General features: G+C 33.4%; 1 long non-coding RNA gene across 1 annotated transcript; it reads right to left on the bottom strand.

Annotated features, from left to right (window-relative positions):
- Positions 1-5,748: 5,748 nt before the first annotated feature.
- On the bottom strand, positions 5,749-102,328 carry LOC118196259 (uncharacterized). The gene is made up of 3 exons (XR_015040489.1): positions 101,953-102,328; positions 82,236-82,350; positions 5,749-6,073 (listed from the first exon to the last, which is right to left on the bottom strand). It is a non-coding gene; the product is annotated as an uncharacterized LOC118196259 (long non-coding RNA).
- Between the last annotated feature and the right edge of the window lie 7,135 nt (positions 102,329-109,463).

The raw sequence follows: 109,463 nt of genomic DNA, 5'->3' as shown, positions 1-109,463 counted from the left end.
ATGCAGAAAATCAAACTAAATTAACTGAGCAATAATAAAGTACACACAAAATAGCAGAAAAATCCCTCACTGAAATGAATAGAAAACAAAATGTTTGTAAGCAAAATGCATGAAATCAGACAAGCAAAGCACAATATCCAAATGTACAAAACATAAATATAACTTGAAAATTGCAAAAATGTACTCACCGAAACTCCTACAATCACAAAATGGCGGCCACACCACGTGCAAAAAAGAAAGCAAAATGTAAGCCTGTTTGGGGCTTCTATAATTAAGACACAATAACACGCCGAATAAATACTAATTCAGAAGTGAAACAACAAAAATCAGCGTTAATTTACAAAATTTTCACAGGACTAGTTTCGATGGTTTACCGAACTATCATCTTCAGCTGCAAAACCGCAAATGAACAAGATAGGAAATAATGTTTAGATAAGATAAGAAAGCCTGGACAAGAATAAGCAAGTGGCGCCATCTGTTGGCGAAACCAGAACTAAAACATAATTTCTCTAAAAGCCGAAGGCAAATTTGGATTGGAATTAGGATCGTTAACTAGAACAGAAAGATTTTTATGAATGTGAAATGCCTCTAGAAAATCCAGTTCTCCAATGGAAGATGTTTTTTGAATAATTTTGGCAGCAGAAAAATTGAAAGTGTGATTTTCGGACCAACAATGTTGAGCAACAGAAGACTTCTGTGTTTCATTTTTTCTAACATATGCCTCATGTTCTTTGACGCGAAATTTTAAGGCTCTCTTAGTTTGGCCAATGTAAATTAAACCGCACTGGCAAGGAATCCTATAAATACCCCAGGAATTCATATCCGGAATGGGGTCCTTGAGTATAGAAGTTGGAATTTTATTGATGGGAGTGTAAACAACCCGAAAGTTAAATTTCTGCAAAATATGTGCAACTTTATAGCTAATTGATGGAAAGAAGGGAATGACAACAGAATTTTTATAATCTCCTAAAATAAGAGTGTGGCTTTTAGTGTGTTGAGATGAGAATTTTTTAACTGCTTGATTAATAATGTTGGGTGAAAAGCCCCTGTCAATAGCTATTGCTTTTAAATAATTTAGTTCTTCATCAAGGCCTAGTTTGGAGGAGCAAACTTGAAGAGCACGGAAAACATAGGAATAAAATGAAGCTAACTTTTGTTTAGTCGGATGACATGATTTAAAGTGTGGTGAAGGCAAACCGATGAAGGTTTACGGTAAACTGTAGTACTGAAGTTGGATATGTTACGTGTGACCAGAATGTCGAGAAAGAGAATTGCAAGTCTCAAGTTCAAAAGTGAACTGAGTAGCAGGATCAATAGAATTCATTGTTGAAAGAACTCTATTTAAATCATCTTTATTACCTTCAAACAGGGTAAAAGTATCGTCTACGTAGCGGAACCATGCCGGGAAGTTTAAAGTTTCAAACAATTTTGATTCATAATAATGCATGTAGATATCAGCCAGGATGGGACTGAGGGGGCTTCCCATGGCTAATCCCTCAGTTTGCTTGTAATATTTATTTTGGAAAACAAAATGTGTTTGTTTCAAACAGAGTTGAGTGAGAGAAATTAGCTCATCAATTTCGATGCAAGAGAAATGAAATTCGCGAAGTCTGGTTTCTAGACATCTTAATGCACCCTCCACTGGGACATTGGTGAATAATGATTTTACATCAAAAGAAACCATGAGTAAATTACGAGGAGAAATGTTTTTAACCTTTTTTACAAACTCTATTGAATTTTTTATGGTGTAAATGTTATTGTCTAATAGAGTGGAAAATCTAGAAACTAAATATTTAGCTAATGGATACGAGGCAGTACCTAAATTTGATACAATAGGGCGGAAAGGAATACCACTTTTATGAATTTTGGGAAGAGCATATAATCTGGCACAATTCGCAACAGATGGGATAAGCGAATGTTTTAAGTTGCTTGAAATGATTTGCGAAGATTTGATCGCAGTTTTTATTTTGGATAAGTCCGAAGGTGAAGGATCTTTAGGGATCGGATTATATTGAACATGAACTCTATAAGCTTCATCTGGAACTCGCTAAAACATATCGAAAATTCACTGCCCTTGAACAAAAGTCTTGGTCTAGAACGGAGAATGCAGTTAACCGTCATAAAAACACCCTTGCAGTTAAATTCGAAAAACTTCTTTTACAGTCCTCCAGTTCAAGTAGTTCAAAAAATCTTCCCATTGTAAACATCAAGCCAATAGTTAATATTTCTAATGTTAGTCTTTCAGAAGAACAAGAGAGAATTCTAAAATATAATTTTAACTTCTCACAAACCTGTAAACCCTCGATTCCAAAGATTTTGGCTCCTATCGAAAAAGCTTTCAAGTTCAGTAAAGTTTCAGATTCACAGAAAGAAATGATTAGGCATCCTATCGCTCATAATGTGAAATTCAATAATAAACCTTTGAAACCAAATCTAACTGCGAGAGAAAGAGCTACAATGCGCGAGATTCATTCTAACCCGGATATTGTCATTTCAAAGGCCGACAAAGGTGGCCAGATAGTCGTCATGGATAAGAACACTTACATCGATGGTGTCACTAAACTCTTAAACGAAGGACCATATAATCCGATCCCTAAAGATCCTTCACCTTCGGACTTATCCAAAATAAAAACTGCGATGAAATCTTCGCAAATCATTTCAAGCAACTTAAAACATTCGCTTATCCCATCTGTTGCGAATTGTGCCAGATTATATGCTCTTCCCAAAATTCATAAAAGTGGTATTCCTTTCCGCCCTATTGTATCAAATTTAGGTACTGCCTCGTATCCATTAGCTAAATATTTAGTTTCTAGATTTTCCACTCTATTAGACAATAACATTTACACCATAAAATTTCAATAGAGTTTGTAAAAAAGGTTAAAAACATTTTTCCTCGTAATTTACTCATGGTTTCTTTTGATGTAAAATCATTATTCACCAATGTCCCAGTGGAGGGTGCATTAAGATGTCTAGAAACGAGACTTCGCGAATTTCATTTCTCTTGCATCGAAATTGATGAGCTAATTTCTCTCACTCAACTCTGTTTGAAACAAACACATTTTGTTTTCCAAAATAAATATTACAAGCAAACTGAGAGATTAGCCATGGGAAGCCCCCTCAGTCCCATCCTGGCTGATATCTACATGCATTATTATGAATCAAAATTGTTTGAAACTTTAAACTTCCCGGCATGGTTCCGCTACGTAGACGATACTTTTACCCTGTTTGAAGGTAATAAAGATGATTTAAATAGAGTTCTTTCAACAATGAATTCTATTGATCCTGCTATTCAGTTCACTTTTGAACTTGAGACTTGCAATTCTCTTTCTCGACATTCTGGTCACACGTAACATATCCAACTTCAGTACTACAGTTTACCGTAAACCTTCATCGGTTTGCCTTCCACCACACTTTAAATCATGTCATCCGACTAAACAAAAGTTAGCTTCATTTTATTCCTATGTTTTCCGTGCTCTTCAAGTTTGCTCCTCCAAACTAGCCCTTGATGAAGAACTAAATTATTTAAAAGCAATAGCTATTGACAGGGGCTTTTCACCCAACATTATTAATCAAGCAGTTAAAAAATTCTCATCTCAACACACTAAAAGCCACACTCTTATTTTAGGAGATTATAAAAATTCTGTTGTCATTCCCTTCTTTCCATCAATTAGCTATAAAGTTGCACATATTTTGTAGAAATTTAACTTTCGGGTTGTTTACACTCCCATCAATAAAATTCCAACTTCTATACTCAAGGACCCCATTCCGGATATGAATTCCTGGGGTATTTATAGGATTCCTTGCCAGTGCGGTTTAATTTACATTGGCCAAACTAAGAGAGCCTTAAAATTTCGCGTCAAAGAACATGAGGCATATGTTAGAAAAAAGGAAACACAGAAGTCTTCTGTTGCTCAACATTGTTGGTCCGAAAATCACACTTTCAATTTTTCTGCTGCCAAAATTATTCAAAAAACATCTTCCATTGGAGAACTGGATTTTCTAGAGGCATTTCACATTCATAAAAATCTTTCTGTTCTAGTTAACGATCCTAATTCCAATTCAAATTTGCCTTCGGCTTTTAGAGAAATTATGTTTTAGTTCTGGTTTCGCCAACAGATGGCGCCACTTGCTTATTCTTGTCCAGGCTTTCTTATCTTATCTAAACATTATTTCCTATCTTGTTCATTTGCGGTTTTGCAGCTGAAGATGATAGTTCGGTAAAACCATCGAAACTAGTCCTGTGAAAATTTTGTAAATTAACGCTGATTTTTGTTGTTTGACTTCTGAATTAGTATTTATTCGGCGTGTTATTGTGTCTTAATTCTAAACATTCTCAATAGGTTTCAGAACCAGTGATAGAGCTGGCCATTTCCATGCGCTGAAATGTTTGCTGCTGAAGGTAATCATCCACGATGCGAACGCTCCGCGGTCTAGCGTTGTCGTCCTTGTAGCGAAAAATTATCACCTATTGCCACGGCATTTGCGTCTATGCGTCCACCCAAAGAGATACCACCTCAAACACAGACACTGACTCTTTCGTATGCATCTCTTTGACGGATGTTTGATGAATGATAATAGGTTCCAGATTCTCTCCGAATCAAATGACGCCTACTATCGCTCTGGAGGCTAAACCTGGACTCATTCGTTAAGAGAATAACCTCAAACGTTCCCTTCTATGACGTGGGCTGCACGCAAATGGCTGGTTGTCTCGCGTTACAGACCTCCTTTGTGAAGCATTCTATACACGGTTGACGTTGAGACCAACCTTCCAGTGGCTGCAGCAAGGGGAAATCTGAATTGAGTCGGAGTTGAGGTTTTGTTCCTTCGTGCGCATAGCAACAAATATCGGTGGTCATCAGCTCTCCTCGTCGTGGTTGGACGTGTTTGGCTAAACCTCCTGAATGCCGAATATGTGTTATAAATTGTTACTAAAGAACCACAGAAGAAATTGTTACCTTGAATCACAGAAGTAGCCGTCTGGCCACTTCTGTCTTACTCTGACCTGCCTCTAACCTCCCAATAGCTCTCTATCGCAGTCTTTGGAGCAAATGATGCCTGGAGGTCATTGTTACAAATCCGCAATCCGAGATTTCTTATCTCAGTATCACAGCGAAATTTACAGGCTCGCTCTGAAACATGCAAATTTATGCTCCTCGTATGAAGTATTTCGATTGCAAAGCCACTACTTTGCATATTGCACTTTTACGTCCTCAGGAATTCTTATTTGACAATATATTTAAATTTTATACTGATTGGATTATTTTTGAACGAGATATTGCTATTTTTGTGATTTTTTCCTTAATCTTTGGAAAGCAGTGCATTATTAAGAAATATGTGTTTTAGTTTTAAATCGCCCAATTTGCTAAAAGTTATGTTTTGTCATTACTCGAACAATAAATTTCAAATTTTACTCAACACAGAATGGTAACATCTCACAGATTAGAATAAATCAAAGTTTTGCTGCACAAATCTTTTTACAAATTTTTCATTTTTCATTTAATTCATTTAATCTGAAAATGAACATACCTAAAATAGAAAAGTAATAGGAAATTCATTGTGAATACCTATTAAACTAAATTATGCATTCATTGTTCTTATGCCTAATTATATCTCATTTGAAGGTTTTACGTTTTTATGATTAGTACATAATATTTTTAGAAATAATATATATTACGAAGTTAATTTATTAGATATTTTTAAAGCGGCCCTTACAGCAAACAGTGTGAATTTCTAGCAGGGAAATGCTCACAAAACTTGATATTTTATTTTTGAAAAAAATGAAATTAAACAAATATACTTTACAGCTTCAAGGCTATCACAAAATATTATTAATGGTTACCCTGGCTTATTATAAGCTGCCTTGTAGCTTATCTCGGAAACACATAAAGTGCAGTTTAAAACTTTCAATAAAATTATACAAAATGAAGCTAAAACCAAAATATTAATACTATATCATTTTCGTCTATAATCATATACAAACAAGATTTGAAACAATATTATGTTGTTGAAAGCACTATATTCCCTTTATTTCTTTTCCTTCTTTCCTTTCTTTTTTTCTTTTATATTTTTCTTTCTGAAAAAAAAAAAAAAAAAAAAATGCTTAAATAGGAATAATATTGTTAATGCTGAACTGAGAACGGGCTTAGTCGGCACTAAGCCTCCTTAGAGGCATGATAAATAAATAAAAACTGTAAAACAAATAAATAAAATTGGGAAGCTCTTTATACCCATCATAATAATGAAAATATCATTCGAAAATCTGATTTCAAAATTTGACGTTAAAATCCTCCGGTCTGGAAATTCTTTATGCGTAAATTAACAGTGGCATCATTAAATACGATAAAATCCATGGCAGCATGACTAATTTGTTTATAAAATCGGCTGCAGTGATAGAAGGAAGAGAAATTCAACCAGGACTTATATAAGCTACATTTTTTATCAGAAGGGAGAGCATCAGGGGTAAATCTGACCGATATATCAGAAGTCTCACAAGTCTGTCGTAATAACTATGAAAGTTGGAATGTAAATGAAGTAATCCATGGTAATCTTTTATTTCTAATGTTCACCACAACAGATGTTAAAGTGAGGGTTTGTGGAGTAGATACTGCGACTATAGTTAGCGCAAATGCGCCGACGTGTGCATATGGGATAAAAACTATAAGGGGACAGTATTTAATTCATAATGAATGAATGCGAACTAACGCGACATCTATAATGGTATTCATAATTGAAGTTCTTAACACTTTGCAAGAATATAATTCATTTCTACTTTTTAATGAGATATTTTAGGGTGATATTTACTCATTAAGATATATAATTATGAGTATTAAAATAAAAGATCTGTTTGAAGCTTTTGGAGTATTTTAAAATATCAACTTTTATAAGATCTGCAATAATTGAACTAAATGAAATATTAGCTTAGCTTAAATCTCAATATTATCGATTCCTGAATCTCGATAGACAAGTCAAGACGTAGATATATTGATATAGTATTATTCTCAAGTTAAACGTTAGAAGAATTTAGTGATAGTTTTAGATGCAATATAATAGTTTACATAAAGAGCATTTCAGATGCTAATTGAAAGGTCTACTTGCTTATTTTGGAAACTTACTTTGACTACATTATACACAAACCAACTTCAATGCTGGATTTTAAACAATGGCTATCTTTTAAACATTAATCTCATTTTGCTGATTAGCTCCAAAATATTCCTCCTCCTTTGTCTGGATTTGTGATCCAGTTACACGTTTTCTACAGACTGTTATAACGTACTGTTTGGCTATATCTATCTCTTTATTAGCTCTTTTCTTTTCTATACCTAAGCTTTGTTTTCGCCTGAAATTATCATTGCACGGTGTTGATAGAGTTCGAGAAAATAAGAACTTAAAAATTTCTATTTCCCAGCTAATACCTCATACCATTACACCTCTAAAATTTTCAGAAATCCTACTGAAGAATGCAAAAAGCTTTTTTATTGTTTATTCGCCATCTTGCTTTTGTAATGTTTGGCGTTTTCCCTCCATCAGTCTGTTACAGAATTCGTTCGTTGAATTGTCATCACTATTTTGTTTCGTTCGGATGTTTCTTGAAAACTCTGACCTATGTTTTACGAGTTCAAATCAACGGTACGAAGAGCTTTCAGAGTAAATCGCGTCGTCTCAATAGTTATCGATAAATCGAGTGGAACATATTTGACACCCATGATACAGTTTTGCTCGTCATCCTTAATCCCCAAAAAAGAAAACTAGAATATGCTGCAGAGAGAGTTACACTTGACGAAGAATTCGAATATACGAGTCACGCAAAGTACATTTTATTTTGTAGCATATTCTTTTGTTTTACTTTAGGTTGCTTCTGTATGCAAGAAGGAAGAAGGAGATAATGATGATTACAGAAAATCAGGATTTAAGATTTCCAAAAGAATGAAACTAGATTTAGGAAAATATTTATTGCAAAAATATTTGGTTTACAAATTACAAAGAAAATATCTGATGTGAACACCACATGACTTCCTTGTACGGCTCATTAAATTATACACATTTTTGCTGCACTTTATTTAAGCCTATTTCCTCGAATTTCATTAGAGATATATTTCTCATTCATCCAGGCAAAGCAAAAATACATAAAAACTCAAAGCATCTTCATTAAAAATTTTAAAATATAGAAAAGCATAAAAATGCAGTTAAAAAGCTATTTTCACAATTAAAATTAGACTTTCTACGCAGAAAAACAATCAATTCGGCCAGAGGGAAGGAACACAGATTTTTCAGTGCACAAAACTGAAAATTTACTTTGGGTTCCACTCAGCAAAAAAACACTGAAGTTGGTGCCAAAACTGACATAATTCCCTGTTTTACTAAGAGTTTCAAAGGCAAACAAAAGACGGACCCGTTAGGCTTAACACCACTTAAACTTTTAAATTGTTGATAATTCTACGACTATTTCAGGTTAATTAAAGGTATAAAACCTTAACTGGAACATAAGAAAAACATAATTCAATCACTTTTTAAAGCAAAAAATGCACAATTTACTAATATGTAAAAATAAAAACCGAGCTCACCAAGCCGAGTAATAGAGTGGCAATATATGAATATATATATTCAAAAAATAATTCAAAAGTAAAAAGTCGGAACGTAAATTAAATATAAAATTTAGTTCGAAAAAATATATAAAGGCCAACTTATTTTTTCATTTCCGTGAAATCGGTAACCAAAACCGAGTTACGTCTATTGAAAGGTACATAGTCAAAAAACATAAGTGATCCAAAGAAAATCTTTAAAACTACCAGGTAAGAGAATTGAAAAATCTAGGAAGTGCTATACAAATGCATGAAAAAATTAATCTCCTTTGTTTAAACCTTCAAACAGAACTTGTCAAGGGAAAAGTGTTTTGAAGCTTTAAACTCAGTTGTTGAATGAGTTCCGAATACATGTTTTGTTTCTCTGAACCATTTGAGAATCTATACCGCTTTTGCAATTCTTTAATCATAATATATATATAGTGCGCTTGATTGCAACAAAAGAGGAAAATGCATAACTACATGTTATAGCAGTCCCATAAACAAAATTTCAACGTTCTACGGCTAATAGTTTTTGAGTTATGCGAGATACATACGTACATACGTAGGTACATACATCATAACAAAAATCCTTTCTGGATCCATTTTAAATCCATTTTACAATCTGTTTCGGAAAAAAATAATCCTTTATTCTGTCCATACGTATCAACGTATTGAAAAAAAAAAAAAAAAAAAAAAAAATCGTTCAAGTGGATTCCAGAGAAGTAAAAATGAATATTTCGGTTGAAATATAATACCCGAAATTTTTCGCGTTTACAGTGATTTCTTTACTTGGTACAGGGAAGTAAAAATAAAGCTTTATCTCACTATAACCTGTAGTTTCCGTGGGATCGTCTGAGGCACAACAAACATCCAAAAAATAATCGATCTTCTTCTAACAGTGTGTGAAACACTTCTCTGTGATTGATATCAGAGCGTCCGTTGTACTGGAATTTTGTTACTATGTTTTTGGTGGGTGGGTGGCAAATTTTTTGCCCCAGTTTGTTGTCTCAAGAATTAATCTTTTCCTCTTGAAAGTTATTTCTTGTAATGATATCATAAGTCAGGACGTAGATATATTGATATAGTATTCTCAAGTTAAACGTTAGAAGAATTTAGTGAGTTTTATTGCTCCGTAAAAAGGATGCATCCAAAAATTGTAATAAACATACGTATGTTTGAATCAGGACCATAATTTGATCTATTTCCCCCAATACTATAAAAATTAATGAGAGACATAACGAGAGACAAACATTTACATTCAAGCTAATAGGATTTCACCATTATCATTACTAATCCGTATAAGAAAATATGAAAGAAAATGGAAAATTAAACTTTAAAAGACTTTTGGTAAGTGTGCCTTTACGTAAAATTTTTAATTTAATTTAAATTTTACGTAAAATTAAAAATGATTGATGTGCATTGTAGCATTGTATTTATTGTTGTGTAAGAATCGAATTTATTCCTTCAATAAACTCGCTAATTCTAAGGATAGATAACATTCAGGAAAATTTGAATATTAATCGTTTTTCTATATTTAACGAGTACTTTTAGAAATGCTCTGAATTAAGTGAAAATGTCCATTCACAATTGTACTGAACATGTAACATGTTCACTTGATCTCATGAAATGCGGTTATTTTTTCAACAATTGAAAGTACTTTTTTTTTTTTTTTTTTTTTGTAATTCTTTAAACTTTTTGTTTGTGTTAGGAACATGATGTAAATTATTCAGCTTTTGTTCTAATTCTCTATATGAAAGTGTAAAATATTCCGACTTATGAGTATTAGGAGAAATATGAATATTGAAAAAGGCACTTATAGTACTTTTATAGCAGCAAAATGCTGAATTATCTGAGTAATTAATTAGTGCACATTAGTTTGCATAAGCAAACATTTGTTTTTGATTAGTACAAAAAATTTATCAAAACATGTAATAAATTTAGTCGATGAGCCTATCTTCAAGTTCATATGAAGTTATACAAGTAACGACTTCGGGAGTAATATAAATAAATCTGAAACCTTTTATAGACATTTCAGGTTCTCAAAATATTGGCATATATTTCAACCTATTTTACAGTATATGAAACCTACAATCTTTCATGAAATATCATAATTATTGATAAATTTTGATGAAGGATGAAAAGTATTTTATTTCTTCTCGAACGTTTTGATATCATGCAGTAAACACCTGTTCTAAAATTAGCGTAGTGCACCCTAATTGATCTGAACTTCTAAAATTTTTTTTAAAAATGAAAAACTATATTTCAATTTTTCAATTTTTATGGGGCAAAAACTCCACTTAATAGTTTTCAAACTATTAAAATGGTTAGTATGAAATGTTTAATATGATGCAAGAAGTTTGTTGATTTTTGTTCTCATTAGTGAAAATCTTGTTCTAAATTCAGAAGTAACAGTGCTGTTTCCATTAGTATTTGACACTAAATTAAACTTTATTTATTAATTATTTCTTATTAAGCTACTTTAAAATATTCGAAACTACGATGTGGATGGGGTAACTCTTACTGTTACTTTTTCATTCGTTTTGTAAACATCTGTATGTTATTAACGGTCATGCTGGGTAAAAGTACAGTATTTCTTTGACAAACTCTTGCTTATAAGAAAATGAATTACCAAGCGAAAGAAGTTAAAAATAAATAGTGAATTGCTATCGAAGAAATATAGGGGGAATCTAAATCGGCACCCCACGCTTTCCATAAAACGGTGTTTCGAGTTTTTCAGTTACGTATTATTTCGTTAAATTCAAAGTAGCAAAATAAAAAATATCCGTAATGTGATAAATCAATCAATAGGAAATTTGTTATTTCCTTAAATTAAATTTGTTTCCTTAAATTTATTTTGATAAATTATCTGTATATTTATGGGTAAAACTTTTGTCTAATGTGAAATAAAAAGATTATTTTGAATACGTATGATTAAACTTAATTAATTAGCGCATAACTTAGTCCTGTTTAATGGAAAAAAAAAAGTATTTCGCCTTTTATAGTATATCACCTTTAAATCGAGTAAAAATACTACGTGTGTTTCGTAATAACTTCAAAATGTTTATGAAAAAAGCATTAAAAACCGGAGATCCTGAGTGTGTAACTGGTGAGTAAACGCATAACAGTCACTTCTTAATCGTAAATCAACTAGGCCTTCAGTTGTTCCACGGTGCTTCAGAGCTACGATATTTCTCCTTGCTTTGTTTTCTCCTACGATGATTTCTACGACGACGTTTTCGCATTGTGTTGCTTTCTCCGCGATGTTTTCGGCCAACACCTTCAGTTGTGTGGAGAGATATACGCATTATGTTTGAGGAAGCATGCAAATCTTAATCTGAAATGAGTAATAACTGTACATTCGCTTTTATAATTGATAAAAACAGTAATACCCGGGATTATACAATACAATGCACTTACGTTAGATAGTAATTAAATTCGAATAAAAAGGTTGATATAAGATAATAGTATATAATTTAACTAAAAGTCTATCGATAAAACAAAATTTAAAGCCCTGAAAGGACGGTTAATTGAGTATAAAGTCCCCTTGATCAGTAGTAAAAAGTTGGTCTGTGAAATTTCTTTGTACACGTAACATAAATAAATATCCTTTTAGTCCAAAGGGGCTTTGTCCCTGAAGGACTATTGCTTTTGTTTTGCGATTTTGCGTTGAATCACTATAAATGTTCGTTTCACTTTTCAAACTGTTGCCACCAAATGTTAGAGTCCTGCATTATATTTGAGGAAATTAAGTAATGAAAAATCTGCACAAATGTATGTATATTTCTCGCATTGGGATAACACAATGGTACATAAAGTCATCGAATTTTGAATGACGTCATCCTCCTACAAATATGGGCATGTGAAAAATCAAATTTGAAATCTGGAATTTGTTTTATTTCATATTTTGTAAAACTTTAACAAATTTTTGATTAACAAACTCAAGCATTTCAAAGCGTGCAATGGCAAAACTCTACCGGGGGGGGGGACCTTTTTATCTCCAGCGCCCGGAACTGTGTGTGGGAAATTTTAAAATTATTTTGCGACATTGCTATTGAACTGAATTTTATGGTTAAAATGCAAAGAACATGATTGTAATTTAAAATGAACGCAATGAACGTAATTTAAAACCTAAAAACCTTTCAGATTTTTTTTTTTTTTTTTTTTTTTTAAGGAAATTGTTCAGGAAGATGGACATAGTCTTAATGAATGGGTTAAAAAGGTCAGGTAAAATTAGCATTGTTTGTGCACCTAAAATGTAAAAATAATTATAAGAGTAATGAAAATTAAATTAAAATATCAAAATAAGAAATAGGTATGTTTGAAGAACGGGACAAATTGTCGTATGAGTAAACAGACAGTAAATATGGAAATTGCGGTTGAAAGTTGCGAATGCGTTCTCAGATATGAAACTGAAAACACAGCAAGTTGAGTTAAAGTTAATCGAGTTCGAAACTAAATATTGATGCTAGAAAATAGCATACTTGACAACTTATGAGAAATAAATAGTATATTAAAGTATAAAGGATATTAAACTGTAATGAAAAGAAAATCAGCATGTGAAATTAAGTCAAATAAATTAGTGTAGATGATTAAGTGCACTCGGGAAATACAACAAAAAAGTTCATTTTTCAGAATATGTCAAAAATTACAAAATAAAATGTGAGAAAGAAATTGAAAATTACAGTAAGACCCCGCTTAACGCGGGGGGATACGTTCCATCGAAGTAGAGCGTAATGCGAAACAGCGCTAAGCGAGGCTATCTTAACATGTAAATAATGGGGTTAGGGGAAGACGGATAAAAAATGGTTAGGCATTAAATTTAATAATGTTTTTTTTAATAAAAATAAAATCAAACATTTATTTCTTACAAAAATAAAAACAATATAAACGCATATACTTTTCAAAACAAATAAAATTCTCAGTCAGATCATTCAGTCTATTCTGGGTTTCCAATTTTCTGCCTTTTTGTCAAGAAGGCATTATGATAGATTGGCTTAATGGCATATTGCGTTCAATTTCGTCGTCAATCCATATAGACAGTCGTTTTCCCATTTCCTCTATAATGCTATTTCTAGAACGGGTAATTCTAGTTGCAGAGCTTGACGTAGTTGCAGTTGCCGATGACAGTATTTTTTCTTTATTCTTAAGAATTGTCCTTATTGTTGAAGTTGCCAAATTCAATGCAGCACTAATTTGAGATTGACGTTCACCAGAATCTAATCTTCTAATCACTTGCATTTGAGTTTCCAGTGAAATGTTTTTTCTGGTTGCTTTCTTTTCTTGTTTTTATTATCACCCATGATAAAAACTAAAGATCATAATATTTGTCACTGTATTAATCGTTATAGTATTATACAAATTTAAACTTACAATAATGTCAACAAATGTTTCAAATGATAAAAAGCAAGAAACACAACTACACTGTTTCGGATATGTTATTTGGAAACCTAGCGCTGCGCACAATTTCGGAGAATCCCCGGGTTGAAATAAAAGAGCGCTAAACCGAAACAGCGCTAAACGAAACAGCGTTAAGCGGGGTCTTACTGTACGTCTGAAATTAATACAATAGCATAATTGTTGAAAATCGAGCAAATGAAATAAATCATTAAAGTTAGAAATAGGAATGCAAAAGAAACTGCTAAGTTAAATGAAAGAGAAATAAGAATTACAGATAAAGTAGTTTGGATTACGAAAAGAAAATATACAAATTACAACGGCTAAATATCCCAAAAATTATGATAATCATTAAGGCAAGTACCTCCGAAAAATGACTAACAAATTATCTACTAAATCTCTTATCAAATTGTGACGTCATCCTCCATAAATCTCGTTCGCACTATCCTTCCCCTTATCAGTTACCTAACTGCACACTGTGCCTGCAAATTTCGTCTGTAGTTATGCGGGGGGTGCCACAGCTTTCTCTTTCTCAGTTACAAATCTCCTCGTTATTTAAACCAACCTAATTTGCATCCTATTAATAACTAAAGGTGGAATTAGAAAGTTCTGGAAAAAATTAACACACACAATAAATAAATAAAACTGAATACTTTCAGATTTTATATTACGCCCCGAAGGGACGTTTTTTCATTTGCGCACACATACACATTTTGGAAGCATTTGAACTCATGTCTCTTTGGATTAAAAATATTTAAAAAACAGCATATCTTTAGAACATCCGATAGACAGTCTCGCATGCTGGAGATAAAAATGCTTTTTCTTTTTTTCGTACAGTGTTGTCATTGCTCGCTTTGAAATCGTTGAGTTTGTTAGTCAAAAATTCTTTAAAATTTTACAAAATATGAAACAGATAATAAAACAAAATTCCAAATACGGGTTTCCAGGTGCTCATATTTGGATGGAGGACTACGTTATTCAAAATGGCTGTAGGTACCATTGCTTTTTCACAATGTAAGAAACATACATATTTTCATGCCGATTCTTCATTATTTAATTTCTTTAAATGTAATACAGAGCGATAATATTTAATGGCAAAAATTTGAAAAGTGATAATAAGAATTTAAAAAAAGGCATATATGATTAAATTCGATAAGCAAAAAGTAAATGGTTTTTAGCTGATATTAGAGACCTGTATCCTAGAAATAGAAGAACAGGTTAAAAATTTAAAATGTTTAAATTTAATAAAATACAGAACCTACTGATACAAAGCAGCTTTCATTGAAGAAAGCAGATGAATTAAGTAATTTAGATTTACACTGTAATTTAGAAAATAATTTTTAGTCATCCAAAATGAAATTTTTATTCATAATATATAGATGCAGTTTATATTCTTAGGTTCCACAATATTACTATTAGTTAAAAGAAATTAAATTTTTAGCCGAAAGGGGCAATTTGCTGAGAAGGGCTATTAATTTCGTTTTCGCATTTTGCTTATAAACGGAGATTCGCATTTTAAATTATTGCCACCAAATATTATCGCCTTGTATTATATTTGAAGAAATTAATGAAAAATCTGCATAAATGTATGTCTGTTTCTCTCATTGTGATAAAACAACGGTACCTAGAGCCATCGAATTTTGAATAATGTAAACTTCCACTGAATATGGGCATCTGAAATCCCAATCTGAAATTTAAAATTTGCTCTATTATAAAATTTAATTTTTATTTTTTACTAAAATTCAGTTGACATTAATTTACGAGGTATTTAATTCTGAAGACCAAAGGAAAAGTAATTCTTATGTGTAGAATTTTAATTAGCTCTGAATAATGTTGTTATTACCCTTTTTGTTTCTGAATCCGATTTTAACGTCTCCGTTTAGTAAAACGATCCTATAGCGACTTCGTCGAAGCTTCGAATGCAATTCGAGAATATTTCGAGAAAGAATTGATCCTGCCTTTATTTGAGAACTTTAGGCAATCGCACCATTTCTGTATGTGGCATTAGAACATATATTAACTCGGTTAATTATAATGGAAATACCATGGTAAATTATACTTTTTACTGTCTAACCACATATAGCAAGTCAATCATAAACATAAACACTGAGACTTTATATTAAGATCGACTTATATAATAAAAGGAATGAGCGTGACATATGCGGAAAAAGCTTTCGTGCATCCCCCAAGCAAATTCAAGTAATTTGGTACGAAATTTCTTTCACAGCTATGTCCTGTGAAAAAAGGAGAAGACGAAAGCTGTAAAAAGATACTTTTTACTTTCCGTGTTTTCTTAAAAATTACCTCTCCCAGAAGTTTAAATGCTTTACAGACTGCCAAGTAGAAACGTCCTAACAGTGGTCACCTGATGAGACGATTCTACTTCTAATATATTTATATTACTTATAATATATTTATACTGTAATATACTGAGATTGGTACACAGCCAGTATTTCAATACGTTCACTCAATACTGAGCATCAAACGTTTAAAACGTCAACCTGCTCCTATCTTGTGGACTGTCTGGTTTAGAAATAGATACAGTAAACCCCTTTTAGCACGAACTCGCTAAAGGCGAACACTCTGTTAACATGAACCAAATTTTGGTCCCTGCAGCGATGTATATGTTCTTACAGGAAGTTGTATCGGCTAACGCTAATTTCGGTTAGCACAAATCACGAACTGTTTTTTAGTCCGTTGCCTCGTTAGATTTTATCATTTAGCAGGAAAAGATTTTATTATTTAACTTTCCGAAAAACCTGACAGAATACACGGATTCTTAAAAACATAGTCAGCGCAGGTAACATTAACTCGACAATAACGACCTTTGCGTTAACGATGAGTTTTGAGAAGTCTGTTGGTGCAGATGACGATGTATCCGTGCATGCTGCAGTGAAATCTGATGTACAAGCATTTGTGTCTGAGGTGTGAGAAATATCATCAGAAGAAAATGAGGAGGACAATGTTATTTTGCCCACCCGCCAGGAAAGATTACACTCCTTGGACACTGCAGACCGTTTTGTTGTGATATCCGAATTGACCGCTAATTTTACGGAAGCCATGAATACCGTTGGTGACTTCTGAGTCCATTTTTTAAAATTACAGTACAATAATTAATGTAGTACTGTAGTATTTTCTTTGATGACATGCATATCATATATAAAAGTATTTACTTAACTACACATTGTATATGTAGAAAAAATTATTTCAAATATAAGTCCCCCAGTTAAAACAATTTTTTTTTTTTTTAACACGAACCCTTGAGATTCGTGTTAACGAGAGTTTACTATATTATGTTTCGAATAGTTTTAAAAGGAATAAATCTCTTAGATGTATTAGAAGCTATTGAATTTTCGGCACAAATCAGTTCTTACTTGCCAAGATGGCAAATAGCTCCGATACAGGGGCGTAGCTAGGGTAGGGCAAATGGGGACAGCTGTCCCCGGCGCAGCATCCAGAGGGCGCCAAATTAATGTTACAAAATTTAGAATGAAATATTTTTCATTCTTGGCGCACAGAAAAGGACGCAAAATCTCCATTTGTCCCTGGGCGCTGAAAAGCCTAGTCTTTGCTTTGATATTAAAGAGTTATTTGAAGATTCGTATGGAAACATCAGAAATAGCTATCATTGCCATTCACAGATTTCTTAGATATACTTTAGTTTGAAATTATTAATTCGGTTTCTTATTTCAGGCAATTTTGTTACTTAAGTAAAACACTAATTTTGAATTACCCTAATTTAGATTTTGCAAGAAATAAATTCAGTCCATTTTGTTGCACTGTAATTTTTTTAAGTATAAATTATGTTCGAGTGTAGCAGCATAATCCACAACCATATCTACACGTTTAAAGTAATCAATGTAACGAACTGTGCTCTAAGATATCGTTCAGACTACTGCGTTGTCACAGCGTACATAAGCATAACTTTCATTGTTAGGCAAGCACCAATTGCAATGTCAAGAAAACAAATATAAGAATTTTGTCTAAATGCTCTAACTGTTGAACACTATGCCAACCTGGTATAAGATACAGTACCTGGTGGTACAGCAAAGCAAACACGAACTGACATCCGCTTGACGATTTCGCTGAGTCAGCTGCCCATTAACGCAAGCATACTTTTACCTTTCCTAATTGGCTACGGCTTTCCTAATTGCCTTCTCTAATTTTCAGTGTTCCAAAGGACTGAACGAAGCTAATTACTTTCACTTTTTTGCACCTTATGATCATGACAACTATGATAGCTAACTGTGTTTAAAAAGTGAGTACACATTAAAAAAATAATAATTAATAATATAATGATAGATAAATTACATATATATATATATAGTGAGCAGCGCAATACAGTTCAGAAACCTTAAAAAAAGTACAATAATTTTTGACAGCATTAACGGTTGTTACGTCATTAAGTCCAGACCAAGTGTCCAAATAGTCACCGCATATGTCGTCAATATCACATAATGGGCAAGATGGAAAGTCTGCTAAACCAAACATGTATACTGACTGAGCCTTAAAAAAGGCTATAGAAGAAGGCAGTAAAATATGTTTGTCGCCCAAAACTGTACAGGGCGACAGTTGCCACTCGTTTAGCGAAAAATTAATATCCTTCATTAATCTTTTAAAGAGCAGTGGGGGAAGTTACATTTAATCATCATGATTTTTTTGTAAATCTTATTATTTACCTGCTGTTATTTTATTTTTTTTTCGTGTCTTTTATTAAATAAACACACTATAACGAAAGTACCCTTTTATCTTAATTTTTTATCTAACTTTTAACTGAATTTTTGTATTTGTTTTCAGGCGTAGAAGTGATTTTAGAAATGTGTGATGTCCTAACAAATTAAAGATTCTTGAAGCACGATTGAAACCTTTGTCTAATACTAACAGCATTACTACAACTGAATGAATGTCCTACAAAACAGTAAAACTGTAAAATGAATATATATATATATGTAAAATGAAAATTGTAGAAAGCTCGCCTAAAAGTTACCAAGAGCTGCCGCTCCAAAAGGTTAAAGACGTTTTCAAAAATCAATACACATGAAAAGCAAATCATTAGACATGTAAAACATAAATACAATAAAATTAAATAACAGAAAAAGTTAAAAAGTAAGCGGAAAATGGTAAATTAGCCCAATTCGATATCCAAACAGGCTTTTCAAGGGAAATTTCATTGTTTGATCGTCGAATCAAGCTAACCCCATTACGCGTTTCGCCGAAACAGACAATTGAAACTTTTACGCTAAAAAATTTTTTGACAAAGTGTCTTGGAAATTTTAATAGTCTCAATTCTCTGTTCCAATTTCCCGACGCGTCCGCTTAGAAAGACACATTAAGGTGTTAAAATATGTAAATCAAAATCAAACTTTCTAAATCTAGTCTAAAATTAAAATCAAAACGAAAATAAATAGCGATGAGCTATTAGTCCTAAAAATACAAATACATTCGGGCTGGGCCTGCAAGCTTAAAGATTAACAATTTAATTTTTAAATTGTAGATTTTATAAAACTGTAAGGAAACCTGTAGTTAATAATCAATATAAAATTTAAAAAAAAAAAAATTGAGAAAAGAACAACTCGGTCTTGCTAAGACCAAGAAAAAGTTGTAACAAAAGAAACAAAAAACTGACCTTGGCGATGTAAAGCTGTCCCTCTGAAAACATATAGTAAAATGGCTGCTAACTTTAAGCGTCTTATTTTTGGATGACGTAGGTAGGGGGGAGCGAAGAGTTGTGGGCGTTTAGCCAATGCGAAGTGATTTTCGTTATCTGTAACTCGTCTCCTATTATCGGAGGGGGCCGGAAACCTCGTGAATCGCGTGAAGAGCTCAAAAAATGGCGCTTGGCTTGTAGAAGGATGGAAAAAAATTTTTCGAAGTGAAAATGGCAAATTCAGCTAAAACTATAAAAACTTGGCCATTAAAGCATGAGAAAAAGGAAAAAACAGTAATATGTTAAAAAAGTCGTAATTCTTCAAGCTAGCGGGCGATCAAGCTACTATGAAAAATGAAAAAAGCCCGATTTGTTAATAAAAGCAGTAAAATTGGCCACAAAAGAAATTTAAATTTAAAAATATGTACATAATAGTATTTAAGATTAAAGTGCCAAAATTTTTTTGGAGGAAAGAGAATGAATAAACAAGAATTATCTGTACATTTTTACAATAGATTCTCTGAATTAGTCATCCTTCTTAAACCGTCCGTAGCTTTAGGTATAAAAAATCATTATCTAACTCAAAAAATCTATAATTAGGTAAGGTTAATGCCAGCTTTGGTCAGGGAATTTTTAATTATTTTATGTGGTATTTGGTTACTTTTTAAAATAGTTACGAAGTATAGTATTTCTTCTTGTAAGTGATCCGCAGTATTGCAAATTCTTTTCATTCTAAGTAGCTGTGAATAAATTGTGTTGATTATTACTCTTTTGGAAATATTTGAATTCCAGTTAGTGAGTTTAAGTGTGGAAAAATTAAATTCTCTTCTTTTATCGTAAACTTTAATAAAACGGTAATCAATAATATGTAAATCAAGGTAGACTATATCATGCTGTTCTGTATTGGTTTTATTAAGTTTTAAGCAAGCAGGGTAGATATTAGCGTTTTCTATTTTGTTGTAGTTATTAAATGCTATGACATCATCAATATATCTATAGATGTGTTGGAAAAAGAGACTTTCTTCCGTTCTGAGTGAACGTACATAGGTTAGTTCTTTAGTGAACAGGAATAATTCACAAACTGAAGTTGAAAAATTCCCGCCCATAGGTATTCCCTGTACTTGTTTATAGATGTAATTGTCAAACTGAATAAAATTATTGAAGAGAACGCTGGTAAGGAATAGCTGCCATTTTTCGTTGCTGAGAATGGTAGAAATTTGTGGAAATAAATCTGGAAGAGCAAGTAAACTTGTAAAAATTTCTTCGAGTGGTAGAGATGTATAAAGGTTTTCAAAGTCGTAGCATTGGATATGTTCTATTTGAAGGGAATTCAGAGTTTTAATAACTTGTTCATTACTAGAGATCATCCAGTTGACCTTTTGGAGCGGCAGCTCTTGGTAACTTTTAGGCGAGCTTTCTACAATTTTTATTTTTTACTTATTTTGCAGCATATTGCGCAAGATGTTTTCTTGACCAAAATTGTTTTTACTGCTTTGCTTGATAAATTATATATGTAAAATGAATATACTGAGTTTTTTCACTGTTTAACTTCATCGTTCAAACTTTAAAAACCCATGTTTGTCAGTAAACTATTACTGTTGAACATACATGAAAAAAAAGGCATGATAAAATTACATCGAACTCTGAAAATGTTTCTAAGTAAATAAATAATGTATGGTCAGGATAATGTATCATGTCTATTTTCCAAATACAGCACTCATCCTGTTTATTGAAGCACAAAAAGATTTGAAGAGCTCTTTCGGAGAAAATCTTCTTCCAGATAAATAAATTAAAACTGAAATGAAGTGAGTTCGCAAAGACAGTGTTTGCTTCGAGAGAATAATTGAATCCTCTTGAGTGATGACCGAACGAACTATTTAAACGGCGGCCAAAATTACCGACATCGGAAAGACGTCTTCTCCTCGACTAATAGCAGTGATTAAACCCCGCAAACCTAATCATGGAAACCCATACATAATTACGGCTCACTGAGTGACCGTTCTTCAGACGGCTCACTTTTAAATTCCGATAACTCAGAAACCCCGCATCTGGCAACAGCACTCAAGTAGTCATTCATCAAGAGCTTCGATGGCTTGTCTGTAATCCCCCAATAACAGCAGGTAGTTCTGGGTGCGGGGGAGTGATTTAAGAAAGACAGGGGACAAGGGGAGCGGAATCCTAGCGAGATAATAAATATATATATATATGAAAAAAAAAAAGAAAAGAAAAGAAAAGAAAGAAACTTAAAAGATACTGCACAACTTGATTTATAAGGCGTCACCGACAGTGGATCATGCTCGGATGGGGCACCAGGGGTCGTTAGTACTGACACTCTGTGTTTCCTTTTCATCGTCACTGTTTTTGAAATCTTTTTTCTTTTTCCTTTTTTAACCCTCGCTTTTTCTTCTCTGTATTTAATACTCTGCAACGACACCTGGTGGCGAGCGGCGACACTGACATTCGTTACGCTCTTTTTGAAATCTTTTTTCTTTTTCCTTTTTTAACCCTCGCTTTTTCTTCTCTGTATTTAATACTTTGCAACGACACCTGGTGGTGAGCGGCGACACTGACATTCGTTACGCTCTTTTATGAGCACTGATGAATCTAGATTGTTTCAGATTTTTTTTTCTCTTGTAACAGCATTTCTTTTTCTTCTCCCCCTTCCATATTTGCCCCCGTCTTGCTGCCACTTATTTTTTAAAGTTTTTTTTTAGTATTTTTATTTCTAATATGTTAACAAGGAGACGCGTGAAACTAATGCTCCGAAATGCAGTTAATGAGTAGCATCATGAGTGTCAGAGTCATTAGACGACGTCTCGTTAATATACATTGCAAACACAAGTAATTTGACTAATTGATTGTCACTAAAATGATTCTTTTAACTGCAATAAAAAAATTAAAGCATCAATCTTCGGCAATATAGTAAGTGGTAGTAGGAATGACATAAATGCTGCTGAATTTGAGCACCGTGTTATTATTATTCAAGCCGTAAAGTCTTATTACGCTGGAAAGAAAAATCAGGTTTTAAAAAGCGAATAATAATATTTAAAAAAAAAATTGCCAGCTATTATGAACGGAGAAGAAAGTGTGTTTTATAATAAACATAATGTTGCTACAGTCTGAAGCTGAGGTATAACTCTCTGCTTATAGAATAATGCATTTATTTCACAACCCCGAGATTTTTATAGTTTCAATAAATTATCTCAAATTCTTTTTGCGCTTCTCAAAGCTTAACCACACTGCAACTTGCTTAGGTTGATGTCTACCGCACGCTAGTTATAAGGGGAAAATCCCCCCCCCCAAAAAACCCTTGAAGTCCCTTTGAACCTTTTGAAAACGTTTGCTCATACTCTTAGTTTAATTGACATTTTTCAGTCCTTTATATGCAGCTATTTGTATTATGTTGCATGCTGTATATCACAGAGAAAAAAATAATTGAGTCATTGGAGAAAACCATTCACGAACTAAAAGGGGTTTGATCCAAGAAAGAAGGCTGGCAATCGCTGCTTTAATATTTCATCAAAAGTATTCTTCAGACTTTGAAGGACCTATTAAACATGGTGTAAATAAAGCGCAATAGTAAAAAAACAATTTAAAAATACCAGTCAGAAAATATAATTGATATTTCGTCTGTAAACTATCACGCCCTACCTGTGGTGGGGTTGAAAAACTATGCCAAAGTTTTTCATCTCAAGACTCTAAATTTAGGGAAACGATTTCGCTTACCCTTTTTCTTCCCTCCAAAGGTTCAAAAATCCGGGACGAGCTTAAGAGGTAGAAAATCATTAAGTAGTACTTGAAGCCTATATATGAAAACAAATGTAGCTACAAAACACCGTATGCACGAGTACAGACGATACGAAAGGAATTACGGCTGATGTTAAATGTCTTTTTTCAAACTGAACTTCGGTTGCCAATATTAATAAACAGATATGTTTTTTTTTTGGGGGGGGGAAGGTTTTTTTTGTTTTTGTCCATTTTCGACAGGTGGACTGCTTAGTACATCTGAATACTGGCAATTCGACATTGATTCGGATCCCTACAATATAGCTGCTTTCGTGATGTCTACCTGATAATATAAATACGAGTCAGTTTTCCTTCGAAAATTTCTACACAAAGTCATCCTTCTCCTTAGGTATATATCCCTGGTATTCTGTACAGGTTTTATAAATAAATAAACGATTAAACTGCCATATTTTAAATTTTAGAAGTATTATTAAGAAAAGCAAATTCCTTTCACGGATGGGTATTCTTTTTCTGAGACTTTATGGTGGTTAGTCTAGCCTTTACCACACCGATGGGAACGGATTCTAATATAAAATAAGATATGTTCTTTTGTGACTGTAATATCTTTACGGTATGGGGGGCTTAAAGCCAAAAGCCAGGGAAAGAGGTTTCATTCCACTCCAGATGAGGATGCTTGGGCAAAACTGAGACGGTGCTTAGGCTGATAGTCCTGATTGTGCTCGACAATGAATATATTCGGAATATCTCTTTTCTGTGCATGTATTTCCGTAAATAAATAAGTAAACAAAATTACTTAATAAAAGCTTGCAAACACAATTCGCCATTTTTTAATTCCTAAGTTTTAATTAAACTAAAACTTTGGTGTTTTGGGGAAAATTAGTCATCTTAACATTCACATGTTATAAAAACAGCATTCTTAAGTTAGTTTTTATCATTCGAAAATCATAAAATGATGTATTGAATATAAGCCATTAATTTAATAGCTTTCTAATTCCTTTTAGCTGAAAAATATACTAAAGTATGCAAGAAGAATAAAATTAATGTTTACAAATGATTATTGTTAGTCCAAAGAAGCAATTTGCCCTAAAAGACTACTAATTTCGTTTTGCCATTTGCATTGAAAACTTTAAAAGGCTGTATCACTTTTCAAATCGTTGTCACCATATATTATCACCTTGTCTTATATTTAAAAAAATTAAATAATGAAGAATCTGCATGAGTTTCTCGCACTGTGATAACACAATGGTACCTAGGGCCTTCAAAATTTGAATAACGTAATCTTCCATAGAATATGGGCATGTGGAAGCCCTAATTTAAATTTGAAATTTGTTTTATTATTGATTTAATATTTTGTAACACTTCAACGAATTTTTGATTAAAAACTAAACGATTTCAAAATGAGCAAAAGGAACACTACGAAAAAAAAAAAAAAAAAAAAAAAAAAAAACTTTTTTGTCTCTAGGTGCGCGAGACTCTGTATCTGAAATTCTAAAGATATGCTCATTTAAAATTAATTTGCGATATTGCTGTTGAACTGAATTTTATAGTTTGAGTACGGAGAACATGATATTTAATAAATAAATCTAACACACAAAACATTATTATTTTCGTTTTGGCATCTTACGTTGGTTCACTATAAATGTCCGATTCACTTTTAAAATTGTTGCCACCAAATATTAAAGCCCTTTACTATATTTAAAGAAATTAAATAATGAAGAAACTGCATGAATGTATGTATGTTTCTCTCACTGTGATAAAACAACGGTTCCTAGAACCATCCAATCTTGAATAACGTTCGTTTCCACCCGAATATGGGCATCTGGAAGCCCAAATTTGCAATTTGTTTTATGATCGATTTCATATTTTATAAAATTTTAACGAATTTTCGATTAACAGACTCAACGATTTAAAAGCGAGTAATGGCAAAACTCTACGGGGCAGGGGATAATTTTATCTCTAGCGAGCGAAATTGTGTATCGAAAATTCTAAAGATATGTTCATTTTAAAAGTATTTTGCGATATTGCTGTTGAACTGAATTTTATGGTTTAAGTACGAAGAGCATGATAGTTAATAAATAAAGGTAACACACAAAACGTTAAAAAAATCGCCCCTTTAGACGTAATTTAAAATCTGAAGCCTTTTAGGTTTTTTTATTATTATTATTAATGCAGATTTTTTATATACTTTGTCCACAAAAGTCTTTACGCTGCTTTTATTTTCCCAACCATTGGTCATAGGTATGTACACCCAGGTACAGAATTGTTTTAATGTCTTGGCGCTTTTTTAATTTAAAGAAATAGATCTTACAAAAATCACATTTTTTATATATTCTTCCGGTCCGTGTACTTTTGTTTATTTAGAAAAATTTTGTACTCATAACAAAATATATCTTTTTCAAGGTTTGAAATTTTGTTATTCATGATTTAAATTCAAGTTCCCTTAAAAAGTTTTTTTCATGATCTACATTCAAGTTCCTTTAAAACACAATTTTCGAAATTAAACTTCCTACATGTGAGTTCCCTTTTTGATATATTCTACTAAATTTATATTAGGAGATAATATAATCAATATCTCTTTAGTAAATAAATTATTATTATCTTACTTTGCAGCTATTGCGCAAGTATTAGAAAAACTTGTTTTCGAATTCAATGAATTATATATATATATAGAGAGAGAGAGAGAGAATAGAGAAATGTTTGCATTTGTACGTAACAAAAAATAAAATATCAGCTTTGAAAAAGCTTTTTGATATTAAGAATTTGAAAAACGAGCAGTTTTAAGAAGAATTATGTGAAAACTTTTGATCAATACAATTTTTAATAGAGATTTTACTCATATAATTAGTTCGTGTTTTATAAGACAGTGGCTGTTTTCTGTATTGGAATATAGCAAATTCATAATATTTTCATTAATTAAAAATGAAAAACTTTTGTAATTTCATGTATTTTTTGGTACATAGAATAAACAAAATCATAAAACAAAGATGCAAGTAAGTACCAAAAGAATATCATTGAAAGACATTTAAGTGGGAAAGCCAACCTCGAATTATGCTAATTTGTTCATTAACCGAGCCATCAATGCAAATTGAAAATAATGTCAGAAATCGCAAATTTTATAAATAAATATCTTGGCCAATTTTTGTTGTATGAGAGTCAAACTTTTTTACTTTTATTTTCATAACGAGTACAATATTCGGAGGAACATATAAAAAGTTAGATTTCTTAATTTTTAGGAAACTTATTTCTGCATATTTAAAAGTGCTAAAACTTGAATCGCTGAATCATTAAAAATTGTTTTGATTGGAAGTAGTTGTGTACGATCTACGACTGAAAAAATAAAAACCAGGTACAAAGAGAATTTTTGTGTTTAGACAATTTTAGGTCTGAAGAAAAACTTCAATATGCTTTTTTTGGGTAAAAAAATTATATTCTTAAAAACTGCAACTGTTGCTTTTAAATAGCTTAGTTTGTTCATCAAAAACGGATTAAATTTGAAAGATAAATATCTTACATTTCACCGAAAGACAACGGACGTGAATGAAAAGTGAAACAATGCGTCAAAATGAATCAACGCAAAATCGTGTTTCGAGATTAATAGACCTTTTGAGCCAATAATTGAATAATTAAATTAAATAAATTTACGTTAATTTTCAGCATCAAATAGCATAAATTATATAGATCTGAAATTAAAATTAAAATATAGTTGACACAAATGCTTAAAAATCCTTACAATATTTATTACGTAACATAAATTTAATTTATAAAGTTTGTTTTATTTTACGAAGTTCAGTTTATTATTAGTAGTACTAGTATTGTATTTAACAACGATTTCAGATAGACGAATTTAAATACATTTTTCGGCTTAAGTTGAGCTAAATATTGGCAACCGAACTAAAAAATCCCTCAATTGACTCTGAAACTGCAGGTGTATAGAATAAGTTTTGGCCGCCTTCGCCAAGTTCTGGCACCTACCATAATAAACAATCCTCAATATTTATCTTCCAGTTCCTTAAAACTTCGTAAGCGCTCGATAAAATTTAGAACACATTATTTTAATTATGTCATTCACGAAAGATGTTTCCAACTTCATATGGGATTTTTCAAAAGTTCTTGCCCGTTTAAATTCATTATAACTTTGTAACGAACAGAGGTATTTCAGTTAAATAAAATTTGCGATATACAGTAATCTTTAAAGTTTTACTAGATACATTCATCCTCATCATTACATCCTTAAAATGTGTATCATTCTTATTGCTACGATGTAAATGATATCCACTTGAAGGATAAAACAGGAAAGTATTGACGTTTCCCTGCAACATCGTTTTAAACCCCAGACTGGCTTCTCGTATTTGTCATCCGAAATGTCCGTGATGACAACAGATAACTTTGCTTTAATTTATACTTCCTGGATTTTCTGCCTAGACTTCCATGCTAACCCATCCTCAAGTCAGAAGTCACATGGAGTCAGATCTGACGACCTTGCGATCTATGATGTGGGTCTTTTTGAATTCGATTCATTACTTTCGAATTACTGACCGAAGAAACTTCTGACTGCAAGAACAACTGGGACAGGAAAAAGGACTGCAACATTCGGAGGTACGTAGACGCCGTCGAGAATCTTCCTTGAAGGAAATATCGCCACGCTAAGTTTGATGATCCATCGACACAGCGCACAACACATTTCATTTTTGAGTCGTTCCTTTGTTTAGAATTTCCCTCGACAACTGGGTTGTAAATTCCTAGACACAAAGAAGATCACCTCATTCAGAGTGGTAATGTTTACTAATAGTGCTTCATCACCTCGTAGCCGGACGAGCATCAATTCACAGACATCCAGTCTGATGAGCTACTATTCTTCATTCAAATGTTACCAGTTAGTATCACTTCACATGATTGCCATTTCGGATGATCCTAATCAGAGTAGACTGTGGCACATGCAGCTCCAAAGATTTTCATCGCATCGACTTCTTAGGGGTCCTTGCAATATTTTCCATTTTAATCAGTTAACTAGCCCTCTTGTTGCCCTGGGCCAGCCACTCTGCCCGTCCTGTATCCGGAAAATTTTCAGGCTATTGCTTTTATGTCTGGTCTTCTGTTTGATATACAGTGCTGAACTTTCAAAGCACCAGGGGGTTAAAATTCAGTTCAGTATTGTACAGAAATTATGTACTAATATTATGTATTGTACAGAAATTCTGTATAGTATTATATACTCGTCTACGCATTGATGATCCAGACACCTAAAGTTTGTTATATTTTTAACATTTTAAATATAAATCTGATATTTTTCATATGGTTTGGCTTGGTTTATTTGATTACAGGAAAGCCTCGAGGGCTATCTGCTAAAGGAGAGGGATGCCTTCGTGGAGGACTTTCTAGGAAATAATTATTTTCATATGCATCTTAAAGTACACTCATCTCCATAAATTAAGGATAATTCGGAGTCACACGGAAATCGAGCTCTAAAATAAATATATCACCTGTAAAATCACTACACACATCTTCAAGAATCATATGCAAATTTCAGGAAGTAACCAGATGACACCGATGGCACGTCACAATGACGAGAGTGTAAGAGAGTGATATATAAGGAATACAGGCAAAGAAGTAAAATTGTTCGCAGGCGCTCTATAAGCATTTCAGTGCAATAACCGAATAGTTATGACACAAAGGACGCATTTGGATGATTTTTTACGTGGTAGAATTATCGGCCGTCTGGAATGTGGGCGAACCCAACTGGAAGTATCAGACGAACTTGAAATTGTCCAGAGTGTCATCTCCAGGCTTTGGCAACGATTCCAAGATGATGGTAATGTGAGTAAATATTACAGCACAGGTCGTCCCAGAGTTACAAAGCCGAATGAGGACCGGTATTTGGCAGTTACTGCCAAAAGAAACAGGCGGAGCACAGCCTCAGACCTGTCTCGTCAGCTCTCTTCAGCCACTGGTACGACAGTTTCAAGGCAGACCGTGTACAGACGCTTAGGGCAGATTGGTCTATGCGCGTAGACCTGTCAGATGCGTTCCACTTACTGCAACTCACTGTCGGCTGCGGTTAGCCTGGAGTAGAGAGCATGCATTGTGGACACCGCAACAGTGGGCTTGTGTGATGTTTTCCGACGAGTCCAGGTTTAGGTTGCAGCTTGATTCTCGTCGGACTTTCATATGGAGAGCTCCAGGTACCCGTTACCACCAAGAAAACATCATTGAACTACACCGTTACGGAGGTGCAGGAGTGCTCGTTAATTATTCTGGGTTCCAGAACTGACCTGCATGTTCAAATTGGAACCTAACAAGCCAAATCTATCGGGACGTCATTCTGGAACAACATGTACGTTTGTTTCGGGGCGCCATGGGCGCACAATTTGTGTTTATGGATGACAACGCCCGTCCTCACCGTGCAAACATCGTAAGCGAATGCCTTCAATCGGAGGATATCACCCGTATTGAGTGGCCAGCATTCTCACCGGACTTGAATCCAGTGGAGCACGTGTGGGACATTCTTGGCCGACGAGTTGCAGCCCGTCAACCTCCTCCTACATGTCTACCGGAACTTCGGAGAGCATTGCTTTTTGAGTGGTGTAATATCCCCCAAGATCAGATCGATAATTTGATACTCAGCATGCCTAGGCGTTGTACGGACTGTATTGCATCGTCTGGGAGACATAAAATGTATTAACAATCAAACCAACCATGTAATATTGGGGTTTTGTAAATAGTGGTGTTTTTTTTTTTTTTTTTTTTTTTTTTTTTTTGTAATTTGCTCCAGGGAGAAAAATCGCTAATTTTTTTAATAATATCAAACATATAGCATCTTTTTTTCTCTTTACCTTTTGTTTAATAAATACGCTTTACAAATAAGTCAAATTTGTTTTGCTTCTAACTCTTCCTTTGCCTGATTTTGCATTATCCTTAATTTATGGACATGAGTGTAAATAAATTAGTGCTTCATATTATTTTCAGATACCTAAATCTTCCCGCCCCCAAACAAAAAGGCGGAAAAATTGCAGCCTGTATTCGGTACGCAGATTTAAATTTAACTCCTAGATAACAGAAACAATTATATTAAACAGTAACGATCAGTCTATATTTTAAGAATCTACAGTTTCAAAGGTGCATAGAATAAAATTTTGCATCTAAAAAGAACTGTTAAAAGTGTCAAAATCAAGTAATGAGGTAAAAAATGTTCGCAAGCCATTATTTCATCGTAAATTAATTCCCCATGGAGACCTGAAATAATAATGAAGAAATAATTATTTCATTTATTATTAAGGCCGTAATGAAGAAACATTATTTCATTTATTGAATTAGCAATACAACAAACTCCAAACTCCTAGAACAGGTTTTTTTTTTTTTTTTTTTTTTTTTTTTTTCCCAAAAACGTATGCAAAATTTATAAAGCTAGTTTACACGTTCTGAGAAATAAAGAATTAAAGAAAGACATTTCCGTTACTATTATTTACTCCAATTGTCCCGTACCTGAAAGAACTTTTGAGAACTATCGTTACGAAAAAGTTAACCTGGTTTGTTTCCCCACAACTAAGAATGGGAAGCGTCGCGCCATTTTTAAATGCTATGATTGTTCTAAGCAGATAGTTTGGCAACAAAAATGCGGTATTTCACAGACAGACGTCTCAACCAGAACTCCTAACTTTTAGACGAAACCCTCCCATTCTTTACAAATTCAGGCCATATTTCACGCCAGTTTCGTTGCGCTCATCTTCTGGCCCCAAAGGAGAAAAAGGGCAAAACAAAACGAAAAAAAAAAAAAAAAAAATATTCCATCATTCCGCCTACTGGGGAGATCTTTAGAAAATAATGAAGACATAAAAATCAACTTCGGACCTTTCTTCGCACCTTTAGGAGATTTTGCGGTCGTGTTGGAGTCCGCACAGCGGGTCGCTAAACACGAAATTTCGGCATATTTCCTGCGTAATCCACCACCCCCTACCTCTCCGTGAAGCCCTTTTCACATTGTAGCGCCTCGAACTGCTTGCCCGCTGGAAGCACCGGTCATATATCATGGTGGAAGCATTTTCTTAACAGATGCTTCATAGATCCATTTATCACGTGAGGTGAAAGTTTGCTGCGGCTGACATCAGAGGCCGCCGCTGTCGCACTTCGTCGAGTTACGATCGTGGTACTAATCTGGACACAAAGGCTGCCAAGGTATTTATTCGCGGGATTAGAAAGCAGTGTAAAAAACAATGAAGATAGACTATCGGTGACGACGTATAATTCCACTTTCTCTTGCTCAATTTTATAGTCCGGCACGCGCAAGCTATTTTTTTTCCACCGTGAAGTATCAGGGATGCTATGATTTTTTTTTTTTTTTTTTCCCGTGAAGTATCAGGGATGCTATGATTTTCTGTTTTATTTATTTATTTATTCATTTATTCATTTTTTTTTTCATTTAGCTTCTTTCCTGGAAATATACAAACGCATAAACGGATATTAAAAAAAAAATTCTCAAACCGCATTCCTAAAATTATGTATCGTTTGTTCTCTTTATTAAAATGGAAATTTGCTAACGTTGGAAAGTATTATTACATGCAATTTTCACATTTGTGGCATCAGCAGCTAACAGTTGTTTTATAACGCATTAATTCGAGTTAATAATTATAATTGTTTGCACTCATCTAATTATGAATAAACTGCTTTTAACTTGCGATTTATGAGATTTTATCGTTTAGTGATTCATAAATTTTATAAATATATGTAATGTTTTCAGTTATTCCAACACATCGTGGGCTAATGGTGAGGCTATTCCATTACACGTTCTGGCAGATGGTTGACGAAGCTGGGATGATTGAATCACGGAAAAAAATGACGACTCAGGACTTTTCACTTTTAACAGCAAGCATATCTTTATTTTAATTTATAGCAGATGACTTTTTCCAGATGAAGTTAATCAAATAACTTATTCAGTAATTGAACTATTAGATACGACTGACTTTAAACTTTAATACATCACAACGTTCTAACAAAGAAAGAGGAGCATAGCGGAAGTGTTAGCAGGACGAAGGCGAGAAGGCATCTGTCTAGGAGAACTTATGACGCAGCATTTATGTGAAAGGTTATGTAACAGAGTAGCTTCTAGAAAAATGTAGAAAACTTATGACGCAGCATTTATATGAGAAGGTTATGTAATAGGCGTGAATGTTCTAGCAGGTACTGGGTTAGGGGACGATCCTGAATTGCAGAAAAATAATTAAAGGTTGCTGTTTCGCAAAGAGCAAAGCCATCATATTTTTTTTTATCTTACATATATATACATATTAAAGAAATTTTTATAATGAGATTTAAAAAAAAATTATTAAAAAGATTATTCCATTCTGGGAAAAATTACAAGGGAGTAGAGGGATTAGGGTAGTTTCCTAACATTATATGCATAAACAATTTTCAAGTTGGTTCAGTCAAAAGCATCAAAAGGAACATCATTTTATTTCATTCCATCCCGCGCGCCATTCGAACGTTCGGTCGAAAGGGAGGAGCTGAGACACGGAGAAGGACTACATCACTTTCACCTGTTCCCATAACTGTCGTACACATGTTATAAACTACCGGCGGCAAGTCATAAAAAATTTTAATTTTGTCGTGATTTTTATAAGCGAAGTTTATTTAACTTCCAATTTTCGTCATCGTGAAAGCATTCTTATGTACGCGAGAGAGAGAGAGAGAGTGGTGTAGCATATGGACGTCTGGGTCAAAGGACCCTACCCCTAATCGAACAAATACGTTAATTCGAGTTACAATACACAAATAACTGCAAAGGAGATATAAATGTACAGATAATTACAAATATTTTTTTTTTTAGCCCAAAGGGGCTTTGTTCCAGATGGACTATTGTTTTCGTTTTGCGTCGAATTACTCTGAATGTCCGTTTCACTTTTCAAACTGTTGCTGCCTAATATTATCGCCCTGTATTATATTTGAGGAAATTAAATAATCAAGAATCTGCATATATGTATGTATGTTTCTCGCATTGTGATATAACAATGGTACCTAGAGCCATCCAATTTTGAATAACGTAATCCTCCAGCGAATATGGGCATCTGGAAGCCCTAGTTTGAAATTAGGAATTTGTCTTATCATCTACTTCATATTTTGAAGAACATTAAAGAATTTTTGATTGAGAAACTGAACGATTTCCAAGCGAGGAATGGCAACACTGTACGGAAGCGGGAAAATATTTTTATTTCCAGCGCGCGACACTGTATATAGGAAATAAAGGTAACACACAAAACTTTAAAAAAGCCCTTTCGGACGTAATGTAAAATCTGAAAGCTTTGAGGTTTTTTTCTTTTTTTCTTTTTTCTTTTTTGGCTTCACCTACGCATATGGCGTAAGCCCGAAGAAAACGATGCTTTATAATAAAGTTTAAAAAATATAGGTTAGTAGGAATGAGTGTAACAGCAGTCTTGTAGAATTCGAGGTCAACGAGAGCATAAAAAACATAAACAAACCCTTTTAGTCGACCGTTAAAATCTTGAACCTTTTAGACATTTTTTTTGTTTTATTTTATTTAATTCATTTAAAAATAATACAGGGCGATAATATTTGGTGGGAAAAATTATTTGAAAAGTGATACGCCGCTTATATTGATTCAACACAAAATCCTGTTTCGAGACTCACAGCCCATTAGGGCTAATAATACGAAGCGATAATATTTAGTGGCAACAATTTGAAAAGTGATACGCCCTTTATAGCGATTCAATTCAAATTCCCATTTTGAAACTAATAGCCTAATATTCGAACTAATAAATAAAAATATCAACTGCTGCGAACTCGTGAAATTAAATCATTATTGTCGATATAATTTTATGTCAATAATATCAAAACTCAAGTAAGAATAATTTCAATTTTAAAAGTTGTAATGTTAGTTTCCTTATCTCCTTTCCAAAAAATAACAGGATGTTAAAAAGTAGATCATGGCTTGAAAGGAAAAAATATAAAGAAGTTTGCAATATTTATGTTATTAAAATTTTGTCATAATCTATTTCAGAATTTTATGTTTTTAAAGGCAGACGATAATCTGCCTTTAAAAAATATACAAACTGAAAATTTCGCGTTTAACTTAGTATATATAGAAGGGCAGAAACGTATTATATTTATAATGCTCCTTTTATAAAATAACAATTGGACCAAAGTGTTGTTAAATTCTCATTAAAAGAATTTTTTAAGTTGTTAATTAATACAATTTTATAACAACGAAAATAAATGTAAAATCTTAGTAATCGTTAATTGGCAACAACATTCAATTACGTTAGACTATTTTTTATCGCAACTGAAAATCAATAATACTTCCTTGAGGCATTAATTCTTTCTTCTGGTGTTTTTCATTTTACATTATGCCCAAAGAGGCTCTTTTTTAACGTTTTGTGGGTAACCTTTATTAAATATCATGTTCTTTGCACATAAACCATAAAATTCAGTTCAACAGCAGTATCGAAAATAATTTTAAAATGAGCATTGTCTTTAGAATTTCCGATACACATTCTCGCGCGCTGAAGATAAAAATGTCTTTTTTTTTTTTTTTTTTTTTTTTTTTTTTTTTTTCGTTAAGTTTTGCCGTTCTCACTTTGAAATCGTTGTTAATGAAAAATTCGTTAAAGTTTTACAAAATATGAAATAGCTAATAAAACAAATTCCAAATCCGGGCTTCCAGATGCCCATATTCGGGTGGAAAAGCTCGTTATTCAAAATCTGATGGCTCTAAGTACCGTCGTTTTATCACAATGCGAGAAACATACAAACATTTATGCAGATTCTTCATTATTTAATTTCTTTACATATAATACAGGGCTGTAATATTTGGTGGCAACAGTTTGAAAAGTGAACCGACATTTAAAGTTTTCAACGCAAAACGCCAAAACAAAATGAATAGCCCTTCTGGGCTAACCCCGTTTGGAATAAAATTTATTTCTTTTGCATATAATATTTTAGAAATTGCTATTTTTATTGTGCTTTGAACTGTTCTTCCAGAAATTCTCTTCAAAATATTCTTTTCGCTTAATTTGTATATTTATCAGTTCTTTTAAGAATTTGTTACTCAGAGTGAGCTAAGCTTAAGATGGCTTAGAGATAAACGGATTTTCGTGTGTTCTGAACTTTAAGGAATGCTGCAAATCGAGTGATACCGATGAGGACCATTCGTCGAATAATTTTGAAATTGTGACGCCAAAGAAGCCGCTTCACAGTCAATATAATGGAATACCGCTTGACCAACAGTGCAGGAGGTAAGCAGTTCTTTTAGTCTTAGAGCGTAATCATACATCCGTTTATTTCGAACTAAAACAGTTTTTCTGCTAGTTCTATTATTGCAAGAAAGACGCGAAATTTTTTTTTCCTGTCTTCCACAAAAAGTAAAGATTGTGCGTTTACATCCCATCAGCATCGAACTTGAATGGGAGTTTTACTAATTCTTTTTATGGTCTTCGTGTTTATTAATGAATAACCAGTTTTCACTCTACATGGAACACACAAAGTGATTTGTGTTGGCTGTTTCATATCATGTGACAAAAGCGGGAAAATAGTCCTAAATAGTTTGTTTTACCCAAAATGTTTTGAATGCATGTCTTTTAGGAGTAGCTGCCAGTCCTTGTCAGAAACGCAAACAGTGAATCAAAATGCGTAACAGAACAAGCACCTACAAAGTACATGTGACTCACAATTTAAAGACAGGGCTTTGTCTTAAACAATCCAATCAAACGTGATATTTAAAAATTTAACTAACATACATAGACGAGCTTTGCAATGTTGAAACCTAAACTAATGCGATTGCGGCCATCCTTATATTCCAATATAATCCAAAATAACACAACAATAATTTAACTACACACATTAAGAAAACTGCATTTATCTTAAGTACAGATAAGAATAATCTAGTAATGTTGAACTGCGTTTATCTAACTTAAGACCTGTTCTCTGAAAATACAGCAATCTCTCATACAATGAAAATACTTTTGCATAAAACAATAATCCGTCCAGTCTTACTTTACGCTTTCCGGTACTTACATATTAACGCCACCGCACTCTTACGCATTAACGCCACCGCAGCAGAAGTTGCGCTGATGCGCCAATAGAGAGCAATTCTGTTGTTCACACGCAGTTATCATTTGAATTCCTTTTTGCCTTGTTGTTTGCTGATTTTTGACGCCATCTTCTAGTGCTACGAAAATGCGTCTGGGATTTGCCAAACACAGAAGAAGATGCAATTTATGGAAATGTAATTTAAGACAGTGTGATCAGCAAGTGGGACTTAGAAAAGACAACTAGTTTGAAGGAAGCAGAATTCCATTTTGTTCAGCTTTGAGATTCATATACTGCTGGTGCGAGGAGTTAACGTCGATTAAATTTTGTGAAAAGCAGCTTGATTTATCGGATAAAACTGTTATAGATTTGAACAATTACATGCGTGAATTATGCGTCTTGGATATGGCAAATAAACCAAAAAAGAAGGTAGGTGGACCAGACAGCATTGCGGAAATTGAGGAAAGATTGTTTACTAAGCATAAAAATAATTGTGCTTGAGTCTTACACGAACAGTGCGTGTTTGGTGGTATATGTAGAGAAACAAAAGATTCGTTTGTTGTCACTGTTCCTAATAGAACTGGTTCTACCCTTCTTAATAAAATTATCGAAAACATTGCAGATGGTAGCACAATTTATTCTGACAGTTGGAAAGGTTAGAATAGAATAGAAAAAGAAGGAATCCTACATGCTAAAGCTAATCATAAATACAATTTTATTGATCCTAATACAGAAGTTCATACACAAACCGTTGAGAGAATGTGGGGCAGTGCGAACTGGAGGGACAAGAGACATAGGGGGACGGCGAGACATCATTTAGAATCTTATTTAGCGGCGTTCATATGGCGACAGCATCAGGTCAAAGAAAATAGAGACTGTTTTGAATCTATGTTAAACTCTATATCGGCCCATTTTCCTCCGAAATCAAATTGACTACTTTGATTTTAAATAAGTGTTTTGATTTTCGAAAGTGTTTTGATTTTAAATAAAGTGTTTTAATTTTAAATAAAGTGTTTTAATTTATGATTTGTCGCAAAAATTTTAGGTGTGGATTGGCGGCACTTAAAAACCTCCAAATCTGCAGCTGCGGTGGCGTTAATACGTAAGTACCCGCTACCTCATAGGAACATGCTGCAAAAGCAAATCGCTAAAGCGCAAATTTTGTAAAATAAAAAGCCTTTACAAAAATAGTCATGGTCTTTCGATTATAAGGAAATGACTTCAAAATTGATCCCATCAGAAAATTAATTTCCTAAACTTCTCACAGTTTTTATTACATTATTAAATACTATTAAAGCGCAGTAAATTCAGTTCAAAATCAAAGACCACGATTACGAAAAAAGCACTCATACCCACCCTTTATTGTAGCAATTAGCATAATTTTAATGTACACATTTTTCTGTCTGACAAAAAGGAAAATTTTAAACTTCTTCATAGACAGGCCATTTCTAATTATTACACTTGACTACCATTACTTGCAAGTGGCGGGGGGGGCTACTTCCAGGAACTTTAGAATACCATATAATATTATAATGAAATAGTAATTTCTCTTCTTCGGCCAACTTATCGTGTTCTCCACTTTTGTCACAAATCTTTTCTTTCTCATTTTTTTAAAGTTTCTAAATTATGTGACCTGATATGTAAAAATAACATAAAACTTTTCAAAAGTTAAAAAAAAAAAAAGAAGAAGAATCAAGCTATTTGGGCTTTCAACTCTGATAAAAAAAAAAAAAAAAAAAAAAAAAAAAAAAACTAAAAGCTTTATATATCTGTTATAAGCTCCTTAAATGAAAATGACTCAACTTGCAGACATTTTGGGTTTCTTGAGATACTAACACATTTCTTGGCCATATTGATATACTGAAGGCATAGGCACGAAGTAAAAAGACAGCGAATACGCGAATACACTTTATTGGAATCGGAATCAGAAAGTATAAATTTGTGTCAATTTTGCTTCAAAATTTCAACTCATGTTGTTTCCCCATCTTTTACTTAGAAACATAAAAGAAACAAAAAACCCACTTTCTCACAACTATAAATCCTTCACATTTTCCATTTCTCTCCTTTTACTAACCTTTTCGGAAAACATCGCTCTTCCGCACTTCTGTAGACTTAAACAACAACCTCTCTCCCCCACCCTTCTGCCTCCTTCGCTGGTCAATACTCTTGCTCCAAGAGCTACGCTTACACAAAAAATAACAACTTCGGCAAAAAGTGGGGGTGGGAATATCCACTGGCGATCCACATCCCCAAATTGTAACCATTGGTCTTTCTTTTAGCCCTCCCGCCCCTGTTTTTGTTGCGTTTTTTGCTTTAAAAGAGACTCAAGTGAAGGCACTTCAAAACAATCAACTAAAGCCCACTGGTGTTGGAGAAATACTCGCCTTTCGGGGTGGGTCCGTCATCGGCCGGCCAGTTCAGGGTTGCCGGCCTTGTCCGCGGCGCCAGCTTGGCGACTTTTCGGTGACCTTTTCGCTCTGCGCTGGCCAGCCTTCATCTAAGGATAATAAATAGATATATAGCATCATTACACAGAAGAGGGACATCCTTTCAATTCCTCAAATCTTCTCTCTTTTGACAGCTTTTGAATCTTTCGAATTCTAACCTCAAAAGCTATTAAACGTTTTAACTCAGAATTTTGATAAGATTATGTTTATTACCACCCAGTAGAGGCATTCATTTAGAAAATATCTGCGTGCTGTAATTTAGATGTGGATCATCAGTACGTCTTCGTGGTGCTCTAGATGCTATACTTCAATTTTGTTTGAGAAAATTACCGTTTTATGTTTAATATTTACCTGTGTTAATGTCGTTAATCTGGTGTAATCAAATCCCACTTAGACTTGCTTTGATTAAATAAATAAAAAATAAAAGAAAATCTGAAAAGTTTCATATTCTAATTACATCCAAATGGGCGTTTTTTTTTTTTTTTTTTACATTTTGTGTGTTACCTTTATTTATAAAATATCATTTTCTTATAAAATATCATGCACTTAAACCATCAAATTCAGTTCAAGAGCAATGTCGCAAAATATTTGAAAAGAGCATACCTTTAGAATTTCCGATACACAGTCTCTCGCGCTGGAGATAAAAATGATTTACCATTGCTCGCTTTGAAATCCTTGTGTTTCTTAATAAAAATTCGTTAAAGTTTTACAAAATATGAAATCGATCATAAAACAAATTCCAAATTTCAAATTTGGGCTTCCAGATGCCCATATTCGCAACAGGATTACGTCATTCAAAACTGGATGGCTCTAGGTACCGTTGTTTCATCACAATGCGAAAAACGTATATACATTTATGCAGATTCTTCATTATTTAATTTCTTCAAATATAATACAGGCGATAATATTTGGTGGCAACAGTTTGAAAAGTGAAGCGGACATTCAGATTGATTCGACGCAAAATCGCAAAACGAAAACAATAGTCCCTCAGGGACAAAGCCCTTTTGGACTAATAAATATTAAATAAAAAGGTCTGAAATTTTTCTCAATTTTTCCCAAGAAAAATTAATCTCAAAATTTAAACGTTTTAATTCTGGACTTCACTTACTAAGTTTCATTTGTTTCGTCTTAGTAAATATATGGATTTGAAAAACCATGTTCTCAATGAGATACATTCCGCAAGAGAAGAAGAGGAAGAATGGCCTTGCTCGTTTACATTAGCTATACATAAGTCACATGATCTATGAGGTCATCTGCATTGTTTACTTACAAAAGCTATACATAAGTCACGTGATCTATGAGATCAATGGAATCAATCAAATGAGATCATCGGAATGTATCTCATTTGTTTTTCATTAACAGCAGATTTAGAATTTTGCTTCAGCTGTTAATACCATTATTGTTAAGTATTTTGATTCTGTTTCATTCTCATATGATTTATTCGGAAGATTCGAAAGCCACGAAATATTTTAGAATTCGGAATCCAGAAAATTTAAGTTTCGTCCCATCTCTACTGTTCTAAATCTTATTAGGTACACAAATTTGTCTGATGCAATGCACTGTATTAATTAAGACTGCGAAATTATCTCTGCTATTATTTCTTATGCTTATAATTAAACAAAATTATTCAATATTTCAACTAATAATAATTTAAGTAATCTTATATCAATTCTTCTACTAATATTAAGTAACTCAGCGTAAATTTTAAATTATTAAATAATTAGCGTGTTAAATAATGTTAAATCTAAATTGTTTAAAAAAGATTATAAAATTAGCATAACGATGTCCAACTTATATAAAGAACCGTTTATAATCTGAAGAAAGCAACTTTCATAGAAATGCCGGCACTGATTTAGAGTCACTATGAGATAATATTTTTCTCAGCTTTAACCCAGTAGTAGTTGAGTGGATGATGAGGCTGCTAAACATTGCCTGTTCCACCCGTATTCGAATCCCGAAAATACGAGGGTTGCCTGCCTAGGTATTTTTTGTGATTTTTCCGAAGTGTAATACATATATGAACTAGTTTTACCCTGAAACGTTCTCCATAAAAGCTTCCTTTTCTTTAGGTAGAAAGCCCTCGAGTGTTTTCTTGTATTTGTTTAAACAAACCAATAAAATAAATACTTGCATTATCAATCAGCCTAACCAATTATAAAACTATTAAAACTCCACATATATAGTGGTGGCTAATGTGGAAGTTTCGGCATTGTTTCAAGGTTCTTAGCTTTATGTTAAAAACTAATCTTCTTAATGCTTACAAATTTATGAAGGTAAATTTATTGGAAGGTAAAATTACTTGAAATTACATTCGTTGGTGAAAAGAAACCGTTAGGAAATATATGCCTTAGCAAGCATTGGCCAGTCTACATAAGGGTGCAGGCACTATATGATAAGGCACCGTTATAAAAAGGCGTTGAAAGATGGACTTTATGCCTTTTTGTTGTCTTGTAAAATTTTAATTAAGTTTTTAAGTAATAAGGGTTTGAGTTTTATTGTTAAATGTAATGGAATGGATACTTTTGAGTTTTTTTTTTTTTTTTTTAATCTTTGTAAGGTTATTATATTTTTACGTAATCAATTATTTTATGATTTACATTTTTACTGTCACTTCTCCCTTATGTTTCCTTACCAGAATCCAAATTTAGTTTCAGAGTAATTAAGCTGATGTTTTTTAATTGTAAGTCAGAACGTGTTTCTGGCTCTGGAGACCACATTGCTAGATTTTTCTAGCTCTGATAAGATTGAAAAAGCTCTGACAATTTCATACCGAAATAAGTGCATACAACTTCTACATCAGAGCTTAGGCCCCGTAATAGTTTGATAAAAAATATTGTGCCTTGACTTAAATCGTGCAGTGATGTCCTGACTTAAATTGTGCCTTGACTTAAATTGTGTCTTGACTTAAATTTTAAATGCAGTGATGGATTTTAAATCCATCACTGCATTTAAATTCTATCTTCAGTACCCATTCGACTTGCCAATTCATCAGCCTTCCTCTACAATTGGGCTCCATTTATCAAAAAAATTCGAGATCTAGCCTCCTGAAATCACAGCAGCAGAGCTCTTTGTAGATCTTCTTCGGATGCATTTTTCATGCGTTTCCTTCCTCTAGTGAATTTAGATTTTCTCCATGTGCTATCTCAAGTTGATTCTTTGTTCTTCAAATAAGTTGACAAAATATTTTTCTTTTAATTCCCTAGTCAGCTGCTAACTTTATTTTACATTCTCCATTCTCTACTTTCTTTAAAATTTCTACCTTTGTCTCCAAAGTTAGAATTTTGTACTTTCCACGTGTAGACATTCTGAATTTTTACATGTTCACCCCACGCATTGAGGAAGGAAAACTAGAACACATTAACTTGTCTTCACTGCAGGCATAACCAAGGCTACTCTCTAGAATCTGTAGTAAAGACTAGTTTTTCTGAAATTCAAAGAAAATTTATAACAAATAAATAAATTATTCTCCTCTCACCCTCATCCATTCATAAAGGGTTCTGAATGAATCCAAGAAAACAGGTTAGGCCAGGGAGATTTGCCTTTTAAGTAAAGATAAATGGTGGACAGTAGTCATAGCGGAAATGCAATAGTCTAGGGATGCAGGCATGTGCCTCTTTACACAGAAAAGAAAATACAGATGATTTTGACCCACAAAATAATAAATACAGCCTTTTATTATTATTATTATTATTATTATTATTATTATTATTATTATTTTGTTAAAGTTCAGATTATTTTAAGCCAATTCTACTAGAATAATAACGGAGATAAATGAATTACTAAGTGCATATTTTAATTTTATTCATTTATTTATTCATATGTATGAGGACGCTGATGGAATACGCTGACGGATAAGTGATGAAAATTAAGCTCCCAGTTTTTGTCATATTCAGCCACATTTAGACTTTACATAATGTGTATTTAAATTATTGCTTCCTTTACAATTTCTTTTATATATATTGCAATTGAACTAAAATCCTTGTTCACCCCCTTTAATAAAAAAAAGCTTAAATTCGTTTAAAATCACTTGAAGAGCATTTTTAGGCAACATTCAATTTTGTACATCCATTCCACGGATTATTTATCTTTTTACGTACACGTATTTTAGAAATAGAATTAGAATTTTTAGAAAATTACACGTATTTTAGAATTAGAATTTTTAGAAAATTACACGTATTTTAGAATATGTGCAATTTTTTAGTTTAGGAAATATTTATACTATATATTGTGATGCGCTGTAAAGAATTTCAGAACGGAATTTTTCCGAGTCTGATTTGAATTTTTCTTGGCGGTGAGGCAATCCGTCGCCAAATTCCGGCACTCCCGCCGATTCGCGTCTCCAATCGGGTAACAACACAAACGGCGAATGACCGGTAGCATTAGAGACGGGCGCATGCGGGGGTGGGGGTCGGAAGACGGGGGTGAGCTAAGGCATCAGCATTGATCACGAAGGGGCTAAAAGAGAATGCGAGAGAGGTGGAGGGGGCGGCAAACAAAAAGGCCATCCATCGAGAGAGAGGGCGCCCCGTAATTTGGGGGCTCCGCGCCCCGATAATGGCAGGAACAAAATATGGTCGGGCCATGACAACAAGCGATCATGCGTTAGGCCCCGGCGTGATCATAGTGATTTGGGATCGCTGCAAAAGGGGTCGTTACGCCGAAAGTCCCGTTGTTAGTAGGCGGGGGGCCCTTCTAGCTTGAATAATAATAATGGGGGGCCTTCTCGTTCTGTTTTCTTGCGCCCCTTTTTTCCCGATCTCCCTCGCACTCTCCACCATTCCGGTAGCTAAAGGGGAGATGGATTTAGACCAAGATCTATAATCGCTGAAGGTCTCCGAAAGACCCTCTATTGACCCAGAGGTCTCTTTTGTTGTGGTGCATTGAAAGTCACATTCACCTATTTCACTTCCGAATTGCATATCCTGATGTGTAAAGATGTAATATGTGTAGAAGTCGATTTGCATTCATGGGATCAACAATGCATAGAATGAATACTGAACGGGTTCGAAACTCCTTAACATTGCCATAGCGTTGATTTGAGACTAGCATATGATCGACGCTACTTATCGGCATACGATTGACACGATAAAAAAAGGAATTTTGGTAATCATGTAATAATAATAGTTAGAGCATAAAAACACATTTATCACCTGCATAGATTCATCACAAACCGTATGATCGATACTGCTTACAGTCGATGACGGAATGGAATCGATACCAGTATGAGACAAACACAAACGTAGGACAGACACTGCAAGAAATCGACATCAGTAGAGGATTGATATAGAATCGAGACTATCATAAGATAGGTAACATGTAGGTTACGGCGTCGGCATAACATAGGTAAACCTTATAATTAACAATGGCGCATAATCAAGAGAAAAAGAATTTATTTAAGTTGTTGTTGAAACTGCTTTTTGAGTGGCTATGTCGGCTGCGTGCAGACAAGCATACTACCAATCCTACGCAATGTCCATACTGTGCCGCATTCCCTACAAGTATACTTTCTAGTTTTCTAGAGAAAAATTAGTTGCCTCTACAAAATGAGTTAAAGAAAAATTCCTCTTCATGAGATAAGAATGATCTGTAACATTTTTATTTACGCTACAGGAGGAAGTCTTAAGCTTAAAAAACTTGCATAGGAACTTGATGATATCCAAGAATATCATGTGCTGCTTAAGTATTCTAAAGCGCATGGAAAATTTAAATTACATAGATTTAGTTAAATGCCCTAGAAAAATTAACAATCATAATAATCTCGGTCATATACGATTAAAAATATAAACAATGGCAAATTTCGTAGCAAAGTTATCTTACAGAAATTTAAGTAAAATGAATATAAAGTTTCTTGCACGTGTCCTTTCCATACTAACCACTTCTATTGTTCTTTGAAATTCTGCTAATAGAATATACGAGAATCCCACGATTTTATTTTTAGTCATGGATAAGGAAGAATATCATAATATAGCTGAAAAAGCTATATTTTACTTTTTAATGAATTTAAATTTATTTTATAGTTTTTAATCTGTGGAAGGGTGATAGAGAATAAAAATGAGTACCTCTGAACATAAGAAAACTATTCCTTCTAATCAGTGTGACAAAAGCGTACCAGTTAAAGGACCAATTTTTAAGGACTGTCTATGCAAGCGATTCACAGTCAATACACAAATAACTCAGTCTTTCGGTGCAAATTTACAGTCAATATATTTAAATTTCTGTTTCATTTAGAAATCCCATATCATTGTTATTCAAAATCACGGAAATGGTAATAACAAAGAACTGAATCTTTTGATTTGGTTTGGTTTATTTAATAATGACACAGCACTCGTGGGCTGTCTCACCTAACGGAAGGGATGCCTTCGTGGAGCTTTATGAGAGAAACTGGCTCGAATTCATATTACAAATGAGGAAAACCATGAAAAGGCCAATGCAGCCAGCCCATCCGTCGGGATTCGGACCGAGGCGATTTTACCCCTCGGCTTTTTTGTAACGCCTTGCTTGCGTTTTTTTAAAATTTAATACCTTCTGCAATGCTTTTCATACCTTTGTCTCTAAAAAATTGCATATTTATAATTCTTACAAAGATTGTAACTGCTTTATAGCACATTGCTTTTTTTTTTTTTTTTTCAAATATTAGATTTCTCTCTTCGTGTTTCACAAAATATATCATGCGCCTTAAGCGCTAATTTAATAAATAAGTTAAAAGACTAAATCTTCCCATATTTACCTGAAAATTAAAATTGCTAGAATACCTTGCTGAAGGACTAACAGTTTCAAACTGAAGACAAAAATTCTTGTCATGTATTTTTATTTAAAACCAAAAAGTATGGCAAATCACAACGAAAAATTTCTCAAGTTGAAGAGACATTAGGATATTCGGAAACAGGAAAGATGAAACATAAGCAGTGCCCTCGCCGGGACACGAACCAGGGACCTCTCAATTTCGCGTCGAGCGTGCTGACCACAACACCTCGAAGGCATGCTAAGAAGGCAAAGAGAAATACTTTATAAAGTAATTGAATTATAATCTAATTTCGTTTTTGACACTTTCCGGTGAATCATTTTATTTTAACGATCGTTTCGAACGCATTTTACAAAAAGCAGACGCTTTGAAAGAGTAAACAATTACATACGTGAAAGAAATAGATATCAATAAATTATTAATAGATACTTTTCTTTGAGAATAAATTTAAGAAAACATGGGTTTGAAAACAAGCCACTGCATGTCTGAAATTAAATAAATTAAAAAGCAAATGAATGAAAGCAGCTGGAACACAGATATAAGCCAGATTATGTGTTATTTAATAGTATGTAGAAATAAAGGCAAATTATCTAAAAAGCATCTGCAGTAATGTTCATAGAAATATTATATTTAGTTATAATACATGTCATATCTTTTGCTTTAAAAATAAATTAAAATCAAAATAAATATTATTTCCCTAATGTTATTTATTTAAGAAGATTAACATTCTTTTATTTCTGTGTAAAATCAAATGATTAATAGTATATAATGAATGAAACTGTTAGAATTTCTTCGAAATCTTAAGCTGTGAACACTTCTAGTTGTTACACTTCCAAGGTTGTCAAACTGTATAAATAAATATCTTATCAAAAAATAAATATATCTTAATTGACTCGTGGTTTCCATTTATCTTCAAGAAAATATTTGCTACGGTGTAATAAGTGACACTTTGAGAATTTTTCGAAAGTGCAAGAGTAACAAAAGGATATAGCTCTTTCCTTTTCTAGCAATAAAAATTTCTATTTCGATGCCATGGCGCTTCGAACGCGTATCAGACGATTCAGTGAAGGGCGGCGAATATTCCATTCTGCGCGCGCGAGGAAAAGGCGGCAAAACTGATGCGACAGCGAAGGATATGGCAGTGACGAATTGGAAATATTTAGAACGCCCTGGTGAATTGGGGAAGCGAGGAAAAAATGGTGATTCACCTCATTTTATTGGTTCTTGCCTTCGACATGTCGTCTGCGCTCTTTGACTGATGACGCCGAACAGAAGGTTGAGGAAAAAAGGATTTTTTGAAGGATGATAAAAATTCACAAATGCGTTCACCATTTTTTTCCCCTATCCTTTTCCCTTTGCTTTACGGTTTTCTTGTTCTTTGGGGGGTGGGGTGAAGAGAAGGTTAGATAGGAAACTGCGAGGGATATGAATAAACTTTGGTCGTTAAAACTTTCTCGAGAAGCTCTTCTTATTCTTCGGGTGTTATTTTCGCATAAGTTCCGGATTCCTCACACAGGGATATATATGTGTTTTTCGTTCCTTTCCGAATTTTTCCTTTCCCCTTTTTTTTATTTTTATTTCCCGAGATCATTTTTCGCACTGGTATGTACCTCTTTCTGCCCTCAATTCAGGCCAATGCGAAAGCAGGTTATTCGTCAGAAATCCCATTAAACTTTTGATGCGTTTTTTATAGATGTCTTGGTTTGTAAGTTGAGAAGATAGGCAAATGTTTCAACAGTTTTGTGTATGAAAAGATTTACGATTAACACTAAGTTATTTAACATCAATTAGTAATAATTTATAAAACTTTCGAAGCCAATTAAGAATGCTGCCATCAAAGCAGTACTAAGATGCTCAATTATAATTCGAACAAATAGAGAAGCCATTGAGAGGAAAAGAAAATTTCAACGACTAAAAGTTTTCGGTATCATTATGTGGCAACACTCAATATCATAGAATGATTTACTAAGAGCAATTTTCTTTAAACTGTGGAATATTTTTTAACACTGAATATTTGATAGTACACGTTATTACCTTCAGTATGCGAAGGAACACCGTGAAAAATATTAAAAATACGAGTAATTGTAATCCCTTCAAATTAAATGTCTTTAACTTTTTCTACTTAAAGAAATAATTACTTCTAAGTTGAACCGGTCTGAACTACTGCGACGTAGGTGAAATGCCTTCAGAAGCTTCAAAATGAAGCAAAGTTTGAGTTGAAATAATTCTCGAATGTGTACAAACAGAAGAGTCAAGAAACATAATTGCAAATGCAATTAGACCCCGATCAATTTCATATTATTGAACCAAAAGTTAAATAAATTAATTAAACACAGTCGAAATACTTTTGAAAATAGTATTATTCAAGTTTAGGAGACAATAATAAAAAACAAAAATGAAATATATGAATGACTAAAATTCATATGGTAGAATTTTATAAATGCTAACAACAGGTTTACTTTGGCATAAATTAAGGGCCAACTACGTTAGATAATTGTGTTAGCTTTGGTTAAGACTTCTAGTTAGTTTTAGTTTAGTTCTTATTTCCAATTTTGAGTTTAAGCCCGAGTGAAGGCTTTTGTTGTAAGCCCGAGAAAGGGGCCAACTGTTCATCTTATCTTGAGTGAAATAAAGGGTAGTTAACCCTTCTTGAGTCTACATCTTTAGTTATCTGAACTTATTGATAAGTCGCTAGATAGTTCACTAGCTTCCTTGACATTTACTTAAGCCAAAAAGAGTGAAGAACTCTACAACACATTGCTTTAGAAAGTAGTACACGGACTTAATAACATTATAACTGAAAAATATTATTAAAAGAATAAACTGTTTTTAAATGATCCATTTTTAATAAAAAAAAAACACACGAGTTATCTTATCTTTTAACAAGGATTTTTATTTTTACATAATTTTTGGTTTAAAACAGATTAGAAAGAAGAAAATTTATACATAACTTATGTTAGATAAGGACTCTTGTGAACAATGCTAATAGTATAAGCGCATATAAAATTTAACAGTTAGATTCATTTTAATATATTATTAAAATGAGATAAAGGTAAAAATTATTAAGTAGTTGTATGTTGCAAATTTTATATCATGAACGGAAATTATTAAACAGTTTATAAGGTATTCTCCCACTTTCCTAGCGTGCTTTCGTGGTGCAGTCGCTCTGCAAGCTGGGCCGGTATTCCAGAGGTCCGTGGTTCAATTCCCAGCGAAGGCGATTGCTCATTTTTCATCTTGCCTTCTTCCAAAAAAATACCTAATGTCTCTACAAGTTGTGTATTGCAATTTTTATATTATAAAATATATGAACACAGAAAACTTAAATACGGGAAACAGAAACTTTTGGAAGTTATCGTGGACGAAGAAAATCTTCATACACAAATACACAGATGCCATTGTAAAAGAAATATAGCGCGAGCACTTTAATTCGATTAAGAAAAGAAGTAGGAAAAAAAAAAAAAAAAAAAAAAAAAAAAAAAAAAAAAAAAAACCATCTTTCTTAAGAATTATTATGAAAATTAAAATACTTTTAAAAAATCCGTGTTTTCTGAGGCAAAACTAGGTTACGATACAACACTAGAGATACTGAGTATATATAATAAAAGTTTTTAAATGAATAAAAATCGAAAAAAAACCTGATTGTCGCTACTCATTTTTGAGCTGAGTTATCACTGAGTAAAAGCAGATGTGAATGAACTTTTACAATAGGCAAAATATATGTTCTGCTCATTTCTCGGCAAATCTTATGAAATTCAGCAATCTTTCGCCAGCCTTCTTTCACATATGCGTTTTCTTGCTCTTCATGCCATCTTCATCCTTCTCCTGCTCATCATCGTCATCATTCTCCTTTCTCCGTACATGTCGTCGTCTTGAGAGAGTGTGACGTAAACTGAATTGTTTACATCCAATCAAAGCCTGCATCTTTTCTTCCCTAATACTAATCTTCTTTGTAGCCCACCAGCGAAAGAGCGTTGAAATCACTGAACACTGATATTTTGGCCTGAGCTTGTAAGGATCTTAAGTTTTACTAATGTTTATTTTATTTTAAATCTTTACTATCACTTCTTATTTTCTACTTCCGGCCAGAATTAAAAGCGTTAACTTATTTATGCAAAATTTGTCTGGCGAACGCCAAGTACTTAAGTTGTGGCTTTTTGCCAAGCGAGAGAGAGGAAGCAGTTAGTCGAAGCAGGCCGCTTACCTTAGAAGTTTTACTCAGTTGCTGGTTGCCTTCCAGACCAGAGGTTTAATCCTCTTGATAACTTTAAACGTATTGTAGTGTTCTCAGTTATCTGTACTACATACGGCTTCCTGTTAATATAAGGCCAATCTTCCACGTTTATTTCTTCAAAGTTAGAGTTTAGTTCTATTTTTATATTCTTACGTTTAGACCACAAGTAGTGGATCTTTGTATTCCGAAGTACGGAAATTATTGTAAATAGAGAAAAATAAAGGGTTTTGTATGCCCTTCTTGTGTATTCTGTCTGCTTCCCACAGTTTTGAACATAGCTTTAGTAAGCTCTCTGTTCCGAGTCAGGTCCTTGCATGTTCCCGAAGAAGGTAAGACGGAACATTGAACCTGATAGTGGCGCCCAACGAAGAAGAATAACCATGGCCGAGTTTCAAGAAGAACCTGTGCTGCCTGCAGAAGCGGCGCAGAATCCAGAAATGCCAGCTGCCGCCCTGGAAGGATTTGGTTACATCGTCCAGACCATGCGCGCTTCGATGAAACCAGAAGCAACATTTAATGGAAATTCACCGGTAACCAGATTTTTGGAAAAATTGGATGACCACTTCATGCTCTACCCCGTGCACGAATTTCAAAAAGTTTCCTTAGCTACCAGCGCTTTGAGGGGCCAAGCGCTTAACTGGTTCAAATGTATAGGCAGAAGTCTCTTGGGTCAAGCAGGAAGTCCCACCTATACTTACGAGAATTTCAAGACTGCCCTACTAAAAGCCTTCCCTGTCGTAAGGGATCGTGCGAAATTAGAAACGGAACTTTTCAGCATATATCAACAAAGAATCGAAAATCTCTCAAGCTTTATTTTAAGAAAAATTCACGTCTTCAAACTCTTGTATGGAAACCGTCCGGATCCTGAGATAATTCAAGTGATTTTGCCGAGGTTACTGCCCCAAGTGCAAGACTTTATTGAATTAAGAAATACGACTACACTGGAAAAGTTATTTGAGCTAGCAATCCAGTTTGAAAGTAGAAGAACGGCGGACGTTGAAAGAAGACGCCAATATCAACAGCGATTTGGTGCGCCAAGACTACAGCAAACTCAAGCACACGGCTACGGAAGCAAAGCGAATCAGTAAGCAAGGAAACCCGAGCATTCAAAAACAGCCGGTGAACGTCAACAGTTCAATAGCAATCCAGGAAAAAAGTCTCAAGGCCAGTGGAAAAAGAAGGAAAGCACGGAAATGAAAAATAATTTAAACTAAAACGGATTTCTGCTGACGGGAGGGTGCGGAAATCCGAAGGCCAAGAAAACCCCTCTTCCTTCATGTTAAATACAGTAATGGTGAAAAATCTGACTCTTCCGAAGATTGAAGTGTTGGTGAATAATATCCCAGCCACCGCACTCCTGGATACAGGCGCGCAGTGTTCCTGTGTGGCAGAAGAATTTTTTAGGAAGTATTTTCGTAAATATCGTATATATAATTCGGATAATACGACAGTGTTAGCGGCGCAAGGAGAAAAATGTAAGTGTATAGGTAAATTACCGCTGTATGTCCGTATCAAGGACGAACAAGTAAAGGTTATGTTTTTCATAGTAAAGAATCTGCAAGCACATATTATTTTAGGAATAGATTTTCTTTCAGAGGCACAAGCAACGCTAGATTTTAGTGAAGTGTCCCTTAAGCTGACAATGAAACCAGTTCGTGGAGAAAAGGCTGAACCGCCGATGTTAAATCTTGACCACCTGCCTAATGACGAGCAAGGAAGAATCCGACAAGTGGTAAGTGAATTTGCTTCGTTATTTAGTGATATTCCAGGATTTACTCAGGTTACTAACCATAGTATTGACACCGGAGATTCAATGCCAGTTCGCCACAAAGCATACCGGTATGATAAGAATAAGGAAAAATTATAGAATGGCATATCACCGATATGCTACGTAAAAAGATCATAAAGCCCATCTCAAGTAGTTATGCTAGCCCGGTGGTTTTATGTAAGAAAAATAATGACTATCCTTTGACACATCCAAAAAGGTGGAGATTCGCAATTGATTACCGTAAATTAAACTCCATAACTAAATATCCAGTATATCCGTTACCTATTATTGAGGAAATTCTAAGGAACATAACATCCACCAAATATATGACGACTTTAGACTTAACGACTGGTTATTTTCAAATAGGGGTTAGGCCTGAGGACGTGCCTAAGACTGCTTTTATAACCAAGTCTGGCACTTATGCATTTTTGCGTATGCCGTTTGGCCTTTCAGGGGCGCCGGCAACATTTCAGCGATGTATGGACATTGTGTTAAGACCTGTTCTTGGAAAGTCCACATTTATCTATTTAGACGATATCATTATTACTAGTGATAATCTAGACCAACATGTACAGGATTTAAGACAGGTGTTTTCTTTATTAAATGAGGCCGGTCTAAAAGTTAATGTCGAAAAGTGCAAATTTGCAGCCCCTGAATTAAAATATTTAGGTTACAAAATACCTCAGAAAGAATAGAGACAGACGAATCAAAAATAATCGCTGTACAAAAGTATCCGACTCCAAACACGGCAAAGAAGCTCTCTTCTTTTCTAGGACTTTGTTCATATTATAGGTCCTTTATAAAAGATTTTGCAGCTATGGCTGAACCATTGTTAAAATTAAAAAGGAAAAAGGCAAGATTCTCGTGGACGGCCGAAGCCAATAGTGCTTTCGAAAAATTAAAACAAGCGTTAACGCAAGCCCCTGTGTTGAAATTTCCTGAAAAGGATGAGAATTTAGAAATTTCAGCGGATGCTTCGGATTATGCGGTAGGAGCGGTACTTTCGCAAAATCAACAGCCCGTGGCATTTTTTAGCCGAACTTTAAATCAAACACAAAGAAACTATTCCGCGACCGAGAGAGAGGCACTTACAGTTTTGTTAGCAGTGCAAAAGTTCCGAGTCTATTTTGGAAAGGCGCCAATAACAGTGTACTCTGATCATGCGGCGGTAACTAGATTGTACTCAGGGAAAAACTTATCCCCAAGGTTAATAAGATGGGCACTCAAGCTACAAGAATATAATCTGGTAATCAAGCATACCCCCGGAAAGGAAAATATCGTAGCAGATGCCCTATCCAGAATTAAAATAGATGAAGAAGGTAATACTGTAAAGGTGACAATGCTCACAGCATGTACAATAAATTCCCGAGAAACTGTAATAACCGAACTGGGTAAGGATCCTGAGTTTGGAAGCATTTATGAGTATTTAAAGGATCCTGAAAATTTTAGCCACCAACATATTGTGGCGATAAGAAATAGGGCGGCCCATTACGAACTAATAGATGGTATATTATTCTATACAAAAACTACGAATTCCAACAACGAATTTCGACCTGTTATCCCAGCCAGTCTTAGATTAAATATCCTGCAGGAGCTCCATGACAGCCCTTTAGCTTCTCATGCTGGTATTCGAAAAACTATCCAACGCGTACGCGAGGCAGTCTATTTTCTAGAACTGCAAAAGTTAACACGGGCGTATGTCCAGTCCTGCCCAACATGTCAAGCAGTTAATTATATTAATTTCCGCCCGGCCGGGTTTCTAAATAGTATTAAATCCGAATTTCCAAATGATATAATTGGCATCGATTTATTGGGCCCTTTCCCAAAAAGTCAGTTAAATAAAAGACGCTATCTCCTTGTTATGGTTGATCATTTTAGTAAATGGACCGAAATTGTTCCCTTAAAACGAGCCTCCGCGAAATTAGTTACCGATTCTATTTTAAATAAATATATTTTAAAATACGGGGCGCCGCTAAAAGTTATATCGGATAATGGTCCTCAATTTGTAAGTAATGTATTTGAAGACATGTGCCAAAAACTGGGCATACGTCATTTAAAAATGGTCCCGTATCGTCCGCAATCAAATATAGCGGAACGTGTCATTAGAAATATAGTGAAAATTATCCGTAGTTATGTTAAAAATTTTCATAAAAGCTCGGATAACTATGTCAATGAATTTGCTTTCGCCCTTAGGACCGCAAAACATGATACAACGGGCAAAACTCCTGCTGAGTTATTTTTAGGCAGAAAGATTATAACGCCGTTAGATAAATTATTTTATGTGCAACAAAGAGCCCCAGAATTTAAAATGGGTGATATACGAAAACTAATTAAGGAAGCAAAGAAGAATACTGAAGTAGCACAGAGAAAACAAAAACTATATTATGACTTGAAACGACGGGGAGTAACTTATAAAGTAGGGGATGAAGTTTTAAAAATTAAGCATTCACTTTCTTCAGCACCAGAAGATAAAACTGCCAAATTTTTTCCACGATTTGAAGGACCATATGTCATAGAAAAAATAACTCACGCTGTAGTAGTGTTAAAAGCTAGAAATGGTGAAACCTGCTCCGCAAACATTGATCAAATCAAACCCCACTATGATCGTAATAAAATGAAAATTTTCAAAGTTCTTTTGCAGGATCCGGCACGGCAGACACCGCAGGCACAAGCTCCAGAGGTGGAAAAACGACAAGTACAAGGGCAAGCCATTAAGAGACAGGAGCAAGTGAAAAGAAAGTTTCCCCGCGGAAAAATTGAAGGTAGCAAGAAAAAGAAGCCGTTCCACCGTCCAGAAAAGAGAGCTCACGATCACCCCCAGAATGAAGAAGGGAGAAGGACGACGTATGCAAAGAGAACCAGGAGAAATGACGGCAACTATAACCCGGCTCTAAAACGGAAGATCTACTCATCCGACAGGACTCTCCGCAGCAAATGTCGCCGAACTGCGGAAGGGCCACCAGCGACGGAGGAAAAGTTACAAGGAAAATTTGAACGGCCAGCAACGAGGTCCAAGCAGGAACACGAAAGAAGTTTCCCGGTTCCGCCAAGACCAGCTGCCATCAAACGACCAAGACCACAGGCAGAAGCGAAAAAGAAGGTATTCAAGGGTGACCGAACTGGAGAAAAAAGAAAGCATCTAGAGGAAGGCACTGAAGGGCGAGCCCGTACAAGAAGGAGGATAAATCAAACAACAATCTGCACTACCTTTCAAGACTGGGCCCAGAAAAGAATGTCCGAATATCACAAAGATCTCTGGAAGGAACCAGATTTGAATAAAAGCTCCTGTTTAGATGCAGTACGGATGAAAAAAATTGTGTGTCCTGGGAGCTGCTATTGTAAAAACAAATTTCTTTCTTTTAAATTTCTAGTTTCTAGCGAAAAATGTTTGTAAAAGATTGGCCTCGCGTTAGATTCTAGAGCTAAAAGTTTTCAAAAAGGTCGTTTTAGACCTCAGTTTCAAACTAATTAACTCTGGCGGGAAGTATGTAAGGATCTTAAGTTTTACTAACGTTTATTTTATTTTAAATCTTTACTATCACTTCTTATTTTCTACTTTCGGCCAGAATTATAAGCGTTAATGTATTTATGCAAAGTTTGTCTGGCGAACGCCAAGTACTTAAGTTGTGGCTTTTTGCCAAGCGAGAGAGAGGAAGCAGTTAGTCGAAGCAGGCCGCTTACCTTAGAAGTTTTACTCAGTTGCTGGTTGCCTTCCAGGCCAGAGGTTTAATCCTCTTGATAACTTTAAACGTATTGTAGTGTTCTCAGTTATCTGTACTACATACGGCTTCCTGTTAATATAAGGCCAATCTTCCACGTTTATTTCTTCAAAGTTAGAGTTTAGTTCTATTTTTATATTCTTACGTTTAGACCACAAGTAGTGGATCTTTGTATTCCGAAGTACGGAAATTATTGTAAATAGAGAAAAATAAAGGGTTTTGTATACCCTTCTTGTGTATCCTGTCTGCTTCCCACAGTTTTGAACATAGCTTTAGTAAGCTCTCTGTTCCGAGTCAGGTCCTTGCATGTTCCCGAAGAAGGTAAGACGGAACATTGAACCTGATAAGCTTTAATCCCGGTAAACGGGCTAGGTGCATAGGCCATTTTGTGTTTTTTTCCGTGTGCAACCTAGATTAGTGTGCAACCTTTAGGCAAATAGCCATCGTGTGCTTTCCCATAATCAAGCAAACTATCTGTCTATCTATGTATCTATAGTTTTTAACTTCCTCCCCATTCATTGAACAACACTGCGGGAAGACAATTTTGAGCACCGTGCCTAAATTGCCGAAACAATTAACTGGCCATCCGCTAAGTATATGCAGTCATAAGGCTGAAGGCATAGAGGCTAATCGCGCTGTACTGGGAAATTGGTAATTCCTTGTCAACAGGATCTGTTGGTCCTTTGTTAAAGCACATAAAGTAATATATTAAGGAAAGTAATAGATTAAGGAAGGAAAACTATATAAGGTATACAGAGGAAAGAAGACTTGATGCAATCATCTGTGTTCAGGCTGTACAAATGTGTACGGGACTTCTCATAATTTTTACTTGCTCTTAAATTTTACTTCTTCACTCTTATAATAAGATTGATTACTTATAAAACACCGCACCTTTGTGTTCAAAAATACGTATATTTTATAATTTGTTGAAGTTCAAGCACACACTTTGTGTTAATAAATCTTTCGCCAGAAATTTTTATTCAAATTCTAGTAGATGCTTTGCCCTAATGGTTGAAAGCAAATATTATGCAATACATTGCCAAATATTATGTAATGCTTAGCATCTGCTAGATGTATTGGTATTTCGCACTCACATTTTATATTTCTTCTCAAGAATTGGGGGAAATAAGATGGAAACTTTAAATGATTTATTGGTAATTGTTCTAGAATTTGTTTTTATCCTTTTTAGTGATTGTGAGAAGTATTCATGAATTAAGCTTCATGTATCTCCTATCTTCTTCGTCATTTTACTAAAACGTGTTTAAAGATTTTGTATTTGATTGCAAGTCAAGAGATAGGAAGTTGAATCAACCGCCCATCTTTTGATGTGGCATCCTTAGCTGCTGTGTCAGCAGCTTCATTCCTTATTATACGTGTATGTCCTCGTATCATTCTAGGCTAATTGCATGAATTGAATATTCATTTTAATGTTTATTATTTATTGAAGAGCTTGGATAAGTAAAGGTATTTTTTTTTTTTTTTTGTAGAAACACAAAGACTTTAAAACGCTTTGGCTGCCTATTTTATTTATTTTTGCTGCAGATGTAATTAAAGACTTTACAATTGATTTATGCTGCGTCGGCGGATTTTCTTTTGTTACCAACGATTTCACTTTAAAAATCTTAGAAAAAATACGTTTCTTTTTCGGATATTCGTATGGAGTCTTTTCTCCATTCAGAAGCAATGAATGAATCCTTTGCAATTAGGAATGTTGCTTATTCTGAGCTTATAAATTTTAATTGCAAGCTTTTCACAACATATTTGAGTTACGGAATATTTTAGAAAATTTTTATTCCAAAGCATTCAATTTTTTTTTAAATTATGTATCGAAATCATTCTAAAAATATGTAAACACCATCTGTATGGTTGCTTTTCAATGTGCAAATCTGAGGTTTCGTATTATTCATAGTAGTAAATCATTGTTTTTTAAGACTCATCTGATAATGCTCTTCCATTGTTAGAAAATTAAACACTTTTGTTATTTTTTTTTAATTAAGCACTTTTGTTTCTTTCGATTTGTATTCAAAAATAAAGATTTTATGCTCATATACTAATCATAATGAAAACCAAATTTTTGTAGCACTTTAGTCTTTCATGAAATTTGTACCGTATTATAAACTATTTTTTTAAAAAAATATGAGCAATTCCACTAGAAGCAAAAAGCAAACTGAATTCAGTTGACGGTAAAATTAAGATATTACGGTATATTAAGATGTACTATGAAATTTCAAACACGGTATTCTTTTGCCCAAATATAAGATGGGAAGGTAAAAATGACACTGCATCATCTTTGTCTTTATTATTAAATAATGAAGAATCTGTATGCATATCTGTTCCTTGCATTGTGAGAAAGATGGCGCACCTCTAGTCACTAGATTTTAAGCGCATGTAATCCTCCATCCGAATGTGTGCACCTCGAAGCTCGAATTTTAAATTTCGAATTTGCTTTTTTTTTTTTTTTTTTTTTTTATTTATAGCGCATTTTTCTCAAATTTCAATGAATAATTGATTAACAGATTCAGCTATTTAAATGCAATGCGTTCCACTGCTTGAAATAAAAAGCATTTTTATCTTCGTGCAGTCAATGTGTTGCCATCCAGACAAAATGTAAGATATTTATTTTTCAGAGTTACTCAAAAAAAAAAAAAAAAAAAAAAAAAAAAAAAAAAAACCTTAGCTATTAATTTAGAAAATAAATATGTTACCACACTGCAAAGCGTAAGTTGCCTGTCTTTCTAATTTAATCAACAAACTCAGCGATTTAAAAGAAAGAAATGCCATCTTTCTGAATAAAATATTTTTATTTTACTAATGTCGGTACCTTGACATTCGGTAAAGAGTAACATATTCAATTCTTTTTTCAAATTTAATTTGTCTCTTGCTGATTGACAAATTAAGCACAGTTTATCATATCTGTCATTTTTAATTGCTATCTCTAATTTAGAATCATTATAAATTAGTATATATATCTTAAAGCAGATTCCTTAACTATACACTTTTTCTTTTCCATAACAACTATGTTAGGTGAAGCAGCTTCAATTAACTGAATCGTATTTTATGGCAGATAGAACCAATATTTTTGATAAACTTCATGAATTCATAATTTTTAAAGTTACCTTTAGTTTTGTAATAAAATATCACCATCTAAGATTAAATTAAATGTAAAACTCATCATAATGCAAAGTACAGCAAAATCCAATAATTCGGCATGTAGTGGTTTGGCACATCTGATAATCAACGAGCATACTTCTGATTTTCTTGCTGTCAGAGGGAACTACATTTAGCAAATCTGGAAACACTCAACCTAAACTTGCGCCAAAGCCCTTCTATTAGTCAAACTTTTTTTTTTTTTTTACTGTTTGATAATATTAAAAATAATTTTTAAAAACATATGTTTCCTTAAAGCTTTCCCTTCTAAGACTTTCCATTAAGGTCATTCTTTTCTTCAACAACTCTATGGTTATTCTTCCGTTCCCTGAATTCGTAATAAATAATTCTTCTACAGTATACCATGCACCTATGTATCCTTTATTTAGCTTATAAATGTATCCTTTATTTAGCTATGTATCCTCATATATAGACATAGGGGTTCTCAGATGTATGGGAGTTAAATTTATTGAATTTTGTTTGCTGTGTCAAGAAATCGCAAATTCAATCCAAATAAGTTCTTGCTATTGATGTTGGTTGGAAAATATGAAAAGCATAAGCATTACAAGAGTTTAACAGCAGTTACTGTCGAATTCTAGCTGATCGAAAGAAGCGAAAATACTGTTCGTTTTATTATTATTAAACATTTTTAAATTTTGAGTATAATTCAGAGTGTTTCTTCGAACAATCCACTGTTCATCGTTTTGGTGTCCGCCAAAAATATCGTGAATGGAAACGTTGAGAAAAAAACAACACAAGAGGATAAAAATCGTATTACAAAACTTCGTGGAGAAAATAAGCAAAGAGGGAAAACATCGCAGTTTCAAGCATCGCAGTAGAAAATTTTAGAATATTGTCGTTGTGATTATCTTGGTAAAAAATAAAGCACCTAAAGATCATTGCATGATGATAACATTGCAGACTTGTGTTTTAATATTAGCAATTAATTTATAACTGATCATGAATTGCAAAAGGAAGCAAATATGTAGCTTGACAAACGATTATGCGGAGATCGAGTATCTATTGGTATTAGAAACGTCTTTTATTAATTAATCTAATGGCATAATATTATATTATTTAAAATAGCGCAGTTTTTAAATCAAATTTATTAAAAGTAATACACTATAATTTAAAAGATAAAATAAAAGTCTAATGTCTTGAGGAATGGCAATTCTCAAGGAATTTCCAAGCCACATGGAATAACTCTGCTTGTAGAACTAGCAGTTTGCCAAGCCGGAGGATTGATTAAAAATTCAGCGTGATGCGAAAATAGAAAGATTATCCTATAGGTGTTTTTCATATCAAAATTAATTATTCAGAAAAGAAAGTAGTTATGCATATAGTGAAATCCAAAACTAGTATTTCTACATTAGAACATCAAAAGTTACAATAGATTTCATAAAATAATTGCAGTCATCTTTCTTCATGAAACTTAAAGTTATATTTCAGTCACAGTATTTCAGAAAAAAATACTCTGGCCGTAGTTAGCGCAGAGCAACAAAACTACCCTACATTTACTGTCATAAATTCGTAACGTTACTTTAATGATAGCATCATCTAACTTTTAGCTTTTCTTTGATAAACAGTCAAACAATGGATAGAAGGCATGAACGAAAACAAAACAAGACTAATTCAAGCAAAGAAGTGAGGGATTTAAATTTGTTGTACTGCTTTTTCCGCTTCTAAACATTTTTCCTATAATTAGTTTTAACAGATTTTTTCTTCTTCTTCTTTTTTTTTTTTTTAAGAACTAAATCACGCATATTTATTTCACTACAAAACATAATAATTTTCTTTGACAATTCAAAAGGAAATTATCTTAAGGACGATACTTTTTTGGAGCCTACTTATTATAGTAATAAAAATTTGCAGAATTTTTTTAAAACAGCTAGCAGGAAAATCACTGATTTTGAGAACTAGTATATTTGCATCAAATGATACTGGTATTCTAAGTTGCAGTTAAGGAGGACAATGACAGGAGAAAACTAAATTATTACTCTTAGTACCATTCTTTTAGAAAGACCGAACGAAAATAAAATCTTCACCCCCTCCCCAGAAGACATCCACAGTTTTGACACAGAAATTCCACAGAGCTCTTTAAAGTTGAAATAGCCTGACATTTGAGTCACAACAGAGCTAGCGCTGTCCCGCCTCGATCTTCTATCGTGTTGCCAGATCCCAGGAAAACTAATTGCAGACGATATAATTATACAGCGAGTAATGAATTGTTAAGGGTTCGGACGCCAGATGGCGTTGACTAATGGAAGCATTAAAGACTGAGTTTACTGGACGTTCGCCTTTAAATTATAGATAATTATCGCCGCTACTGGAAACAAATACTTCATTCCTTTCAAGTTTATTGATTAACCTTTTGTCTTTAAAAGGCGGAAAAAATAAGCTTCGAGTAAAGCAGTGTTTATTATTTTGGTCTTGGAAGACGCAGAGCCATTTTATTTTGCTATTTCGCTTTTCACTTTAAGAGTATCGTTATCAGGATTCGCTCAGTTTATTACTGTTGAATCTTGGGTAGCTTGCACTTTTTTTATCAACTTTATTGGAACGATAATGAATGTTTTTGGTGAAAGACTGCGAAAATATGTTTATCGGAATTTTTGTCGCTTAGATAAGCAAATCATTCCTCCAAAAAGAGGAATATTTACTAGGGCAATATATTTAAAATTTATTATTCCAAACGGTTTGTTTATTTTTTTAAACTTAAAAGGTCAATACGGTCAATGGTTTGCAAACATCGTGACTGATAGGTTATAAGGATACGATAGAGAATGGGTAGTGCGTTATTTTGAAATCCGAGAGTCATTTGTAACTACTCATTTAAAGCAATGTAATTTGCTGCTACTAAGAAAATGCGAATAAAATAGTTCCTGAATCATATTTCTTTCAGAAACCATTTAATCTTCTTAAATAATAATTTATAAAAGATAGTTAAAGTTTCTATTTAACTCATGTCCTTCCTTTTTAATGATGCTCTAATGCAGTTCTTTGATTACATTATACGCATTTTTTCTCCTATTATATCTTTTGAAAATAGGATTTTAAAAATAGATTTTGATAGGAACAGAAAAATTAAAATTTGTTGTAGCGTTTTAAAAAAGAGCGGGATTTTTTTCGGAGTTTAAAATGCATCAGCCCACTATTGAAAGGTTTCAACTTTAAGCAAAGGACCTAAGACTACTGGACTTGCCCAGTTGGGATGTTCCAACTTTAGGCCGAAGGCACGATAAATATTTTAACTGTTCCTCACTCTTAAACTTCTTTGACTTCTTTAATTAACAATAGGACAAAGAAAGAAAGTGAATATTAAATAACAATTAAAAAGCATTTATAACCAGTTTAATTATTTTATTTAATGGAATTAAAGATTTTTGTGCTGTAAACTGCATATGTCCCACGAACTTGCTATTTTTGAAAGCACACAGTTCTTTAAAATACCCTTATCATAACTTAAAAAAAAACGCATTAATTCTTTAAAGGATTAATTTCTAAGTTGATTGATATTCATTCTGCAAGTCATTTCCCTTTTCTAAAAGAGTCAGAGGAATATCTGTTAATCAAAACGTCCAATTCAAGCAATTTTTTTAAATAGTGAATGTAGAAATACTATATAAAATGAAACCTTTGTGAATACATGCATTGAGCAGAAAAGTTAAAAAAACGTGGCGAAGAAAGTGATAAAAAATGGCGAAGAAGGTCTTAAAGATAAATTTTCTAAGTTCGGTTAAAATGAATATTTTGATTCATAAAAATGTCATTTAAAAGGAAGGAAATTCTTTATAAGCTCATTTAAAACCAAATTTCTAAACTTCACTATTTCGTTGAATGAGTGAAACAAAAATAGCGAATTTAAGAAATCTTGAACAAGCTTGGTGAGGGTATAGAAAAAGATTAATTAAAAGTACCTCTACCTCTCTGAGATGACAGATTGAAAGTATCTCTAACTATCCCGAATGGCTTAAAGTTATAACTTATTTTCTCCCTTCTTTCCATACTTTTGTGGTGTAGCCGCATAGCAGATCCAGTTAGTAATGAAGATATCCGGTGTTCGAATCTCGAAGGAGGCATTGCGAATTTTTCATTTCCTGATAATAAAAAATTCTAAAAGAGTCTTAAAAAGTTAATATCTCCTTTACGTATAAAAGCAAAAATAACAACAAAACAAAGCAAAAAAAATGTAGTTATGGTAATCATCTAAGTCAGAAAATATAAATGTTCAGTATTGGAAAAAAGTATCCTACCTTTAAACGCATTAAAATGTATTTTCAGTTAGTTAAATCTATGATTCAAATTATGTTAAAATATCACGTACTGTAGTTGTAACATTTTTTATGTAGCCTGTTTCTTGAAGGTTAAAAATAATTTGCGGATTCTTTTTCCTAAAAGTCTATTTGATCCCAAGAAAGGGTGGTCTAGATACATTAATACAAACTGTTAGAATTATTGAAGTCAAGTGATAATAACATAAATACAACAATTATCAAAATTTTTCTAACCAGTGCAGTCCTCGTAAGAATATCATTTTGAAATCTTCGAAGAAAACTGCATCTGCCTTTATGTACTGTCTGCCTGAAATATATATGAACCAAATAACAATCTCTTTGATCTACCTGACATGGAAAGCTTGTTGAGCTTAAAACGTGAACATAAAGAAGCATAAAAATTCATCGAGAGTGTGATTTTTTTCAAACTTTCCCCAACAGAAAGAAGAGAGGAAAAATCAGACAGTCAAGTTTCTTCAACGCGCATGCAAATAACCTCTTCCGCGAGATATAAACTTCTAGGAAGACGCTGCAAGTCGCAAATAACGCATTATTACCGAAATTTTGCAGGACATGACGTATGACACCCCAGAGAAGGAAAGAGAGCAAGAGAGAATCCTCCGCTTTCGTCTACCCAAGCCCGGAGGACCAAAGGAGGAGGAAGACAGACTTGACAACTTTGGGGGCGCGCGGTGGAATAACAGTTTCCGGAAAGGAAGGATACGAGGGATTCATAACCATCCGGCATTGTATGCACAATATATGGAGTTTGTGGGGAAATTTTTGAAGCAAAGAGCGGCATATGCTTTCTGCCACTACCACCGCAGCTGCACCTTTTCACCGGAGATGTTGAGAAATTACACAGTGCTGTAAAATTTGCATCTTGCTCTATAATGTAGAGGAAAAATGTATTTCTAGCTCCGAATTTCTTTAACAGCTCTTTCTTTTATCTTTCTTTCTATTGCTTTGAGCAAGCTGAAAGGAATGTTTCTGTGAGAAAGGATAGGTGTAAGAAGCTGAGATTTTTCGATAATCTTAGCCAGTATGAACGATTTTTAATATCTAGATAAAGGTTAAGTTTTGAAATTTTGGACTGGAATTATAATAAAGTCTTTTCTCCTAGCCAAATGATCTTTGATTTTGTTTTCAATTAGTTTATTTTTTTAATTGTTTTCGGCTTTGTTCAATCAAACGCGTTCTTAAAATCTCCAAAAACATCAGCAGCTTCTTAAGTTTTATCATTAAATATAATTAAATGTTATAACATTTAGTATTATGCATACTCAGTGTAGCAATAGTAATACAAAATTTCTGTCAGTCTTCAACTTTATAATTAGCAAAATTCAACCTCTTTTTAGAATCAGTTTGCACCGAGGCTTTTTTTTATGGAAACTGCCTCCCAGTCAAGAAGGAATCTTTACAAATAATTCCTAAAATCCTAGATTACAAATGGAATTGAGATCTTTGGTATTCTTCTCCGCGCTTTGTACTACCGAAACCTAGATTAGATTGGATTGGCTTTATTACATTAGAGCAAAGCATTAAGGACCATCTGCCTAAAGGAAGTGATATCTTCGGGGAGTAAGAGAAACAGGAAATCAGCATATAATTTTCTGTTTGAAACAATTGGTGTTCGTACAGTTTCTTCCTTGAGAGTTATAGGCAAGCGAATGGGAATGTGCCTTTCACAAACTGAAATACTGAAATATTTTAGTATTTTAGTTTAAATCGTAAAATAAAGCTAATCTTAGATTTTAGGATAGTATACGTAGTGTATTAATATTTATTAATTTATTTAAGTTCGAAAGATGTATAATGTTTTAAAAATCATTCTTTGAAAAACAGATAAGGTTATGGTATATTTATAATGGTTTCCAAAATTGCTTTTCTTCTTCTTTCTTTGACTTACCGTCTCCTTTTTGAAAGAAATAAAATACTCACTAATAAAAAATATCAGTATTATTACTATTATTTAGAATTTAATTATTATTAATTTTTATTTAGAATAATAGTATTATGAACAAATAATTTAAATGCAATATTAATAGAAATATAAAAAATCTTAGCTAGTATAATTTATCTTAATATTATTAAAAGTGACTTGAACGTTTTTTCCATTTCTGCCAACCTTCACAGGATTTATTAAAACTCTTCTATTTTATTCATTTTTATTTCTATAATTTTATCCAGCGATTCCTTTCTGACCATTGAGAAGAATTATATCAGGTTAAATTTTCTTAATCCAGTGGTATTAAATACAGTAATTAATGAAATGTTGTCCATGTTCTATAATATTATTATTTTAACTAGAACGCGCAGTTGGTTACGTTCTGACGTGATAAGAATGCATTTTGTATAACGTATGTTTAATTTCCACCCCCAAGTTTGAGGTATAGCACCCTAGAGGGTCCTCCCACCCCTCTCCTCGACCACTAATCCACACTAGAGGACTTTCGGTTCTCCATATATTTAGAGTGCCCCCATGTCACTACAAATATCCATGCCTTTTCCGGGATTCGAACCTGGGTCTTTTGGTACCGCTTCTATGACGTATTTGGAAAAAACAACTTCTTTGTGTTTTACTGTAGCTTTTACTTACAACTCCTCATGGCATTTCGATTTTCATAAAGTTTGTAATTTTGAAGGAAAATGACTAGAAAGTATCTTCACCCCAAATCGTAAATACTCATCGACGGTCTGATTCTTTTCGTAGGTTTATTAATTTTCAACTATGTTTAAATGTAAATGTACTCCGAAACAAAGTGGTTATTTTTACTGCAAAAATTCATAACTGAGAGCATTTATCTTTACTAATAATACTAATAAAAGTAATCTGCGTGGATCTCCAAATCTTGTATAAGATTTACATAGAAATGACAATTTATTAATTGCATTTCTATATTTTCATATATTTTTATATAATTATTCAACATATATTTCTGTATGTTGAGTTCGTTTTTAGTATAAACCATTAAAATCTTTTTCTTCATTCGAAGGCCATGTAAAATTTCTTCGGGGGTCCGCGAGTTTCAGAGAGCTGCATTATTACACGAAACTTTGAAAGAAGCCAAGAAATAAAAAAAAAAGGGGGGGGGGAACCGTCTTAGACACGACAGAGCGGTATTCCTTTCTCTTAAATTCCGTTTCTAGATAAATCGATAATTCAGTGCAAAGTTGTGTATTTAAAGTAATTAATAAGGATTTTATTTGAGTCAAAAATAATAATTCCGTTTTTTGCTAGTTCCTCGTTTTTAACGTGTTTCATAAATTAGACAACAAAAGGTATAGAAAATGTTGATAAACATCAAAATTTTAATGAAAGTAGTTTTGTACATTCATGAACTAAAAGAGCAAAATGAAAGGCTGACCGTGTTGTCCTCCCTCTCCCCGAAACTTAGAACTGTTAATTCTTTATGAGAATTATTTAAAGTTTACATGATGGAAGTTTCTGTGAAATTGCGAAGCGTTCATCTCATTTCTTTCCTAAACGTTAGTAACAAAATCTATGAGAGTTTAAAATCTAATGAAAAGGATTATAAGGATTATGCTGTGGCTCAATTGTGGGGAAAATATAAAATACAGTTATTTGCTAAAGATATACTGGATCTATTTCACAATAATATTACGTACTCGAAGTGTTTGATAGAAAATAGTTAACATTAATCGAAGATTATCAGGAGACATTTACTGATTTAAAAGTGAAATGAGAAATACGTTTACGTAAAAAGAATAACTGAAATGCAAACTAGATTCCAAACCGCTTGCTGATTAAAAGAATTTCGGAAGCTAGTGAAGCTCAAAAAGCCATCGTAGGATCTCGAATTTCATCAGCAAATTACAAAATCGATTCAAAATGTAGAAACATTATTCGTTCGACTATTGAATAAATTCGCAGATAAGGAACTCTTTTAAGTTAAGACCATTATTTATCAGTATATGCTTGGCAAAATCGAAAACAAAACATTTCAGAACTGTAATACTGTAATAATCAGCGTCAAATACAGCGACTTGCAGTTGACACAGGGACACAGAGACAGAAAGCATCCGTCCTGGCGTAAGACTGCAGAATGAAAGGCCATTAGCATGCCAGAAACCAGTAACTGATTAAAGCGAGTCATCACACAACTCGTAGATAGTGGGATATAGAGATTTGGATATGAGATATGGCTATCTGTCCTGTTTATGGATCAGTCGGGATTTAGGATGCAGCTTAATAATAGAAGAGCATTCGGAATGTATTATTGCCTGGACACAAAACTGTGTTATAATGCTCCATTTTAGTTTTGCTTTGAGATTAATGGAGGAATTTGTTACTCTTCAACCTGTACTTATGTTAACAAATGCTTGATGGACGTCGAAAAGTAAACCCTTAAAGAACTTCAAGATATACATAAAGATTAAAATGCAAGCTAATCATCTTTCGCTTTATGCAGTCAGTGCATTAAAAATCAAAAAGTTTATATTGAATATAGTAAATTAGTTCCTAATTTAAACTCTAAATTCAGTTATGTTATCTCTCATAAAAAATTACAATTATATCTCTCATTAGGTTTAAAATTAGTTCATGTATATAAAATATTAAAATTTATTCAAAAGCATGGTAACAACCTTATATGCAGTTTAGCACAGAAACCTTATATGCAGTTTAACACTTAAAAATGTGCAGTCAGGATATGAAACAGTTTTTTTCTAGTTCAAAGGGACTTGAGTCCCGAGAGACTATTACTTTCGTTTTGGCATTTTGCGTCGGGCGCCTATAAATGTCGGTTCACTTTTCAAACTGTTGCCACAAAATGTTAGAGTCCTGCATTATATTTGAAGAAATTAAATAATGAAAAATCTGCATAAATGTATGTATATTTCTCGTATTGTGATAAAACAACAGTACATAGAGGCATCGAATTTTGAATGACGCAATCCTCCAACGAATATGGGCATTTGGAAGACCAAATTTGAAATTTGGAATTTGTTTTATTATCGATTACCTATTTTGTAAAACTTTAATGAATTTTTGACTAACAAATTCAAGGCTTTCAAAACGAGCAATGGCAACGTTCTGCAGAAAAGCATTTTTTATCTCCAGTGCGTGAGTGTCTATAATTCGCAGATATGCTCGTTTTAAAACTTATTTGCGACATTGCTGTTGAACTGGATCTTATGGTAAGTGCAAAGAATATGATATTTAATAAAGAAAGGTAACACACAAAATGTTAAAAAACGCCCCTTTGGACGTAATTTAAAATCTTAAATATTTCAGATTTGTTTATTATTATTATTTTAAAATTAATGAACATTAGTGTATAGCAAAACTATAAAAAACGTGAGGAAGCATGTTGATGTTCAATTAGTAAATGTTGAGGAAAAGAAACAAAAAAGGAAACATTAGTAGTAGTTCCATTTCGTAATTTTAGAATTTTTGCTAATGACTTGGTTGGAACACAGAGGATGAAAATCTGTATAAATCTAAATGGACCCATTTATGTAGAATTTTTCATAATGGAACTTAGTAAGTATCACATGTATAATTTTCATTATAATCATGTTAAAAGACAATATGGAGACAGAGCTAAGTCCCTTTTTTTACAGATACAGTTTCCTTCACGTTTAACTGAAGATGTATACATGAAGATGTGAGTTTTCGTGTGCATACAAATGATACATCAGACTATCCAAAGAACCATCCTTCATACAATACTAATAATAAAAAAAGCATTGGATGTTTCAAAGACGAGATGAATTCGGAATCGACTGGATTTATATGACTGACAAGGAAAATTTATTTATTACTGTTGAAGGAGAAAGAGAAGAAACAGCTAAAGGAACAAATCTCTAGGTAGTAGTTAAAAGAATACAAAACATTATAGAGACTGCCTAGAGGAATCTACATTTACCAGAGAATTACAATACAATACTCAAAGTAAAATTCTTCATCTTTTTATTGTAATTATGAATAAAATAGTACTTTCTGCATTTGATAGCAAGCGATATGTTTTGAATAATGGAATTCATTCTTTTGTATATGGGCCATAAAAAAATAAAAGATGTTTAATGGGGGGAAACGGGTGTTGGGTGGAACAATCCCCCCCCCAAAAAAAGAAGATTTTTTTTTCATATAATTTCGTTTTTATGAGACGAACAGTTGTCTTTAGAAGTGAATTTTTTCTTATCTCTCATAATGTACATTGTTTCTAGAAAATAACATTGAATGATTTAAATAATAGACTTAAAAATAAGGTTCCAATACAGTAAAACATTTCCCACTGAACTAAGATGCAAAAGCTGTAAAAATCCTATTTAATCTGTTGCAAATTTTGAAAAATGAAATTCAGATGCGAAACCGAAACTAAAAGAAACAGGATATATACAATTCAGCTAGCAGCATAAACTACTAGGCTGATACAAAACTGCACGGATATTACTTCGACGGAGGAATGGAGAATAATTTTTTGCCTTTTAAATAGAACTACCTACTGAGCATTTTCTGTTATCTTTTACGTCTAGAGCTAATTAAGGTATGGTATTAATTCGACGTTTTCCAAACATTGCTCCAGAGCGTAACCGACTGGATTCCATCAAAATGTTGAGTTTTGACCAATACCTAATGTTTTCAAGAAAATTTTGAAATGTTTATAAATATCGCGGAAACAATATCTGTAAATTTTATATTTAAAACCAGCCGGCCCACAAACAAACTCTTTTCCAAGCAAAAGCAAACATGCCAAAAATCACCTATTAACGAAGTTTCTACTTAGTCGCAAGTAAAATGCAAATCAAACAGCGAAAATCAAACTTAGTGTACTACGTATATTTATTCGTTTTTCTTTGTTATTGCTTAGAGAGCTTGTCTCATGTTTGCATTTTTCAGATCTAAGCAGATCGATGGGCAAGCTTATGAACTGCCTTTCTAAGCACATCGATTTCTTTTTTAATGTCAAGCAACCAGGTTTAATTTGATTTTGAACAAACACTAATGAAAACATGATGATTCTAGACCAGTACATGACACATGATGTGAACAACTGAGCAGAAACACAAGACAAATATATAACAGGTTTATTCGTGTTGTACGCATAAAGTAAACACCTGCAAAACACAGTTTTGCAGAATTATAGAATCAAGGAAATTATGTGAAAAAATTGACAGTCTTTCTGGCTAAATGCATAGACATTCTGTATTAAAGACGTCAAGGAAAAGATATCCTGTGTACGAATTCATCGTGAGAATGATTACATTTATATCTAGGAAATATTTAAAAATTTAATAAATACATTTGCGCTGAAATGTTTTCATATGAATCATTCGATATGCTTTATTTGGAAGATAAAGCTTAAACTCGATTTTTAGTGCGTAGTAACTATAGAAAAGAAACTAAATTCTTTGCTTAAAAGACCGTATATGTGCAACTTGAACATATCAGTCCAGAATTTACAGTTTAAAAGCAATGTTTAAAAGAAAATTTTTTAAATTTCTTTTTTATATGCAAACAAACTTAAAAAGCTCCAGTATTATGAATCTCTAAATATTCCAACATAAGCGTTATTCATTAGAGTGAATGACAATACTCTTTGGGATACGAATGTCACCAATCATTTCATCAGAAACATCCACTAACCAACCTACAAAGAAATTTCGCACTGTGCAGTCCCATCCCCACACAACTTGACGTCTGAAGTCTGCCCCCAAACACTGCTTCGTGAACCATCTTTTAAAAGGGGGGGGAATGAATTGAAAGGCGAAAAGAAAGCCGGCACAACGCATTGTTGTCCATGTCTTTCCACCCCTCAACATCATGTAGCCGTGTCCCCCCCCTGTGCCCACCCGCCAGGTGAACGTCGGTTTCACGCTCGACGAGTGCATTAAAATGATGTCATAGTTATCGCCGGGTGCAAAGCCTGACTTACGATATTCTAACCCGTGAACCTCACCTTTTCGTGGTCAGACTTCGCTTTCTTTGCATCCCCCTTGTTTCTGTCTCTACGGGAGTACCTCTGTCAGCGATGGGTTTCCACTGATCGTACGCTGTAGAATACAGGAGGCGGGGATATATCTGATTTCATGGATGGAACAAAACACTTTGCGCATTAGAAACAATTCATGCTTCTCAATGTTGCCCTCTAAAGGCCACCTATCTCTAGCGGGCCAGGAAGAATATTATACATGGTGTTTCGCACTTCAAAAAGATCAGAATGTCTATTAGAAATTTCGCATTTTCCTACATGGGTTACATGATTATTAAATGAATGAATTGATGTAAAAATGTTTGTTAACTGTTTAAGTGACTATGGTAAAGCATACAATGGTTAGTGTGCCAGAGAGAAATGACACAGGGACGTCTTATAACTTCTTGATGCCTTGGGCCAGCATGCGAAAGTAGGTCCCCACCTGCGCTCCTTTTATTTCATTAAATGTAAGGTTTAATGATACCAATCCATACTAAAATGAAGTTTTATCACATTCGTTTTTCACATTTTAAATTCGCAAGATCATTAATTATCTCTTCAAAAGCAACTTTTATTAATATTTTACTTTCATCACTCATCAAACGTAAATTATTCATTTCTCAATTCATTGTTAACGTTTGAGTTTTGAAAATGAAATCTCATCACTCGCGTTAGTAATCACCGTCGACAAGAAAATTGTTATTACAATTTCAATGTTTGGGAGTCCTGTGAATAGTCTTTCATTATACATGCATGTATAAAGAGTGCGTAGATATCAATCCCAATCTCCTCATCCAACAGCTGTTCTTCATCGTCATCAGCATTTTGAAAATTATATTTATTATGATTCTTTCTTTTCTCTATCTCTTCTCTTTGTTTTTTCTTCAGGTTTTCGCCATCAGTGATTAGATATGACTTTGAAATGTTGACATTCCAAATTCAGTTCCTCCCCATGAATAACTTTGTCATAAAATTTCGGTATTTTCTCGCCTGCTATTTTAATTTCGTTATCTTCCAAATTACAGGTATTTTAAAAAAACTCAAACAGTTCAAATAGTTCCTCGTATGTTTTAATGTGCTTTTGTATGTTGCAAATTAGACAGACGATTACTGGCATTTTTTATTTTAAATTTCTGGCTGTAGTTGCCTTCAAAAGATACGTCTCTGTCTTTATGTCCAAAAGACAAATCAAAAGAGTCTCTTTTGGTTTTTATATATGTCATTAAAGATTTTAACAGTTTCACTGCTTTTAACAAATCCACATTTTTACTCTGGACGAATAAATTCACTTTGTGTCAATAAGAGTCACAATGTCATTCCAAAAGATAGTTAAAAAAAAAGTAGTTTCCAATTCATTCATCTTGTTTTTCAAAAGTTTTGCAGAAAGTCGAGTATCCGCTGTCTTTGATTCATCATTAATTAAACAATCAAGGCTCATGACAGTTTCAAAATATCCTTAGCTTGTAATTGCATCTGAGTGTGCAGACCAACGTGTTTTTGATAAGCTTTTCAATACATTTTTATTTTTATCAGAATTTAAATTTCCAACAACAAAGTCCCAACGATGTGTTGATGATGAGAAAAAATTGTAGAGATTTTGGACAAAATTGAAGTAAGTCATTACATCAGAGGTTAGGTGTTCAGGTGAGTTTTCATGTTGTGAAGTAACCGTATTTGCAGAATTTGTATTAATAAAAAATTGGGTCAGCTTCGGTAATTTATCAATGGAAGTCAGAATAAAACGTTTTATTCTGACTTTTTCTGAATCTGGAATAATTAAAATGATGTATGGCGGTATGTACTATGATGTATGTAAATAATTAATGATGGTGTATGGCGGTAGGACTAGGCCTAGAAACGGAAGACGGACATGACATAATAATACAGTCTTGTCACTAGCCAGTTAGCATATAGTTGTAAATTCCTAGTTTTTTGAGGAAATGCCCGAAAATATCATTCGCCGATTAAAATTATTCGCATCGTGATCTTATTGAAGCCAAGTCAAGAAATTATATGGCTTATAATTCAATTTTTTTTCCGGAAAATTTATAAAATACTAAAAAATACAAATTAAAAAAATAAATCAGAAAATATCTGCGAATTTTGTTTGGATTGAACCTTAATTTCGCACTGTGAAAGAAGGGATTAGAGAAGTTTAATAAAAACTAAGATACTAATAATAAATATATAACAAATTCGATTAATACTGAGGAGCTAAAATTTTAAGAGCTAACGTTTTGAAAAATATTCATAGAATTTTTACAAATCTGGATACTTTGGCATAATTTGAGTCATAGAATCGAAATATGGAAAGATATAGGCATGTTATTTCAGAAAAATTCCACTTTTGTGTTAGAATGCCCATGTTAGAACAATGTTCTATATAAATCTAATACATATCCGTAGTCGAGCTTTCGAGATATGTAAAATGCAAGTTAAATTTCGTCAATCGGCCCAATAGAACGGAAGATTAGAACTGTCCCCTCCCCTCTTTTTTTTTTTTTTTTCTTTTTGGTGCGTGGTGTACCTATGCAACTAGCTTGTTCGTCGTATTCGAAACTACATTGAACTACACTCGTGTGTAAAATAGAAGAAACTGCTCATTATGTCAAATTTCTGGAAAATTAATGGAGAGTAATAAAATTTGCTATTAATATATATTTGTAACAGAGAAAGAGACGTGCCATTTTATATACACATGACTACCAGTAAAACTCATACTGCAAGGATACCCCAAATCCACGTTGTGATATTGAACTAAAAATGAGTCTAATATGGGTAGCTATGCTTCCTCTCACAGCCAGGTAGTCGCCCAGGATGACAGTATACTGAACAGGAGGCAACTGAAAAGTCTCCGTGGTAAACGATCTCACAGCTACAGCAGGGCAGTTTTTAACTCAGGGATAGTTCTCAAAGGGGAAATGGCGAGATGAAATTGCCTTCCCAAGAGTGGCCCAGTCATGCTCTATAGAGTTAAGGTCAGGAGATCTGGCTGGCGAATCCATGCAGCGAATATCCTCGCTTTTCAGGTAATCGTAGACTTGGACGAAAGCTGTCACCCGTTGGCAGGAACCGAGGACCAACTGCGCCTCTAAAATGTCGAACATAGGGCTCTAGGATCAACCTGTCAGGGGTGGCAGCTGTTTCTACTAATTTCGCAGCCCTGTAAACCCCAAATTGCTTAAACGTTTAATCATTTTGTGTTAATGCCATACCTTTTACGTACAATAGATACTATCTTTTTCATATTTGCTTTCCTTCATGGTGTTGCAGTTTTAATGGCCAGCAGTGTATTTTGTGGCAACCATTTGAAAAGTGATTCGCTGTTTATAATAGACAACGTTCCAAACAAAGCCCATTCGGGCTAACGCTGTTTTTTTTTTTCGGGAGGGGGGGAAGCAATGATTTAATTAAATTTTTTATTTCTTCATTACACACTGTTAATTATAAGCTTTGTCTGCGCTACGCAAATGTAGATTGTACTTCGATTTTATTCCTCCGCCGTGTCCATCATATGCACTGTCTATCGTGCATGCCTATAATGACTTTGTGCGCAGGCGACAAAATGTGCAGTAATCCTTTGACTTGTTATTTCATTATTATCAATTTGTTACCTGTGGAATGCATATGCTGGTGTCATTGCATATACTAACTTTCCATTTTATGTCTTGTCAACGGTATGCCGCATTGATCCTGTGCAATATCAATTTTATACAATATCTGTTCAAAGGACTGTAAACTAGCTTCATTCACTATTTCTTTTAGAAGCTACAAAAATACATCTACTTAACTCCGGAAGTCAACAACAGGACATTAGAATGCAAAACTTGCATAATAATCCAAGTAACGTATGGATTGGGCAGCTATAAAAAAATTAGATTTCTTGTAATGGGATATTTAACGTTCACCTTATTACCTTAAAAAATGTGTTTTTCATATGTTAAAAATTAAAACAACGCGAACTAACAATTGATTTGTACACGTCCTTTCAAAGAACAAAATAATGAAGTTTCGGGAAGAATAAACGTAGAAAACTCCGAACTAAATTTGCAAGCTCTTGCTGAAGAAGAAATCATTCACGGAATTCACGGATTCTGGAGAACAATAAAAATTGCAATGATACTGAGGATGACGATAAAAAAAAAAAAAAAGTAAAAATAAGTCATGCTGAAGTTTTGGCTTACAGTTATTATGTGACACGCACGAGGCCATCTCTGCCTAAGAGGAATGACTTTAAAATGCCTGCCTAAAAGACATTTTAAAAGAAATCATCTTGATTAGTGAACTCTAAACATACACATTTACATGCGTGAAAAGCCCACCAGCGGCCGAGCGGTAAAGTCGCTGAACACTGGTAGTTCGGTCCGAGGTTCGAATCCCGCGAACGGGCTGGCTGCATGGGTGTTTTCGTGGTTTTCCCCATGTGTAACGTGTATACGAGCCAGTTTCCCTTAGAAAGTCCTCCACGAAAGGCATCCCTCCTCTTAGGCAGATAGCCCTAGTGTGCTTTGCCATAATTAAATACACCACACCACCACCATGCGTGAAAAATCACGGAAACTTCCACGCAGCCAACCCGTTCGTCACCCAAGGTCGAGCTAACAGCATTCAACGGTTTTATCGCTCGGGCACTATTAGCTCTGAAGGCAAAGTTATTTAATGCTTAAACAATCTCCCGATGGTTCTTTTATGAATCCTTTGCTGATTTAAATCTAGCATGATTGTGAAGCAAATATTATAGAACTATATCTTCTCTAGTATTATTAAATAATGAAGACTCTGTATGTATGCATGTATGTTTCTAGAATAGTTAGAAAACGGAGGTACTTTGAGCTACCCAATTTTGAATAGTTTGGTTTGGGCTTATGCGGTTACTGCAGAATCTTGAGGACTATCTGCCTAAGGGAAGAGGTGTTTTCGTGAACTACTTTTTAAGGGAAAACTGGCTCGTATGCACAATACACATGGGAAAAACCTCGGAAGCACCCATGCAGCCAGCCTGATCGCAGGATTGAAACCTCGGAACAAACTACAATTTTGAACAGACATAGTCTTCCCGAACCTCGAAGTCCAAATTTTTAATTTCGATTTTTTTTTATTTATTTCACATTTTGTGCGAATTTGATGAATATTGATTGACAAACTCAGTGATATAAAAGTGATGTCTTGGTACTCGGCAAAGTTACGATTTATGTTTCAAATTTAATCAACAAGCTCACCGATTTAAAAAAGAATGCTTTGCAATTTAGAGAAAGATGTTTGTCTTTGAAATGTAATTAGTGAATTTAGCGACATAAAAAATATATGTTGCCACTGCCCAAAATAAAATATTTTATCTTCCACTCCCCAGTGTGCTGTCATTCAGATATTTAATTTTTTTTTTTTTTTTTTTTTTTCCGGATTTAATCTGTGTTATGGAACGAACACAGCGATTGAATTAACTGAGCGATTTAAAAGTAATAAAAGCATTTCTTCAAATCTGTTATTATAAATTACTTGTTACACCTATGAAATTAGACTAGCTGGCTTTAAGGCGGCTAGTAATACACACAGTATTTTTTTAAAAAAAAATTGCTTCATAAAATAACGTGTGAGAAATTTAACAACATTTTTTTAATTTACTTTAGTTCTCATGGAGGTGGTTTATTCCAATTTTTATGCAAATTTTTGTCGTGGAATAAGATTTTGTATGAATTATTGGTTAATTGAAAGAAAGAAATTTTATCAAGCAATGAAAATTGTTAAAATATTAATATTGTATTTGTGTACTTATTTTTAAAATTTCTAATAAACAATTTCTGGAGGCCTTGCCCCCACACCCCCCGAAAAAAAACTGACCGTATTTAAAACTTAATTTCAGTTAACCGAGTTTCGATTATCCTGTCTCAGTTACTTAAGATAATCGAGGTTCCGTTGTATTAGCAAAGGGATATGGCTGTGTTTAAAAACACTTCCAACTTCTTCACGTTTTCATTTGCCACAGTTAGCAGATTATATGACGTTTGGAGTTAATGAACATCAGCGGGATCATTGACTGTTGCGAGAGCTTTCTCTAGTCTTGCTTGCCAATAGCTGAGAACACAACTTCGCCGGCGGTGCGGTTTTCGATTTAGCGACGGGTCCCCGTTGGGGGAGTGCGCTAGCGAACTGTGTCGGGAGGCGTTCTCGGCTGTCAGCGGCGTCGGATCGTAACTCTCCCGGCCACAGGTGCCAAGAAGGGGCGGGAACGACACCCGCTGTGGCGGTAGCCCTTGACCGGACTCTCTGAAGTGGAGATATCCAAAGGCGGGGAGCCACATATGGCGATCAATCCTTCGTCAGCGGGCTCCCCAAGAAATTTGACGGCGAATAACTAAAAAAATCTAAAGCGAATCTGAAATTTTCTTGAAAATTATGAATGTCGAATTTTATGAAAGGTGGGTTAGCACTAGTCGAGTGGCTGAAACCCTAATAAGTGACAATTTGCGCTGCACTTCATTCTTAGCAACTGGACGTACTGGAAGCAAGGATTTTTAGCTATATCCAAAGTAATATGAATTTTAAAAGTAAGGTGGGAACCAACTCATCAGCAAAAAGACATGAATTCTACCTAGTATTGTAATACATGAGTATTACTTTGCATATAATGGAATTACGTGAAATCTGCAAAGGCATTCTTGCAGTAGTAGATAGTGCTTATGTGTCCCTTTTTGTTAAATACGTAATATTATAAAAAAAAAAAATCCAAACATTTATTTCTATTGCTTAAAAAATTCGCAGTATCAATGTTATAAACCTATCCTTTGGCAGATAATCTTCCAGTGCTTTGTCATAATCAAATTGTAATGTGCCTAGATGGATGCTCAGGTACCGTTTTTGTTTAACCTGTACCTGTTTCTATTCTAATAACTGTTTTCCAGTCGCATAGATAATTATTAAAGATATTTCTGCTGCATGGGAAGACAGCAGCTTTCAGCTTACTGATCACATGGACGATTAATGCGGATGAAGCGTAATATAGTGTTACGTTAGCAAAATGCGGAAAATATGGCTTAGCATTCAGAGATCAAGACTAATTTGTCCTTTTAACATTCTACCACCATCGTTATCATTCTCGATGAGGAATGGGGTAGCTCAGTGCTATTATCTGCAACCAGAATCTGTTACAACCGTCTACGGCAAGATTTCGTCTACCTTGGCGCCACCTGAAGAATTCCTTTCTGATAGCGATGGCAACCCCAAGGATCTTTAAGCTCCAAAATAGATCACAAACCATCGGCTCTGTGGGTTGCTCTGACATTAAACTATCCACTCCTCTGCTTCGATGTTCCTCGACATCTCAATGACCGCTCCAACATAAGTAGAAAGAATATACGCATATAAATAAAAGACGGCCCATCTTTTATTGTTATTATTATTATTATGATTTCGGATGGAGAGGGGAAGGGGGTAGTGATTCAGTCAGAAATGGCTTGACCTCGACTAGTTAAGTCTTAATATCCGGGACAGAACTCTCAGTTTCACAAGGCACCTCGGAGCGCTCTGTTTCATGTTGTGTCTTCCTTCCCCTAGCCCCCAATTTGATTGCTTGTTATTGTTTCGGTTTTGAAAGCAGTGAGATAAGGTGATGAGATGGGAGGGGAGATTTTTCATACCTGTTTATACCCATAAAGGGTAGATATTGAGATATTGATGTTTTAATTTTAGAGGGACAGAAAAAAGTATGAGGATAAAAAGAAAGCTTTTAAATTTGGGATTTCCATAACGAAGCATAATTGGAATCATTACAGATGTATTTGTATTTTTATGGAATGTGAAAATTTACGGTAATAATTAATAAAAGCTTAGGATTTCACGCAATATCTGAATTTGGTTAAATAAATAAATAGATAAAGATAATTGTTTCCTGCTTTTATGGAGTGAAGTGTCTTAGTTTTAGGTCAATTAAAATACGAGTATCTTATTAACTTTTTGTCATTAATTTAATAGATGATAACAGTTGAATAACACATATAAATTATGATGTTTAAGGTGCACACGTATTGACTTTTGTGAAAAAACATGTTTTTATTTCTCACATTTCTCATTCACTTACAGACGATTGAAAGACATCAATGTTCAATCCTTGGTCCAGATGATGTACTTCAAATACATATTACACTATGTAATTTGAAGAAAAATTAGTGAGAGAAAGCATTTCACGAACACTGAAAAAACTTGCACTTATAATATGGCAGAAGTATAGGTCATTATAGATGATGGTGGTGGTGTATTGAGAATAAGGCAAAGCACACTAGGGCTATCTGCCTAAGGGTAGGGATGCCTTCGTGGAGGACTTTCTAAGGAAAACTGGTTCATATACACGTTACACATGGGGAAAACCACGAAAACACCCATGCAGACAGCAGTTCGCGGGATTCGAACCTCGGACCGAAGTACCAGTGTTCAGCGATTTTACCGCTCGGCCGCTGGTGGGCTATAGGTCATTGTAACTTGAATTCAATGGATAAGCTCATTAGATTATTCTACAGAACTTAAGAATTAGTTAAAATAATTCTTAAAGCAATGTTCCATGTTAATCTTTTTTATTCTTTTTTTTAGTCCGAAGGGATTTGAATCCCGAAGGACTATTAGTTTCGTTTTGGCATTTTGCGTCGGACTCATAAATGTCGGTTCACTTTTCAAACTGTTGCCACAAAATGTTAGAGTCCTGCATTATATTTGAAGAAATTAAATAATGAAAAATCTGCATAAATGTATGTATATTTCTCGTATTGTGATAAAACAACGGTACATAGAGTCATCGAATTTTGAATAACGTAATCCTCCAACGAATATGAGCATGTGGAAGACCCAATTTGAAATTTGAAATTTGTTTTATGATCGATTTCCTATTTTTTAAAACTTTGACGAATTTTTGATTAACAAACTCAAGGATTTCAAAGCGAGCAATGGCAACGTTGTGCAGAAAAAAACATTTTTATCTCCAGCGCGTGAGTCTCTGTATCGGAAATTCTAAAGATATGCTCGTTTTAAGACTATTTTGCGATATTGCTGTTGCACTGGATCTTATGGTTTAAGTGCGAGGAACATGATATTTAATAAAGGAAGGTAACACACAAAATGTTAAAAAACGCCCCTTTGGACGTAATTTAAAATCTGAAACATTTCAGATTTTTTTTTTTTTTTTTTTTTTTTTTTTTTTTTTTTGAAAGACATTTCCAACTGAGAATTGATTGCCATCTGGATACCGGAAATAATCTTTCTATTGATATCCTATTGAAGAAGGAAGAAGGCATTAAATAATTTTGAAGCAACTGAACTAGTAACTTGTTTCATGTAATTTGGTTTTATGTTGCAGTAACAAATCTGAATTAAATAAAGAATATTGTTATTATTGGATGTAAATTAAAGACTGACAGATCGGACGCGACTCATATTGTGTTATTACAGTCAATAATAATAATAATTATTATCATTATTGAATATCATAATAATGAAATTATTATTATTATTATTATTACCATCAATCATCAATAATTATAAAATTCACTAATTTTAAAGTTTTTTACTTATTTTTTTTTACTATTATTGTCCTCATTAAGACACTATTTCCTTTTAAGACATATTTAGTAATCCGAATTTCCTATAATATTTTTTTCCTTTTGCTAAATTTAAAATTAGATAGCTTTTCCCTCAAAGACCGCAATACCAAGAAAGACTGGATATGGATTATTTAGATTACGGTAAATCGGTTCGTTACACCCCCCCCCCGAAAAAAAAAAAGGAAAAACATGAAAACTCCAATCTAGCCAAACCAGTTGGCTGTGATTTATGTGATTTAAGCTCAGGTGGAAAAACCAGATTTAAGCAATTTTAATGTTCAACCGCTGGCATGTCTAAACTCAAAAAGAAATTAAATATTTTGATTATATTATTAACAATGTAAAGCATGTGTATTACATTATTAACAATGTAAAGCATGTTCAGAACTGTAGACTAAGTAGGCCGCCCAGCCAGTATAATTGTTAGTGACGATGACTGCCGTAACGATGAGTAACGACGTTTGTAAGTGTATAGTGTGTGTGCGGCAAGAAGTCACTCAAAGTACACAGCGAGCAGACGGTTCTCTCGAGAGGCTGCGGTATGTGAAAAGGGATGGGAGCTCCTCGGATTCCCCCACCCCAGGGGCGTTTACAAAACTATGGCGGAAGCTTAAAACTTATCTAGGCTCAGCACTACCTGAATCATATGCGGTACTACAGATGGGCTGACCTAGCTTCTACCTGCCTCTGTAAGTCTAAATGGTGAGAAAGTACTTAATATAAACAGCAATCAGAAACAATAACAACTTGTATAATGGGGTCATTAAAGGGTAAAAGCCCTGAAAGCAAACTTCCGTTATATGTTATGGTTTAACGGATGAAAATGCCATTCTGGTAAACTGCTGTGAGAACCAGGAGGTAGAACAGTCAATTGATCACACAATATCATTCAATTAAAAAAAATTATTGTGAATGTTGAATTTATCTTAAAAGCTTTGCACTCAAACTTATTTTCAACCATTGTAAATGTTACAATATGCATACCAATAAACCTTACTGTAAAATGTTATTTCAAAAGTTCTGACTTCTGCAGTATATATGTTTCGCACTATACTGTTTAAAATAATACTTATTTGAACACAAATTATTTGTAAATATTTTGTAGTTAGTTACAAGGAATTTGTATTAAGCTTTTAGTAATAAAACGAATTACATAGGTTTTTTACATCGTTTTTCCCGCGAAGTTTGTTAAAACAATATGAGCAATGAAACTTTTTTGTAGTCGATAGTATATATATCTTTTTGGAAAAAAACAGGTACATTTTACAACATGTACGATATATTTTTACAGTGTATATGCTAGTATAGAACATTCTTCTGTGAAATTTACTATAGTAATGCATTTTAATAATTTGTAGATCGTGTTATTATAAAGATACAGTTTTGTATAGTCTATTAGAACATTGCAATCTATTAACAAGAAACACAGCAAATCAGTTTGTAGATATAGATACATTAGAATTCTTTTGGAAACCCGGAGAGATAAAAAATTAGCAACCGCCTTCGCCGGGAATCGAACCACAGACCTCTGGAATACCGGCCCTGCGTGCAGAACCACTACACCACGAAGGCACGCTAGGAAAGTGGGAGAAATACCTTATAAGTTAAGCATTTTCCGAAATTAAACTACCGAATCAGATGTGATACTACGATAACACTGCGAAGGCACGCTGTGAGGAAAGCAAAAATGCCTTCCCCCAAATTAAGAGCGATTGGGGAGATGGAAACCTAATCGCCAAATTCAGGTGGTATTACAAATTATCGTCTACCGCATTTTAGTCAGACGCCACTTTAGCAGTTTACTCTATTAGGCTTTTCGAAACAGTAAGCACGAAAAATCACCCAAGCCTTCTCTAGGATTTGAACTCCAAATTTTCAAATTGCTAGCTGGGCATGCTACCGAATACATTACGGAGGCATGCAGTGAGGGAGGCAAAAATTCATTATATTTTTACAGATGTGAAAAAAGATTATAATAATCACATACATTAAATCTTACCAGCATTCATAAATTCAGAGGAGTTTTCAGTGCACATGAAAAGACTCATTTATACTGGTTGTAGAAATTTTTCTTTTTTTACTTGGAATACACAGATTTTCATTTAGCGTGTTTCCTAAAAAATAAAAATAATTTAGTAATAAATAATAATAAAAAAAATCTGAAAGCTTTCAGATTTTACATTACGCCCAGAGGAGCGTTTTTTAACGTTTTTTGTGTTACTTTTAGTAATTAAATATCATGTTTTAATACTTAAACTATAAAATTCAGTTCAAAGCCAATATCGCAAAATAATTTTAAAATGAGCCTATCTTTAGAATTTCCGATATAGAGTCTCACGCGCTGGAGATAAAAACGTTTCCCCTCCCCGTACAGTGTTGCCATAGCTCGCTTTGAAATTCTTTAGTTTGTTATTCAAAAATTCGTTAAAGTTTTAGAAAATAGGAAATAGGTAATAAAGTAGGGCTTCCAGATGCCCATATTCGGGTAAAAGTTTAAATTTAAAATTGCAATTTGAAATGGTTTTTATTCATATTTCATTCTGCTTCGTTTTTTTCTTTTCTTTTCCTTTTTGTAAAAAAGCTATAATAGTAATTTAAATTTTGAAATAAAAAAGAAGAAACTAAATAGATAAAATAAAATAAAAACTAGAATTTATAATTACTCTTGTGGGACATCTCAGAGTTTACAAAATGTCCCGGTCCATAATAAAAAGGATTAAAACATTTAATGCATATAATGAAAGTGGCTAATAGTATAGAGATGTTAAGTTATTTGAATACGGCAAAGAACACAAGAGGTATCTGTCTGCAGAAAACAATGTCTTCGTGGAGAATGTTCTAAGGAAAACTCACCTATATTCACTTTGTACAGAGGGAAAACCATGAAAACCAACCATTGAGGCAGCCTGTTTCTCTGGGATAGAACCCGTGTAGAACTCTCCGCATTCGATGGTCTTACCATTCAGCCACTGATGAGGCTGATAGTATGGAAATATCACATCTGATCAGAAGATGCTTTGAAACAATTCAAGAATTAAACAAATTTTTCATTCTTTGAATTTGTTATTAGGTAATAGCTAATTTATTCTTTACTATTCTTTTAAGTATAACTAGCTGTGTGGGCTCATTTTCACCATTAAAACAGATGAAAAGAATTGTAAAGACATTAGGTATACTTTTTGAAGCAGGAAAAATGAAAAATAGCAAACGCCTTCGCCGGGAATCGAACCGCGAACCTCTGGAATACCAGCCCAGCGTGCAGAACCACTACACCACGAAGGCACGCTAGGAAGGCGGAAGAAATACCTTAAAGAATTCTGATCAAATAATCAGCCAAGAACGATCAGCTAATTTGGCATCATTACCAAACGAAAGCGACTTTTTTTGAAACTTCTTTTTGATTTTTCATATATAAAAATGCAAATGATCACATTATGGCGAACAAATAAATCCTTTTGCTTATTTTAAATTATTCATGTATCATTTATATTTTTTTAAAGGGGAAAATAACTTTTTATGTAGGGACTATAAGTACTCGGGCACCAGCACGGGCTATCCAACCAAATGCTTATCCATCAACATTATATGTGGCTATAATGGCACTTCTAGCATGTTTTTTCCTCTATGATAAATCATAAACACTGCTTTTCAGGTCAAACAAGTTTAATAAATACATTCTGCAAGCGGCCGTCTTTTATGCTTTGATTTAGACACTTGACTATGGGTGTGTCTTTAATAATAAAATGTTGCTGCTGCAGTTGTTTTTACAACTTAATATGACCCTACTCAGCACTCACCTATCACGTGACATGTTATAGTCATTACTCATTGTAATTATTGTTAATAGTAGAATATTTTTCTTAGTTCAGTGTAAGTGCATATTTCTTGCTTTTATATCTATTCTTCATTCATTTATTTAGGCCTCCTGCAGATACTTACTTATATGTTAAAAACATTTAAAATCATAAGCACCGTATAAGTTCATAGTAATGAAATGTGTTTATAGTAATTTAAAGGTATTTAAATTAAACTGGATTTTGGTTCCACTAAGCCTTACAAATAACTCATTATTTTCTATTAACATAAAACGCTTGATAAAAAAAATAATTAAAGAAGAAATGGATTGATTAATATTACGTAAGTCAATGCAGGGTTACCTTAGAGATATAAAAATGTGTAGAAATATATATTGTGTTCTTTAATACAGTACTCCATGGTTTTACCAACTTGGTTTCTCCATTTGTTTGTTATGTCAATGTTATCTTGAAATTAATTTTTAATTAACCGCCAGTTTTCTCGAAATTTTATTCATTTCTCGAAATATACATATATATATATATATATATATTCGGTAACAATACATGTACAAATAGAAGTAGACGGGGCACCAGAATTTCACCATTTGTTGTACAGGTATAGTCCAAGCGAAATTTTTTTCTTTCTTAAAAATTCAGTATTGATTTTTTAATTTAATTTCGAAATTTCCTGTCATATTCTTAAAAGAACCCTTTTGGATGACCGTTAAAATATGAACCATTTTATATATTTTAATTTTAAAATTCTTTATTTTATTTTATTTCATTTATTTTGCTATTAATATATTAAATATAAATTTACGCTATCGGATAAATCGGAAGGCTCTTAGGAGAGGGAGAAGATTATGTCACATTGTTGCTAAGGTGAATAAAGGAAGAGATTGTTCTTCTATGTGTAACTAAATTCATGTACTTTGAAACAATTTCACATTTAAATACTTCATATAAATTTGCGAAAACATTTAGTCGTCCTTAGTAACAAACAGTAAATATAAATTTTGATTCGCAAAGAAATGTTTTTATACTAATTTTAAACTTCAAATTTACATTAAGAAAGTATCTTTTTTAAAAACGTATAGAGACAATTGCATTTATTAAATAAACTTGATTTTGTGTTACATGTCAACAAAGAGTGCTTTCGTTTCTTTATTTTTTCACTTGTTAACTAATTATGGTTACTTATTTACCACCTAAAACTCTGCTTGCTTATAAAATTAGTATAGGTCTTAAGTCACTTTGTAGAGCCATTGGATTTTGTCGAATAAGAAAACAAGCCCACCGGCGGCCGAACGGTAAGTCGATGAAGCTGGTAATTAGGTTTGGGATTTAAATCCTGGCGAACGGGGCTGCATGGGGGTTTTCGTGGGTTTCCCCTTATATAATATGTATACAAACAAGTTTCCCTTAGAAAGTAATTTACGAAGGCATCCCTCCATTTAGGCAGATAGCCCTCGTGTGCTTTGTAGAAATGAGATTGAATAAACCGAAGCAGGAGATAGGAAAATTATGCAATGCTTTCGACGGTGCGATGCTTTTTTATGCAATCAAAAACCTCCCGACTGCCAGCCGAATGTGTTTCCATTTACACCACAAAGACTCGTAAGGAGGAAGGAAATGCTTTACAGCTTACTATGCAAACAATTAGAAGAACGTTTTAGCAAAAAATACTCGTACTTGAAAGTAAATCGTGTCTAAAGACGATATGCTAACTGATGACAAGAGTACACGTGAAAAACGCCTTTAATTTTTAACATTTTTGCTCTCTGTTTTAAGTTCAGTAATTAGCAACTTAATAAAAATATGAAAAACTATTTAATGAATCGCTGAAAGGGGGTGTCTTTGACTGAAATAAATGTTTTCAAGTACAGGTAATTGTGCTACGAAAACGTTTCTCTATTTAAAAATCATGCAATTATTATTTCTGAATTGTAAATCTGAAGTCTTAATTTTGTCGAAGGGAAGAAAGACAGTTTAATATGTCTTCATTTTGTGTAAAAGCAAGTGCTATTTATTCAATTAAAGTTAAAATCGAAGAAAAAATTAGCTAACCTAGTGGAAAATTATTCAATAATTTCTCTTAAGGATATTTAGTGATTGCTTTTAATAATTCTGTTCTTTTAATCGTTATGAATAATGATTTAACAACAATCGAATGAAATGCTTTTACTAGAAACAAGGAAAAGGGAAATTTTAATGCTTTTATTATTACTCAGACTCGTAAAAATTACTTTGTGTCATTTCATATTATTATATATATCTACAGGAAGTATAACTGAAATTGAATTGGTAGTTTTGGAAAGATTAGAAATTTTTGGCCGTTTCTAAGCATAAGGTTGTTCGAAACATTAGACAAGGTGTTTCGTATTGAATAGGACAAAAAGAGAGTATACCTGTAATTATTTTATTTTGATGAATCAAATTTACAGTGAAACGACAGTTACCTAAGTTTCTATATATGTACTATGCGTGTCCTTCCTGTGAAACGGCAAATATCTATGTGGTATTCCAGTTCCTGCCGCATTCATGATGGAGTATCCTTTGTTAATAATTCGAGCACTTCAGTTACCTGCTGCTCCAAGTTACTTAAGTCCTGGAGAAATGGAGGCATGAATGCTTAGTCTTTAACAAAAACCCATAGAAAAAAATTACAAGGATTTAAATCTGGATATCTCGGTGACCAACAAAACAATGGCACAGCACGACTAATCCAGCGATGGGGTAGACTATCGTTCAGATACTGGCGTACGTTTTTATTCTTTTGTGGTGGAGTACGGTCCTGCTGCTAAATGAAGCCGAAATCCGCTTCCTTCAACTGAGGGAACAACCAATCTAATAGCATGTCTTAGTAAATACATCTGTTAATCGAATTTTCCACAAAGAAAAAAGAACCAAAAGCAAAATTATTGGGAATGGCGCAAAAAGCGTTCACCTTTTGAGATTCATGCTCATGTTCTATTATCCATTTGGATTTTTTGTGCCTCAAAATCGTAAATTATGGCGATTAACTTTGCCAGAAACGTGAAACGTGGCTTCATCCGTAAACACAATTCTGTTCGAGAAACCATCTATTTCCAACTTACCTTGCAAATTCTTGTAGAAAGCTTTAAGCAACGGTTTGTGTATGGCCATAACTGTAAACGTTTCCGTAACACATGTCACACCGTTACATGCGGCATACTGAGTTCAAACTCGCACCGCCCATTGATTTTACGAGACATCATTAAAACATTGTACGAATTCTTTTAAGAACTTCGGTTTTGAAGGCTGTTCATCATGGACTGGTTTTCTTATACAAGCAGGCAGCCCGTATTCTGAAACTGCTTTACCCACCTTTTGAGTTGTGACGATGCGGTGATTTTTAATAAGTTTCGTATGAAAATGTCTTTGAACTACGATAAACGATAATGTTTTGGCGTATTCCAGTACCCTTTCTACATGGATGGTGCCGTTTTGATTAACAGTGCCTCTAGCGGCGATTTCGTAACCGGACCATTTTTCGCTGTTGCCAATAAAACTTTTATAATTACAGTTTCAAAATTAATTTATTTCGGCTTAATAAAATCAGTTACAGAATTTATACTATGCTATGCTTTTTCTCTAATTCAATATGAGACACCCTGTATTTGTATGTGCTTTTCTGACTTTCAAAACTGCTACCTGCGAAGTTAAAAAAAATTAAAATCGTATGCTATTTTTGCCTGATGATTATGTAATATAAGATCTCATATATACTAGTTACAATGTAATTATATATAGGATATAGTTATGTTCTACATAAATCATTGCATAACTAAAAGCATTACTAATGGAGAACAGTTGTAACAGATCATTAGGAAGATGGAGGGCTCTAGCAATGACGCTACATTAAAGCATCATCTAGCTTCGTAATCTATTGCTACGTTATTTGTACATTGCACAGATGATCTTGCAAGAACAAAAACATCCATTAAAGTTTTGAGAGAACCCTTCGTATAGGGCATTTATATCACCATTTAGTAACATTCTAATAAAATTTCGCTATAATTTTTGATTTTTCTGCTGGGGAAAACTGAAAGCGAAGTTTTTTCAGAGTAAGTCTCGGACTGCTGACGAACTCTTGGACGCTAGCAGGGAATTACAGAAATATAGCAGTAAACAGCGAGAGCTAGGTTTGAGAGCATATATAGCAGAAAGGAAAGTATTTGTTGATATCTTTTGGAAAACAGAATAATAGGGTTCAATTACATTATGTGATAACATCCTGTATGGAAATACGATTCTTCAAAGTTCTAAAAACATTTTTTGCAATTTTGTTTCCCCTTGAAAAATAGTGACATGTGTGATTGTCTTCCAAATCTATTGAATTGTATTCAAAACTTTCGCCAAACTAAAGTTGCATAATTTTCAACGAAATGAAATTTTTCAGCAATACTGTCGGTTTCAACTCAGATTGCGGTTCAGCTATATCAAATGATAGCTTCCTTAATAATAAGCTTAAAATAAAGTCTTCTAATTCATTTGTTCATTAATTGATAAATTTAAAATTCATTGCACAATTTCACAGGCATATTAACATTCTTTTATTATATACTAGAATTTTATTTCTATTACAAAATAATTCTTCATTGGTGCCCAACATACATGGGTAGGTAGCCGTTTGTTGGAGCTACACCCTAACCGCATAAAATCTCTTCTCAGCAGAATTCGCTTCATCAAAACCCTTGATTCGATGTCTCTCTCCCCGGGGTGCTATCAATTAATATGTTCGGCGGCGCATCTTCGGCATTTATCATCGGCCATACTGTCCGCCGGTGATGACTCACTCGGACTGTTGCCATCTGACAGAAGAGAAATGAGACGAAATCTTTTGTAACCCGAAGAGGTCGTAGTTCTTTTTCCCTAGCCGAACGACATCGAGAAGAAAAGGTGCTCTCATTGATAAACGATAACGTCTGACGTCTGCTTGCCCAACATAAAAGAACGAGCCATTTGCCCCACCATTCTCTTCTTTTCGACGACGTTCCAAGAGTTCTGTTTCTTTTCTTTTTTTATTAGTAATGCTCGTGCTATTTTTTAAATCTTCGAACAGCTCTCATATTTTTTTTCATAAGGGTTTGTTTTTGCGGCATTCCGACCTATGGCCTGAATGCCGTAGTTTCTTGGAATGATAAAAAAATCATGTTTTGCTTTTTCGTTTCAGTTGATTTTGATTTCAACCCGCAAGATAAGAAAATGTGAGAATTGTCTTCAATTTGATTTATTGTTATGAATTATGTGATTGCAAATATGTCTGGATAACAACAAATCGTTTTTAGAATGTTTCAGTGAAAACACAAACATGCATATTAATATCATAATAGCCAATTTAATTATAGTTACTAAATAGCATTCGAATAATGGGAAACTATTGGAATAACCTATAACAGTAATTTTCAAAGAGTGGGTCAGGAGACAGTTTTTGGTTGGACGTAAAAAGTTCGGAAGATTTGTTTCTGTTTTGTTTTGAAAAATAATTATGCTTATTTATTGTAATTATTACTATCATCAATTCTTAACAATAATTGCATGCATTTATTTGTTATTATCTGTGATAGTCCCTTAGCATTCTTTCCCTCTCTATCCTTTCTTTAAAGGAACTACTTATATGTAAGTTTGGGAGACAGATACCCATAAGATATTGACACAACATTGAAAAAGAAAAAAAAAAAAAAAAAAAAAAAAAAAAAAATGCCTTATGCTGTTGTTCCGGATGCTTGAGATGACAGGGCCATAAAATTTTGTTGAATATGCGCAAACTCGGAACTCAAGTAGTTGATTAAACATTAGGTAAATAATAAAATTAAGACATTTTATTGCAATGCGGAGTCTAGATTTATTTGTACTGTCCTAATAAATAACTTTTTTTCCCTTTCAATTTAGTGCCTGCCAAGGCAAGGTGAATAATACTTTTGAACCAGTAAATCCTCTCAAATTCTGACACCACTCAGTTAAATTTTAAAAATTTTTACCCAACGTTTTCAAATCTCTTACATTACAATCTATACCACAAGCTGTTTAGACTTGCAGGTTCAACGTGCCAACGTTTAAAGATCTTTAAATAAATCCAATACGTTGGAAATATTTATTTGTATAGAATAGAAACTAAGCATTTCTGCTCACAGCACATTTAAGCCTATTATTAATTGAGAGAATCATGTTCAAAATTTTTGTTGAGATAATAGCTTCGTTATTTTAATATCAAAAATTTCTTATTTTGTGTTGCGCCAGGGTGCAAATAAAAATTATGAGCTGGGAGAGTCAGATGAAATCCTAATCAATTAGGAAAAAAATTAAAAGAAAATAAGGAGTATATTTAAATCTTTTTCTGCCCTCTCTCCCTTACTTCGAATAAGAGGATTTGGTGCTTAGAAGGCAAATATTCAAATTCTAATTTCCCTTGTTTATTATCATATGCAGGGCAGATTGTTTAAGTCTCTGTCGCAGATTCTAGTCGCTAATGACTAATAGCTTCGTATTTATTCGTTTAATAATTATGACTAATAGACGCACATGAATTCTTTTAATGCCTGTTGATTAATAGAAATAATTGTATTATAATTAATCAAAATGTGAAATTTCCTGGAACATCTTAATTTCTGTAAACTGAGGAGTTTTAACTAAAATAGAAGCATACATTTCAGTTTTCAGTTTATACACCGCATTGATTCACTGCAATATAAAATATCATTACTTTTTCATAACTTAAACTAATATTTCATTTTATTGCTAAATTGTTAAAATTCGCTTTTCTGGATGTGAGGAATATAAACTAGCATTATTTTTTAATTACATAAACTAATAACGTTTTATTCTATTTCTAAATTATTAAAATTCGCTTTTACAGATGTTAGGATATCTTTCCGCGGGTGATATTTTGCATTCCTGCATGATTCTCGCTGAAAAATGAAACAGAATTAGTTTCATAACATAGTAATGTGTGATTAAACAGTGAACAATCTAGTTTTAGCATTTAATATAATTTTTTAACTTTTGCCTATTAGAATTAAGTTTCATTATTGAAACATAGGATAATAGATAGATTCAGAAAATCACAGGCAATAGATATAAATCTTTTCTTTTCTCGGTGAAAGAAACAAATATATAGGATTTTATTACCAATTTTTGGAACATTCTTTGATATTTCAGGACCAGCAACGGCCGAGTATTTAAGATTGTTGAACACTAGCAATTCGACCGGGTTCGAGCCCCGGCAAACGGCTGTTTCCCCTACGTATAGCATACTTAAAATACTACGTAAGCAAAACTTAAAAAATAAATTTCTTTTTCAGCATACAACCATGAAATTTTCAAAAATGGTTTTCTGCGATGAACACAATGAAAAGCCAACTCGATAAAAAGGTGATGTATATGCGGATATCAGCCTTATGACTTAAGTGGGAACGTTAGGGCATGCAAACCGCTAACATTCAGAGCGAGCAGAGCGAATAGCAACTTAAAAAGAAGAAAAGAGGAGCATTTCCAGACATTCTTTCTGTAACTGGAAGTAAGATTGTACGTGCTGTATGGCTACAAAAAAACTTCAGGACACTTTTTAGACGTGGTAGAATGATTAACAAGCTTGAGGTCGGGCGCAGTTTGACGTCTGTTATCCAAGAATTTGGAATAGACAAAAGTATTGTTTCACGAGCTTGGAAAGACTTCCAGATGACATATATAGCTGTAAGAAAGGTTAGTGATGGTCGGCTAAGGAAAACAACGATGGCTGAAAACCGATGCACCGGCCCTGCAGGCGAAAGAGACCGAAATCAGACAGGGGACAACACTGCTCAGCAGCTGTGCCCGGCAACTAAACGACAAGTGTTCCGGTTTACTCTAGTCAGACACTTCATAAAGGTGGCCTATTTGACAACGCTGCGTCAGACAACTGACAGCAGCCCATCGGTGGCACCGTTTACAGTGGTGTAGAGAACACAAAGACTGGATCATCATTAGAGTCAGGTCCTTTTTACCGATGAGAATCCTTCCATTCTCGGCGCCATTTGATAAAGAGAAAGGTAGGGACACGCTTTCATACCACTAACATCACGGTATGAGACCATTGCGGTAGTCTTGGCGTGCTTCTATGGGGAGGCATTTTGATGAACGGACTGCATTATGATGAACAGTGGTGCCATTCACCCCAACTTTCATTCTGTGAATGACAATGCACGGCCATACAGGGTCATGCTGTTAAGAAGCTGCTGGAAAGTTAAGATGACCACAGAATGGATTGGCCAGCGTGCTCACCTGATTTAAGTCTCATTGAACATGTATGGGATATTTAAGGGAGACGAGTGGTGGCCCGATCTTATTCTCTGGACAACTCGAGATAACTGAAACAGATACTCCTTGAAGAATGGGGATTCTTACTCAGAGAACTGTTAGATAATCTAGTGTTGAGCAAACAGTGCAACGAGCTTAAGTGCAGTTAGAGGAAATCATATCCTCTTTGTTTGTTGTTCTTCCTCTTGGCCAGTTTTTTGTACTAATGCCATTCTGTAAATAAAGTCTTTTTCTGCTCTTTTTCTTGTATGCGTATTATTCTATCTTTTCTTTTCTTTTTTTTTTTCTACTACACTTTCCTCATCTTTTAATTATTACATTGTGTTTCTGTAGTATGATTTCCAGTTGATTGTCTGAGGAATTACGGCTCAAATCAGAAAAGTTGCATAAGCTGTATCCACTAGTGTAAATATGAGTGAGTTTTCTTAGATCTTCCACGAAGGTATACTTACGCTTAGGCAGATAGCACTAATGTGCTTTGCCATATTCAAATAACCTAGCCCTTCAAGTGATGGGTTCTCACAGTGTCAATGAAAAATGTCACTTGAGGGGCGGTACATAAGTAGTTGTATGTGAATTAGTTTTAATATTCTGACCGTGTGGAGTGTTTTTCTATGTAACGAACAACGTTTATTCCTAAAATACAGATGACGTTGCACAGAGTATACGGATAAACGAAATAATAACTGGTTCAGTGAGTTCCATTTCAAAATAAAATTGGAATTTCCAACTATGTGTTGCATCAATGCACAACGTTGTAATTTTGAGTAAGCACTGTTATAAATACAATCAAATATTCAATCGTTTCATCGCAATATTTATTCAGAATTATGTTGCATCAATTTTATCCTTATAGCAATAATATTTTACCGCTATTTTTCGTAAATTATTTAAATTTTCAGAAAATATTATTTTCCTTATGCACGAAACAATACAAAAGAAATTTATATTGTTTCCCCATTGCATTTGATACAAATTTGCAGTCATATGTAAGCATTTTTTGAGCTTAAAGTCCCCCTTCTGAGTTCCTTATCATTCAAAAAATTGAAAGATGAATTCCATTTAAGGTAATACCAAGTTTGAACAATTAAAAGATTTAATCATGCTGAATTAAACCATTTAAATAATTCTATAAATCATTTCCAAATCATTTCTTCGTCCTTGAAAACTTCTTAAGTTACCTGAGGAAACATTTCATACAAGTTATTTTTTTAAATATAATTACATGATAGAGAAAGAACCATATTTCAAAAAATAAAAATTCGCCGCAAACATACGGAAGAGCTGAGTAGTGAAAACAGATGTAAGAGATGATGTCAAAAAGAAATGAATTCACGCGCACGTGGAAAGATTCCTTCTTTTTGAAATTCTTGCTCAGAATAATGATCTCAATAAGCGTGGGACAAGCAAAGCAATGGTATCACGTTTAAAGCAGAAACATTTTTTCTTTCTAGTGAATCATATCATCAGCAAGAACAGCTGGAAACATCAGCCAGAACTCGAGCTGATTTAACGTAAGTAAATAATAAATGAATAACAAATAATTCATTTTGGTGAAAAGTAAGAACTGAAAGCATGGAATTTTGTGAAACTACGTCATTCTTATTTATGCTTTAAATATCACACTGCCTTATGATTTAAGTATTACTCGTCACTAATAAGACAGTTAAGATCCAAATAGAAATGAATAATGAAATACGAATATTTTTCTCGAAGAATTTTCTCAAAAAAACAGGGAATGAATAATAACCAGTTATTACAATTTCCATTGCACTTTTTATTCTTTCTAGTATTTTTTAATTCTTTTTATGGCTAAAGAAATCAAGATGCTCTAAATTAAAAAAAAATTTCTTCAAATATTTTTCATTTTTCACATAAAAAAAGCGTATATGTTATATATAGTATATATATATAAAAGTAGAAAAACAACATGAATTAGAGAGACCTTAGTGGTCAAGAATTTTGCGAATTTTTTAAAATTTTAGAAGTAAGAGGAACGTTTAAAAGCTTATGCTAAAACATAAATTTGACTCCTTAGCAAAAATGTAAAATCATTCAACAACTAGAAACAATAATAAAGTAGTAAAAGCACTCTCTTAAAAACTAAATGTTAAAATTACAAGACGAGATGACTTCAAAATCAAAAAGGGGTTAGAAAAAATTAATAAATTTTAACGCACAAATAATTTTAAAAGTACTCTAGTAAAAATGAAGCATATTTCAAAAATACATGATATGTACAAAAAATTGCAACAAATGGTAAATAGCTCAACTCGAGGTTTGAGCCAGATTTATCAAGGAAAAAGCAGCTCAAAATTCGAATCAAGTTTATACCTATAGCACGTTTCGTCAAACGATAATAATTGAGACTATAAGCGGAATTTCACTAATAGAAAATTCCAACTTAATGATCTAAAAAGTTTGGTAAGTCTCAATAATATCGCTCTTTCCTAACGCGCTGTAATTTAAATTGAAAATGTAAAACTTACTATTTAACAAGAAAAAGTTTTACAAGAAAGCTCAGCTATGCAAAGGTGACAAAGACATGTGAAGCTGAAAAACAAAATGGCTAACTTCTAAGAAAGTGCTAATTTGGCCGAAAGGAGTTGAAATTGGAAAAATTAGCAATTTTTAAATAAAAAGTCGTATTTTTTCGCGCTAGAGGGCTGTCAAGCGTCTTTTGAAATGAAAATAGTCCTTAAAATTAATAAAACAATAGGTATGGCCAGAAAACAGTGATATTAAATAATAAATTTAATATTTTAACTGAAAGTCTGTGCCAATAAAGAGAAAAATGGTGTCAGTAGAAGAAAACTATCTTACATTTTTACATTAGATCAATTGAACTAGCCATCAGTTACCTTTCCTTGGGATTTAAGTTAAAATTTCATTATCTAATTCAAATAATCTGAAATATGAGGTAAATGCCAGCTTTTTTAAGGAATTTTTAATGATAGCTTTTCATAAAATTGCTAACATTTTATTCTTTTATAAATTCTTATCTGCCCTTAAAACATTATTTGCAACAGCTTAATTACGTTTGTCATTCCATTGCTTTTAATATACAAAGCTCTTTCTTGTTTTTGGATATTTCTGTTTTAAAATGTTCTTTACTTTTTAATACTTACAATGTAGCAGTTTTAAGGGCTGTGATGAAAGTTAGTTTCGAAAAGTTTATCTTATTAATTTTCAAGAAATCTTCATATAGAACGGATGTAAGTATCTGATAAACCAAACAGTACACACCAAGTTTAAATATAATTTATAATTGAGAAGTTTAATATAGCCTATTTTTTATGTAAAATATGAGGGACAACTGAATATAGATTCATAAACATAAATGCAAGAAATGAGGCGATAAAATAATGATGATAAAAAGTGAGAGAGTTGCTTGCAAAGAACTTGAACGAACAGGAAATCACGAACAACGTAAATTTGTGGCATTCTGATAATCACCCAGTCAGATGTTTGTAAGATTCAGAGACACATTTTTTATTGAATCTTTGCTTTAAAGTTGAGTCGCACTGAATTTTGTAAATGAGCTAAACATTTTTTTTTAAAAGAGACTATATCAAGAGGCCTTTAATTAGCATGTAAGATTGTAAGATTGTATATACTTTGAGAGTCGGTGGAATCCAAATTCTATTAATATATTGTAATTTTTTTTTCTTTTTTTCTCGAAGTGAACCGAACGCTGTACTATACGAATAATACAAAGTATTACAGCTTGAATTTCATTAATGGATAAAAACAATATATATCATTCTAGATATGCAAACCTTGAATTAGATATGAATTTTAATATCCAAGCAAATATGCGTTGTAATTTCGAGAAGAAGGATATCTTAAATATAACAGTAAGTTCTTGTACAGTTTCAGAAACTACAAATTATGCAGTTTTACATGCTTCTGGTAACTCCTTTTTATCTATAGGTTTAAGCAAGGGAACCTCACTGCACTTTGAATAAGGTGGCCTGTTCCACCACAATTCATAAGACTAATTCTACAGCAAATAACCCATGTGAAGTGCAATCAGCATGATTTTCTTTTCCGTCAACTTGACTCCAGTTCTCAGCTGGCAAAATGGTAGTTTTTACATCAGAAAACCTTTTGGATACAAAAACTTGCCACATTTTAGGATCTGACCTTACCATGACGACAAAATTGGTGAATCACTCTACGAGTGCGCTGCTGAATCAAATTTCATAGCGGCTTTAACAGTCTGAATCAAGCGTTCCAACAATACTGTTGTACATTATTCCTGTCTTATAATAGTGATAGGTTTCAGTGGTGCTACACGAGTTTCAAGTGTAACAGGTTTTACATTAATGTTAGAATTGTTAGACGTTTTGTCTTAAACAAATGCTGCATGGCCGTTTTCAGACCGTTAGAAAATCCGTGAAGTTTACTTGGAGAATAATCAGGTAACAAGACTTCTCTATGTACATTTATGGCAATCCGAAATTCAACTTCCATGCATAAACCTTCCCAATTTTGATCAATCACCTTTGGTCCAGGGCCAAATCATGATAACTGTAATTTGAAGGATCAATTTAAACTGAACGATCATTTTAGTAAGAATTACGAAAGGAGTTATCCACCCCACCGGATGAAATAGTTTTGATACAAATGACAGAATAATCCTGTTAATCAGAGGAATTTGATAACGTATTACACCCATATTATACTTGAATTCATCATGATGAATTGTCATGATGCCATTCCAATCCCGGGACTTTTGCTGCTTTACTTTCTATTACACGATAAATACTGCCGTTATCTGTGTTTTTAAGCCAACATTTTTAACAACCATAGTTCACTTATGAACCATTTATGGAGCTCAAAGCGATCATTTTCAGCAGTTGCTGCAGTTCATCTACCAACGTAATACCTTCCGGACTATTCTTAACACCAGTTTGTACATCATCAATGTAAAAACCTTTTAAAACCATATACATTGTCTTGGAAAAATTCAGTCCTTCATCAGTCGCTAACCGATTCAAAATTTTGGCGGCGGCAAGATATGGAGCAACTGCAGTTCCATATGTGACAGTGTTTAAACGACAAAGCTGCATTTATTTATCTGGATTGTCTTTCCATAATATTCTCTGGAAGAACTGATCTTTTTCATGAACTTTTATCTATCTATACATCATTTGTATATCAGCGGTTATTGCAATGTTATGAAATCTAAATCTTAGTAAAAGACAAAATAAATTATCTTGGTCCTATCATTAATGTACATTAATATATCATTTAATGAAACACAGGTTGTGGCTTTAGCACTCCTCTCAAAAACTAACTACTCTTAGTTCTGTTGTTCAGCTAGATTCCTTAAAGATGAAATGATGTGGGTTATAATAATGACTATTCCCTAATTTAAGATCTGTGTTTGGCACTAGTTCTACGTGTCCCAGTGAAAAATATCTTTTTTCAAAAATTTAATGTACTGGTTGTAAACTTCTAGCTTAAATAACAGTCTTTTCTCCAAATATTGAAAGCTTCTGTACGCCATTTCCCGGAAATCACCTGAAAAATCTCTATTATGTTTGAATGGTATAATGCAGCTGAACAATGGCTTGCTTTGTCTCTAAAATGAGAACTTTCAAAATGTTCTTTACAAAGTTTATCTTCAACTGTTAAAGGTGTGGTGGGGTGTTAATGCTTCAACGGTGTGGTGTTTAACTCCAATGAAAACTCTAATGATGGAACAACGCATGAAAATTTTATTGAACGCCCAAAATAAAAGGCTACATACAATCAACAAGAGAAAAACCTATACCTTCCTTTTTTTTTCAAACCTATTCCAATATCTCTACAATTTTCGTGCGAGAGCAATACGTGGTTCTCGAGCCTGCGTTTGAAACAATGCCAACATATTAATATTATTTTTAAAACAATTAATTCAACTTAACAACTATTGAAAATGTATTCAGAAGTTAAATAATAATAATATTCATCTTATGCTCTCAAGACATCCTTGTCCATTATTAATCTTCAGTTTCTTCTTCCTTTATGCGACCTTATCACAAAGGTTTCACATTTGGAAATTTTTCCAGCTTCCCAAAAGAATTTTCGAAGTCATCTGTATTTGCATTCTTGCGGTTTACATATACTGTATCAGTTGTCTGTGACTCAAAATTTGTAGCACCGTAATTATCTATTCCGACCTCGAATTTAGCACAAACTGAAGATTTTGACAGCGTTCGGAAATTTCTCTCGTTATTAAATGCAGAAATACATTGACATCAAATCAAATATCAGTTGGTTGTGACTTGCAAAATATTGAATCAGCTAACCTTAAATCACTGATGTTACCACAAATGATTGACTGTAAAGATACACAGATCTAATTCAGAAGTCAAACAACAAAAATCAGCGTTATATTATATATATACATAGATCTGTCATCTTATCTAGTATAAACGATGACATTGACACAGGAATATCATTTTTGAAATAAGAAATGAATAATAAATCGGCGTTCCCGTTACTTACAGTATTAAATTCTTCTAAACACGACGCAAATGAAATTATCTTTCACTCGAAATCTTAATTTCTCCGCACAGTCTCTTGAAATAAGTGACCTACACTTCAGAAACTGTTTTTCAGAATTTTGAACTTTTAGTAATGCAGTATACAACAAAATGCGACTGGTTTGACTAGTTCTTGCATTCGAATCATAATGAGAGGAATCAACTGTAGACAAAACATCCTTAACATTCGTTAAATCATCCCTTTTCGGAATAAATTCTGTACACGGAAACATACTATTTGAGTTTTGTTCTTTGAATTATTTACCATGTGTAGAAAACTGTGATGCTTCGTAAAGCAATGTTGACATATATTTAAAATGTTGGATTTTTTGAGCAAGTGCGTATTAGATAAACAATTAAAACAATAATGATTAGATTTTACAAAACCTATTCTTTGCTGAACCGATAAATTTCGAAATTTTGAACATTTGCCTAAACTATGATATTCTCTATAGTAACAACAAACCAAAGTAGCCACCACAACATTACTCTTATTCTGAAATACAGATTTATGTAACTTCTCGGTTTGCTGTTCTGAAGTGTTCTTGCATGGTTCTTTAGAAATTCAATTAATGCCGTAAGTTCCAGAATATCATTATATTCTAACTATCATTTCCACCATAATTTTGTAGAAGGATCTAATTTTTGTAAAAGCAAATACGTAATTAAAGTGTCACCAAAATTATCAGTGATTTGATTGAATGTTTCTAATGAGCGAATTACATCATTAATGTTGTCAACTAAATTTAAATTAGCAACACCTGATTCATTTTGAATAGTTGTTAAGCTTTAACGTTTAATAATGTATACACACGTTTTCTCTCTTTTATTCGAATATTTTTCGCTTAAGCCTGAATAGAAGATGAAGTTTCACAAATTTAAAATTATTTTCATTTAAAGACTTACACTCAATTCAGTCTCTCGAGATTTAAAGAATATATCACTTAGACACGAAACTTTATATCACCTTTCTTCAGCATGCCTATCATTGCATTAAAAGCTTAATTTAAAGCTGGAAGAAGCTAATATTTTAATTCCAAACATCCGAAAAAAAATTAAATAAACAAACAAAATTTTAAACGAAATGAAATATGCTGGAATGTAATCACAACTTAGTAATCACAACGTTTTACTCAATAAAGAAATTTTGAACACTGAAGAAAGGGGTTGGAAAACAACATTCGCAACAGTCTCGCGGTTTTTCTTGGAAATAGACTCGAAATCCATCTCCTTCTTTTAAAACAGTGTAAAATTCATCTCCGCTACTCCTCTACTGTCATTGCTATTTACCCCTAGACCATCCTCTAATAATGTTTCAACTAAGGGGCATCAGAACAGGATAAACAGTTTTCAGAAGCTTTCGGATACCCTGTTGCGGTACCTAAACTTTCTAAATCCTTTCCAATCCCAAATAATTTTTTTCGCATAAAGCCTTTCTGTCACTGGGGGAGGTGACAGCACAGTACCCCCTCGCAAGCACTCATTTTTCCGACGTTCGCTAATCTGTGTCGCGAGGACATGGTCGGCGAAATTCCCCCAACAAATTATTTCTGCGGAACGTATCTTCCGACTGTCTGCCTCGGAGGATTTAAGCATCCCTGCACCTGCGCCTATAAATAATTCGTTTGCTCTCATGATTCTCCCGAGTAGATCTCGTCGTTTGGTATTCCTTGCATCCGTCTACCATTTTAAGGATTCAGGAGAGGATTAGCTGTTTGTTTTAACCTCTATCCTCTTCGGTAAACCTACAGACCGTTGCGATATGAAAAATTTTGGCTAGTGATTCCTCGGGTGGATTAAGTGGTTTTCGGGAAGGCGTTTAGGTCACAGCTGCTGTTGAGATCGGTTGTAAGTTTAGAAGAATTGGTATCTGTCTCAGATTTCCTTCCTGTAGATGTTAAGCTAGATGGACGACGATTTATATCATGAATTATACTCTGTGGCTGCAGGATATTTTTACGATTTCTCTTTCTGCAACTGTGGAATTTCTGAAACTAGTGTCTGGCATGAGTATTTATGGAGAAAGTTTATTTAGCCTATTATAGAATTTTAGCTCAATAACTTTGAGCATATAGTCGGTTTGTGCAAACTTCAAACTAACTGATCTGCGTGAATGGATTTTGTAGTTATTAATGAGGAGTTAGTCTTTCTATTTTTTTCCTAAACTAGATGAGTGTCCGAGTTTCACAGTTAGAAGGTATTTAGTTATACTGTTTATTTCAGAATATTTAGGTATACTATTCATCGTGCTGATTCAAAATTTAAAAAATACGTCTTCCCTCGAAATAGGCTTCCAAAAACCCTACCTGTATAATATATGCAATCTAAAACTCAAAAAATATATTAAGAAAGAAATTATTAAGATCTTATTATGATGCATCGCTTAAAAAATGTCAGACTTACATGAAGTTACTGTTATTTAGGTCATCTAATGAATTTCAGTGTTAAGATAAATGAGATTTTATACACAAGGTCCTTATTTTTTCTACAGAAATTCTTTAAAAATCGAAGGTCTTCTTATAAGTGAGACCATCTTGTAATTGCAAAACGGCAGCATTTATTTAATTATCAATTTCAATCAATTCAAGGTATGTACAATTTGTAAATAGTCATGCCCGTTATATATTTATGCATGTTGTGCAATCTGTAAACAGGCATGAATTTCTTTGAAATATGCGTCAATTAGCAGTTACTGAGGAATCTTAAAATTGTTAAATGAGCTCGTCGTCTGAAAATCATTTGCAAATTCAGTTCACAAAGCTATCAGAAAAAATATCTGTCTTTAATAACCTTTTTTTTTTTTTTTTTTTCCATTTCATCCTCTGTTAACTAAGCACAGATTTAACTAGCATTCAGAAAATAGTTCATTTTTATAAGGGTTTAATTAGCTATATCACCTTCCCTAAAGTCATAACATTAAAATATAAAGGATCCGTAATTAGGCTTAAAGATCTGAATTTCAATAAAATCATCCTGAATAATGGAATAATCCCCTATTTATGCCATTACTGGTAACATGACACTAATATTGGATAGCATCAATTTAACATTTACCATCACTCACCGTCATTACGGTCATTCATTATTCTCAGATACCAAATCCTCACTTCAGACAGAAATTAGTTGAACTTGGCTGCAGGCAGTGGCAGAGAACCTGTTATCTCGAAGGTGTCTTGGCTTCAAATCTCAGTAGGAGCTCAGTTTCACGATGGTCCGCTCTTAAGTCGAACTCTGTACGACTACAGCTGCTTACTGGCAGGCCAACAGACAGATCTGACTGAAAGATGTTCCGCATCAAATAGAACCGGGCACGCGTAAAGAACGCACATAGCTTGATCATATCTGCTCTTTACTGAAGTTGTCTAGAAATCAGTGGGATTTAAAGTCAGTACTTCACGTATTAGCAGAAGCAGGCTTTGATACGTGAATGATTAAGCGCTCATCCACAGAAAGTGGAGATTCTGAAATGAAATTGCAGTTTGAACCTCAGATTTTAGCTTAGTTAAAATTGAAAAAAAATATTACATTGCTGTCGATATTAGCATTTCTCCTATATGTCCATGTTATAAAACAAAGTGGCTTTTATGCTAAAATCGATTTTTTTTTCAGTAGAATTAATAAATAACTTTTTTCGATTTGATGCGACTAATCAGAGAAATAGAACTAATTGCTTACCCTCTTATAAGTAGAATACTGTACGAAAATTGGAGAAATAGAACTAATTGGAAAGCGTTCGGGAGAACGCGGGGAAGACATTGCTTTAATTTGATCTATGTTGTTATTGATATTTTTAAAGTTAAACACTTTAAAATACGAGTATGTAATATCTGAAATCCGTGAAAACGGCATTTGTTGATATTATGTTGTTGAAACACTGAACGTCAATAGATTTACCATCCGAAACCTTTAATTTCACTCATTAGATAATTTAGTTAATAAAATTAAGAAGAAAATTAGTTTTGACACTTTTTTTGTTAAAAACAATTTTTCATGTTTTAAAATTGTGTATTGCATTGTTTTGTAGCTATTTAGATGCATTTTTTTAAACTAAAGCTATAAGCATTTCCATCTTGAATTTTTAAAATTTAGCTGATTAAAAAAATCAACAAATTAGGACAGTTTAAAGTTTCTTCGGAGAAATTAAATATTTTTTTCAATAATGCTGCTGTTTGTTAGCTTCATTTTTGTTTAAAGGCGCGCCTGTAGCAGCATGAATAAGACCGCTAAACACGGACAGTTCTATTCGAACTCGAAAAAAATCGGAAGGCTGCTAACAGTCACATTATTATTTTAAATTAGGATTTCAAACAAAAATTAAAATAAATAAAGTACCACAGAACAGATCAAAAGATCTTGAAAAATGTGATGTCATCTACTTTGTTGCTGTGCTGAATAAAGAGAATAATTTTCCTTAGTTCAAGGCAATAATTCTTCTATTATTGTTGTTATTATAGTCCTCATCTATACATGAAAAATTACAAAATAAAGTGCATAAACCTTTTTTAACATTTATACGGGTTTAGTTTAATGCACTAGAGAGCAAAAATTCTTCAAACTACTATAAAACATTCTTAGTCATATGTAATTAAAAATAAAAGTCTACAGAAGCTATATATATTAATAGAATTTCAAGTGATAGCATAAGTATTTCCCGATTGCAAGCTTCTTTATGTTTTCTTTTCTGTAATTTTATTAAAAAGATAAAAAGTTATTTGTTTTAAATATTATAATATTTTTATCAATAAAATTCCTTTTAACTATTCTGTCTTAACATTTTATTTCTATTTTACATTAAAAATATGTATAGGACGACCATTAGAGTTTTAAAATTGAAATACTTTTTGAGCTTTTATGCTATTTAGTAATAAAGATTACCTTTTATAGTTAATATTGATGCTAACCTTCTTCTAGGGCACGGAGAGAACTAAATTTTTTGACTGTTCATTGTTAATGTTAACTCAAAGAGCGCGCAAAGAAAACTAAAATTTTTTGATTGATGAGGGATCCCTTTCAAACTGTTATTAATCACTCCTTTTCGTAAATATTACTTGTAAACATAAACATTGATCGGTTGAGTGCATCTGTAGTGGTTTAAAATCGAAACGTCAGTTTATTTTCATCTTCTTATGTACATATGCATATTTTTAAATCTAATCTTTTTTTTGTAATTGTAATATTTTTTGTAATATCGAATGCTGTCACAATCACTTTTGGGTAGTTCAGAATGGCAATAAAAAAAAACATAAGATATAAAACATTTAAAATAAAATGCGTTCTTGAAGTTGCAAAGTATCTTATGTTAACGAAACAATTATTATGAATTAAGTCTTTATTATAACTTTTCCTTTACGTATTTCTCACCAGAATGCAAAATAGTTCGTGTGTATTTAAGCTGAGGGTTCTGAATCTTTATATGGATTCTGGAAACCGCGTGTTGTTGTGAGTATTTTGCCAGCTCTGCTTAATAGTTTACAATAGCAATCCTTCGAAGTTTTTTTTTTTTTTCCGATTGTTTTTTTTTTACTAAATAAGGGAAAACTACTATTATTTTCTTTATTTTTGGAATACCGCCAGTTGCAGTTACACGTCCACGCCACACACATTTTTTTCTCTTCACCCATCTATTTTAATTCGCCATTTTTTTTCGTCTTTCTGAATCATATTAACCAAGCTGCTGATGTCACTGCTAACACTAAAAATAATAACTGAAAAAACAATAAATAATAACTAAAGTAAACAATAAGTACAACAGGTAACTCATGCCTTAAAACTCTTTCATCTCATAATATCTTAACACTAATATCAAAAAAGTTCACAGAATGCAAATCAAAAACTTATATCATAATAATAAGGCTAAGAATATCCTGAAAATTATTTGTTTTAAGAATATCCTAATAATTATTTCACTTTTGCCTAAGAATATCTTAATAATTTTGTTGGAATCTGAAAATTCATAGTTTTAAATCTGTAGGAACGTTTTACCTACTTTTCCAAAATAGTTCTAAAACTTACGATTGCATTTTAAATTGCTTTACAGATCATTGCCATCCCCAGCTTCAAAACAAACAATAATTCAGCATTTTCGTATTTCCCAATGTTTTCAAATACTGAGTTTTTGTGTCAACTATTCGCATATTTTTTTAATAAACTTATTAGAACAGAAAAAAATAACAACAAAAATTAAAAATAACAATATAATAATAATTATTAAACAACAAAAATCAGTTCCTAGAAATTAACCCTGATTACTGTTGTTTGAACTTCTAATTATAGGGAATATTTCATTAAAACAAAATATTAGTAACTAAATATTTACTAAATTAAATACTTTGACTATTATTTTATTTTCTACTTAAGGAAGTTTAACTCGCAAAAGTAAGAGAGCAAAAATAATTGCAAAGAGATGCGTTTACGGGTGGGAAGAATACGCGGGAAGACTTGCACGAAACCAAAATAAAAGAACCCTACTCAGCATGAATTGTTTCCTAACTTCGCCGGTGGCCCGTATCTGGATTGGCCAACAAGGCTGTGTTAGTGTGCTAGTAATGGCAGGCAAAAAAATTCGCAGGACAGAAGTGGAAGAAGAGTAAAAAAAATGAGCAAGAGAATTTACGATACCCGGGATTGGCAACAGTGCAGTACAAACACGGGGAACATCGCGTTAACGACCAATTTTGTAGAAAGGGTTTCACATTTGGCTCTTCAGCTCCAACTCAACCGAAAATTCACTTTTGCTTCTTTTTCTTAAAAACATGGAAAAAAAAAAAAAAAAAAAAAAAAATGAAAATTTAATTCTGAGTTAACAATATCAATAAATCATTCACTTTGAAAATTTCTCAACACTACCTGGCTTTGTGCTAATAATACGTGCGGAAAATTTTCAGTGTTTATTTTCGTTTAGCACATGATCTTATATTACAGTTAGCTTCCATTAAATAATTTTCAATGTTCTTTGAAAAAGATTAACCAGGTTTCGCTTCATAGGAAAATATTAAAAAAAATAAATAAATAAATAAAATAAAAATAAAGGAATTTAACAGTCTATTTTACAATGACGAATTAAGGAAATATTATACATGATGATCGCTGCAGAAGATTTGCCTTGTCTCCTATCATCAAATTCTTCAATAAACACAAAAGAGGAAAGAAATGGAACAATCGGTATTCGAGTTAACATTAATACTGCTAATATATATCGAAAAATAGAATAGTACACCAAAAATAAAATAAATATAGTTGAGAAGATATGAGGGAAAGGAAAAACTCATCCATGTTTCAGTCTGTGTGATTAATTGTTAAAAAGTCACCCAGACGGTATAGGTCGTTAGGTGAGCCTACTGTGGTCTAAACGCCCAGCTTCAAATCCCGAAGAAGCCATGGATGTTTGTAAATGTATAGTGCCTTTGCAGCATGGGGGCACTCTGAATATATGGCGAGCTGAAAGTCCTCTCGTGTGGTTTGGTGGAAGGTGTGGAAAACCCCCGAACCAGCTCCCGGGGTAGCTCTACCTCTAAAGTGGGGGAGAAATAGAAGTCCAACCTCCTTAAGCCTCTGGTAACCATTCTTTCATGAAATTCATGGACAAAACAATAATTGTTAAACAGAAAGATTTATAATAGGCCATAAAAAAGTAATGTATCTAAAATAATGCAAGCAAATTATCACATATTAACAAAAAAATTATTTACAGAGAAAACCATTTTACTCACTAAAAAACAACTAAACACATGTTCCTTAAAGCTCCTATTTTTTGGACGGTGGAGAAGAAATTTATATTGTTAGTGTATGCAGTTTTTAAATTTTAACTTCTCGGCATCGAGATCATAAAACACACGTGCATCATTATAACAGTGCACGTTCGGAAATAACATGTACATCGATTTCATTAATCCTGCCAAACGTCAAATATGGAATTCGTTAAATTTGTAAAATATATATATATGTATACACTGACTACCAAAAAGTATTTGAACACCTATGCAAATGACGATATCTGCGGTCCTACTTTACTTCGTTTAAATTGAATTGTCTAAAACTGAGAATTTTCGTTTGATGTTTATTTGAATTTTATGACATTACCTGCACAATTTATTTCTAAACAAACTGATGCTTTTGAAGTGGCTGAAAGAGCGGCTGGTACTCATCCATATTTTTAAAGCACAGTATATTTTTATAGAAACATAAGATTTAGAATAATCATTTTTATAAAAGTCAAATTATGATATAAATATACAACCCTCTAGAGACTGAATTAATGGAAGTTCAATGGTTAAGTAGAAATGATCTGCAGCTACTTAATCGCTGGATAAGTCAGCAGATTCCGTGGACAAGTAAGAATAATTATATAAACGACACACAACATTCTGAATTCAATTAACAACGAGGATACGATGTTTATTAAATGAATTCAAGAAGTTTTAAAACATAAAAAATCAACTCATTTTTTTATCATAAAATGTATTTTTGTGCGTAGCGTATTTTCCTTATTCTAATTTAAAATTCTAATAATTCTTAAAATTCTAATTTAGAATGTAATTGTCAAGAACTGATTCCTAATCATCAGTAATATAATAAGTAATTATTACGGTTATTAATAAATCCTTCTTATAAAGTAATTGCAAATATTTCAAAAAACTTTCTGTCTGAATGCAAATATTTTTCTGTGCAAATATTTTAAATTTTATATTAATCAAGATTGCACACGATATTATTTATTTGCACTTCAATTCTTAACGTCAGTTCTAGTAGAAGTTACAAATCAATTATATTTAATTAAGGATTGGATTGGATTATTTAATTATGGCAAAGCACAAGAGGGCTATCTGCCTAAAAGGAGGGATGCCTTCGTGGAGGACTTTCTAAGGAAAACTGGCTCGTATACACGTTACACATCGGGAAAACCACGGAAGTAGATAGAAAATGCGGGTTCACCGACACGCGGTGTGCGGTGTGGGCGTGGCCAACGACGTCACACAGAAGGCGGGGCCAAAGGGAACGTCATCACACTAGGAGGCGTGGTTTCGAGTGGAGTTGAGTTGTTCGTAGACTACTGATTGAGTTGTAGACCTCCTGCTTTTCATTTAAAGTTAGTTTTTTTTAAATTGGCAACGGGGTCATGGCGTCCTCTAGGGATGAAAAATGAAAATAATTTGTTTAGGAATTGCTCATGGCGTCCTCTACGGACGAAAAAAGAAAATAATTTATTTTAGAAATTTCTTTTTTTTTTTCAAAAAAAAATATTCTGTTATTCAAAATATAGAATTGAACTCTCAAACAAAATATTTCACCAGCTCAGTAGTTTGAAGATTTTAACCACTAAGCTGACGGGATACATTCAGATTTAGGTAAAAAAGCCTATATAAGAAAATGGAATTTGAATCAGCACATCAATTGCAATTATGCCTGCTCCAGGAGAAGCTACCGTTGCGGTGTGTTTATACACTGTTTTATGCGTTATTTTATCATCCATCTATATTTTTACAGAATTTCATAAAATTCCTATTGATTTTACGCTACGTCTTAACGACAGTGGGAACTTATCGTTATCCATATGAAGAATAATTCAATAGGCTATGAATATGAATTTATCGTATCAGGATCCGGCTCATGTTGCAAGTTTTGGTGGTGTTGAAGCTTTACATCGTGCTGTAGGAGGTAAAGTTTCCAGGAAAGAGATTCAAACATGGTTAGAGGGAATAGATGCGTACACGCTTCACAAGCCAATTCGCCGAAAATTTCCAACGAATAGAGTAATCGTGTATTCTATAGATCAACAATGGCAAGCTGATTTAGTGGATGTTTCACATTTACGTGATCATAATGATGGTTATCGATATATATTAACCTGTATTGACATATTATCCAAATATGCATGGGCTATTCCTCTGAAACAAAAGAGAGGAGAAGATATTGTGAAAGCGTTTCAAAAAATAATGAGTCAACGTAAACCAAAATTCCTTCAAACGGATCAGGGCACCGAATTTAAAAATAAAGTGTTTATAAAATTTTTAAAAAGAAATCAAGTTAAACTTTTCAGTACATTCAATACTACTATACAATAAGCATCCGTGGTGGAAAGGTTTAATCGCACTTTGAAAACAAAAATGTGGAAATACTTTACGACTCGAAATACATATAAATATGTAGATGTCTTAGACAAATTAATAGAAAGTTATAATGCTACTTTTCATTCAAGTATAAAGTGAGCTCCCATAGAAGTCAATTCAGAAAATGAGAGTGATGTATGGTTTACCTTGTATAAAGATCATCCTTCTAACGTTTCTAAATGTATATTCGCTGTAGGAGATGTGGTACGTGTTTCCAAACTAAAGCTTACTTTCGAAAAAGGCTATGAAACCAATTGGACGGAAGAACTATTTGTGGTGACAGAGTGTGTTAAAAGACATCCAGCTGTGTATAGAATTAAAGATTTACTTGGAGACTCAGTAAAAGGAACGTTTTATGCACAAGAGTTGCAGAAAGTGAGACTGAAAGAGGAATATCGCATTGAAAAAATTTTAAAGAAACGTATGCGTAAGAAACAGACAGAATACTTTGTAAAATATCGCGGTTATC

Source organism: Stegodyphus dumicola, chromosome 4 (genome assembly GCF_044657685.1).
Source record: "Stegodyphus dumicola isolate Sdum_Otavi_A_Nest chromosome 4, ASM4465768v1".
In the NCBI taxonomy this organism is placed as follows: Eukaryota; Metazoa; Arthropoda; class Arachnida; order Araneae; family Eresidae; genus Stegodyphus; species Stegodyphus dumicola.
Note: the sequence above shows the minus strand (reverse complement) of the source record. Positions and strands in the feature narration are given on the sequence as shown.